Source organism: Centropristis striata, chromosome 21 (genome assembly GCF_030273125.1).
Source record: "Centropristis striata isolate RG_2023a ecotype Rhode Island chromosome 21, C.striata_1.0, whole genome shotgun sequence".
Classification (NCBI taxonomy): domain Eukaryota; kingdom Metazoa; phylum Chordata; class Actinopteri; order Perciformes; family Serranidae; genus Centropristis; species Centropristis striata.
The window spans coordinates 15,911,257-16,031,503 of record NC_081537.1 but is presented as its reverse complement, the minus strand read 5'-3'; the positions used below and the strand labels follow the sequence as shown (position 1 = coordinate 16,031,503).

General features: G+C 39.5%; 6 protein-coding genes across 10 annotated transcripts; 4 read left to right on the top strand and 2 right to left on the bottom strand.

The window, feature by feature from the left end:
- The first annotated feature begins 43,937 nt into the window (after positions 1–43,937).
- Positions 43,938–45,811, top strand: crygmxl2 (crystallin, gamma MX, like 2). The gene is given in 4 exon segments (XM_059325172.1): positions 43,938–43,966; positions 44,790–44,817; positions 44,819–45,061; positions 45,536–45,811. Coding segments are annotated over 4 exon segments (576 nt in total).
- Positions 45,812–47,154: 1,343 nt separating this feature from the next.
- On the top strand, positions 47,155–48,002 carry crygmx (crystallin, gamma MX). The gene is made up of 2 exons (XM_059324960.1): positions 47,155–47,418; positions 47,727–48,002. The coding sequence occupies exons 1-2, from the start codon at positions 47,155–47,157 to the stop codon at positions 48,000–48,002; spliced, it is 540 nt and encodes a 179-aa protein (XP_059180943.1).
- A 4,323-nt stretch (positions 48,003–52,325) lies between these two features.
- On the bottom strand, positions 52,326–70,861 carry aldh18a1 (aldehyde dehydrogenase 18 family, member A1). 5 transcript variants are annotated; one of them, XM_059324955.1, is made up of 19 exons: positions 70,456–70,861; positions 69,820–69,931; positions 66,748–66,899; positions 66,574–66,603; positions 65,836–65,985; positions 64,914–65,018; positions 64,275–64,433; positions 62,414–62,504; positions 61,986–62,110; positions 60,156–60,300; positions 58,984–59,057; positions 58,692–58,791; positions 57,186–57,406; positions 56,946–57,083; positions 56,601–56,796; positions 56,301–56,422; positions 54,998–55,184; positions 53,261–53,356; positions 52,326–53,063 (listed from the first exon to the last, which is right to left on the bottom strand). In XM_059324955.1, exons 2-19 carry the CDS (start codon positions 69,908–69,910, stop codon positions 52,867–52,869), a joined length of 2,379 nt encoding a protein of 792 aa, XP_059180938.1. In that variant the 5' UTR covers positions 69,911–69,931; positions 70,456–70,861; the 3' UTR covers positions 52,326–52,866. The 5 variants fall into 5 exon arrangements, with proteins under 5 accessions (XP_059180938.1, XP_059180939.1, XP_059180940.1 ...); XM_059324956.1 differs by having other exon boundaries at positions 64,281–64,433; XM_059324957.1 differs by lacking the exon at positions 66,574–66,603 and having other exon boundaries at positions 70,456–70,860.
- An 8,296-nt stretch (positions 70,862–79,157) lies between these two features.
- LOC131959992 (phenylethanolamine N-methyltransferase) lies at positions 79,158–81,309 on the top strand. The gene is made up of 3 exons (XM_059325202.1): positions 79,158–79,329; positions 79,964–80,174; positions 80,871–81,309. The coding sequence occupies exons 1-3, from the start codon at positions 79,158–79,160 to the stop codon at positions 81,307–81,309; spliced, it is 822 nt and encodes a 273-aa protein (XP_059181185.1).
- A 1,271-nt stretch (positions 81,310–82,580) lies between these two features.
- On the bottom strand, positions 82,581–101,537 carry LOC131958917 (protein phosphatase 1 regulatory subunit 1B-like). The gene is made up of 5 exons (XM_059323989.1): positions 101,264–101,537; positions 89,278–89,361; positions 86,949–87,024; positions 85,152–85,280; positions 82,581–85,043 (listed from the first exon to the last, which is right to left on the bottom strand). Exons 1-5 carry the CDS (start codon positions 101,390–101,392, stop codon positions 84,910–84,912), a joined length of 552 nt encoding a protein of 183 aa, XP_059179972.1. The 5' UTR covers positions 101,393–101,537; the 3' UTR covers positions 82,581–84,909.
- A 10,016-nt stretch (positions 101,538–111,553) lies between these two features.
- On the top strand, positions 111,554–114,746 carry LOC131959573 (neurogenic differentiation factor 2-like). Its single transcript, XM_059324778.1, has 2 exons — positions 111,554–111,663; positions 113,399–114,746. Exon 2 carries the CDS (start codon positions 113,411–113,413, stop codon positions 114,479–114,481), a length of 1,071 nt encoding a protein of 356 aa, XP_059180761.1. The 5' UTR covers positions 111,554–111,663; positions 113,399–113,410; the 3' UTR covers positions 114,482–114,746.
- The last annotated feature ends 5,501 nt before the right edge of the window (positions 114,747–120,247 follow it).

Sequence of the window (120,247 nt, the reverse complement as noted above, 5' to 3'; positions counted from 1 at the left end):
AAAGTGGCAACATTTTTCCTCTATTCAGTTGCCAACAAAGAACCTGAGTAGTCCTTTAAATAAAACCTCAAATCCTGCTCCAATTTTTCTACAAGGTGCAGAATATGAGCCCCGCAGAAGAGGCATTCATCAATTAGTATTCCTAAGCCCTTGCGAAATTCAACAGTCTCAATCACTTTGCCTGAGTATATGCTTAACAAGTTGGTTTCATCTTAAGCCTGACAATAGGAGCAGATTGTGTTTTTGTACTGCATATTGCTTCTTATTACCTCTTTTAGTGATGGGAGATTAGAAAGCACAAGACATACTGATGTGGCTGAGAATAGCAGGTAAAAACAATTCACAGATTTTCAACTCCTCAGTCAAGTGCAATGTATCGTAACTTCAGTGGCGCGCACTCACTGTATGAAACAAAAGTGGTGCAAAAGTGGGACGGCAAGTCTCATCGAGTAGACACAATTACAGTGTTGAGGATATGCTGTGAGCATCGGATGTAAGACAAGAGAGCCATTTTAAAGGAGATTAGTGCTGACACCTCCCTGTGTCTCAGCGTGCAGTGATCACACTGCGCCAGCTACTGTGTGTGGGAGGCCTTTTGTCACTTGTACCATTCAAAGTGGGAGAGGGAAAACAAGCGATGGGATGACACCCAGCCGCCTCCGACAGATCAAAACCAAACTAATAAGCCAGGATGCTCAAATTAACAATGAGGCCTCTTGTTTAACTCAGCTGCTTGACTTCCTCAGCTGAGGCACATCAACTACACAGGCACATTTAAATCCATATGAGGACGAGACTTTGGAAATAACGACTGCACTCAGTGTCGTCGGAAAAAGAATTTGGGTGGAAAGAAGATAACAAAAGCTATTTTCTGTCAACATACCTGCATGTTAAAATCTAAAGTGGATGTGCACGGCTCGCAGAAAACTGTGACAGACAACAGTTGTTAACAAAAACAGTAGTTCAGCTGAGGTGGAGGCATATTAAGAGGCCAGTCATCCACTAAGTGGACGTTGGAGTAAAGCACACAAGGCCCTCCCTTTGCAACAATAATCCATCTTCATTGTTCCCCTGAAGAGGCTTGTTGAAAATTAATTTGGGCTGGTCAACAGTCAATAACATGCTCCCCAGAGACGCAGTTTAACCCCCATACTGCTCAGCGTATTAGAGCACACACACTCAAATCCGCATTCCACTCAGTTTCCTCTCAATAGTGAGAGGAAAGCATTATTGACCAATTTCTGAGCTTAATGTACCTACATTTCACCCTCCAGGCAATCCACTCTCACCTCCTCCACCCGCTTTTATCATGTTGTCATGTTATCATGTTGTCTTTTATTCATGCTGCACTATTAGAAGAGAGCTTTTCAGTGACAGGAGACAGTGATGTGAGGGTTGTGCCGCGAAAGTCATCATAGGGAAAACCAACCTGAGGATTTTAAAACAAATTATTTCAACTCAAACTACATAAATACAGTTATTTTTCAAGCCTAGTAACACATTTGATTCAAGGCTCCGGTTTGTAAGAACATTTTCAGAAATATCCTCACTTTTATTTTCTCATTTAGTGTGCTTTACTGGTAAGACTTAGGTGGTATGATTAAAACCAATACTCTGATATTAATAAGAACATTTTTCCAATATTGATTTGACAAATATATGAAGAAATGACTCATACAATAATAATATTAATGCAGTGAATTATGTGCAAGACATTACATCAGGCAAATGTCAGTGGCAAACAAAACAGTTTTTTTTCCATTTGCAAAAATGTTAATTTGCAAGAACCTGAAGAATTATTATATTGAATTATTGCCCTGCTGACTAAAAGATAGATAAATTGGATATGAGCTGCTTATGCCTTTCTAGATGTATTTAAAGACATATATTTAATTTTTTTTTTTTTAAATACATTCACCACCTCACTTATGTGGCTGATTTCTTGTATTGGATATGAGCTGCTTATGCCTTTCTAAATGTATTTAAAGACATATATTTAAAAATAAAATAAAAAATACATTCACCAGCTCACTTATGTGGCTGATTTCTTGTAGTTTTATCGAGGACAAATAATCCTTACAGAAATACAAAAAAAGGCAGAGAAAAAACAGTGCACTGACCCGAGGCCCTTAAGACCACACGTTATACTGCTGTATATTCATTTTAGATCACACAACATACCTGAAAAAGCTGCTGTCAGCTTTGCGTTAGGCCATTCACACTGCAGACAGCATTTGACATTACAGAGTTTTTCACATCTTTTGCTGGAAAGTGCACCGAATATGTTTCAGAGTAGTCAGCTATTTTCAATGCTGAAGTTCAGTGTTTGCAGACACAGGCATGAGGCAATTCTGCAAAGGAAAAACATAATAGCTTACACTGTCCGGTGTGTATTTATTCCTCCATAAAGTAGACATTGTGATTCATCCCTAAGGGTCACCCTATAAAAGAGCATCTCTGTCTAGTGACAGACTGAGGCAACGGACGGCAAAAGTGTTGCAATTCTCTTGTACAAATTTGGGACACTTACATCAGGACATTTTCTTCAACTATTATCTCTACCAGGGCTGAAAATGTTCCCTGGTTACAAAACTCGTGACTGTCTTTTTAAATATAAGCACAGATTACAGTTAATTCATACGGATGATGACATAATTAGAGTAAGACTGGATGCTGATTAAGCTTTGGTGGAAAATGAGACGTAAAAAGACTATTTTGCTGTGAAGAAGCTTTGTGGATATCAAGACACGGCTGTAAAATTTCCATTACTTCTCATTTACTCACAGTTGGGCCCTGACATGCAGCGCTGTTAAGCTAGTAATAGAGGAAATCAAAAGAATGATTGACAGGGTACTTCTACACAATAATCCCTTCTTATCTTACCTTGTGGAGACAATTAAAACTGAACAGAAAAGACATTGGTAAATATCTTTTCAAAGTGTGAGCACTTGTTTTTCTCCTGAGCATCTCGACATTGAGGGAGAAAATAAAGGCTTTTCTCTAACTCACTTGGCGCCAGCTACTCATAACCAATCCAGCGCCCTGGATCTATTGATAACAAAACTGTGCTTCTCCAACTCTCACCTCCTCTGAGAGGAAAACTACAAGCCCCTGAACGTTTGGCGCTGCTGAGATGTGTATAGAGGAGCGCACATGAGCCATTTTGTCAGAGCAAGTGGTGAGGGTTTGGCGGTGAGTGAAGACACTAGAGGAGAATCGCCTGTATTAAAGTTGAGAAAGAGTGAGAGAGAAAAGAGAGAATGGGGCTCAACCCCCCCACATCAAAGCTTTTCCCTCCAGCAGTGTCTTGTGATATTTATTTATTGAGATGATTTTGCCAGAAACCCAGTGGCCTGGCTGTGCCCCCCCACTCTTTGATATGTTGCTTGGTTCTTAGCTGGCTGTCCTCAGAGAAAGAGGGGTCGGGGGGTCAGCCAAAGAGACCCCCAGAGGAAAAAAACATGGCTCACAGAGTACACCTAGAAACACCACACACCATACCATATACACGTACACACACAAACAGCACACCAGATGATGCACGGGGAAAGAAGGGGTGGTGGTGGGTGGGGGATCAGGCATTGATTATTATTAAAGGGCCAATGATTTGTTTCCTCCACCATTTGGAGGAACACGGCTCACATCTAAATGAATGTCAGATTAACACCTTGAAGTCATTACTGCGCACTCTTGATTGTCATGTTCAGTCCACAGTACACACAAAAAGCTGAAGTGTGATGAAGCTCAAGAGATTTTTTTTTTTCATGTGTTTGCTAGTGAACAAAGAAAACAGAAACAGCCTCGGGGTTCATTTCTCTCATTAAAATGTCCAAATAGGAAAAAAGGTTGACACCTTGTAATGAGATATCCACATGTGTGCGCGCATGCTTTGCACACACACCGCAGCAGTCAAAGATCACTTGATCACTTCAGTCACATTACAGCAGTCTAGCCAGGCCTCTTGTAACCAGATGAAGCTTTCTTTATGGTCAAAAAATGATCGCGTGCTGCTCTGAGAGCTAAGATTAGCTGCAGTGGAGAGCCAAGAAGGACGATCCCCAGTCCAGTAAACTCAGGTGAAAGCCATTTGTTAACACCATGTCGTTTGCAGTGTAAAATAGCCTGGGGATGGACCTGGGGTGGCATGTTTATAGGCCAAATAATTTCTATGGAACAGTAAACCACTGGATGGGAGGGAGCTGGGAACTCTTCAAAACATCAGCTGGAACTGAAATGCCACTGAGACGTCAGAGATTCTTCTTATATTTAGATTACACAACAGTTTTTCTGCTGTCAAATGGGCTTTAATTTGTAGCATCTCAGGGTGTATATTTCATTTTTTGCCTTTCAGCATCACATGCCTACAAGATACAAGATACTGTACACGTTTAAAACACACGTTTCAGAAAGAAAAGCAAGTTAAACCAATGAGAGGGAACTTTTTATTAGTAATTAAAAAACACTCGTTTCAATACTGATACAACTGATACTGATACAATTGTCATTGTAAAATATAATGTAATGTATATGTATAATAATACAACGAAATTCATGTGCACTCAAGGAAAAGGCTTAAATATAAAAATCAAATATCTTACTCTACATTCTACACATCAAAACATGTGCCAGCATTTATACCATACACTCATTAGTGCTCATTGGTATTATTGCACATAATAATAAATATTAGTTATTGCACATTTAAGTTGCGATGTATTTCGGGGGTTTGCTTTCAATTCAGAGTTCATTATTGTGATGGCTTTGGGATATAAAGTGTTCATAAATCTTGTGGTACGTGTGTTGATGGACCTGCAGCATTTTCTGGAGGGCAGCAGATAAAACAGGTGATGGGCTGGGTGGAGTGACCTTTTGGGATGTTGTGTGTCTTCTGCAGGCAACAGGAGGTGAAAATGTCATCCAGGGGAGGTAGCTGTTGGTTTATGATGTACTGTGAAGTCTTTATGATTAATATATATAAGTAAACAAGACCATCAGTGAGAAAATTGGCTATTTCTATAGTTATTCCTAATGCCAGTCACAGTGCAAACGTGTCAGATTTGAGGAGATCTGACAAAAACTTGCAGGTTGTCCAGAACTTTCGCTAAGACTCCAGTCAGTTATCGATGTTTTAGTTTCCACTCATTATATGCATAGTGGTTTTCTCAAAATAAATGCTCGTATTCAAAGGAAACGTACAGTTATGTGGCGTATCTATTTACAAAAGTTAATTTACTGGTGAACTTAAAATAACAATGGTGAGTTTTTGGTTTCACACTGGACACAAATACTTGTCCCATGGGTCAAAGTCCAGGGTTTGTTTGACCCAACGAACCCTCCCACCCACCCTAAACGGACTTTTGCACTCTTTACACTGCATTAGTTGCTTTAAACGTCTGCGTGTCTGACACTGAGGGTCATTGAACAAGCGTCAGTGTTTGAGGAGTTGGGAGTGAGAATGGGTGGTTATGGTCAACAATACGGTACAAATCTGATGACAGTGGAATCCATGCATACTGATGTTTTTTATTATTCATTGTGGCAGTCACTAAGTCTGAGTAAGTGAGGAGGGCCCCTGTCAATGGGCCCCCGTGTCAAAGCCGTCCACAGAGAATTCCCAAAGTGGGGCGGGGAGCCACTCCTCACTGCACAGCACGTTGAAATTTCAGTCACAGGGGAGGGCATGCTCATCTTTTTTGCGTGACAGATCTCCAACATAATGCATTGTCAAATAATTCTTAATATGCCGAGTGTGACACGATGGCCACATTCTCAATATTCAGATTTGCTCTGGCTCATAAACTCAGCCGCCACTGCGTGCCATTGGCCCATCAATCAAGACATCTGTACCCCTGCTCCCCCTCCTCCTCCTCCAACTCTTCTTCACCTGTCAGCCCATTTGAATATGAGGTGGCGCTTGGATGGCTTCCACAAAATAAGCCTCTGGGAGAACAAGGCCTGGCAAAGCTGTTTTACACGTGTAGGAATTTTGATTGAGGAATATGCAGAGCTCTCCTGTGCCAATGGATGTGACAACCCCACTCAGAGGTCTTCTCCAGATTTATTTACGCATTATAAGGTTTATCTCATCATCTTGTGGAAAAAGTCAAGGCTTTTAAATCAATTTGCCTCTAATGTTGACACTCATTGTTTGAACAGGTTTTTACAAAATTCCTTGGCAAACAAGGTGGCTAGAAATGAAAGGCTTGACAATGTTTGCTTTAGTTTGATGATGAGAACAAACACAGACAGAAAATATCAAGGACTGACAATCACTGCCCATCTTTCTTAGTCTCCCCTTCAATAAGTCTCCATTCAGACACCCCCTATAATTGAACTTGTGTAAACAATAATCCATCTAAAAGCAGAAGGGCCATTTAACACAGAGTGATTGTCTGTGTATGAGGGTAAACAAACAGAGTGCTACTGGATCTGTCATGGCTTGGACCCCTCTAGATAAAGATGGATGGGGGAGAGGATGGGAGGGAGGGGGCCGAGGGACTGGGACAGGCAGTAAAGAGCCGCGTCAACTGCTCTCCCTCCTCATGCATTAAATTCAAAGGAGGCTGGTGTACAAAACTCACGCTGATCAATTGTAAGCAAAAGGGAGTGGAGGGAGGGAGGGGGCAAGGCTCCGGTTTGGCATACGTGATCAGCACATTGGGCCAAATGATGTCATCCATCAGGATGGACACTGCAATTTGCCATCTATTTCCTCATCAATCAAACTTGAGCGTTCCTACAAGGGGGTGGGATGTGTGTTTATGTATGTGTGTGCGTGTTCACGTCTATGTGTGGCTCGGAGACAGACAGAGAGGCATCAGCAATCTGCAGACCTTACCTAAAGGGCATTAAGTGGCATTAAGAGTGCAGCAATCCGCTCCACTGCTCTTTTATCCATAAGTGAGATTTACAGTCTGTTTAATTCAAGTTAAATGATATGGATACAATGCTCAGTTACTTTTTTAGAGTTTTTGTTTGGCTAAAATTCACAAAAAAATCAATAATAATTCTCTCTGCAGTTATGATGTAGTTTAAACTTTGCTAGAGAAGACTTCTGAGTTATACAATTTTTTTTTTCTTCAAAACAGCCTATATGGTGCCTGCTCTCTCCTGCTGCCCTGCTATCAGTAACTTCAGAACATTCAGCTGTTGAGCTGTTTTGAACTCAATGCGCCTTTGGCTCTCGAATATACTGTATCTCATATAAGATCCTCTAACTGACCACAAGATGTTATCCCTGCTAAATTCACCAAAGAGCTCCTTAATACATTTAGTCCTAACTTCTTTTTTTAAATCTGTTATCAACAGCTACTTAGCCGTTGGCACATTTTCATACACTTTTAAACATAAAGTATTTTAACTACTTGGTAAAAAGCCTTCAGAATATTGTTAGTTTCGGTGACAACTGCATGCTTCCATCTTAAAATAGATACAATTTCACTGCAAAATGACTCTACATGTGTGTTAAAGTGACCACTTGCTTTCAAAACTAATGCAGACACTATCCAGATTAAGATCTTTTTGACACAAAGCGTGGTCCTCATGGAAAGACTACAGCTTTGTCCACAAGTGAAGAAAGATGCAACTCATTTTGTATACTATTTTTATCATTTGAATACAGCTGTTTGCAGGATAAGGTGCTGAGTATCAGCCATAACTCCAAAATGTTAACATCAAAAATAAAATTTTAAGACAAAAAAAATCATCCTGCTGCCTTTTAACTGGCTAAAAAAAACTATACACTGCCATACTTTGCCTGGTAAAATGCAAATATAGGCTCTTCCTGTCTGCATGCTAAATGTCTTTGTGGACCTGGGGACAGGCATGAAGAATAACTATATAATTATAGTGGTGTTTTAAGTTTTATACCAGAGGACCACAATGAAAATAAGCCTTTGAGCTTTATTGTGTTTTTCCCATGTATTTCTGTAAATGTATGTAATGATTGCAGTGCGTTTTTTTAATCAAATCTATCCAGTCTCATTGCTGATGGCCTTGTTTGCTTATGTATCTCGTATAGAGACATCAGTATTTAATTGAGACTGTTGCAGAACCAGTAAAAGACTCCTTGTGGCTGCACTTCACAAACTGTATTAACAGTGCTGTATGGCCTGCCATAAAACCAGATATTTACTTAAGAACTTACCTGTGTGAGTTTTTCCAGAATAAATATTTGATTTGAGACGAGCAGTGTGGCTTCTTCGGTGTGAAAAGGGCTTCAGTCTGAGACCCTTTCGGTCATCTTAAAATCTAGACAGAAGGTCAAGTGTGTTAAAAGTCTAAGGACCGTAAAGCTAAAGAACAATGTGCCTGAGGAGATCAGGGCCTGCGTTCCCAAAAGCAACTCAGCACTGGGGTCACCTTTGCCCACTGGCTTATAACTGAACACAGCTAATCGTGGCAGAAGGACACCTCTGGGAATCCCAGCAGACAACAGAAAGATCTCCAGCTAGAATTACATCATAGATGAGCAATCTTTAAAGACTTTATTTAACTATACATTTCTTTAAATATCTAAAGCATGCACAGTCACTATAACAGGAGTTTTGAAGATTTCCCATGTACCCCGTGCTTTTTCCTTTTGAACATTATTGGAATGACTTTTACTAATGGTGTTATTACCACCACTACCAATAACCCATTTATCTGCAATCTCACAACCATTAAATGACCCAGCAGTTCAGAAAAAAACACCACTCTCCCCCTCATCACTTTCCTCTCCTTACACTGGTGAGATAATGGCCTCCTCGCCTCTGGGACTGGAGAAGATCAAGTTCACCTCATTATTAACCTACACACCCCCTCTGACCTCTGCAGCACCCACCCACCAGGCAGCAACATGTGCATCTCATTGTGGGAGGAATCATTGGCCCCCTTTTTACCCCCGGCCTGCCTTGGCTGACTTGTGTGGAGAACCAGAGCTGATTTATGGGCCTAACGGATTGGTCCCAAGTGATTCGGATGCTTTGCAAAATGTGATGCATGACTAAGGGCTGGGACAAGTGCTGCTTGCTTGATTGCTGAACAGGATGAGTTATTTTAGCTGTATTTATTCAGGAAATCTTATTGCGATCAGAATCTTTTGCAAGAGAAACCTGAGGACAAATTACATATACAGAAGATCCCAAAAGAAAAAAATGCATCTACTCATAGCAAACATCAAACAGCCACACTTATTTAAACAATCAAAAATACTATTAGAAATATAAGTGGTACAGTAGAGTCTGAACTCAACTAAGGAGAAGAGCAATTATGCCATATGATGATATCCAGTCTAGTCTTGTAGTATAAAAAAGTGTAATTGTTTTTTTCTATAGCTGTGTATGTATATGTATTTTATTTTACTAGTAATGCTGAAGTCTTCTGATGTGTTTTTCTCTGTATTCGTGAGGATAACGGTGTCTGAGTTGCTGATGCAACCCAGTGTTGAATTGTATTGAAAATCCTTAAGAAAAAGAAGTTGTTTTAAATAAAACTGATAAGGAGTTGAGTAGATGTACTGTACAGTGAATCAGTCCCTGTTTCACATCACAGCACCTCCTTTACTTTTACTGTCACATCTAAATGAGTTATATTCAGTAATAGATATATCCTCATTAGGAACTTTGGCACTGAGCCAGGTCCTCTCTGTTCTAAGTCTAACTGGGAATGCTTACTGATTTTACTTGTAGAAAATATAAAGTGCATAAGCCCAAATATAATCACGCATGTTTCCAATTAAATGCATTTCCTCATTGATACATATATTCCTCATTAGGCTTTTATTGCATACTAATTGTGGTAAATGATGAGGCAGTTGGTGAGTCCCAGCACGGCCCAACGTGTGGCGCATTTGTGAGTTTGCATGATGGCATTGTTTTCAAATAGCGTTAATTATCTGGATGGATATCAGCGATTATAATGTGCGAGCTCATATGATGCTGATGCCTGTCATGGGATTGTTAACACAGAACACACTTAAAGTTAAAGTCTGTGTGTTTTAGGGATACAAACATTTATTGGCTGAAAATCGTCATCAGAGGATATTTTCCAAACAAGATGATATTTACAGATGGCAGCGACTTATAATTATTTCTTATGCATGTTGCAATGTTGTGTTGTTTTTCTCTGGTCAGACTTGGACAATAGTAGCTAGCATGCTTAGCTTAGCTGCTTATTCAGAGAATACGACTCTGGCATGACGTAGGAGGAAAAGGTGTGATTTGTATTTAAATAGTTTTCAGCTTTGCTTCTTGCATCTTGGGTGAGAATGGAAATTGACTGAGCTGCAAAAATATCTTGATTTTTGTAAGGAAAGTAGAGTTTGGTATCGTTTGGATTTCAGCGATTCTGATAATATGATACCGTTATTTAAAAATTTGCAAGAAGGTTTTATTAAAGGTTGTTTCATAAATTTGTATGATTGAATTGCTGCTCATTCAAAGATAGTGTGGCTTTAAAACAGTTCAGAAATTATTTTTTATAATGAAGATTTCTTTGTTTCCCGAGCACCAAAGGGGGAATAAATAACACCAAAAAACAACAAAAACCCATCTAAAAAAACACTGGTATTGGCAACTCCTCAAATTGTTATTTTAGACTTATCAGTATTGGCTCAGAATTTCACGGTGGTTGTATCTCTGGTGCTTGTGCTTTCTGAAATGAGTACACATGATGATCATGGCCTGTAAAAAAAAGTCAAAATCATCATGTAATGTGCTACATTTGGTCACAATGAGCCTCTGAGTTCACAGCTTTTACATTTACTTCTTTTTGAAAGTTGCATTTTTTAATTTTTTAAACAAATTGCAGAAAATACAGTGTTTTTATGTGGACTGCACTGGGTGGCGTTTCTCAAACTCAGACATGCTTAATGTTGGTGCACAACAGAGACACAAAACAGAAGGACAGAGGGCCGACAGTTTCATAAAAGAATAAATATGCAAAAAGAACAAAAAGTAGAGGCACTGTACAAAACACACACAGGCACACACAGGCACACACACACACACAACAGATCCTCTCTTTCTCTCTTACTCACTCTCTTTCTCGCTCTCTTTTTCACTCTCTTTGTCATCCAGTCTCAGTGCTAGCGAGAGTGCTGGCATCCACTAGAGCTGGGAGATGTTCTAAGACCTCTTCTTACTTTGTGCCAGCTCTGCTATACCCTAGTGGGTGTGCGTTTAAGTTTCCCCATCTGCTTCTGCTCACATTATCTAGCTCCAGGGCAGGCACCCTGTCTAAAATACACACATGCACACACATGCACTTGCGCGCAGGCACACACACACGCACACAAACTCAGAGTTTCATCTTTGTGCTGATGACGCAGTTTTACAGTTGTGTGAAGCCCACACACACAGCATAGCAGGAGTGTTTTTTTTATCTTTACCTTCCTTTTCTTTTTCGACAGAACAGGCGAAATCAAGAGGAAGTGCTGGCCTCTGGAGAGTGGAGGCCGCTAACTTCCTCTGAGCGTTGTGATCACTGGCTGCTCATCCCTGGAGGTTAAATCAGCGATGGAGCTCAGAGGACTTAGGGGAGCAAACATCACTCGCAGTGCTGCTGTGAACAAGGGGCCAAATTTGCATCAGAGTTCTCCTGGTTTTTAAATACCTCCTCAATCAAATCATATTATTCAGCACTGGGTTAGGACTTTCAAGGTATGGACTCGCAAAATAAAACCACAGAAGCTTTAGATTCCTTAATAACACTGATTACGATTTAGGAAAATAAAGGCGGTGAGTAATATATGAAAATGAAGGTGATTTGCCATGTCACGCTATTAAAGCAAAATCTAATATAGCAGCTATGAGACTGAGGAAAGGTTAAAGTGAGAAAAGAAACTCCAAAGAGGCTGCTATTGTATTTTTTTTCCCCGGGAGCGATGTGATGTGGCTATGCTCTCTCTTTCCTTGCTATGACTGGTGCCATAAAAAGCTGATTGAGCTGTCTGCTCAAGGGGTCGGAGGTCAACCTCATCCTGTCAGAAGCAGGCTGGTGGCGAGCCACAGGGAGGGGTTAGGGGGCCGCGACCTGTTGATTGTCCGAGGTATGATGGACTGAGAAGTGCGTAGAGGGGAGGCGGCGGTGTGTGGCTGCCCTGAACTCTGAAGAAAATCAGCGGTGACAAGAGGTGACTCGGGGTGGCTGGGCAATTCTGTCACCACCTGACTCTCTTTTCTAAAAACTGCAGAGGAAAAGAGAAGGTTGAAAAGGAGAAAGGGAGAGGAAAATATGTCCAGCAGGGGGCTGTTCTTCTAAGAATACTTTACTTCAAAGACTTAGTCAGACATCACTCAGAGTTATTTGAAAATGCATCAGTGGAAGTTAAAAATAAAAGCACCATGAGGTACTTGGCACAATCACATAGCGATTATGTAACAAACTAAAATTCATGAAATGCCTTGGACCATTTTGGGAAGCAGCATCGGAGGAAATTTATGCATGCAATCTATTTCTACCTCTGCGAACAAAACCTCAAGGGCAAGGTCCACCAGGCCTGTGAGCACAGCAGTGTCAATAATGACACCTCCTTTACTGTATATCTGTGTGAAAACCAAGAGTGCCTGACAGCCGTGCGGCACCATCAAACAAACGATTATTTCCCCATTTAAAAAGAAGTGCCTTCACATGCTTAGTTTTCATGTTTCTTTCAGTTCCTTGAAAAACCTTGCCTGGGCCTCCATGTTTCATGGCCAATGTTGTGTGTATGCCTGTGTGAATGTCTCCCCTCTCCCTTATTGCTTTATGTTTGCTTATCTGTTTGCCTTTACTTATTCATATCTGCGTTTTGGGCGCTGCTTTCTTGCCTCTTGATATTTGTCAATATGGGCTTGACCTCAACGAGCCAAGTCTCTCCTCTGAAGTGCTAGCTGGCGATAGCCTTGAAAACAGACCTTTAAATTAAACGAGGGAGAACACAGATTGTTGTATAATTCATCTGGACCCCCCGCCGAGGATCCTCTGTGCAGTCGTGTTACTGTCTAGATTAGAATTTCCTTTTGTTGCCGCCTGTTTGTGTAATACACAATGTGGATCCTGCCAGGGCCCAGTAAATTACCTCTTTAAACATTCATTTGCCTTAACCAAGAGAAAGGGGGAGAGGGAGCGGAGGGGAGAGAGGAAAAAACCTCTTGATTTCACATACAATGAATAAGTTAATAAAAAGATTTTTTCCCTCTCCTGTGCATGCATTTTTTTCCCCCCTCCACACTTGAAATCATCCTTACCAAATCAAAAAGTAAGAGAGAGAGGACGGGAGGTAGGAAGAAAGAAAGAGAGAGAACTAGAGTGAGACAGAAAATGTCTGTGTATGCAGAAGTACAACAACAACAAGAAAGAGGAGAGGAGTGAAGCCGATTGGAGAGGAGAGAGGAAGCAAGAGAGAGAGAGACAGAGAGAAAGAGCCCGATGAGCTCTTGGAATGATGTGCCTCATAGTCCCCGCTTGCGTATCCCAAAATACCTGGTGCTGGAAATGTGAAAGCCAGGCGCACGACGGACGCCATTCCCCAGAGAGGCTCCGCTGGTATCATTAGTGAGGGAAACGGCGGGCTCAAGTGGCGTACAAACTTCAGCAAAACGTCAAGCGAGAGAAATGTGCACGCATTGCGCCTCTTTTTTTCCTCCCCTCTTTCCCCCTTTTCTCACTCTCCCTCTCTCTTTTTTCTTTCTTTGTGTTGTGTTTCAGATGCGACACCACTCTTCTACCAAATTAATATTTCTCAAAATAAAAGCCAGGACAACTTTAAACTAGCGAGGGAAGAAAGGGGAGGGAAGAAAAGAGAGACGGGGTAGAGAGAGAGAGAGGGAGAGAGAGAATTTGGTTCAGTTTGCACGCTTTCCTGTGAAGTTGAGTCTCTGTCTTCCTGCTCACCTCATTTTGAGGTCTGTGGTTTTGTCTTGTCTCCGTCTTGGAGTCAGCTCCGTCGAACTGATGAGGTCGTCACAACTGCTTATGAATGCCAAATGAGGGAACACAGCGAGCATCCGTGCATGTAGAGGGACATTTACATACAGTTTGTATCATAAGCAAAAACCCTGCTCGACCTGGACAAAGTATTGTCACATCATCAGACTGTTCTGCCACTTTGAGAGCATATTTAAACGCAAAAACAGCATTATGTGCCAACCCAGCCTACAATCACACTTACTCCTGTTTGCTTAGTTATAGACCTTCACTTCCAGAGGCACAAACTTAGCAGATACCCACTTAATGGTGAGAAATAAAAGTGTTCTTCTGTCATGTGAAATGTTTACACATACCAACACATTCAGAACAGTTGAGTCACTTACAATTGCTTCTTAAATGAGATCCTGGTGGCTCATTTCTTGCAGAGCCATTGGGATGGCACGGCTACAGTGCACAACTGTAATCAAGAGGGACAGCGAGCGCCCTTTGACGATTGGCTGGTGAGTGGAGCCAAATATGTCTTTTCTACGTGGTGCAGTCTGTCGCAGACATAATTACAAGTTAGATCTAAATAAACAAACAGCTGCTGCCTGACCGCCCCTTCAGGAGCTGTTTGGTGGCTGCTGCTGGAGATGTCTGCCCGCTTTTGCTGCAGCGTTCAAGCACAATCACAGCAGAGTGCACACACAGACATGGTCTTTATAGAGTGCACTACACACACACACGCAGCACAACAGCTAACCCTGTTATCATGCAAGACCTCACATGCACTGCATACTTCCTAATGACAACTCTAGTAAGAGGATAAACATACATAACGCATACATTCAGACATGTAATTTTAGCCGTGACGGCCTATAGATGTGAAAAAGGATTTTTCTGTCTGATGAGAAAAAAGAAATTCTGAGAAATTGTTGAGCAAACTAACAATTAGCCATTTATTTTAATTGGAACATTTCAAAGTGAATCAGTGGGCCACTGAGGCTAACCAAAAGTACTGACTGGTGCTAAACTTGGGAGTGTGTAGGGCCGTTTTTCACCACTTCTATTTTAGAAAAGAGGGACAGAGAGAGAGAAGTCAGGAGAGGTGGGAAGATAACTGTACTCTATGATACATACAGAATCCTCCGGAGCACTCCTCTGCCACCTCAACAAAACATATCTGTGGTACGCCGCTACAAAACCAGACAAGATTCGAAACATCTGCCTCCCTCTGCGGAAAATTACAGGTGGTAGACAATTTAATCTGTGTGCTGCGTACTTCAATGCTTCTGTGGCCAGCAGATGACATGGGGTTATATGGTCATTAACAGCTGCCACTGTTTAAATTGGCTCAGTACATAAACAGCTGGATTCCAGGGTAATAAGTTAAGTCAACATGCTGCTGTATGTCATCTCCAAATTTAATCTGGCCTGAGATATCAGATGAAAAGAGCATTTTTCTGTAAAAATTATTCTGCAAAAAAGAGTCTTGTTTTTTGTGTGCAACATTACTAATAATTTGAGAGAAAACTAACAAGCTGCTCTGACTTTTTGTCTTTTGATGTTTTTGTGATGGAGGTTTTAATAAAAGTTTGGTCACTAAATATTGAAATAATATAATGTAGAATAATATAATCAAAATTATATGAAAATCACAGTATGAGCTACTGCAATTTTCAATTCACAGGAGGTGCAATATTTGTTAAAGGCTAAATATTTGCCAAAATAACATTAGAAATTAAATATCGATGTCCTGGCCACCACACCATGTTCTATATTTGGTATAGATCACTGAAAAAATCAATCCATGATCATTTTGATATGTTTTTCAATGAAAGTGAGACCAATAATATAAAGAAAAATATATTTTTCACCAATATCATGAATTATATTGCAATTGCAATATCAAAAATAATTTATATGTTCCCCAAATCATACAACTGTAAAATGAACCTTAGTACAATTAAGTAGCCTATAGATTTAGTGTGAGAACAGGATCTTAATTCACAAATCATTGCTCTATTATCAGTGTTTGAATGACATAAATACTTTCATTATAACCACATTTTTAAAGCAAAAATGCAGTACTTTGTAAGCAACTTCCTTGCATTCATAATGTAAATATATTTGACTGAGCAGTGCAAAATTAGCAGGAAGTAAATGAGGATTTCAACAACCAAACCCTGCTACCACAGATCATTTAACTAACCTCCAGTTAATCACACTAGGGATTCAGCTGTCTGCTGTGTCATGCTCACTCAATGCATTTCAAATCAAACAATTAAAGATATCTAATTCCTTGAAATCAGCAACTGTTGTAAAACCATGCAGCTGGCCTGACTGCAACTAGCAGGTAAGCTAACATGTAACCAATCACAGCTGTTGGAGGAGAGGAGACACAACTGGCCGCAGAGAAAGCTACTGCTGCTCAGTTAATCCAGATGCCTTCCGGTAGAAGTTTCTGGATACTGTCTTTAGGGAAATGCACACGCTGCAGATGTGAATTCTTGATGCTGCTGTTATCCAAAATGTGCTGTTTGTTGAGACATATTATCAGTGTTTGGATAATTGGCTAATAGGCAGGGATTGGCAAAGTGGCCAGTTGGTACGGTTATGTTAATAAAACAGGATCTGATTACAGTTTAACACCATTGAGGCTCTATAAGCATATTCTGTATCACTTCACTTCTACTGTATCTTTTTCAGCAGACTGACCAAATGGGTGAAAAACGTGTAAGATAAGTGTTATAAGGGCTGTCAAAGTAACGTGTTAACTTCAGCTTCATTACAGAAAGATAAATGCGTTAAATAATGAACACGGATTAATCACAGTATATGATGCATGTCTATGAACATACAACTGTCCAGACAAACGAGCTTGCCCAGTGAATGAAAAATGTCAAGGAAAAAAAACTTCCAGATGAACTGTTGATAGCAGCACTGTTGGAAGGAAATTTCATACCATTGGAAATTGGCACCAGCAACCATCCAAAAGCTGGTAAAATCTGCATGTGGCTGTAAGATTTGCTCTCCCACAAGTCAAATTCAACAGTCACCTTTTGGAGTTCACCAGCCACAGTGGCAGGTGGAAAAAAAAATTCAGACCTGAAATATAACGTCAATGCAAAACACTAAGCAGCGAGCTTGGAGGTCAGACCTATCGCAGTCTCTAAAGCTACCATGAGCGACCCGTCTCGTCACTTAGACAGCTGTTTAGTTGCAAACTGAGTTAAGTCTTGTGAGTTGTTATTAACTCAGTCACTAAATGGGTTGCAGTGGACTGCATCCAGATTTTTTGGTGGTAGACGAAGGGTGTTAACGGACGCGTTACAGATTTGATTATCTGACACAATTATATTCCTATTATGGCCATTATTGCATATGAACAGTGGGAAAAAAAGGTTCTGAATGTATGTGAAATAAAAGTCCAAATAAAAGTTCAAATCCATCTTAACATTTTTAAATTCATCACATGCATGCAATTAATTTGATTATTATATTTTTTAATAGTTTGACAACTCTAGTGTTTATGTGTCAAACTGCTGTTATAAGAGATCAATTTTCCCTTGACATTTTGCAATATTTGGCCTCTCAGGTCCAACTGCATTTAGTCATTTAGCCTGCCTCTAAATTCTTTGTGAAGACAACTAATAAATGATAGAGAAATGGCTTGTTGTAGGAGAACAACTAGACAGGAACACAAGCAATAAAAAGATTACTCTGAGTCAAACAAATTTCATTTAATAAGCAATAAGTTTTCGAGTGAATACTACGAAATGTTCTGTATTATTCTGAGTACCAATGAGTTGGACAAACAGCAAAGCAAATGGTGTGAGTCCAGCGAGTTCAAAGGTCGCTCCCCTTTTTCAAACTGTGTAACATTGTCCCCTGCAGAAAAATTAGCCATTGATAGTGGCTCTAGAGCAGCTAATGTGCTGATAACACATTACATTTGAAGGTTTCAGTGCTTTGAAACACCGGAGGGATGAGGTGTGGGAATCCAATCCATTAGATAAAGCCAACAGTAATAGGTATCCCATATCAAAGGGATATAGTTTAAACTGCAGGGGCTTTGGATGCGCTCATTGCTATTTATTGTTTTAAGTGGAGCTTTATGCACAGGAGGTGATATCAACACACTAACAAAACCCTTTCAACACCATTGGGCTTTGCATGACATCAAATGTGTCTATTAACCAACCTCTTGACAAGCCAAGGTGATTCATCTCAGCTGTGTGTGTCTGCTGTGTGTGTGTGTGTGTGTGTGTGTGTGTGTGTGCGTGTGTGTGTGGATGTTTTCATTCCAGATAGTGATTTGAATGTAGCCTAACAACAAACCAAACTGAACATTAACTATTTTAACTACTCCTCAGAAGTGATTTTCAAAGTGACTTTTTTCTTTCAAACTGTTCCCAAAATTCTACTTTTCTTCTCGAGCAGAGCCGGATAAAAACAATAACAAACAATGAAAAAAAATAAAATTTGAACACAAAATCCTAAAAGACAAAACCTAATTTCTTCTCTTCAGAAGGATGGACTTGGTATTGGCTTACTACAATAAACTGTTAAAGAGTGAATCTCTTTGTGTGTGGCTTTGAGCTCGCAAAAAAAAAAGAAAAGTTAACCGTCATGCGCTGACAGCTCACCAGATTCCTGAAGCCTGGCGGCTAAACCCAATGCCATTCTGAAAAACAACGAGAGGCCCCAGAATCAAAGTCCCCCTTCAGCTCAATCACTCTGGCTGCCTCTCCCAAACACTAATAATCACTTTCCTCCCTTCCTTTTTTCTCCCTTGTGTGAAACATCGCATTGCCTTTGATTGGGCTGTTTAAATTATTAGCACACCACCTCGGCAGAGACGGCTGGCAGTGGCGCCGGGGAGAAGGGGAGCGCGAGCCTCCTGCTGAGAGCGCCTAGATGCACGGTGTAGAGATGAGGCTCGGACCCCCTGTCACATCACAAGAAGATGGCGTCCAATAAACACTCACAATGGCCACATCTCTCCCGCACAGTTTGTCTCGCTTACCTACATGCTTTCACTTAGTATTTGTTCCCTAGAGGGTTGTTTTATGAAGGGGAGCTGGGGAGGGGAGGTTGTTCTGATTTGGAAGATGTCACCTAAATGCGGTTTAGTTATGTAGGGTGGCTACTGGTGTGATGCAAATCTGGGTGCAGGTGTGGTGTCACATCTCCAAGTGAAGAATAGCGGAAGATTTAATGTCTCTCCACAAAATAGATACTAAAAAAGAACTAATTTGCAGCTATTGCATTGTGTCCACCCTCTAACATAACATAAGGACATTTTTAAGGGGCTGCTTCTATCCAGAACCCTTGTGTCAAACACTTACTAACACTGTGACTGACAATGCCTTCATACAATAAGCCTCTGTAGCAAAAAAAACTGCAGCCTTGATAGTTGGCTACTTGAGAAAGGACGTCTCTAAGGGGTGAGCTGCGGTGACCGTTGGCATTCAGTGGCCTCGGTTCCTCCAGGCAGACCGGAAAAATACAACTGGGCAGACAATTGGAACAAACAAAATATGGAGCTAATGCCAAATCCAGATTTTTTCCCCCCCACTTTGAGGACACAACTTTGGTCTCGCTGCCCAGAGTCTTAAATGAATAGCATGGAGAGAGAGAGACTTTGATGTGACAATCATTCCCAAGTTAATTTGTCTTCAGTCACAAGTGCTCAGGGCATCTAGCGTGCAATCAGTAGAAAGACAAAGCAACACTACAGAAAAAAATGTTTTCTGAATAATGTTCTCCCTTTGATTCGTCGGTTGATCGGTGCCCACCTAAAGGCGAGACTGTAAGTAACAATCCATAACGACGACGCTTCAGTCAGAGGCTGTTATTATGAAATATCTGCACAATCAATTTTATTTTGCTCTTAGTCGTGGATACACACAGTCACACGCATGCAGACAAAATGTTGTTCAGATAAATGACTGCTGAAGTTACAACTACACTGGCTGAGAGGGAACACTACATTTTCTCGAGTATATGTTCCCAAAGAGAAAGCGATCTGACAGCCAAAATGTATATACATATGTGTATATTTTATTTTATTAGATATGTAAACTGCTTAAATTTTAAGTAAGTATGCAAATTATTTTAAATACAATAAAATATTTGAACAACTGAAGCTATGCACCTAAATAAATATCCTTTATACATGAAAAAATACATCATGTTTAAAATATTATTAATACACATTGAACTGCAGATTAACCTACGTAATGCCTCATGTTCAAAATATGAAACCAAATCAGCTGAGAGCTATGCATCCAAACAATTATCAAAATCAAAATATGAATACTACTACTTACAAGATTTCAAAGTGGAAAAAAACTTCTAAAAGCTATTTCATATGATTTGTATCAAGTTCATATATTCACACATTGACCCTTACCAACTCTTACAAAAGCATGTCTTTATGTTTCCCATATCAATGCATTGATCATATAGATATACAGTTTAATCTGTGTCTGTGATTGAATCTTATGAATGATTTTAATCATGATTTTCAGTATCTCAGTTGCAGTTTTTTAACAAGACTGTCTGCATTTTTGTTCATTATTGCACTCATTTCTCACAAAAAGGCCAATAAAGGACTTGCATCTTGCTGCTCTTGCATGTGTACAATTGCAGCCATGTGATAATGAAACATATCTGCATTCTTGTCTGTAAGTTTAACATTTGCAGGGCTGTTGGGGTAGTTGTTTTTTTTTGTCGTTGGTTTGAGCACAAGCAAAAAGCCTTCCCTTTGCCGTCTCCGGTGAGTGAAGCCCGAGCCGTTTAAAGGAGCGGCCTGTTCCTTGTGCTCTTCTGCCACCCGGTGGACGCTGGGGAGAACAGAGACACATCTCCAAAGAGGCTCTGCCTTGAGAGGTTGATCATCCTGCATCAAAATACCATGATTGCATCTTAGGAGATTCTTTGCCATCAGCCTGGAAGGCAAAAAATAAATCTCTCTCAACTCTCTCTTCCTCACATCCCTCTGCTTTCCCTTCTCTTTATGTCTTTGTCAGTGGCATGACAGCTGATACCTCTTTAATGACTAAGACAATTAACTTTCTTGTGGGTGCAAAATAAGAAATAAGGGGTTTGCAGGAGGGGGTGGGGTGGGACTTTTAAAGACAGAAAAGGAAGCTATGTCTGTTTACCCACGTCATCATTAAAGTGACGGCCAACACTAGCCCAACGGGCTCATCTGCATAATTGAATAGAGTTAAGAGTTGCACCAAAGCCCGTGCTTTCTGGCTGTGTGTGGACTCTGGAGACTCAGTTTCTTCCTCTTGGTACAAACGTCATCATTAGACCCCCTTAGCCCAGCGCATAACAAAGAGTTAGCTCATTACTGACAAAAATATCTTTGCTAATGTCCCCCTCGCTTTCCCCGATTCTCTTCTAATCTCTCTTGGCACAAATGACTTCAATTTCATGATGATAACATAGGGGGAGAAAAAAAAAGGAACGTGCACAGAGGAACTGGAAGAGAAAAGAAACAGCTTCGGTGACATGGCCACACTGTGTACAGAGATAGGCATGCCAAAATACAGAGAGAATAAAAAGAAATGAAAGAGCTTTCTTCCTGGCAATATTCCTGCCAACATCTGTCACAGGCAATGCTTGGTGTGTGAAGGTGTGTCTGCGTGCTATACAGTATGTGCCATCCGTGTGTATGGCTGTGTACTCACTTTTGAATGTTAAGGAATACATATTCATGTTGTGCGAGAGTGTACATCTGTGTACAAATCCAGAGAATGTGTGTGCTTATGCGATTCCATTTGAATGTCTGCGGGAGTATGCATTCACACACGAGTACTTACGTTTTTATATGTACATCTAAAGCCTCCTCTCCTCATTTCCTGCACATTTTTGTATGTGTGCACGCGTGAAAGCACGCAGTTTTTATGTGTCTGCGAGCGTGTGCGAGGCCTCACTTGCATACATCCGCATACATCCAAAGCTTCCTCATTTACCCCATATTTGTAGGTGTGTGTGTGTGTGTAGGGTTTGCGCATGCCATCGTGCATGTGTGTGTGCGCACTTCAGCATGCCATTAAGATGAGCAATGACAGCTGTAGCCTCTTCACCCTGCAGCCCTCCTTTCTGCCTCTAGAAATGTGCCTCCTGCTTGTCATAGAGGAGCTTGGCCTCTCACCACTATCATATATCAAACTGCTGAATAGAGGTGGAAGGAGTGCAGAAATATTTTACTCAAGTACAATCACTGCAACTTCAGTAAGTGCCCCTTTCTAACGGTGTCATAAAGCTGACTTCAGTGAGGGCTGAATGACATGATAGAAAAGTGCTTTTAAAATGAATCACAGAGAGGTAAAGGATCAGGAAAAAGGTTGTGTTACTCTCAAAATATCCTCTCAAGGCCAATAACAAGAGATGAAATAAGTAGTTAATTTATACCTCAGGCCTTGAGTGTATCTCATAGACATGGATAAGAGGGGAAGTGAGGTATGTTAGGCTGATGCTTCCTCTAAAGTATGTGCCCCAAAGGAAAGCTACTAGTGGATGAGGAGAGAGACTTTTTTGTGGCAAACATTAATGAAAAATTTGAGCAAATAGAAGGCCAAATCTTGTGAGGGAACATAAAAAAGATGCAAATGACACATAGAAAGAGATTAAATGTTATATATTACATTAAAATATTTCTTATTTTTCGGTTTAAATTGAAGTAAAAAATTTGTCCTGGCTGGGTAGTCTGGGTGGAAAGACAGAAACAGGCCTCGGTCAATTAATAGACATCAGGACATCCGCAAAAGCCATTGCTTTGGAAATAAAAAATAAAGTAGAAATTCCATCGAGCAGTAAGAAGTTGGAAAATGACGATTACAGCGAGGACGATTGGAATAACATCGTAAATTTGATGGCAGTAAATTTCAAGCCTCAAAAAAAGTGTGTTTTCCATATTCTATATTGAAAATACAAGCGCTACAAAGTCTGGCTTGAAAAGTATTATAACAGAAGTCTGCAGGAGTGATGATATACCGTAAGCTCTGGAGTGAAGCTGCTGAATTGATGTTATGACTGATCTCATCACAGTGCAGGTCACAGTTAGTTAGTTTTGGTGGCTGAAATGTTGATGGTCAAGGTTAAGATTTGCTTCCTGATAATTTAACATAAGTTTAATTGCATGGGAGCATTCCCCCCTATGCCACCAATGAGTTCTATTTAGATGTTAGAATCAATATTAATTCTTGCAGAGCTGCAATTATTATTGATCACACGGTCGATTTACAGAATTAGTCAATCAGCACAGCAGGTATTATAATGAAGACCATTTTGGGTCTAGCTCTGTAGCTGGAGATGCTTATGAGAACAGAAAACTGAATTCTTTCTGTGTAAAATCAACTTCTTTCAACCTGAACCTGACCCATACTTGCATCATCCAACCTAGAGCCCTGCAGCTCCACCCGAGACTCCTCTCTTCTCTCAGCCGTCTCTAGAAGACGGTTGAGATCCAGCTTCTCCACTAAAAGTCCATCTAAAAGGAGGAGCAGACCCGGTGATGCTCTGGTCTCCTCTCTCCATACATCTCCCCCGTTGGAGAAAGCCTCAGTGCTTCTGCCGGGCTGATTGGCCCGGCTCAGTGCAAGGACCAGATATGATCTTTCTATTTGCCCAGCGGCGGGGCTGCCTCTCTATCAGCGCTACCTCTGGAGGGGGTTTATCTGGCCTGCTGATAACAATGTTTTCCCCCTGTCTCCTTCCCCTCCCTGACGGTTTGTTACACTAGTAAATGGGAGTCAAGGCTGAGGCTGAGCAGCCGCTGCAGTCAGCTGGTCCTACGCTACTCCTCGTAAACAAGATTGGCTCCATTTGCTTTTATGACTCCTCAGTGGTGTGTGTGTGTGAGAGAGAGAGAGACAGAGAAAAAAATGGAAAAAGAGCACAAAATGAAGCCTTTTCACAAATAACACTTCTATTCTAACACCCGACAATTAATCAGGATAAAGAAGTCTAGGAACAGACTTGTAGTGCATTTAACATTATTTTTTTACACTCCTGTGCAGTATAGTCTGTTTTTACTGCACTGCTGCCAGTACATCTGTCGCTGGAGACTCGCCAGCCTGACAAATCTGTGCTGAAACAGTATGCACTCAGTCCATGGAAGCTGCACTAAATAGCGTCTGTGTCAGATGAAACCTTGGCCAATGCAGGAGGTAGTACTTAGCAAAGTGCACCCGAGTATAAGTTGTAGATCATTCTCCGAGCTTGGCTGGGGCAAAACCTTCAACATGCTTTTTCATTCATGCCGTGGTGGGAAAAGCCTTGCGTTCTCTGCATGGCTGAAACATCTGTAAGCTGTTGCAGAGACAGAACCCAGAGGAAAACATTTACCTAACAGAATACTAATTCTTTCAGGCCCTTGTGTCAGCACTTCGTAAATAAGCTTGCACATATGGTATTGTTTTCTTAAGGTGGGTCTGGGAGAACCATTCTGGATGTGGTAATCTGCCACATCCAGCCATGAGGTTTAGTTGAATGTCGTTTCCTGCTTTTCTCGCTTTCTTTTGCCGTTTCCACATCTACGTGTTCAGTACGCCTGTTCTCTTTGGATTTATCGTGTTGTTGACCTTTGATTTATAGCAAATACTAAAGCTGTAACAAAATGTTAAGAAACAAATTGAAGTGTCGCCCGTATGAACCGATTAAATTCTTCCATCCTGCTGCCCCGAAGTCTTTGCTGACACTCTGAATCTGCAAGTCCAGAATAAATATGTTTGGCTTTTTTTAGTAGAAAAACCGGTGCAAGATTTTTCAAACATGCGGGGTTCTGTAGACATCTTCACAGGCTATAACAATGCCATTCAACTAATGGTCTACCATCTCCATCGCCCTCGTAGCACAGTTAAAACTCTGCTTTTATGTCCCTGCAATGAGTATGTGCATTCCTCTTTGGGATGACTGTCCTAGATTTAAAAGCTTGTCAGACACCACTAGCCCTTTATTTTCCCATAAACTCGTGTTTTTTTTGTTTTTTTTTAATCTTTTGCATTTTTCACTGGGGAATTCCTGCAGCAGGAATGGTGTTACAATGGATTATACGAAAAATGTCCACAACTGGGAGTTGAAATGGAAGGCTCCTTCATCTTTGCCTTGCAGCATCTTTTGTTGTGATGCCTGTGTGTTGCAGCACTGGAGTGTATTAAAACACACAAGAATTATAGAATTGCAGGTTTAATTTCAGGTATTATAATGCGAGTAATCTCTTTAATAAAAGGCACAAGCATGAAGTTGATGGTATTTAACGACCTCTCTGTAAATGTCATTATAATTGGCATTAGTTGAACATCTGTAGGCATCTGCAGCTAATCAATGCTCCTTGGTAGCCAACAAGGTCATGGTTTGTCTGAGACAGGAAATGGAGATATTCAATGCTGACAAGTCGTTCTGTGATTGTGTCAGCCGCTAAGATACATAATTCAGTGCTTTTAAACTGGACCCGTCTGGTGAAGCGAGTGGCGCTTGTGTTGTTTCTTTAGTACATCTGTCTCCTCGTCACTCCTGGAGGCTGACATCTCTCTCAGCGTCGTGGCACGACGGAGGAAAGAGCACTTCCATGGTGCAGGTAAACCCGCCAAGAGATAGAAGGCCTCCTCATGAATAAATGATTGTGACACGCAGCAATAATTTGCATCCGTGTAAAAGTGACGCATCAGCGCTTTTGTCTGCCGAGGAAGTCTAGAGGTGTGTTTTTATTTTATTATTTAATGGAAAATGGCTTTCATTAACAGTGGCAAACCAAAAGGTGTTGACAGCGATGCACCGACTTGTCAAGCCGATCACAGCCTGTTTTTCAAGCCGATCACAGCCTCTGCCTTTTTTTCTCTAATTAGGCATATGCTGCGAGCATCATAACAAACGCTGAAACAGGTTTGTCCTTGCCTAATCCGGGGAACTAATTTTTAAGGTTATTATGCAAATCGATACTGTTTACAAACATGAAAGCTGGCGTCCTATTTTTGATCTGCCACATCGGTTTTCGATAGCTTAAAGCCCAGCTCGGCAGGTGTCATGTCAATAACAACCGGCAATCGATTGGTGCCAGTCTGAGGGGGATTGGGACTGCAGGGCCTTGCTGTGTAGAGGGGATTTTCATCAGGCTGAGGAACAGTCACAGCACAGCCTTAAATCTTTTGTGGATGGACACAGTCACTAATGTCATGCTAAAACTATAGAAATGCCTTTTTCTTCTCATCTCAAGTTGATGAATGAGATCCAAACAAATTATATACTGTACATTAAGACAATCTAGTTTTAAAGATTTAAAAACAATTTAAAATTGAAGTGTCTTTGCATGCAAAATAATAAAAAATATAAGGAAAAAATAAATACACTTGCTCATATGTTCACTATCTCAAACTGGAATAAATCACAGATTTATTTAAGGCAGAATTACTGACTTTTTTTGCTAATTCTGCAAAATGTCACAATATCCCTTTAAAATTTAATCCTACAGCCATGTAGAGGCAGCTACCTGTTCTATATGTGTACCGGTACATTGTTTTTAAGTTGCAAGGGAAAATGCTGTATTTTGACAAGCTACTGCTGCACATCGACTCATCTACAGTGGCGTTTGAGAAAAATACAGTACAAAGCCAGGATCAGGTCTCTCATGACTTCCTCTATTGTGGCATCCACCAAGATCAGCTAAGGTTTGCTTGCATTTTCTCTGCTTCTTTTAAATCGCCTAGTGAGCAAATGTGCTGAAATATTGAAAAAAAATGTCAGAAATAAAAAATAATGGTCTTATTTAGGCTTCCAAAATTGATCTCATAGTAGATATGACAGTTCATATGACAACCATTATTTGTGTTATTAAATTGTTAAAGCTAGATTTATTTTCCCTGATCTAAATTTACCAAAGATGAAGAGAGGAAGCAGATTTTCAGTTTTAGTCTGGACATCCCCGAACAAATAGAGAAACAAACATCTAAAGACTGACAGCTGTAAATGATGCAAAATAGAACACCGCACTTATAAAATTACTGTCCATATGGTAATTGTTGGACCAGCAGAGAGGACCTTGTTGCCCCTGGCAGTTCGCCACTTCGGTTTTGCTCCTTTCAAAAACATTCATCTTGGCCTACTCATGCATATTACACCAGCTATACACAGCACTTTAATAGGCTGAGCGGGAGATGGGGCTCGACTTGGCAGTACTCAATTTACACATAAATTTAGTGCAACTCATCTTTTATGGAGTCCATGTTTGACTTTGACTCATTGTCAGCCGATGTGAACAATAAGTATCTTTGACGATCGATGCTGCACAGTGAAAATTTTCACAGAAGCAAAGTTGTTTTTGATTTTTTTCTTTTTTTTCCCACATTGTGCACCTGCCAGTCACATGAATCAACAACATACATCCATGATCACTACACACACGGCAAGCTGTGTTGGCCGAGCCACTAAATCTGTATCATAGGTAGAAGCCTTTGGATTCAGGGACATCAAAGCCCTAAAGGTAGAAAGAAAACGGTGCTGGGTACACTACCTGGCTCTTTGCTGCCTTTAACCCTCCTGTTATGTTATGGGTTGAATTGCCTCATTTCAAAGTTCAAAAATCTAAAAAAAAAAATAGTTAAAAGTATTTTTTCATAAAAAGAAAAAATATTGAAATATTAAAAAAAAAATGTAATCAATGCCATGTAAAACTATTGTTTTTATATGTAGGTCTTTCTAATGAACATAAAAAAGCTTTAACATGCTTTTTAAAAAAATGAAAAATGAGTGAATTATACTCATTGAACCATGATCTAAATATTGATTGAAATGGTTAGTAATCGTTATTAATTAAATATAAACAATGTTTATTGGGATGTTTTAGTTTCTGACACTTTTGGATAATTAAACATGGCCCGGTTCAAACTGACCCACGAACATTATTGCTGTTCCTGAGAAACAAACATAACAGGAGGGTTAAGTTGGCCTCCAGATACTGAACATATTCTGTGACTGAAGCCTGATGAAGTCATCATTTTGTCTGCAGGTAAAAAAAAAAAAAAAAAAAAGTAACAACAGAGATGCCAAAGAATTAGTTATTGGTCTTGTCGTTAAAGATTTTGACTTTGTGTTGTATATATGTTGTGACTTCCATCCATTCCATCTGTTTTCTGTCACGGTGGCAGCAGGCTAAGCAAGGTAGTCCAGACGTTCCTGCTCCTCCTGGGGGATGCTGAGACGCCCCCCAATCATTTGAGATATAAAGTCTCTCCAGCAGAGTTGGACGTGCCAAGAGATCCTCCAAAGAAAGGCGTCTGGGAGGCGTCAGATGGCCGAACCACCTCAACTGCCTTCTTTTGATGACACTCCGAGCTCCCTCCAGATGTCTGAGCTCCTCACCCCGTCTCTAGGGCTGTGGTTACAAGTTGTTGTGACTTATGGGTCACAAACCTAAGCCCCGACTTTATTATCTGCTACAGTTTTGCTTCTCTACCAACGCCATTGATTTTCAGTTGATCAAACTCAAACTAGAGATCAATTCTGGACAACTTCACACTTGTGATTTCAGCTGAGCTTTTCATTAATCAATCAACTCTGTGCTTTTCTGCTAAGAAATTTAAATTGCGAGCTTCCAAAGTAAGAAAACAGCACTTTCAGATAGTTTTTTTCCTCCTCTTTTTCCTCTTCTACAACTACTCGCTAAAGTTCAAATCTTTGGTTTTCTCCAGTGATTTCAGTCCAGCCGTTCATTTATCGAGTAATTTATTCATACATTTATTTGAAGCATCGCTCAATAGCATCTGACCCCAGTGCCCCATCATCCGACTCTCCCTTCCGAGACAGAGCGCAAGCGGTCCCTCAAGAGTGAGGGAATGCAGGTCAGAGGCAGAGTTTACTTGGGGAGGGGGCGGGGGCAATTTTCACAACGCGATACTGTTAAGCGAGTAATCATAATGTGATAGTGCTCTAGCTGCTGGGGTCATGTATGCTCATGAATGTTAAGGAGGACCGTTTTTAAAGGCCTTCAAAATTACCCCTGATATCAAACACTGACCTTTTGCAGAAACTGCAACATGCTGTGACGATTAGAATTACAATGTGTGCAGGTTTTTGCCAAATTACACAACATGCTAACACCGTAAACGTCCTTTACACGTGCAGATAAAAGTATACAAAGTATAAAGTATATAAATTTAAATATATGCTATGTGGGATTTGAAACAAAATGTTCCAAATTAAATCCGCTACTTGTGGTAATAAAATATATGCCCTATAAAACACCATCAGACCCAGATATCACTGTCAACATGAGTGTTTACCAGAAATCACGAAATCATCCATCACTTGACATGGAGAATCAATACTGTAGTGAGGTTACCAATTAAGCTCCTCGTCTCTTTTAACCCTGCTCCACAGATCAAAACCTCATGCTCCTATGTTGCACTTTAAATTAAAATACAAAAAGCTTCACAGATCTATTTATAATGTTCAGCATCAGCTAGTTTTCTTTTTTCCTACACAATAACCCAACCTTCAAATGCTACGGAACTGGGGCTTTGGAAGTTAGAATACACAAGACTTTGTCACCAATGAAAACTTTCAGTTAACTCGACGAAGCACACATCCAAGGAGTTCAGCTCTTATCAGAGAGCAGGATAATTGTTGAAACAGGTGTAACTGTCGAAGTGTCAGCGTGCCTCTCTCTGTGTTCTGGTCCCCGAACCAACCTCCGCCTATGACTCCATCTCATAAGTCTTTCAGACAACCTTGGTGTGATTTCTTGACAAAAGCACACTCGCTCTCAAGGTGCACTCGAGCGCGATATAAAAAGGGACAAAGACAGAGCCTGAGAGAAGATAGGAGAAGAAATGGATTTCTTCTCTAATTATGCAAGTAAAAGAGACTTTGTGAAGATAAAGTTGGGTGACACAAGGGCATATTGAGGGACACATTCACTTTAGGAAGATTTTTCAAAGTGGGAGGCACAAATGGATGTTTGTGCTATGAGCTATGGCTGCTAATTGGTGCAAACTTAATGAATGCAGGGTGCTGTGTGGAGACAGATGCTTTGTGCAATGTGGCAGATTTCAGTGGCTGCGTGTCTCTCTCCATCGCTGGAACATCAAGAAGAGGAGAACATTTGGCAGGTCACAAAATTATGCGAGGAAAAGGGGAAGCCCAAGAAGAAAAAAAAATGTAAACAGTTGTTTGTTTATTTTTTCGTTAATTTATGGGTGACTGTGTGTATGTGTTTGCGCGTCTGTGTGTGTGTTGAGTGTGAGAGTTAGCAGTTCTCAAGCGCTTGTCTATTTGTTTGAGCCATCGCTTTTGTTTTGGCTTTCTTGCCTCGCCAGCTCTGTGGCTCTCAATTAGCGTGCAAGCCTCAGGGACCTAATTAACCAGTTCAATTAATAAATAATTTTCTTAAAAAATCCCATACAAGCCATTCTGACATTTGTCAGCCACTCAGGAGCTGTTGTGTTGTGTGTATGTGTGTGTCTGTGTGTGTGAGAAAAAGAGAGAGAGAGAAAAAGCGGCGAGAATGATTAGCTTGTTTGCAAGCTTTGCTTATCCCCCAGGTGGCTGATGCAGGGGACAGTGCTGTGTGTGTGTGTGTGTGTGTGTGTGTGTGTGTGTGGCTGGATGGAGGGGGGCTTACTTGCAGCGCGGGACCCCACAGCAGAGGAGGGCCCCCATGACCTTTTATCGAGTGTCCAATCAATAATGTGCGAGCGTCCATCTCTTTGAGTTGCAGCCCGAGCCAGGGCTTCTGAAGGCCTGTGGCCAGCAGCAAAGCTGGATGGGAACAGGCTACACAGTGGGGCAAAAGAGTCCTTGGGGGGCCAGGAGTGGAACAGAACCAACCGCCTCATGTCATTTACTCATAATGATGTCTTCCTTTAGTTGAAAAGGGAGGGGTGCAGGGGAGGCTGTGTGTCGCCCCCCCTTCCTCCTCCACTAGCCACCACAGATTCAGCCTCTCTGCCTTCCTTTGTCTGACGGTGAAAGCATCTTCTTTGGTCTGTCACCGGGCTCTGTGATTAAGGAGTAGAAACAGACCCTGGCTTTTTTCACATTAGAATCCCATTTAGTGTTTCTTATCATAGCTATCTATCCGGTCACATGTTGGGATGGAGTTGTATTTCATTGTTTCGTGAACTGTAACGTATATTCCCTTGTGGGCACAATGGGACAGATGTGCTTGTTTAATTTGTAGCATTATCTCCAAACATCGACATTACAGGATCTAGTTGTCACCGCCAAAGAGCCGGCGCTGATGGATCTGACTGTGTACCAGTGTTCATTAAACACACTCCAAACAGCCTTCAAACCGACTCTATTAGTGGCTGCCTCTAGAACAAGAGGCGCCTGAATGCAATTTTTGACCATGAAATGCTCTTTAAGGAGATGAACGGGACTTAAAAGATGAACGGGACTTGAAGTTTCCTTTTTTTCTTGAAAATGCCAGTGTGGAGTCAATCACTGGATATCAAAGCAGCAGGGACACACAAGAAAATCGAAGGATAATACACGGGCTGCCCACACTCGCTGAAGACTGTTAAGATGGCCATCTCGAGTATCAGTGCCGACACAAAGAGCACACACCGGCCTTTCAGCGAGCGGCTAGCTGTCGCTCTGTATTAGCTGCAGGCATCCGACGACACTTTGCATTGAATCGAGATCTTGTTTGCTGCATAGCTGTGCGGAGGGAGTCCAGAGACTTCTCCAAGACACTTGGCTGACCCGCGCTGCCTACAGCAGTCAACATATGGCTCCCTGGTCTGGCTTCATTGTATACGTACGCTGCGGTTTATTTCTACACTGTTCTATTGAGAATACCCACACAAAATGAAGCTGCTTGACTAAGGAAGAAATATATTCTGGCAGCCAGATGAGAAGAAAAGCGAGTTAAATATATCAGCAGACAAATAACTATTAAAGTCTGCATGTTCATATTAAGCATCATCTGCGGTAGTCATTCCTCATCACAACTGGGCTGGAGAGATTTCAGCGCATCGATCGCTAAAGTAAGTGTGTGAAAGAGAGTATGAGTCAAAAGGGGATCTGAAGGTGGGCTGACAGATGGAAGACACATGGAGGACCTAAAGATGGAGAGATCACTTTTGTTCCCTGTCAGGTTTGACCGAGGCCTTCTCTGCTCAGAGGTGACTGTTGCACTCTCTGGCGCCCTCTAACTCCCCCCTGAGATCACTCCACTCAACTCCACTGCCTCCGCTTTGATACAAAAGGGGGGTTATTGTGTAAATATTTTGCTTGAGCATTTGAGCATCTTAATCTTCCATAAGGTGATCTTTGGAGTGGAGCAACATGGGGTGCTGATGTTCAGAGGAGCTCCCAGTTGTAGAAAGACAGAGGGAGCGAAAGAGACAGAGGGAGGGAGGGAGAGGAAAAAGAAGAAGGTCTGTGTACTTGCTAGAGTGCTGGGAGCTAGAGTTCACTACGGGGGCGTAAGTGTGTCAAGAAGAGCGCTTTTCCCCCATCCGCAAGCCCCGGGCCCTCTCCACAACATTAAAAAGCATAAACAGTCAATACTGAATGTAACTCAGAGAAAGAGCAAGAGAGAGAGCGTGGAAAAAAAAAAGAAACAAGTACGAGAACGCAAGGGTTTTTCAAGCGTTACACAACATAGTGAGATCAGAGAAATGGAGGCTGGGCTGTAGTGTATAGTTGCAAAGCTTTCTGATGGAGGAAGGGAGCCTCTCCAAGTGAATCATTCATTGCGGGCGGCAGGGGTGTAAATATGAAGGGGAGGGTTGAAGGAGAGCGGGATCAAGGAAATGCACACCTGGTGCAAGACAGGGGTCAGATTGGCCCTGCACAAAAGGAAACGAAAGGGAAAAAGAGAATGAGTTGTTTGGCATACCTCCGTTTAGACAGCCGCAGCAGCGCTTCTATCAGTATGCTTGTGCAAAGCAGGACAGAATGGAGTAGGTAGAAGGTGCATATGGTGGTAGGCTGTCTGTGCCGATACACATGCTGAAAACACATGCTTTCCATGCCGATGAGAGGGAGGCTCGTCTTAGTTTTTTTTGTGTGTATAAAAAAAAAGGGTTTCAAACGTTCAACATTTTAGACTTCCAGTTTGAGATGTGAGGGCTTGTTTATCTGTGGCACATTGTTCTTGCTCATAATCGCTCAAGAGTCTCAATCAGTCACTCCCTCTCTCCGTCTCTTACAAGTTTTTCAAACGATATCTCCCAAACACTCGACACCTGGCTGGCTGACTTCAGAGCTGAAATCAGTGGAGAAGTCTGTGTGTCTCTCCGTCTTTTTTAATCATCCATTCAGTCACTTCTCACATGTTCAAGCCTATGCATTCAGGGAGATCTTCCTCTATAGACAGATCATAAAGACGCAAAGCTTACTTTGCTGGAGAGCAGGTGTGGGACGGCTGGTTGGTTCTGAGGACATGTGCGAGTCATTGTTAGTGTGTTCGTGATTAAATAAAATCACAATGTTGCTTTAATTTATGTGAACAAAAATTGAGAAGCATTTCATTATAATTTTAGAAATAAATTTGTACCACAGGCCTGCAGTGTAAGATTATTTGTTTAAAATATCTACAGTATCCTTGAAATGACAACAAAGAGAATTGTCCAGAAAAGATCATTGCAAAGAAAAAAATAAACAAGCATATGGCGCTTGCTTTATTTTCAAGGATCTTCAGTATAATCTAAGTCATGAACTAGTGTTTTCTTCAATAAACAATTCCGTCTTTAAACCAAGGGCATTCAGACCACATACTGTTTTTCTCCTTGGGAGAATGTTCTCCTGGTTTACGGCCAAACAAAAGTAACTTCGGTGCAAAGTGCTGTTTGAGCCACTTTCCTGCCAGAGCAAGACTCCATATTTTAAACATTTGGAGGAGGGAACAATATCTATGAAAAGTGTGAAATTTGATTTCTACCCCACGGAATAGGCCGTTTCCTTCTGTTGTCAAACAGAATGACTAAACATGCTCATTCACATGCTCCCATGGTAGGACGTTATTAATTTATCAGTTCAGAGTTATCAGTGCACACGCACACACACATACACACGTTTGCTTCCCGATGATTGACAATGTGATAAATTTTATTTGAATATGGCTGACATGAATTATGTAACCAGAGAGACTGGTGGCTTTGTTGCTTCCCTCTAGCTCTTCGCTTTTCCTCCAAGATAACATACAGTTGATAATTTACAGTAGAACACATTCTGAAACTATAAAGAAAGATATAGCGACAATGCCCCAAAGGGAAAAAACACAGTGCTTCAGTACAGCCAGCTGAGCTGATTCTGAGAAGTGCAGAGAAGTGGAGAGGAGAAGGTTCACGATGTGGCAACACTGCAATAAGGTTAGGTGGTTGACACTTTTGACACTGGAAAGTGATTTTTCTCGAGTTCAGCTCTGATGGTTGCGATGAGGTCTCAGCAGGCCAAAAAAAGAAAAAAATAAACACAAATGAAAGAGGAAAAAAAATGAGCACAACACTCGTGCTATCTGATGTTGATAGCTGTGGCGAAAGACTGCCTTTGAAAGGCTTGAGGAAAGTGACAATGCTGTATGTTTTCTCCTTGTTGCTGCACCTCCAGACGGCCAACATAAAAAATAAAAAAACCTGTCTGATTGGTCTGAAAAGACTGTCAAATGTCAAGCAGTTATCAAACAGCAGACATGTTTTCTTTTAAAAAGATACCGGCAGAAGGAAAAGCCTAACCTTTCGGTGAGTGAGTAGAAGTCACTCATCCCATCATGTGCGGCACTCCACAAACACACAGAAAAAAAGCCTTGCTCTTTACAAGGCTTACACTTTCCCTCTGATTCAAATCTATACTTGTTGACACGACTTGTCTACGGTTGAAATAGATGGATCTTTAAAAATACCTAATTCCAGGGAATTATTTACTTGGCGGAGCTGAGAGAACAAACTCCAAAACACTCACATATTACCTAAAAAAAGACTTTTCCTGTATATGTAAGGGAAGATGTGGGAACATAAAAATAAAGACATTGCATTGTAAGAAAGCCTCACGGAGCTCAGCATAAACAGGCCTTTCCTTCAATTCACGGCCACGTTTTCATCTAAAATTGCTTCAAGGTCTTTTTCCAGCAGCCCTCGCTCTTCTGCATCATGTTTATGTCTCAATGTGGCCTGCGCAGATCTCATGTCATAATCATGGGCCCGGACTGACTGACTGACAGGAACAACTTGCTCAACAACTGGGTGTACAGTTGTATTCTGCTGTTCCAGTTCCTGTGGCTGCTGTTGTTCAACTCCCTTCACACCGAGCGCTACTTGTACGAGAAGGGAAGATGGGACGACAATGTCCTTGATTTTCAAAGTGGTGAGACTTGTTAATGCCCTCGTTTTCATGTACGCCACTGAATCAATCATTACTGCTCTATTGCACCGTTCAAACAAACTTCTGCACAACTTTCACATGAACCTACATTTCTATTCTCATTATTTTTGATTTTATTCGGAGAATGTCTCTTTGTGCTTCGCGCTCGCTGCGCGGGGAGGTCAGAGATCAGGCTGGAGCTGGCAAGGATTCAGTGTCTTGCTCAAAGACACTTTAGCAGACTGGATGCTTGCTGCTGTGGGCCTCGAGCCCAGCTATACTGCCCTGCAACCCCAACGCTGACAGTTGATATGGATCTCAAAGACTCCGTGTTACACTGAATATTTTTATCCTGCACTTTTGTTCTTGGATTGTCTAAAGAGGCTGAGAGTAATCAATGACTTTTATCTCCAAAAAGGAAATTACAACATCTCTGGCAATGCTTAAGGTGACCTGTGACTGAGGGAGAATAGTCACATAAAGTATTCACCATAGAGGGAATAAGCTAATCACTAAATAGGTCTGATAGGAGTACATACATGTATCTCTATATCGAGGAAATATATCACAATAACATTACTGCTTTTCATTTTTTTTAAGCTTCAGAACAGAATGTGTGAAGGAGATAGGGGAGAGGTAGAGGATGGAGTTTTTTCTGTTGTCACATACTCCTCCATCTACGAGTGGTTGAATCACACCAGGGGGGCTGGAAACAGAGTTTTCACAGCCAGATATCTGAACCTGGCGTTGTCGAAGCTTCACTATTGATCAAAAAAAACACTATCCAATTTCACATATATACATTATTTTAATTTCCAGGCACAAAAAAATTCACCTTTTAATGCTGACAACTCGAGTCATCTTTTTGAGTTTGAGATATATATATATATAACAAAAAATATAACAATAACATATATATATATATATATATATATATATCGTGAAGCCAAGATTCAAAGTGGTCACCAGTTTTTTTTATTTAAAACACAGCAGCTGACAAGGCCACAGACATCACATCTCCGCTTTCAAACGAAGGTGAGGCCGGGACAAACTCTGTACTTTGGAATTTCTCTGCATTGAAGGGAGGTGATAATGAACATTAATATGTACAGCTGGCTCTTTATACAACTCTTGCTGTGCTGCCTTTGGTGTCCTGTTGAGAGGGTGTCTAAGCAGTGCACCATCAATGGCAGGGAACAAAGCCAGAAAAAATATCAAGTCTTTTTCCACAACTGCATGCCTGCCTTGCTCTGCCTTAAGATTAATCTAATTTGGTCTTTATTGAGAAATGGGTAAGAGCAGTTTTGTTTTATTTATGTATGTTTTTTCCTCCTCTGCTCCTTTCCTTTGTTGCTTCTCCTCGGCTGCCTCTGACAAAAGACAGCCAGCCTGCCAAGCCCGGTGTTGCTCTGGGACGGACCTGTCAATCACTCCTGACGGCACCCTGACAACATGTACGTTAAAATTTCAAACGGGACTCAAAGGCGGCGCGTGACAGCAGAGCCTTTGAAAGTGGCTGTAGCGCTCGGCGACAGCCAGAGGAGTACGGGTGGAAAACAAACTAGAAAACAACAGTGCGGAGGGAAAAGAGAGAGAGAGTTAGAGACAGAGAGCGAAAGAAAAAAAAACAAAAGTTAAAAGCAAAACAGTGAAGAATGTGGGTCTTGATGATGGGAATTGGCATTAGATTCTCCCTTGGTGTATCATTGTTTTTTAATTTGGTTGAAACTCCCTTGAGTGGAGCTTTCGGTCTTCCAGGGACTCAGCTGAGGGCCCGTTCTCGCAGCAGTCCAGGGACAGCGGCGCCTCTCTCCTGCTCCTCTGAGGCCTCACTCAGATCAAGTCAAGCCTCTTATGCACCTCGCTACACTATCCTTCGACACAAAACAACTGTGCACGAATGTTAATAACATTCTTGATTCCATCTTGCATACCTTCGCTTCATGGCTGTGCAATTAATTCCCAGTAGAAATGGAAACCAGCTCTTGCAAGCGAGATAAGCCTTTTTCTGTAGAATTCATAAATCTAAGATCTGTCGCTTCCAATACCAACAAGAATATGGATAACTCAATTTAGATTCTGCTGTCCTGAACGCGCCTGGATGAAATATTTTTTAAAAACAACCATGTATCAGTAAACCTTTGCCTGCAAGCGAACGAGTGGCATATGGCGCACAATGTGCACACACACAGGCTCGAGGATGTACTTTCAAATGATCACCCAGACACAGACCGCCACCACCTCTTCAACATGGCTAAATGAACAGTGTAAACGGGGTACAACAAAAAGGCCCGGGCTGTGCCAGACCCTATGGGAGAACTGCCATCTCTGCAGTCCTGCAGTGTGTGCACTGATCCTTCAGTCAGCATCCACATCTGCAGTTCAAAAACACACACTGGCTTGAAACTGCTACAAAGCTAACTGTTCATTGTCTGTCTGAGACTTTGTTTGACCATGCTGCGTGTGTGTGTGTGTGTGTGTGTGTGTTTGTGTGTGTGTGAGTGAGTGAATGTGTAGTCTAAGTTTGTTTGAAACTAGAATTCTAAAATCAACTCTTAGGCTATAGTGTGTGTGTGTGTGTGTGTGTGTGTGTGTGTGCGTGTGTGTGTGCGCGCGTGTGTGTGAATGTGTAGTCTAAGTTTGTTTGAAACTAGAATTCTAAAATCAACTCTTAGGCTGTAGTGTGTGTGTGTGTGTGCGTGTAGCGAACAACAGTGGACAAGCAGCATGTGTGCAGGGACACAGGTCATGCCAGCCTGTTAGTGATTTTTCTTTCTTTCTTTTTTTTTTTTTTTTTTACTTCTCCCTCGGTAAAACTATGTCTGAGCGCTGATAGGCTTCAGTACAGACAGGAGCCATGGCACCGACACACACACACAGAGACACACCGCGTGAATTTGTGCCATTGTTTAACTCATGTCCATATATGTGTGTGTCCAAGGTTACTTACAAATGTATACATGCAAGCGAACAAACACACATACAAGCTGCTCAGAGATATGGCTGTGGTATAAAGCACTTAAAACAGCCATCCTGCACACAGCCAATGCTTTGGCTTCTAGTGCCCTCTAGTGCTTGGAACTACCTGGCAAATCACTTCTGAAACTGTTTAACTGTGAGGACAAGCTGGGTGCGATTTAAATGTACTACAACTATTAAAAAAGAACATTATTTCTGACCAGTTTGTGTAAAAAAAAAAACCTGTATAGAAATAAGCTTTGTTTTAACATAAAGCTGGTTATTTTCTTAAAAACCTGAAGCATATCAGGATTTACTGAAGAGTAAAAAGTAAGGAATTTATTTCAGACCAATAAAAGAACAATAAATAAATCTCATAAAAGATTTGAGGCATTTCATACAATTAAAATCAATAAAAAGTAATATTTACTCTGTGGTTGCAATTCTGCTATGTATATTTCTGTAGTTCAAAAGAGACAAAAGTCTAATTCCACTGATCTTAACTTGAGTTTTTATGGCTTATGGCTTAAACTATACAAGTACTAAATATATTTAATGTAACATATTTTGGATTTTTATAGATATTAATATGTGTCCACATTAAGAATATTACTAAAACAATTATACCATGTAAAACTGTAAGGGTGAATTCATGTTTTGTTCTTAAAAACAAAAAAAAGTTACAATTTTAAACAAGATGCTCTTTAAAAAAGCTGGTTGTACATTGAAAATCATATTTCATACACTATTAAAAGCCTGTCTTATCTGTTGAATCCCATCTAATTGCTTTATAATAAGATCAATCAAATTAATTTACATAAATACAAAGCGTATATTTTATATTCAGCCCCCTCAGAAGGGGATACTAAGATCATTGTAATATTTTCTAAATTATTTTATTCTTGAAAAAAATTAACAGCTGCAACACAAAAAAACAATTAAAATATATCTTGACTCTTTTTTATTTAGTTTTTCCAGCTGAAAAAATATGTATTAATCTGATTAAACTGAATCTCTCACAGATTTAAATAATTCAAATGTTTCTGGTATCTAAGTTTAAAAAGGTGATATAAAAATAATTGGCTGAACTGGTTAAAATATGAAATAATGAGTTTTAACTGGCTCTTATGGGAAAGTGATCTTAGACTTATATTCTGTGTGTGTGCTCATAAGCAAATGAGTGCGTCTGGACAAAATAAAAGCATCCCGTTATTATGCTCTCACTTTTGTATTATTAATGCGGTGCAGAGGAAAGGCCTTTGAAAAACTGGAAATCCAAGTAACATTATTAAGGTGCCACGTACTACAAACAAAAGCTTTGGCATAAAATGTGACTTGTTCTGTCACGTAACTGGGTAACATCACACTTCCACAACGTGGTTTTCTCCTCAGATGATTAATTCCTTCAATCGATCATATTTATTGTACATAATTTTGTACGGAAAACATTTTCCCCTGTGAGCATATACAGTGAATTGTTAATAAAACAGTACTTTGTATTGTTAAAGTGCTTAAACTTTTTGTTTTATATCTGAAGATTATTATTATTATTTATTAAAGAAATATGTCATAAATACATAAAAATACATACATAAAAATATATAAAAATTGCAAAGTATTCGTCTTCACATATTTAGTCAATATAATATATATTTAGGGCCGCTAAGGTCGCTAGGTAAGATAGGACATTAATGTCTTATCTGCTACTTCATTTAATATAATAAGGAAGGCTTTTTGTAAATCATATGCGTGTATTTTTTTTGCTCATGCATGATAGAGCCAGCAGAGGTGGGATTTGAGAGGCACCTCAAAGCCATGATTATCCTGAGTGTCTCTGCCCAATAATGTTACCTGCTGGGACGGCAGCACTGCTCCTCTAAATAAATTGCAAGTGGCCTTGGGCAATAAGAGGAACCCTCCTTTGATCTGCCTGACTGCCAACGAGGAAAATGTGCAGGCAGTCAATCAAGCTCTTAAGGCTTTGCAACAATGGAGCCGACCCCGGTTTATTATTTATTTTTTAAATTGATGTATTTCATTATCACAAGGTGTCTACTTGCTGGGGTAGCGGGGACGTGGAGGAGGTGGGGGGGTGACAACATGATCAATAATTGATATGCGGTGTGAAAAAGCTGATTTGCTGCCTCTCCTCTGGTGCACTTGTCACTAGCTGTTGTCAGAACACATTTGCTTTGATGACAAATTTGAAGAAGTGAACAACAGCATCACATCTGATTACAATTTTAGCGAGTGGTGAAAGGCAGGGGCCCCTTCTCGCTGAGGCTCTGTTTGTTCAGGGCGCTCAGGAGGAATGACTACCAGGCTCTGAGGTGAGTTACAGTCTTGTAAGCAGAGAGATGAGAAGGGGTTGAACTTTTTTGTCATGTGTCAGTAAACAGCGTGACTTGTTTGAAAGGCACCTGGATTACAGGGTGAAAAGTTGCTCTTTAAACCTTTAAAGCTTTGGGGCATGGGAGACACGCCACGTCAAAACAGAGTGTGGAGATGAGGAGTGAGAGCAACTAAAAGCCATCACTCCCCCCGGTGTGTCTGCTGAGAGACGAAGGAGTTGTCCTGCTTTTTCACAGAGTTTGGGTCATGCTGTATGGTGGAGCATCTCAAATCGATTTAGTCAAATAAAGGAAGATGCTTGAGCGATTTCAACAGTCCTGCTCTCCTGAAAGACAGCTCGTACTGACGTGAAGAAAATCGCAAACGAGTACAACATTTTTCTTTAACCCTAAATGATCACCTGCGGGTCATCGGAATCAAACTGAGACTAAATCTTTCTGGTGATTTCATTGCTAAGAGTAGTTCTTAATTAGCCTAAATGTGTGTTTTTTTAATTGCATGTACGGAGTGGAGATTTACCACAAACTTTAAAACTAAATCCTGATGGGGAAACAGTTCGACACAAAATCTCAAAGAAGGAGAAACAAACAACATATCAACAACTCAACATAATTGACAGCTGCATCCATTTGCTCGGTCCAAGCCCCCTCCTCCTGCTTTTCCACTCTGTTCTTCCAACACCATTTCCTCTTTTAATTATCCCCCAGCAAAAAGATGGAGCACATCAGACGCATCGCGGTAAATCCTGGCCCTGGCACAGGCTCATAGTGGCTCCTGCGTCTGGCAATCCCGATAGAGCCTGTGCGCTGGCAGTGACAAGAGAGGGAGGATGCCTGGAGATTTTCTGACAGAAAGAATGGAGAGGATGATCTCTCAGCAAAAGAGAGGTCCTCATTCTACTCCCGGCGTGGGAGGCTTTTTGGCGAGCGCTTTCCGATCATACCACATTTTCAGCACCAGATTAGCCAGTTCTCAGGAGCAAAACTCACATAGACCCCTTGTTTACACCTCAGTACCACAGTGTTTTTGTAATGACTGTTCAGTAAAAGAGCACATTGGAGGCTCTGCAAGCACGGCTGCGCTCCTATCTCTGCCTACAACATTTTAGGGGTGAGACTTACTGTATATAGTGGGGTCAGAGAGACCATGGTTTGGATTAAGGGAATATGATTTGTTTTGGATTGAAAGAAGTCTCCTCTGACCTGAAATGTGTTTTACTGAGTGAATTGCGCATTCACATTCTAATTAGGTATCAGCTACACGAATGGCTTTTTCTTTTGGAAGCTGGATAGATGAAAAAGGTTGCAAGTTAACTAGTGCTGGGGCTGCTATCTGTCAAAGTTTCTCCCATCTCTGTGGGGTGCACATCAATCACAGAGGTCCCCAACTGACAGTCATTCTGCGGGCTAATAGTGTCGTCATCTCCCACGCGATTACACAGATTGTACAATGAGATCCTCGGACACAATGGAGCTGCAAATCTAGCCCCCCACTCTGTTCCCTGCTCCTTTCCTTTTCTTCCATCATTCTGAGATGAAGAGTGGAATGCTCCACAGCGGGTAGCTTTCTTCTCCTCCGGAGGGAACTGAGAAAGCAGGCAAGGGCCTCTGTGATGTTACTTTCCCTTCAGGGTGGGGAGGAGATGTCTTGTAGCACAGCTAAAGATGATCATTTGAGAGCCTGTGAAACAAGGTTCCCCTCTGGAAGCCACAGAAACGTGGAGAGAGCCAAGGTCCCAACTAATGAGTTAGGGTTAGCTGATGTTCCTCGGTGATGAAAACGAGAACAATGACAATGACGGCAGTGTTAGTTTTAAGACTTTTTATTGCACCTCTGTTACATACTCCTCTGTATACAAAGGTCAGAGGTCAGCAGCCTCGGAGGTGGCAGAGTCTCGCTCAAAGACCTCAGAAAAGTGAACGCTTGCTGCTGTATCAGAGCTTGAACATGTGCTATCCAGCCAGAGTCTGATTTCCCTGTCATTCTGCTGCCCTATGGCATCAAAACCGAGCACAAAGATTTAATAGGCACGATGAAAGAAATCATTAATCTATGAATGAACATATGAGGAAAAATCTAAACATTTGTTTCTTATATGTTCTGATAAAACCTCTCCTCCCGGAGTAAATATTTGCTCGAGAAACTAGACAAAACAAAACAACATCCCATCTGATAATCTGCCACAATTACGCTGCACACTGTGATGAAAGGATATCAATGATCTACTTATGTCATAGAAAAAGAGTGCAGCTTCAAACATGAAAGCTATTGAAGCCTATGAGAGTTTCAAGTCAATGAATGATCAAAGGAGCAAAAGCTTATCAACGCTGTTCCTTAACACTGAAACAGTGTCATATGGCTCCGGATATGCTACCACAGTAGCAGTGTTTTTGCCCAGGAACATAATGGCTATTGTGCTTTCTAAAACCATTTGCCTTTTTTTGCACAGTTGAAGTTGCAAAAAGCACACAAAGTGGAGAGGGGGCACGAGCCCTTTATCCCGATGAAAGGCTAAAGGATGAGACTGACCTTTCTGGCATCAGCTGGGCTTTGGGAACACAATACATGGCGGCAACTCTTTCTGGCCTTTTCCCCTTCAGCTCTGGGCTATGCTTACAAGCCAAAGACTCAAGTCCAAACATCTATCATTTTATACAAAGACTCAGATGCCCCGAACCCCTCCTTTTATATCACACACGCACACACACACCGAGCACTTCTGTCTGTACATCTGCAAACAGACCAGTCTCGTCTGGCATCACAGTACAACTGCAGGCTATGGAAGCAAAAAGAGACAACATATCACTGTAGATTACATCAACACAAAAGCTTGACTCAGTCCACAGTATCAACACCACTTTCCTTTAACAGGAATTGAATAACAATTACATTGTGACCCGTACTCACTTAGGGAACGCACCAATCCAAACTCACTTACGCTGAATGAAAAGTAACCATGTGACATTTTTTGCACGCAAGCAAGACAAGAAACGAAAATCCTGACATGGTTAAGTACTAGTTTAGAGAGTGCCCCCCCAAAAAATGACCTAACCCACTGTACACTTTAAAGCTTTGTTGTTGGGGGGCCACATACCTAAAGCTTTTGTGTGATATTTCAAAAGGCTGCATCACAAGGTCATGGCAGAACAAGGGTCATACAAACACAGAATAGCACTTGCGTGGTGTTCGTTGTTTTTTTGGGGGGGTAGGGGGTTGACAATTCTATAGGTAAACTCTAGCAGACAGGAGATAAGGTACCCGTGGGCTGGCAGACAAAGGGAACAGCATTTGGCATCTGAAAAGGTAAAGAGTAGTAGTCCCTGACGTGTCAGAGGCCTCATCGTCAGTGGGAGAGTATAAAAAGACCTGTAAGTTTGACTATGATGCGCTAAACATCCACAGCCTCAACCATGGGAAAGGTATGAGCTCACATGCAATATGGCAACAGCTTTGACGAGGGGTGAAGGAGGAAAATGGCAGGATTTGGGATTTTTTTTGTCAAAAATTGTTACAAGAGATGCAACAATTAGGCAATTGATTTCTTAGTGGAGCGTCAGAAAAACGGCCGGCATCTCTAACATCATTTTTCATGCAGTAATGGTGGAAAAAGTGCTTTTTCAGCCTCTCGAATATGGAGATTTCTATCATATTAAATTGAAAATTTCTTTTTTTTGACTGGAAAAACAAGGCATTTAAAGTAATGAATTTGTGAAACTGGGATGGAAATTTTTCACCATTCTCTGACATTTTATAGACCAAGCGATTAGAAAATAATCAGCAATCATTAAAATAATCATTAGTTGCAGCACTAATTGTTACAGGGAGAGAAAATGCCTCAGAGGGTGACAAGAGAGGTGCTCCAAAAGTACTTATTCAAGTCAAAATATAAGGTATAAAAAAATATAATGGACTGCTAACTCTTATTCTTGAGGGGAAAACACACTTCTAGGTGTTTAAAAGGGAAGCGCCTGTGAAGATCAACCAATTTATGGCATCCAAATATGACAGATTCATTGTAACTGCATGACAACAAAGTTGACAGTTCAGATTGGACAAACCTACAATGAGTTCTTTAAATAAAAGTCAGCTGAAACAAACGCTTCAAATGCGTTGATTTTCACCTGTCAAGCTCTGAAAATAATATACAAGTGTACAGGAGACAGTAGAGGCTCGAAGGACTCATGAAAAAGTAATTGAGTTTGTTCAAGGGAGAGCAGTGTCCCCTACAGCCCGTCTGTGAGAATTACACCTGGTGCATTTATATGCCTTAACATTTACTTGAGTGATATATGTTTCTGTCTCCTTTTCCAAGATCGTTTTCTACGAAGGCCGCAACTTCCAGGGCCGCCACTGGGAGTGCAGCAGTGACTGCATGGACACCTTCAGGCACTTCAACTGCTGCAACTCCATCCGTGTGAGCGGCGGTCACTGGGTGGCCTATGAGAAGCCCCACTACATGGGATACCAGTACATCATGAGCCCCGGCGAGTACCCTGACTACCACTCCTGGATGGGCTTCAACAACTGTGTCCGCTCCTGCCAGATGTACCCCCCTGTAAGTCAATCAAACAGACAGATAGGATTGGTAGTCGCCCCCACCCCCCACCACTCACCTTGTACATCAAATGCCGCTTTTGAAATGGATGTCAATCACTGGCCTTTTGATGTCATTAACAGATACTCAGGCAGGTCATAGCATAAAAGTCTCTGTTGCAAAGCCCACAAGGAGACCCAGTCAGTCTTTAAAAGGAATATGATACACCCCCCATAAGACTCGGTGCCTTCATTCTAATTCTGTTAGTCACATTGAGTGTTTCTGGCAGTTTAGGGAGGGGAGGGGGGAAATTCTGTCATGCTCCAAAAGAGTTGTTGCTCATTCTCGTCTGTTACTTATAGAAGTAGTACAAGTACTCGCTTGAATTCAAAGTTAAAGATATCAGCTCAGGGCTGAAACGATACCAAGTGCTCTCTAGGGTTCACGCCTACCAAAATAGCATAATAATCTTGTTCCGGTTTCTTTCACGTACAGTATAGAGGATCCTACAGGATGAGGATCTACAACAGGCCCGACATGATGGGACACACAATGGAGTTCATGGACGACTGCCCCAACCTGTATGATCGCTTCCGCTACCGTGACATTTATTCCTGCAACATCATGGAGGGCTTCTGGATCTTCTATGAGCACCCTAACTACAGGGGACGCCAGTATTTCCTGCGCCCTGGAGAGTACAGGGCCTGTGGCGACTGGGGCTGCCACAACCCCATGGTTGGCTCCTTCAGGAGGATGAGGACTGTCATGTAAACTTTACCCATGCGCAGCTTGAATTAAAGTTGATTTTGACATAAATGTGTGCTTTGTGAGTTTATTTATATCCATGCAACATGCACAGGCAACATTTGACCGTTTGCTTCCTGCCTTCTGCTACTTAATGATCTACTCACTGTCCTATAATACCTATTCAAACACACCAGACCTTTTCTTTTCTGCTGCCCTGCCTATCTACACAGTCTGCATGTAGGTTTCTGGCATTCATGCCAATAAAGGCAGATGTTGCAACTCTTATTGTAGCCCGTTGAGAAAGTGCAGTTGTACAGTATTTTCCATAGACAGACAGAGCTTTGATAGAGACAAAGCGGCTGCTGCAGCTCACCGGTGCTACACTGTTCGGCAGTCTATACAGCCCGTTGTGCTGACACGGCAAAGCTTTGTTTCAGGTTTGCAAAGCCCTGATCCCAGCGGGGTCTATAAAGAGGTCTGGTACTGCTGGACATCTGGTCTGGACTGAACTAGACACAGTTACAATGGGCAAGGTAAGCATGCAATTTCAAATCTATATAGTAAAAGCAACTAAACGTTTTTTATGTGTAGTGTAGTGATTATTTGCATCTAAGGGGTTAAAAAATGCTGTAAAGACACATATAAACTTTGTGTTTGTCACATATGAGGGGTAACAAAACTTTTTGTAGGTAGAAGTGTGATGGTCAGCAATTAGGAGTTATTTACTGTAATTGTATATTATATGCGGTGATGTAGTACTAGAAATTGTAATCGTAGTAAAAAACTAACAAAAAGTAAGCAAAAAGAAGCAGGGCACACAGCTGCAAATATTGAATATTGTATCAGGTGGCCTCCAGTTGAAACATGTTTGATTTTCCTCACAATAAATAAGAAGATAGAATATTTAATTGTGAGTGCCTGTGTTTTGTGAATAGAATTGAACATGCAAAGTAAGATTTTACACAAAGAGGTTTGTTATACTTAGTTAAATTGTTTGTTTGTCCTCTGTTGAGGATTGTAAAACATTGCAATTGTTCAACTGAGCTTGGAGTCTTAATTCATGTAAAAATAGGCCAATACTTTTTTTCTCTTAAAAAAATATACCACATGCTATTCTGTATTTTATTAAACTTTGCTTCTGGTATATTATTCGGGACATTTGTTCATAGTGCCTTAAGCTTTTTTATTCTAAATTTCTTCACTTACAAGTACTCAAAAGTACAAAAACTTTGTTGGAAGAAGCTAACTTGCAGAATGAACCTGGCTCAGAATACCAAATGATGTGCTTATAAAACTAAAAAGTAGAAGTAATTGTTGTTTAAGAGTCTGAAGAGCTGGAGGACAGATATAACTCCTCTGTGGTGATAATGTCCATCCATCACTTGCAGGTTATCTTTTACGAAGACAGGAACTTCCAGGGCCGTCACTATGAGTGCAATAGTGACTGTCCAGAGATGCAAAACCACTTCAGCCGCTGCAACTCAATAAGAGTGGACGGTGGTTGTTGGGTGGCCTACGAGAAGCCCAACTACGGCGGCTACCAGTACATGCTGCACAAGGGCGAGTACCCCGACTACCAACGCTGGGCGGGCTTCAATGACTGCATCCGCTCCTGCCGTATGGTGCCACCTGTGAGTTTTAACTGATGCCCTACTCCGTTTGCAGCAATGTTCTCACGAAAGCTTTCCTGTACAAGTGCCAGCTCAGGATCATTTAGTTCTCCCGCCTAGTCCTGCTGTTTTCCCCACTCTGTGCCAGTACCTGTGGCTATTTTAAAGAGTCTCTTTTTAGCTTGAGAAATAATAAAGACTGGGTCATTGGATCACGCCAAGTTTAGCACAGGAAAAAAGTTATCCAACAAGTGCCAAGTCATTCTACTAAAGTTGAACAAATGTTTAAATGACAGTATCATCTTAGCCTCTCACCATTTCTTTTCTAGTACAACGGGAACTACAGGATGAAGATCTTTGAGAGGTCTGACTTCGGGGGTCAGAATCACGAGCTAAGTGACGACTGCCCAGATCTAAATGAGCGTTTCCACACCCGTGACATCTCCTCTGCCAACGTCATGGAGGGCTACTGGATGCTGCACGAACACCCCAACTACAGGGGACGCCAGTACTTCCTGCGTCCTGGAGAGTACAGGAGGCACAGCGAGTGGGGAAGCAACAGCCCCACCATCGGCTCTCTGAAACGTGTCACTGAGCTCAACTGATTTTCCAGCTTTTTTACCCTTATTGAGCACCACTGTTAAAGATCCCAACCCTCCTGTCCCCCTAATGCCAGTACTGTTTCAGTGTGGTCTCAACAGTGTGGTGTCCAAGCCTGAAATCATGCATTTTAACAATGACGGAGGGTTTTGGTGCGTCCGATGTTGGGTTCTGGATTTGTTGGGTTGCTTTCGCATTGTTGGGTAAAGTTCCTCTCCAACTCAGTGCTCAAGCAAAGCTCAATAAATAGTGATGATCTTTTTGCTTTGGTCGTCCCAGAGCAAAATGGTTTGCCTTGCCAGTCCCCAACCTCTTGTCCTACTGGAATCACAATAAAAGAAAACTTGATGAAAGTCAACTAAAGGGAGCCTTTGTTAATTTTCTATTGACTACTACAGCTGTCACTATGAAAAAAGATCAGGGGGATATGGCTTTTCATAAATCTGAGGAATATTTTTCCATTGAACTTTCATCAGGCCACAGAGTTAGATAGAAGTGTAACCACCGAGGTCCTAGACCAAGACCGAGAGTTTCTACAGTTTGCCGTGATATCGTCATTCCACATACACAAAGAGAAATTATCAAGGAAACAGAAGCTTATTCTTTGAAGTTCGATATTAAAGACCAAAAAAAGGGTATCTGAGGATGAGCATGTAGGAGTCTTTATGAGATCACATGGTACAGAGTAAGCGCATTGGGTCCATGAAAGATGCCCATATTAGATCCACATCACAGGGCCAGCGCCAACTCAAAGAGTTGGAGTCAAAGTGGCCTGGTATTAGCCCCAAGCATCAAGCTCTCTCAGAACAAAAAACAAAACCCAGTCCACATCCCTGCTCATGCATTTTTCATCAGCCCAAGATACTGAACCCTTTCAGAAATAAATATCAATTATTGAAATTGTTAATTAGACGCTGCGTAATTGGCAAAGATACACATGAATAAATAACTTTGACCATTAATTATTGATCCAAAAAAATTTGAAGCCCAGTGGGGAGTGCGTTTGAGAGTCTCTTAAGATCAAGCACAACAAGAAATATGAGTTTTGGCCTTGAGTAATGTCCAATTAAAAGATTGTCGGCTTTGCTGTACAAGTCCAGTGATTTGCCCTCAACATCCTTTTTATATCTGTGGACAACAATACCCAGCAGACAACATAACATCAACAGGGTGCAGCCTGGGATCTGATCAGCTGGGGTCTGGGGGCAATGCCAGATAAGAGATGAGAGGAAATTTACAGGCTGCCAGGGCCTCAACCATAAATGGAAGTTAATCTCAGGTCAAAAAGGGGCAGTGTGTTCAAATATTAACTACAAGTGTGTTCAAATATTAACTACAATTCAAGACGTAAGCACTCAAACTGTACGTAGAACTGCAGAAAACAAGTCTATGGGCATTTGTGTAAAGGTAATGGCTGTAACCCTGCAGACTTTACATAAAAAAGAACAGTAAAGGCAAATAACCTTAAAACTGAGCTGCTTAAATATTTAGTACTGTCATGTTGCATATATAAGTTCTATACTGCAATTTCTACTTATAAAATAATTTAAATCTGATTTAAAGTTCACCTAGGAGTCATGAAGTTCAGAAGAAGACAGAAGTGAGGTGATTCAAAACAGTAAAGCAATACAAGATAAGCTGTTGACTTGGAATCAAACATTAAGTATGAGACACTTTGGGAATTATTTCACCGGCAATTTTGAGAATATGATGTACAGGGTTCATAGCTTATAGCCAGTGTAATGCAAAATCAACTATTTGACTTAAAACGGAGGAATTTCAGGCAATAACCTGACAATAGAAGCCTTCAATATTACAACAAAACACGCCTTAAGTCCTGATATTAAGTACTAATAATAAATGGTACTAATACAGCAACTGGGTATAAACACTTGTACCTGAATAGCTACTGTTACTGTAGCAAACAACTTTGATGCACGTGATATTGTAAAATAACACACCATGCATCAAACAGGCAATACTCAATGTCCCTGGATTGTTCCTTCTCTACCTCAAGTCATTTAGATGATATTTTCAATCGCTTCACACATAAAAAGGACAAAAGAGTGAGATCCGAGTTTTGTCTCCCTCTTCATCTCTGAACCCTTTGGACTTGGTGATGGGAAGCTGATTGAAGGGTAAGTAGTGCGTTTTACAGAATGAATTCTTTAGATGCTGGAAAAGAGAAAGAAAACGAAAGAAACAGAGAAACCCAGAACAGAAGCCTGTGATTCCATTATTAGTCTCAGTTCTCCTTCTCCCTCTTTTCATTTCTGATGGCTGGATAATTAAACCTCTATAGTATTGTCTTCCATCTTCCTTGCCCCACTTCCAGCAATGCGAATTCCCCTATGGGCAACTTTAAAAAGGCCCTTTTTAGACATCTGTTTTTCAGATCAGCACGACTCCCCCCCCCCCCCTCCATTAATTTGTGTTCTTTGTGAAAGTAGAAAGACTAGTGCCAGGACAGAGATGAACATACGTGTAAAAAATCCTCAATATTTCAACAACAAAAAAATCAAAGAAAGTAAGAAAAATATCCAAACATTCTTTTTCAACATTTCTTTTTTTTATTTTTATTCAACTGTTCTGCTATTATACAACCCAAACCAATCCTTAAGTGTGCGTTGCAAGACATCAGATAGGAGCTCAGAGGCTGGAATGTTACAGAGCTTAATTTAAAAGCAGTCGCGCTCTCCCCTCCAGCTTGAAGGAGGCAGCTTGTCAATTACTGTTCGTGCTCTGACAGAGGCTTTGGGCATCACAATGAACAAGCAGCAAAGCAGCAAAGCGTGAAGAAATGAGCACAACTTGTAACAATGATCAAATAAATAAAAAACAGCAAATAAAATGGATTCTAACTTGCACTACTATAAAAAAACCTGGTAGATTTCTGATACTTACATAAATTCTTATGTGATTAAGTTTTAAAACATCTTAAATCTGTAGAATTTCGTTAAACTGAGAGAACATTTTCTACTATTAAATTCCAGCTTGGAAGGTTCTAATTCAACGTCTAAAGTTACCTAGAAGCAAATTACCTGCACTTTCAGACACGTATAGAACATTTTGGGAAACACAGCAAGAAAAACAGATGATAAATGAGTAAAGAAAGCACTTACAGTACAATCGGTATGAACCTTGTGGGCAATAAACCTGCAATCAATTAGAAAATGGGCCTCACAGTTATAACATATGAACAATTAGAGCAGAAATTGTGACTTTCTTTGTGAGAATAGATCATGATAAACAATATCATATACCTAACATATATGCCCATCATCATAACACTGTGTTTTTATTGGCTAGAGAGAATTATTAACTGTTCTGACCCTTGACCACAGATACATAAATGTTTGGGAGGTTTAACAAAGTGAAATTAGCAAAGTAAGTACATGATTTTATGTCTTAAGATTCACATTTTTACTTGCATATTTTTTTCTTCTTATATATATTTTATTGAGCATAGTCTTTGTGAGATTTTTATTGCCAACGACCACTTATCTGCAATTAATGTGCATATGACAGTTAAGATACTTTATTAATACTTGTTTTGACATTCTTCTTTCTCATGCACATTTTATGACGAAATAAAATAATGTTTTTGTGAATTAGTGTTAAAATCATGTCCTGAGACTGGCTCTTTAAAAAAAGATAAGATATTCAACTACTTCAGTTTCTTTGGATACATGTATAATAAATACTGTGTATCTCCTTTGTCTTAAAGAAAGTAATATAAGTAATGCCTCACTTCCACTGCATCGCTTGCCTCTACTTAACTCACTTGTGGTACCAAGTGCTTCTCCTCTGTTTTGTTTTGTTTTCCATTGCAGACAGTTTCCACCCAGTGTAGGCAGGATTCTCAGCAAATCATTTTGCAACCTACATTCAGTTAAATACAGCACAAAGACAAGACTTATACTGCTTAAAATGTAATGAGAATATATACACTCATTCTGAATGAAGCACTTTGTTTTAAACACAACTTTTGCTGATGGAAAACCAAGAAAACAGTGAGTTGAGTTGAGTCTACGTGCCGTACTATGCAGTGGAAATACAGCATTAGTTAACTCTCTTCTATACTCATAGTTTGTCCAATGAATCAATGTGGAGGTATTGTGTTGTGGTTGTCATATAAAACCTCATCCATACTCATATAAAAGAATAAGCTGAGGTAGCATTTAAAATGTTGTAAACTCTTGTTAAAAAACTTAAGATTGTGCTGATAAAACAGACCATTGGTGTGTTAGCTTCTCTCTCCATTAGGGCTGGGCGATATATCGATATAAAAGATGTATCGATATATTTTTAAATATATGGAATTAGACCATATCGCATATATCGATATAGTTCTATTTTTTTTTCTTTCTTTATATATAAATGCTGCCCTTACTAGGGTTTGTCATATTTAATTCTTTTGTAATGTTCATTATTCTTTACTCATATAAATATATTTAAGAAAAAGATTGGCCTATTTTATTACATAGGCTATTTTTATTTTATTTAAATGTTCACTTTATGGAGCTTTGATTTGAAAAAAAGGTACTCCTGTTGTTATACAGTATTTATGTTCACTTAAATAAAAAGTTTCAATAAAACTACTTGTGACATGTCATATTTGGCTTAGACTGAACATTTGCTCTCACTTTGCGATAAAAATATCGGGATATGTATTGTACATCGATATTCAGCCTGAATATATCGGGATATGACTTTTGGTCCATATCGCCCAGCCCTACTCTCTATGCTGTTTAAAACACTGATATCAGTCACCATCTGCAACATGCCCCCCGGGGGGAGCTGCCAGCTGCCAATGCAAACCATTTTGACCAAAGTTAGGCCCGGGTGATTGTTGTAAAAGCCTCTGGTCTAGTTGGTGTCCCTCTGCCCAGCGAGAGGCTGCCCGACAGGCAGGCTTTCATGCAGGTACTTCATGGTGCCCTGCTCAGAGAAGTCGGCCGCCGTGTGCCCGTCGCCTCTCAGGACCCACTTGGTGGTGAGCAGCCCCTCCAGGCCGACGGGGCCCCGGGCGTGGATACGAGCCGTGCTGATGCCGACTTCTGCTCCTGGAGACGAGGACAAAGGAAGAAAGACGGCACACTTCACACTTGTGTCTATCTTGCATCTCCAGCTGATCACTTTAGTTTTTATTACTGCCTGCATCACTTTTGTTACAAGGTCAGAGGACCCCGTGCACAATTACTTTCACAGTAAATGAGGCCACAAAAAAGAGAGATAATACAGTGAACAGACCACCACATACCCAGTCCAAAGCGGTAGCCATCAGCGAAACGTGAGCTTGCGTTCAGGAAAACACAGGCACTGTCCAGCTGCTGCAGGAACTCCTCGGCTGTCTCCTCTGTAAGAGACAGGCAGCTTATTGGTGCCACTAGTTTACAGCCTTGCATCTTCAAACACTTTCAGGCATTCACACAATGTATGTGACTACAGCTTTCTATTTATCTTAATGACGCCATAGATTGACTTAAATAAGAGCAAAAGCTTTAAAACAGAGTTCACACCCAGTGCTGTAAACTGTAAATTGTGAATTCACCCCCAAAAACACAAGCTACATAACATGTCTATCATCAAGTCTATGGGTCCAAATGTCATCAGGAGAAATCCTTGAGTTGCTTTATTGATTTAAAAAAAGAAAAGATAATATGTATTAGTGAAACAAATCAGGTTAGACATTTTGCACAAGGAGCCAAGGGAGGATTTTCTCTTGATGACTTCACACATAACCTACAGATCCCACAATGTGTCAGTGAATTTAAATATCAATCCATATATAAAACCTAGCTATCTATCTATTCTAATCTCTCTTATCCACCGTGTCTCTATTACCTACCTATCTATCTATGTTCATATTCTGTCCAGTGTTTCTATCATTTGTTTACGATTGAGTACATTTTATTTCACTGAGGTACCTTCTGTGGTCACCAGATGGCAGCAGCACCTCCTTCACTGCAGCTGAGAATAATCCTCAATGTAGAAATGTTGTCAAATGTTGCTGACTTTTGTTCTGATCACCTAAAACAGAGATTCTGTCTTTTTAAAGCCAAGGGTCCCTTAAGATAAAGAATATTGCGGGGATCCCCTCATGTTTATCCCTTGGGAGAATTGGCCTATTATTTTACACTTAAATCGTCACAAGAAAATTGTACTAGAAAGATATTAGACATGTTTTTAAAATAAAATACCTTTCACAGACCCCCAGAGTGTAACTGATGTGTGACAATTTCAATTTCAACAGTTTTTTTTATCAAGATCTCCAAAATTATTGTTGAAAAAGTTGATAAATGTGCATTTTTCTTATAAATAAATATATTTTTTCACTATGCACAATATTTCTTACAAAAGTTCTTTTTGTAGCAAATGCTGCTCTTTATGTGGCACTTTTTGTTCCCATCAAGATTCCACAGTATTTAGAAAAATTGCCCAACAAATGAGCGCATCATTGCAATATGTTAGTCTTCAACACTGTCTGCAAGCAATATGTCCGCAGCCTTTAAAGATCAGGAAATACTCTGGACACTGCACAGAATGCTTCCGATCAGCATGAGTTAGAGAGATGTGATGTGATGGCTCACTTGAAAGACAAAATGTGTTTAAACATGACCCAAAGTTATGACAGGGATGACTCTTTTAAAGTGCGTTTCAGCACCTGCTCTACATTTTAAATGGGCTCTGTCCCCTACACTGGAGTCACACAGGGAGGCTGTGCACTCATCCTGACAACAAAGTGTCACTGCTCATTAGTCACAGTGGCACAAAGTGAGATGAAAAGGGAAGGTGAATCAAGGGAGTGAGAAGGAGACCTTGATGAATATGAGACACCTTCATGAAGAGGCATGATTGACCAAGACCGACGGTGTTGTTTGGACCATGTTGAGGTAAGATATGACCAAAATGTCTGCATTTCTGTCATTTTTAAAATGAAAAATTGATAGTGAGAGACAACAAGATAACACAAACACGAACACATGGAGCCACCTACCATTTTCTGTGATGATAACGTCTGTGTGGGAGCTGCCGTACTTGTGAATATGGTCCACAGCGTCCTGCATGCTGTCCACCACCTCCATGCAGCACTCCAGGTCCCCGTACTCTGTCCGCAGGGACTTGGCCTCCGACGGGCTGAATGTCAGGTAGGAGGCGAACCGGGGGCCTGCGTGAATCTTCACCTAGTGACACCACACAAACAAAAGATCAATACAAGGTTTCTACAGGTTTTCAACAATACAGGGTGTCCATAAAGTCTCTTTACAATAAATAAAAAAAATTACAAAGCCAATCGATGAGATATCTTAATCAGATTTGTTTTATGTACTCAGTGCTTATCAAAGTTTTTAAATCACATTGCATTTGTGTATTTTAGGTAAAATGAACCACTTAAAAATGAACCACTTAAAAATGGCCACTCCTCAAGAGAAGGCACAATGTGCATCATGTTTTTTTGAAACAAAATCACGGGGGACAGTTTCTCTCCATCTCTGTGCCTCAGTTTGACTCACAGGGAGCCGAGAGACGGTGTTTGGAGTTGACGGTAGAAAGCGAGGAGGAGGATAGAAGACTGACACCCTACAGCGAACATGGCAAGAAATCGAGTACTGTCTTGATGTGCTTTGTACCACTAATGGTGCCCATGTATAGGTGTATTAAATGAGGCAGAAAACTACAATATCTACTCCCCATTTTGTAATAATTTCCACATATTTGTTTTTAAGTTGTAAAGAGACTTTATGGACACTCTTTATATATTTATCATAGTTATATTTAAGACTTTTTAAGACCATGATGAATGCAATTTAAGAACTGTTTCAAGTCCCAACTGGCAAAAACTACTTGCAAAGTAAAATTAACCTAGCTATTTTTTTGATGAGGTGACACCAGATTGTGACACAACCTTTGTGTGTTTTGATGAATTCTGAATAGGCTGCACAGTTTGCATTAGTGGTTATGGGTCCCATGTTAGTTTTATTCAGTGACCAGAACACATTTTTCCCCATAAACACATTCAAAAGCGAGAATAAACTTAAAGCAACTTTATAAAAGTAACATTCATATCACAATCCAATCAATTTTTAAGACCGATCAAAATCACATTTAAGACATGTTAAGCCAAAACATTCAGATAATTGGATTTTAGACTTTTTAAGATTTTTTTAAGGACCCATAGAAACCCTGTAAACAAGTCCACATGTCCTCCCGGGGAAAAAAACACTGAAATCTATAAAAAAACAACTTTGTTCCTCATTCATCTTATGTTGTATGACTAATAAAGCTAAAATAAAGTTTACCCGCTCGGTGCGCAACATGTCGATGATCTGGTCAAACAGCGGGGTCCTGAGGATGTCCCTGTGGATCAGCAGACTCTCCATGGCATTACATGCAGCTGGGTAGTCACACTTGGAGTCTCTGACTGGAACAAGAAGAGATCCCTCAATTACTCCCGTAGTAGGAGTCATAGCTGGTTAAAATAAGTACAAGCTTACACGACAAGACAGAAAGAATTTACTGACATTTAGTAAATTTGTGTTAAATTACTCATACAGTCACCTCTACAGGTCAAGTCAGCAGGGAGAATTCAATTTACTGACCGATTTTGATGACTTTGTCAACGCTGGCTTCTGCGTCAACGTAGACGTGGCAGATTCCTTCGCTGTGACCCAGCACCGGGATGCCCTTGGCCGCTCGCTGAATGTTCCTCACCAGTTGGGATGAACCTCGGGGGATAATCAAGTCGATCATCTTGTCCAGTCGGCACAGATCCTCCACCTCCTCACGAGTGCTCACCTTGTAACGAATACAGATCTGTCAACTTTGCTGCTGTACAGGCTTGCTTTGGATGATTTCAACCAGACTTCAGAGTTCTCCCAGTTTATGAAATATGCTATATAAGGTTTGCATCACCTTACAATAAATGTATAAGAGATATATTTTACCAGCTGCACTGCCTCTGTGACTCCGTGCATGGACAGGGCTTCCTGGGTGAGCTGGTGGAGGACCCGGTTGGTGTTGGCTGCCTCCTTGCCTCCCTTCAGCAGGAGGGCGTTGCCACTGGCGATTGCCAATGCTGACACCTGGGGAAAAACATCCTAGTCATTTATTTATGTTTTCAGTATTTGCCAGAACAAAACCAAACTGCCAGATCTGTTTGTGTTACGGCAGCTCTGCCAGGGTACCTGTGGCAGGCAGTCGGGTCGGGCCTCAAAGATGACCAGAAGCACTCCGATGGGCACAGTGATCTGCTCCAGCTCCAGGTTGTGAGCCACCCTGGTCCTGCGCAGCACGCGGCCCACGCTGTCCTGGGCGGCCACAGCGATCTGACGCAGACCGATGGCCAAGCTGTTAAGTTTGGCAGGTGTCAAGCTCAGACGATTTAGCATGGCTGCTGGCAAATGGCCTGCAGGAAGGATGGAGAGGAAGATTATGCTTTGCTATCAGGGGAGAGAGGATAAAGCTCTTTTTAAAAAAAAAGAAATATATTTATTGATTTTCAAGAGACAAAACAAAACAAAAAAAGAACACTTAACAAAGATCACATAACATACAGAACACAGCACATCTTGGATTACAACAATATTCCATGGTCATAGTTAAGATGGATACTATAAACAAAAACCTCTAAAGTAGCCAAAAAATAATAATAATTTGACATATACAAAATCACATACTCATTTGCACTGTGAGGTTTTATATAATAGCCAGTCTATAAGATCACATTTTTAAGATAATTCAATACTGGGTCCCATGTTTAAAATTAATTCTGAAACGGACAGGAAGCCAGTGCAGAGAGGCCAGAACTGTGGATATGTGTTCCTGTTTCTTTGTGCCTGTTAAAAGGCTCGCTGCAGCATTTTGTACAAGTTGTAGGCGTCGCAATGAGCGCTGGTCTAAACCTACGTACAACCAGTTGCAAAAATCCAGTTTTGTGGAAATGAGAACATGTATAACCTTCTCCAGGTCACTAGGAGAGAGGTACGGTTTTACTCTGGCCAGAAGTCGCAGCTGGAAAAAGGCGCTTTTGACCACATAGCCAATTCGCCTGTCAAATTTGAACTCACTGTCGAAAGTAACACCAAGGCTCTTAATGACAGCAGTTTTTTTTAACCTAGTGAGGGGGGCAGAGCATCAGCACAGTCGCTGTAATGTTTATGACGCCCAAGCACAATGACTTCTGTCTTGCTGTCATTCAGATTTAGGAAGCTGAGGCTTAAAATTGTGATATTTCATCAAAATAACTTTATTCTAAATGTCTCAATTACAATTTGGCAGAAAAAACTGTTTGCACAAACAGATCCTGTAAAAAAAAACATAACCATTTTGCCATCCTCAACTGAACCGAACTGAAACTGCTTGGAGTTCAGAGAGTGAATTGAGGCAAACTGTGGAGAGGGAAAACGAGTCGCCCTCTGGTGGATAAATATGAATACAACTGCACATTTGGAAAAATTTACAATAGTATCTCTTAGGTAAGCTTATATTGCAATATAATGGTTATAATTAGATTATTTCCTGCCAGGGAAGAAACTGTTGATAAAAAATCTGTTTATGGATACATGACTTTAAATGACTATGAAGAAAATAAAAAAAGAGGGTGCATTTCCACACTTTTCTCTGCAAAGGCATTATAAACTCAATGCATTAAAAAAATATACAAGGTAAAATATCATGAACTCTTCTGTTACCTGCGTTTACAGCCAGGTCTATGTCCATCTTGTTGGCTTCCAGAATCTCTTCCTTTCTTTCAGTCAGCAGCTCTGCTAGATGGCAGATAATCTCACTCCTCTGACAACACAATCAACAAAACACAGGCAGGATGTGCATGAAGCATGTGTGTCCACAAGAGGTCAGTGTTTCTCTGCATCTGATAACTTTTAAAAAATGTAACTTATGTTAACATATCCTTAAAACACAACTAATGGTGTTAACTAGACACAAGAAAATACATTTTTGTTTTCATTTAAAACAAAGTGGCACCTGGTCTGGGTGCAGAGATGCCAGCGTTCTTCCAGAGTTGCGTGCCATTTCTGTCTGATGCTCCACAGTTGGGCCTGTTGAAGGGTCAGAGACCAGACAGACATCACTCGAAATACAATACAGTTGCCATTTTATTAGGTAGACCCAAATCATACCTTTATCAAAGTTTAGTCTGTTGAAATGGATTTAGAGGTTGTTTAGCATTATGATCTTTAGAATTTAGATTTTGTAATTTGTGGTGCTGTTGAACTGTACTGAGTTATAATGAGATGTTTTAATACTTTCTCAACCATCAGTGGCATAAACACAGTGGACAAAATATTAAACTTCTCAGCAAGGTTATAATAGTTTGGGATTTTTCCTAAGTTTTAGTTTTAATTTTGTTGTGAAATTTTGTTTCCAAAATAAGTTAGTTTTAATTAGTAATTAGAGTGAGTTTGCTAGTTTTATTTTAGTTTTTGAAAATTCTTAGTTTTGGTTTAGTTTTTATTATTTTTAGTGTTAGTTTTTTTTGTAATGGGGTCACAATAAATTATTTCCTTTGCCTTATCCGACTTAGCCCCAATAAGGTGATTAACTCTTGCAGCTTTGGGTGAATTTTGGTTCAAGTAAAGTGATGGACTTTTTGAGACATTCCAGTCTCAATAAACATATTAACAATATATTCCTACATGTTCACTAATCAGCAGCTGTTTGGTCGGAGCTACATAAATAGATTTCATATCAACCAAAGGGGTTTATGTATGAAAAAGTTGAAAAGACGAAAACAAATGACATTTTAACTATAATTTTAATTTTAGTAGTTCTGTAACCCCACAATACAGTTGCATTTAGTTTTTTTTTTAAACTCATTTTTATTTCAGTGAACAAAAATGTTTTTTCAAAGCTAGTTTTCGTTCTTTCATTAGTTGTCTTTAACTATAATAACCTTGCTTCTCAGTATAATGCAACACAAATCAGCAGCACCACAAACTAGCATCCTAAAACTGAATCAAAACCTCTTTTAAACTAAACAATCAACACCAAAAAATCCTTAAGATGTGATTCATAGAAGGACTGTTGTTTTAGAAAGGGTTCATTTTAGCTAGGCATATCAAATAATAAAAAAAATAGAATAGCTGCAATAATACTAATGTGAGAAGGCTGAGAGAGAGCAGCCCAGGTGAACTCACCTGCAGGTTTGATCTCAGAGAAGAAGGTTCCCACCTTCTTGCCCTCCACAATATCAGTGATGACGTGACCGGTTACTTTAGGGTGGGTGCCATTTGCAATGACCACTGAGGTGCCACCCTGCAGGGCCCACAGCGCAGCCTTTACCTGCAGAAATACAAAGACACAAACACAATTTTAAAAAAGGCTCTGAAGTCTCCAGTTGAAGTCTTTACTTTTTAAAAGGATGAGTTACAATCTCAACATTAATGTCTAAACCATGTGTTACCTTAGACATATATTACAGAAGTTACAGTCATTACAGAAGCAGGACAATATTTTACATTTTTTGTTGTTGCATTAAACTGTCAAAAATGGCTACATGAACACTTGGCTACAGTATAGTTGACTTCAAATGGTTAAGCAGGATAACAATGGCTATCAGAGGTCCTGTACTGTTCTGTCGACTTAGGAACTGTAAGCAATGATGTATTCAGACCCTTTCCTTATGTGAGAGTGCCTGTGCAACAGTGCAAAAATACTACATCACAAGTAATAGTCCTGCATGTGTTTGCATAAAAATGTACTTAAAGTATGAAAAGTAAAAGTATCAATTCTGCAGAAAAATAGCCCCTGTAACTGATATTATTAAATACTTGGGCTAGATTTATCTACTTAAAACACAGTTGGTGGTGTTGTCCTGTGGTTCCCAAACTTGGGGTTGGGCCCCTCTTAAGGCCCACAAGATGAATCTGAGGGGGCGTGAGATGGGAGAGACAAAGTTCTTTGGCTGAACTGCTTGTAGCAACTAACCCTAACCCAAGTATACATAGTTTTTTTTTTATAAAGATCCCAAGTCATAAAAGCTAAGTAACCACTGATTTAATCTTTAACAATGTTCTGAAGATGATCATATATTTTATATATGAAACCTGAATCAGAATACTAACTAGTGAATACACCTGTCAGCAACTGGTAGTGAAGTAAAAGGTACTGATGTCATTGTATAAATAACCCTTGCTCTCCCATTATATTTTCAAAACTAAATCTAGAATGCAATGTTATGAGTAGAAAATGGAAGTAGAATAAAAATCCATATCGCAAGAATTTTTGCACTTTGCTGATCTGATGAATGTCTACTATTATTGGGCTACAAAGCACTGAATAAGGGCTGAAATACATTTCTGATCTTCTGCTTAGCTACGAACCATCCAGAACTCTCAGATCATCAGGGACAGGTCTGCTCTGTGTTCCCAGAGTCAGAACTAAACATCAAATCAAAATCAAATCAAAATTACTTTATTTATCCCCGAGGGGAAATTCAGTTAGTCTGGTAGAATCTCTTGAAGAATGAGACAGCCTGAAGACTGTAGGAGCGAAGATCTTTTCTATCTCCCGTCCTGCAACGGAGAGAGAGGAGCTGTCCACTGGTGTTTTTTTGGTCCATAAAGGTTTTGTGTAACGGATGATCTGGGTATTTCAAGATGGCCAAACATGAAGAGGCAGCATTCAGTTTTTATGCACCACATATCTGGAACAAACTCCCAGAAAACTGCAGGTCTGCTGCAACTCTCAACTATTTTAAATCAACACTGAAGACTTTTCTGTTTGCCACTGCCTTTCAGTAAACAATAATTGCTACATTTTCAGCTTGTTTTCAATTTTAAAATGTTATATCTGAATGTAATTTTATGTCTCTTTCCAATGCTTTTAGTGTTTTATGTAAATCTCTTTGAATTACCTTGTTGTTGAAAGGTGCTTTACAAATAAACTTGCCTTGCCTTACTAAGATAAGGCTTTTACCTTTATGTAAATATGTTTTTTAACACAGTTGTTAAGGACGTTCATCATACCTTGGCCTCCATGCCTCCCAGCCCGACTCTGGACTTAGTGCCATAGGTGATGGACTGCTGGTCTCCAGGGTAGAAGATGTCAATGAGCTTTGCGTCATCAGTTCCAGGGGGGCTGTTGTAAAGTCCTAAGAAATCAACAACTCTTACACAACTTATTCGCTCAGGCTCATAAGTGACAAACAAACCTAAAACTTATGAAACATGTCTTGTTCTCAATCAACCTTCTTAACACTCAGACACTCAGACACTCAGACACGCCCCATCAGCATCAATTTCAAACAAGAAGGCAGAAGGTCTGTGTTTGTCTCCCTCATATGACACTCAGTTGCCCCTGAGGAGGGTGTTTTCTTTCCCCCCGGTGAAGACCGAGACAGATGGTGTTGTTACCCAACAGCTGACCCAGACTGTTGTTGTGGTAACGCACATACCTTCCACGTCAGACAGCGCGATGAGGAGGTCAGCCTTCATCTCCACGGCTAGCCGCGCAGCCAGACTGTCGTTGTCCTTAATGCTGATCACCTACAGAAGCAGAAAAGTGCTGATGTAAGCTCCTGAAGACAGAAAGTCAGCCATCTGCCTTTTAAGGGCCAGAGGCAAGCTGATTCAATAGAAACAAATCTAAATACATGGGTGCTTAACAACTGTGCAAAATATTACCGAACTGTCACTCACTTGTTGCTCCTGAATTTTTAGTCCGCTTTTCTTTTTTTGTCTGACACCCTCAGTCAGTAGACTTACCCGGACTCTGATAACTGTATATACGTATATATTATATTGTGTGTGTATATTGTATATCTAGTGAATACAATTTGTATATTTGTTTAAGTAATTTATTCTTATTTTATCTTATTTTATTTATTGTATTTCATAATTCTTAATATTTTTGCACTGGAGTCTCTGTAACAAGAGCAATTTCTCCCTGGGGATTATTAAAGTAATTCTGAATCTGATTCTGATTCTTCGCTGGACCCATCGCGGCAAGTTTTCAGAACAATGACAGTGAAAAAAGTGAAATTATGAGCAACCCTGTGGTCCATCTTTTCCTGGATGATTTACTTAATACCTCAGACAAACAGCCACAAAAAGCCTTTATAAGTTTTCAAAATTCTAGGCACATATGGTGAGGTCCAAAATTATGTTCAAACTCAATTTAGATTTTAATAATATTGTTGTTTTTCTGGCAATAGAATCAATGAAATGTTTGTTTGCAAGAACTTCTGGGTAGAAAATTCCTGTCACTCACATGTAACTTAACTCCACTAAAAAAAAACTAGAATTACGTATCATTATATAGAGTCATGGAAAAAAATTATGAGACCACCATGTTTTCTTCAATTTATTGTTACATGTTTTCTTGATATTGATTTTGGTTATTAACAAGAAAACCATGGAAAATGGCTAAATATCAGCTCTTAAATTAAACTCTTATGAGCCATTTTTGTTGCTATCATTATATTTGTCCAAACAAATGTACCTTTAGTTGTACCAGGCATCAAAATGAACAAGAAAATGAAGAAAAAGGGTGGTCTAATAATATTTTCCATGGCTGTAGTCTATACATCACATTCATCTGAAATGCATGCTTGATGCTTCTATACGTCATTGCATTTTCCCTTACGTTAGGGTGGAGACCTAATTAATTAATATGTATTTTTTTGTCTGTAATTTATATTCACACCATTTGCTTGTGTTTTTGCTGCTGTGATGAGTGAATTTCCCCATTGTGGGATCAATAAAGTCTAATCTAATCTATAAGCACTGCAGAAGTGTCAGACTGGCCAGGCTTATGGTTTAATTTAACATATGTCGACAAATCGAATCAATCGGTGGTTGTCTACCAAGAGATGAATGTTGTTGTTAGTGCAGCATCACAATGATTCTGTCTAATGGCGTCTATTTAAGTTGTGCAATGAAAAAGACAGAAAGAGAGAGAGAGACGTGGAATCATCTCCAAGAGAAAGATGTGTTAGTTATTTCTGCAGGAGAAAAGGTAAAGGAGGCGTCTACCTACAGAAGTTAGTCCTGGCCCCTTCTGACATCACCTTCAGCATGCACTCCCCTCCCTGTATGCATGTGTCTTAATGGTTTAGGGCAGAGCTGATGAGGTGAGGCAGGGTGGCAGAGGTGTTTCATCATGTGTGTGTGTGTGTGTGTGTGTGTGTGTGGATGAAAGAAAGTACTGCAGATAATTAATCGTAACTGTGTACGCTATAAGATCGCTGTCTCTACCCCCGCTGCCACCGCCACCATCACCTCTACGAGCGTCGCCCCCATGCTGTCTGTACCCACATTTACCCCCTGCAGGTCGCTGTTGGGCTCCGGCGGGGGCACCACGGCGTCATTGGTGTTGATGATGGGCACGATGTTCATCCGCAGCAGCTCCTGCAGGGTGCTGTTCAGATTCTGCCTCTTTTGGTCATCGTGGAAATCAAGATTTGTCACCAGGACCTGACAGCAGAATTAACAGAGAGCAGTGGGTGTGAGAGACAGATTTAACCCTTAATAGGGCACTCATTGAAATACTTGCAAATTCCAAATTTCAACCCAAGAGAATATTGGAGGATATTACATACTGCCAGAATGTGTAAAAAAACATACAGTCCCGGTGGAGGGGGGTAATATTTTGAGAAAAAAATTTACGAGTTTAAAGTGGGAAATCTAGGAGAAAAAAAATGTGCAGATTTATGAGATTTAAAGTGGTGAATCTGGGTTATCGTTATTCTGCGACTTTTTTCGCGCAGATTTGCCACTTTAAATCTCTTAAATATGCAACTTTTTTTCTTGTAGATTTGACACTTTAATCTAGTAAATTTGCAACTTTTTTCTCGAAATATTACCTGAAGTTACCAAATATAGTTCTTCGCCCGATAAAGGGTTAAATGTGTCATTATACATGCACTTCTCAAGCTTTCCAATGGACATAAGTACCTGGGCAGTGCAAGTGCTGTACTGGGTGAACATGGCCTCGTAAAGGGCCATCAGGCCGCTCTGTCCAGCTGCAGCACAGGCCCGGGCCTCCAGCACCGGCAGAGACTGCAACACAAATGCAGTAAATGTCTGGTTACGTTTATGCACATAACCCGACTGTATATAACAGAGTGAAAAGCCAATCTAGTATGATGGAGAAATCAATTGTTCTATTCTATAAACTGTCTTAGCTGATGATAGGATTAAAAGGGATACTACTGTTTTTTTTTAGATAGATGTAATTTATTGAACTAGGAAATAACTTAATTAGGATTATTAAGTGCTTGTTAATTACTGTTAATTAACATTTTAATAACTGCTAAGTAGGGTTAGCTATATCAACACCAATGTGTCACATTTTTAGGAGAAGCTGAACATTAAGCTTCACAGGTAATAATAAAAAAGTGTTTTTTGTACTGTATTGTATTTCATTTGACAGGTGTCATTAGAAATGTGTCCATTCAATGTATTTTAAAGGAAGAAAAAACCCTGTGGTGTTGTTTTTAACACAGTTTTAGTGCTGTGTGATACCATTCATACAAATATAAATATTGACAAGGCTGTCTTTTTCTGTCCTTTATTGATGTTTTGTCTTATATTTCAAAATAAAACGCTTGTTGTTGTTTTTTTATTAATTCCACACATAACACATTACATTATTTATTGTAATTTGATGTTGTACAAGAAAAAAGGTGGCGAGATTTATGATATGATTTATATGATTTTACATTTTACTTTTTATCTATTTGTGTACAGTGGTGGAATGTCACCTTTATTTACTTGTCTGAGAGTTTCAACTGTATCTTTTTCTTATTTGCTTCATCGTTGATTTACACCTGAACATTACCTTTAGCCTCAACACATTCCTGTACATTTTCCTCACCATGTCTTTGAGCTGGTTCTGTCCTGAGTGCAGCGCCTGACGGACACTCTGGGACAGCAGGATCTCATGTCTTAATCTTTGCTTGCCAAAGGCCACTGCTCCACTGGTGACAATCATCATCTCTCTGCCCTGGTTCTGCAGCATGGCCACCTGGAGAACAATACACCAATTAAGAGTCACACAACACAGCTGAGGCCACAGCGCAGAGTCACTAAGGGTTCAGCTTTAAAAAGGTGGACTCACCTCAATAACAGAAAAACATATTTTCTGCCTTGCCCTTCAGGGTAGCTACCCATGACATTATTCTGTGTTTTAACTGTCAGTGTTTTCAGGTATCTGTCCCTGAGATGTCTGCCTCTACATGGATGTGATGGGGTTAATATAAATATGCTTTTAGTGTTCAAAATGTGTCTTTTCACAAACACTACTTATACCAGAAAAATAATTATTTTGAAAACTGTTCACAGAATGTTTGGTGGCTTAAGGACATTTTTTTATTTAATGAATACTAAATCTTTCAAGTTTCAAGTTTCCTATGAGCAAGCGAAAAAAATATTGCAACTTGAGTGAACCCTCCTGAATTTTCCTTAAATATAGAATAGATGTAATCAGATTCTTGTTGAGGTTTTTTGCTAATTTGTATTTGTACTATTTTTATGTGCAGTAAAAAAGAAGAAAGCTAAATATGTAACAACAACAAAAATAAATAAATAAAATCAGAGAAAGATGTATATTTACGTTGGTAAATATGCAGGTTTGTGAGATGACCTATGGATGGAAAAATCATGAACACTAACTGATGGTTTAAATATCAAAGAACTTGAAACAGATGGTGCCCAAACAAGACTTTTCCACACTGAGAATTTATATTTTGTTGGTGTACAGTTTTTAAAAAAATATTTGGCCTCTTACCTGCTCCACTATGGAGGCCAGCCTCCCCAGTGCCAGGCCACATTCATCCCCCCGGGTGACCACTGCACTACCAAGCTTGACTACAATCCTTTTGGCCTGTCGCAGTTCACCGCGGTGAGAAAAGGAGCTGCCATGGGCTCTCCCCTGAGGAGCTGCAACGAGGGAGAAGTTGTTATTTTGACATTACTGGTGAAAATTGAGTTACTCGTTGGACAACACAAGAAGTAACATTGAGCAACAACGGAATTATGAATACATAGAAAACTTAAAGAACAGTTATTTAGGAGAATTGAAAAGCACTAACTATTTTGTTGTGATTAATTGAGCAAAAAGTCTTGAAAGGCAGAGCTGCTAAAAGTTCTTTAAAATGGCTCAAAATTCATCTTAGCTTTTGTTCATCAATTTGTTTTATATCCAGGGCGGAACTTTGGTCTCTCCCCTTTGGCACTCAATCACACAAACACTGGAGATGTCATGCTCACTTTCAGTACGGAAAATATTTAGAGTAAGATTCTGTTACCACAAGAAGATACATTTTGTATGGATGTTTCTTTTGCAAAATTTGTGTCTCCAGTTATCTTCTCTAAATGTGATTTATCTCAAGGCAGAAGTTAGTGATTTGAAAGTTTGCTGCAAGCCAAGGTCGCGGGACATGTCTGCTGACCAGAGGGATACAAGACAGCTCTGCCCAGCGATATGACTTGCGTACACATATTGAATAAACTGACAAATCAGCGGATCTAAAGGAGGCAACGTCTGCATAAAGATCAACCTACATTCTTAGTAAACTTTTGTTAGGCTATAAAACTGGGTTTACTGACCAGCCTATGTGTTGTCAGGGAAACAGAGACTCTGTAACTTCCTCCCCCATCAAACGATCGGCGCGGAGAAATAGGTGAGAGGTTATTGTGTTGGAGTCAGATAAATACATTTTAAAGGTTTCCACAGCCCTATTTCCCAACACATAGTATCACAATATTTCACGTGGCAGTATTCTATCAATTCTTGGCTTTTTTTGTTTTGGCTGTAGCCGGCTCAGTTTTATGAAAATACTGGAGATACTGGCATCATATGAAACTACAAGATCAAAGAGCAAATAAAAAGACTGAAGTGAGATGAATAGACTGAGAATTTTCTCTTATTTGACAAAACAATTCTTGATGAAATTTAATTTTGTGGACAAAAACTGCAGTTAAACAGTTAAATCCCAGTATTTTGAATCTCAACGCTCACCATATTGCAAAATGCTTACAAATCGCAATGATAACGTATCGTGACTCAAATAACGGGATAAAATCGTATCGTGGGGCCTCTGCTGATTCCCACCTCTAGCTTGTAAGCTTTCACAAAACATGCAGAAATAATGCTGAAATGAATGCAGAGTATAGACAGAAGGCTCTATCAGTATCCATATTGAACACTGTCCTTGCTGTCAATTTTCTTTTTTTTATGACTTTAACTCTTACTGAATGCTGATTTTCTTTCTTTTCATTATATGCAGAGAGCTTTCCCTGCAGGAAAAAACCTTAATCAGCATAGAGTGTTTCGCAAGGGCTTGAATGTAACAGACGTCCAGTTATATGTAGAAGTTGTGCACTCCAGCTTTAATTAAAATGTAGTGAAAAAAATGAAAAATAAATATGAAGCTAGTTGTGTAGGCGGCACCTTCAACTGTTTTAAAACTTTTTTTGTAAAGGAAAACATCTGTTTCAATACATTGGTAGAAAACTTTCCACACCAACACTGCAAACATTACATGAACGTGCAAATAACCATGCTTTGCTGGTTTTCATTGATTTACATGACAGGGACAAAAAGAGTGCAGCTCCCTCTCTACATGCATCTGTAACCGGGGAAACACATAATCACGGCCTTCAAACTGCCACATCAGCAGGGCGAGCAGAAAAGCCTGTGCTGACATTACACATCTCTCTGGAGCAATGAAGCGCATGACAGAGACAGAAAGACGGAAAGAGAGAGAGAGAGAGAGAGAGAGAGAGAGAGAGAGAGAGAGAGAGAGAGAGAGAGAGAGAGAGAGAGAGAGAGAGAGAGAGAGAGAGAGAGAGAGAGAGAGAGAGAGAGAGAGAGAGAGAGAGAGAGAGAGAGAGAGAGAGAGAGAGAGAGAGAGAGGCCCGTGATATCAAGTTCAGACTAGAGTAGGTCAGAAAACTCCCTGCAGGCACAACAAAGTTTGCACATTTTATCAGGTGCATTTCTAAAATTCACCACATCTGTCTGCAGATACTGTGTTGACTGTGTTGATATGGAGACAACCATTGTAGCTGAGATGCTCTTGAACTTAAGTCTGAAACTAATTATTTGATTGTTATTATTATTGATTGTTATTTTTATAATAATTCAGGCTGTATTATGTCAGAAAAGAATACAAAAAATGTGAACAGAAATTTCTCCAAGTATGAAGAAATCTCTTCACATTGCTTGTTTTGTCAGCAAAGCAAAAGCAACACAATTAAGAGTGATATAAAACAGAGGAAAAAAATGTTTGGAATATCTGCTTGATAAATGACCATAAAAAATCATCATTTTTTTAAATTTTGGGCTGCAACCAACAGCTATTTTAGTATTGATTAATCTGTTTTTTTGTTGTTGTTTTTTTTACATGATGTATATTATTTGTCAGAAAATAGTGAAAAAAATATCATAGGTCACTATATCCAAAGGTGATTTATTAAAATATCTTGTTTTTGTCAGTGAAATATCTTTACATGGGTCTATAATATTTATTAGAAAATAGTGAAAAAATATCCCGAAGGCCAAGTAGATTTCTTGAGAGATCTTTCCAAAAACTAAAATTGACAAATACATACAAGCAGAAAATATTCAAACCTTAAAAGCCAGACCTAAATATTTTTTGGCATTTTAGCTTGAAAATTACTTAAATTATTAATTCTATATCAGGAAACTTTAATATTCTGGCAATTGACTAATAAAGAAACCAATTTAGTAACAGGGTCATCATTTTTGCAACAAAATCCTTTTGTTTCTGTGATCCACACTGCTGGCTGCATAATCTACACAGTGTTTACATGGGATAAATTGCAGCATGCTTGCCTTGTGTCAGTGGTCTGGTGAGCAGCCGGCATACGTGTCTCTGGTGATTCAGTGGGATCCTTGAACACAGGGTGAGCCTTTGCAGCAGCATGGTCAATTTAAAGCTTTTTTACTGTTACAGAGACATACAGAGAGTGAGACATGCACAACACATCAGCAACAAAGACATCCAACTGTGGTATTTAGGGTGAAAACAGAGGTAATGTTGCATTTAACCCATAACAACCCATGGTGACTCGCGTGTACAAACACAAACACTTTAAATCGTCTAGAATCTCCCATATTCAGCTTTATGCTTCACCTTAACTCATTAAATCCCTTAGCAAGACTGTGTGACTGTGACAAGAAGTGACCTTTCCAAAATATGTGTGACTGGAAACAGAAATGTGAAAAAGTAGCTAATTTCAAAAAGCTTATTTTTTGTTACTAGGCTAAGTTCAAAGCCATTTAACAATTCTAATTCTGATAATTTGACCAAATATACACAAAAAATAATCATATCCTATCCTGCCACAATTTTTATATATGTTGTGGAGATGCAAAGAAAAAGGCAAATTTGTGTTTCTGTATGTACAGTGAAAATAAATGTCCCCTGCTGGTTTCCAAAATAGTAAAATTATAAGAGTTTGTGCTTACTTGCCCCTCCTGAAGTCCCAGTTTGTCTTGTCCTTTGTGCAGTAAATAGATGGCGGCTTGTGTAAAGTCTCCTATTGATTCATCTTCTTTAACCACGTTAATTCTTAATTTCTCACACAGATACTTAAAAAGAGGAGGACTCTGCATGTGCCCGGCTCCTCCCCTGACTGATGAAACTGTGACGGCGCTTTGCAACAAGTGTAAACGGGACGTGTCGCTAATGTTGCCACGACCAGTGTAAATTAATTACCGATGCAGCTACAAGACTATAGATTAATTTATCACGTTTCGTCGCGTTGACATTAAAATAAAATGCTGGTTTTCAGCAGAGAGAGGGCGTCGTAAATTGGCGGTGAAGTGGCAGGAAGTGGCGTCAGGCCGGCCGGCGAAATGAGGAAGACGAACGGAAATGATACTTGGTTTCGAATGTCAAAATAAAGCTTTTTATTTTTTTATTTTTTTTATTTCCGCAAATAATACCATTTTTTATTTGTAATTTGATGTTATACGAGAAGAGAAAAGGTAGCACGATTTATGATATGATATGATTTTACATTTTACTATTTATTGAACAGTGGTAGAATGTAACTAAGTACATTTACTCAATACTGTACTTTAGTACAATTTTAAGGTATAAGATAAGATAAGATAAGATAAGATATGACTTTATTCATCCCGCAGTGCGGAAATTTAGTTGTCACAGCATCTCAAGATACAGACACATAGATATAGAAGACAGAATAAGAGTATTAAAAATAAGACATATACATACATTCTATACACATTCTATACATTTCTGCTATTTGGCATTTATTATTAATATATATGTTTTGTGTTTGTTTGTTTTCCTGAAAGTACTTTGCATTTTACAGATATTGTGCGTAGATATTGTATGTGTACTTTACTTGAGTATTTCCCATTATGTAGGCCTAACTTTATACCTCTATTTCGCTACATTTTAGAGGCAAATATTGTACATTTTCTTCACTGCATTTAGTTGACAGTTTTAGTTACTTTCCAGATGAAGATTTAACATAAAAATGCAATCAATTTAAAATGATTATGCATATTTATAAATTAAACCACATAAAAGTATATTAAGTAGTTAAAATTAGCCCTACCTGGACAACAGTAAAACGCTGCTTACTTATGCTGTAAATGTATCAAAAATAATAATGTAATACAATATTTGGATTAGATAAAACCATCTGAGTGGGTCCATTCTGCATAACTAGAACTTTTACTTTTGAAACTTAAAGAAAATTTTGATACTGATACTTTTGTACTTTTACTTCAGTAAGTTTTGAATTCAGGACTTTTACTTGTAGTGGAGTAATTCCACAGTGTGGTGTTGGTATTAATTAATTAAGTAAGATCTGAATACTTCTTCCACCACTGCTTATAAAAATATCTTCTATATAGTTTCTATATTATATATCAATTTGCATATTATTATTTGCATATACGTATACAAACATATTCACTGTATGAATATACACAATTTCAGCCTGACATATTTGGTAAAATTCCATTATGTGTGATAATGATCTGAGGGCTTGAACAGTGTTTTGCAAAACAACACGATTTTGTAACAGTGAGGCCACAGGAGGATGAAAAGATCATATAAAACATTTTCTGTATCATAAATCATGCTATGATTATCCTTCTTGCATTATTTAATAATAGCCTTGAAGTTGAAGTGAATTTAGTTTGTGTCGTTGATGCTGAATTTAAAAACTCAATGCTTGCAGCATGCAAAAAGTAATGTTGACAAGAATAATAAACAACATAATAGATCAATAAACAATCTAATCAGTGCATAAAAAGCTTGACTTAGTTACTTAGTACTGATAACAGTGACAAATTCTACATTGCTTTTCTCATTAACAACTTCATGTTTTACAGTAAAATTCTGTGATAAATCAAACATTTTTCACCCTTCATTTCTTATTATTTCCAGTTTATTAATCTGGAACTAATAGGAATACGAGGGTGGTCAAACAAAAGCTGCTCTAATTAGTTCTTTCATTAACGTGTGCACATTTTCATTTGCACCATGTGGTGAAGAAATCACAGGACCGCAGTAGAGATGAAAGTTTCCTGTACCTGCACTGTCCTGCTGTGACAAAATAAAAAGTAACCCAGAGCAGAGTTGACTGACACTGTCGGACTCCCACTGCCCCTAGGACCATAGATAACTAAATTGGCTCCTGTAGCTCTGGCTAAATGTGTATTATTCCATTATATCTGTCCTGTTCTTTTCTCTGTTGTCCACTCCTGCCCTTTATCTGTTCTTTTTGTGTTCCTCCTCCTCCTCTCCGCTCTTTTATCTGTCCATCTAACTCAGGGGAAGGAACTGACCCTTACCTTACTCCTGGCTCCACTAATCCACTAACTATGTGTTTGTGTGTGCCGTGTGTGTGCGTGTTTATCTGCACAACCTTTTAACTCATTGCAGGTCTGTTCATTTTGATCCCTTTGAACTGGTGGAAGTATATTTTTGTACTGAAACAAAAACTATTTTTGTACTGAAACAAAAATGTTGTTGCTGTTAAACCTGAATCCTATATGGATTTTGTAACAGAAAAAAATTACCTAACTTCTGATCTGAAACTGAAAAAAAATGAGAAGACAGTTAGACAGCAAAAGGTTTTGATTGTTATTTTTTGAAGAAATAATTCATCATGTCAACCGTTATCCAGGAGATGTGTTCATGTCCTTCCCCGAACCTTAACCAAGTCGTTTTTGTGCCTAAACCTAACCAAGTTATTCTGTTTCCAACATGGTCTCACAGAAATCCGTGAAATAGCAACGGATTTCGCTTAACTCAAAATCCGTGTCAGTTTCACGGAAATTTGAGCGATTCCGTGGCTATTCCACGGATTTTGAGTTAAGCAAAATCCATGGCTATTTCACGGATTTCTGTGAGACCAGGTTCTCTGTTTCACAACATTAACAACGTTTTTAAAAACAGCCAGCATCACATGTTTAAAAAGGTGACTGGCCACATTTCTGTTTCTTAGGAAATCATACAAACGGTTCATGAGAAATTGTGGTGAAAGTAATACTTCTGTTTTGGATGGATTGCCATAAAATTGAATAGTGATCTTTTTTCCAAGGTACTTATTTATGAATTTATTTAATCTGTGAAACAGGTGGGAGGAAAGCGCTGGTAGCACCCTTTTCTTTCTTTTTTTTTTTTTTATTATCTTTGTTCAATTTTTGTATATAACAGGATACACAAAAAACAAGAAACAAAGAGCAAGACAAACAAACAAGCAAAAAACAAAAACACAGGGCATATTTAAAAAGAATAATTAAGTACACTGCTGCCTCATTAACATCTAAGGACAAATTATAAACAATGAGAGGTGGATGGCACTCTATGAACTTCCTTGATGGTCAGGGTCAGTGTAATATTTAACAAGGTGAGCCATAAATGGCTGTCATATCACAGAGAATTTACTAAGATTGTCCTTCATGTGGATCAAACTTTCTCCATACGTAAAACACCAGTCAGCTCTTTCAACCAAGTCTTAAACTGAGGCACAGAATCTGACTTCCAGAATCTTAAAATCACTTTCGTTGCAATTACCATTCCATACATAATTGTGCTCTGTATTGTGTTTAAGTAGCAAAGGAGAAATCCCAAATAATGCAATCTCCAGGACAGGACACCAGGAATTATACAGTTTCAGATATATCCAAAAAAGGGGGTCAGAGAGCCCTCTGCAGATTTACATCGGTCACATAGAGAGGAAATGGTAGGAAAGATTCTTTTACAATTTGGTTTAAAGAGCTGCTAGCACCCTTGTCTTTCTATTAGTCCCAGATTAATAAACTGTAAATAATTAGAAAAGAAGAGTGGCAAATGTTTGGGTTTTAACTGTTGTATCCCTTTATATTGCTGTAAATAATGGATAAAAACAAAACAAAACTCGGATTATTATACACTTTTTTTCACTTGACATGGAAAAAGAAGGTTTTGGTGAGTTATTTTTTTTTTGTTGACAGGATTATTTTCCATTCTCAGATAGTTTGCTTATGACTGTGGCTCGTTGGCCTGAGCCAGCAAGTGTGAATGTAACAACCACTCGCAGTGGGACACTTCAATCATGTGTTGCTTTAGATAAAATTGGCGAGCAGAGGTTGAGGGTTCTTTGGAGGATATACAGTAATACAGTAATTGGGTTGTATTGTGTTGGAGTATGTGCGCTTCATTCATTGTGCCTCAACTCATTATCCCCATGGTCAAAGTGGCAGCATGTGGATTGTTTCTAATATCAGCATGTCTCAGTGGTGTCTAAAATAGCCGCAGACACATAGCTATATAACCCCCCTAATACTCAGCCCACATAGTCAACCTGACCAGTTATCAACTGAAGAAAAGCAGATCAGAGGAGGTGTGCTGTTTCCATTGAAGATCAAAAGTTATCTGTGGAAAGGTTCTGACAAAGACAAACTTCAAGGGGAAAGATTGCCAGAAGTAAACACAAAAGTGTGACTGAAAAGAAAGGACCAGAGGGAAAAGTAAGTTAAATTGCTGTTGTACCATCCAAATGGTTTGATAACTTAATTTTTTCAAAAGAATGCAGCCTTTTTTAATTTTTTTATATTTTATGATATGAAATGCCACATATTGTGCTTGCTAACTGATTTTAAAACATTATAATATTACAATAAATCATGAGATTGTCAGCAATATAATTTGTTTCCTACAGACTACATTTCTGGAGTTTCTTTGAGCAAATTTTACAGAAAATCTGTTGGATTCTTTTAAGGTGGAAATGGAGATTTTCTCACAACAAAAAAACACAAGAACACTGTAGGAAAACTGTCAAAATGGGTACGATTATGGCAAATTGGCAATGGACTCCTTCACTCATGCAGTATTTTAAATGTGTTCATCTGCTGCTGCTGCCCATGTCCTGCCCTGCACAATTTTTTGTTGCTGTATGTTTTTATTGGTGTATCGTGTATTTAAGTATACTCATAGATTGTATGTTTTTATGTTTGTTATGTCTGTATCTTAAATACTGGAGAAGCCAAAGACAAAATTCCACCATGGTGGACAATAAAGTCTAATCTATCTATCTTTGCAACATTTCACGAATATTAACAGGCTAAATCGTGCAAATGTGAATACACATTGTGTGAGTTCCTCTTAATCGGAGACTTTTCTGACCACTCTTCTCTAGGTTGATCTAGCAGACCCCAGAGGAGGCAGCAGCAGGGATGTGCAGTGCGGGCGGTGCAGGTAGAGCTGAGCTGGAGTGCAGCGTCCTGGAGGAGGACTGGCAGACCGGACAGAGCTACACGGCTCACTGGCACAGCCTCACCGTCGCCGTGCCACAGGATCACCACGGGTTAGTGACAATCTCCTCCACATCAACACGTTCACTCGTTCATTCAAGGGTGTTTATATGTTGTTGTAGGTGCGAGCATGTTTATGACAAGGCCTCTGACCGTCTCACAGGTCGACAGTGGCGGAGGCAGAGCGCTCAGGGAAACACTGGGAGGCCAGGAGGCTCCTGCAGCGATTCCTCTCGGGGGCCATCAGCAGGAATAACCCACATACTAAAACACACCCGAGCAGACGACCCCACCAGGCAGCGTCGGACCCCTCTGCCGTGGGGCCGAGGGTGCAACCAGGCCCGGCTCATATCCAGAAGGAAGCATGCTGTGCGGCCGTGAGACCAAATTGTGTTGTGGTGAAGATGACAAAGTTACCAAGGTTCCTGGGCTGAAACATAGTCAATATTTCAACAAATGCAAAATATTATATTACACAACTGTATTTTGTTTCAAGCTTAATTCATTACAATAGTTCATGTTGTGTTTTTGTCACTAAAAGTATGTAAACTAGATAAAAAATGATCAATACGCTTGATTTCTCTTTTTAAAGTTTTGACTGTCACAGAGAATGAACTGCATTAGCATGAAAATATTTTATATCTATACAAACAATTCAAGGAAATAGTTGTTGTTGTTGTTGTTTTTAGCACAGATGTATTTTTATTATATTTGTGTTGATTTTTTTATAGAAATTTGGACACTTAGAGTAGAAAAGATTGAGATTCAAATTAAACTTCCATGTATTTTATCTCCTAATTCATTACTTTTCTGTTAATATAAGAAAAATAAATTTTGCAACAGCCAATTATGGGACTATGCTTATATTATATAGTTATATTTTTAAATGTAGGCTCTTTTATTTCTTTCTGGAGTTGAACTTGCAAAAGGGAAAATTTATCAGCTTTTACAAATCACACTTCTGTCCAAAAACGATAAACACAGACTGTTTACAGACTCTGAAGTAATGCCAAGGGGAAGTTAGTGTGCTTTGAATTCACATTCGCCTGGAAAAGTAAACTCTCGACCCCTTTTACCCAGTCTGAATCTAATTGTAATCTCCAAATATCCTCATTTTAACCTGATCCGCTGGCAGAATACCACCTCCAGAATACCTTGTCTCACTTGGACACTGTAATATTTTGGATGTCTAAAGAGGGTCAGGGTGTGTGCAGGAATGTGTGTGTGTGTGTGTGTGTGTGTGTGTGTGTGTGTGTGTGTGTGTGCGTGTGTGTGTTCGGGATTCTGGTTCAGCTGCCAGGGATGAGCGAGGTGTTAAGAGACTCCTGGGGAGAATACGTTTGATTACTACATGGCGAGGTTCCACATTGGTTCAGCTGCTGCTTTAGGATGTGCTGGGAATAGACAGAAAAATTAATTCAATCAGGGGATGAAGCTCGCTGTTTAGTCAGCTGGCTGCTGCGGCTAGTGGTTTAAAAATTTACTGAGCTATTTTAATGGAGCAATAAATAAGATTTGTCTCAGTCCCTGGCACAAAATAACCATAATACTAAACATCTGCTGTGAAGTGAGAGGAGTTTGTTTGTTGACATTCTTAATTTGCTCAAACTGAAAAGACATGTCATTGAGGCACTAAATTGATTTAGTACAGCACATAAAACATCGCCAAGTCTGACTTGCATCTTAAATGTTAACCACCAGTGTACAAACAGCAAACGTCTTTATTAGTTTCACAAAGTTCTGTGATTGAAGTGAACAATAAGCCATTTCAAAAAAAGATCACAAAAAAAGATATTTGTGAGATTGAAAAACTGACCACATTGGATTTAAGCCCTTCTTTATTCTTGGGTTATAAGTGTTGTAACTGTGATTGGTCAATCAAGCCCATATAATATCAGTGTCAGTTAATGTGTACTGTGGTAACCCTCCATCTTTATCTTCTTTGCAGGTGAATGGCTATTCAGATTCTTACATTTTCTTATAGATGAGGATGTAAATATTCTGTAAACTTGAACTTTAATTTGTCTCCAAAATGCATATATGCTGCTACACAAAGAAATAATTACAGACCAATGGCCGCTCTAAAGGTGGGCAAGGGGGGCCAGTGCCCCTGTAGGCTGCTATAGAGAACACATTGGTATCACATCCATTGATACCAATCAATTTTGGTGAGGGAAAAACTGGCTTGGCCATTTTTAAAAGGTTTCTGTTGACCTCTGACCTCAAGATATCTTAATGAAAATGGGTTGTATTTTTATCAATGAGTCTCCCCTTTAGAGATCTACTCACTTCATGCTAAATCATCCATAGTTTGGGACAAAAACATGCAGTTCTTTGCAGTATAAATTTGTTATTTTGCACATATTCTAAGAAGGTCAGTTTGTCTGACCCTTTAAATCAATAAATTGTGGTCTGCTATGGTGTGAATTGGTCTACAGCCACCACTCATACAGACAATTAAAACACAAGGAAAAAATCCAAAGAGTGGTTTAGTGGTTAACATTTTCACCTCACAACAAGAGGGTCACATGTTCGTTTCCGGTATGGAGTCTGCATGTTCTCCCTGTGTCAGCGTTCTCTTCAACTCTGGGTGGAAGTCACTAATTGGTGACTCTAAATTGCCTGTGAGAGCGTGATTGGTTGCCTCTCGCCCAGTGTCAGCTGTGATTGGCTCTGGCCCCCCACGACCTAAGTTTGGATGAGAGGTTAAGGATAATGAATGAATGAAATCCATGAAAACTCTTTGTTTTTACTTGAAAGCTGTTTTTAGGTTTTAAATGAGTTTCTTATAAAATTATCTTTGGAAACCATTTTTATTTTGAAATGTTGGTACTCCCAAAATAACAGCTTCTCTCTGCGCCCTTTGTAATCATCAACTACCGCCTGTCAACATAACGAGACTTTTTCTTTCCCTTGCTACTACACCGTTCCCCATCTCTCTGCCACTCTATACAAACATCATCAAAGTAATATTGGGTCGGAGACAAACCTGTTTGTGTCTTTCAAACAGGGTTGCCTTGGACAAAACTGGTCCATCATTTGAGTGTAAAAGGCCCTTTAGAAAGATTGTGGAGATATGACGGGCCTCTGAGACCTGAAAGCCATGTGAGGAGTCCATTAGTAGGTCTAGTGTTGGAGGAAGCCCCCCTGATCTGATGGTATCAGCGCCTCAGGGCAGAGAAAGTGAACAGAACAAATGCTATCAGGCTGCAAGCTGCTCCAAAAACAGGATTAATATCTCTGAACATGAAGCTTAGAGTAGCCCAAAGCGCACACACACACAGAAAATAACACAGACACACCGACACAAACAGGTATATAAGGCTGCTGACGGGACAGGGGTGCACCTGAAAGCTGACCACTAAAAAGAGGTGACTCAGATTACAAGGATGGAAGAAAAGGGAAGCCAGAATGGAGTGGCGGCCATGGCAGCCTGCTACCAGGGATTTGATCCTGCAGCGTATCTGCAGTATAACTACACGCCTCCACGGGCGGATTTTGAAAGAAAGGACAGCATTGTGCCGTGGAAACTGGCATGCCTGCATAGAGCTTTCACTGAAGGTAAGGAGACGGGATGATGGGTCACATAAAAAACAATCCATGCTCAATAAAAAGCTCTTAAAATTCAGTTAAACATATTGCCTGATTTAGACCTATAAATCTTTTGATACAAGACTATTTTGAAATAGGTGTATGAATAAATAAATATCATTTTTGGAGACAGTTTGAAGACAACACTTTCAATTAATTAAACTTTATTTATTACAAACTCCTTCATTCCCACTGCCATAAGCATCTTAAATAAACGGTGATGATCCACACACACACGTACACGTACACATATGGTATATTGCAATTTTATCCTGCATAAATTGACTTCATTAGGTATTTTATTCTGGTTTTTAGGAAAACATGTATGTCTATTGTCCACTGCACTGTATGTTTTCTGTCATGACAGACAATAAAGTTTTCTGATAGTGATCCTGATTCTATATAGCACCTTTTCGAACAAATTAAATGTGCCTCAAAGTGCTTAACAAGTGAATTAATTATCCATAAAATAGAATAGAATATGTTCATTGCACTTATTTATGATTTTTTTCAGGTATCAGAAGAAGAGCTGCCCTACATTTTTAGTAAAGAACTCTCGATTGGCTCTTTCTCAGAGTCTTCTTTCTCTCTCTTTCCTTTCCAGGTGATGTGAGCGGTGAGCTGCTGGTGGACATAGGTTCTGGTCCCACCCTGTACCAGGTGCTGAGTGGCTGTGAGGTCTTCAACAAGGTGCTCCTCACAGATTTCCTGGAGGTGAACAGGCAGGAGCTGAGAGGCTGGCTGCGGGGCGGGGGAAGCAGCAGTCTGGACTGGACGCCGTACCTGCAGCACGTCTGCAAGCTGGAGGGACGGCGGTAGGACTAGATCTCTGTTTGAAGACTTAAAAATGTTAACAGAGGGACGGGGAGTCATGAATTTGTATGCCAGTAACTCCCAAGTCTTTACAGTCAAGCCCCATTTCAAGACCAACTAGACCCAAGTAAAGCCCCAAGAGCTAAACTTTGAGTTTGATTCTTAAATAAAGTCATTAGGGTCTTTTCACAAAATGTAATGCCATTTTAGTATGACTAATAATACTGATAATATATTAAATTACTAAAAAATCAAGAATGCTCTCTCCTGAAACTTCATTGGATGCCGTTGGTGGATTCAAACAAAGTGGATAAATATTGTTAATCATCGTTAATAATTAACAATTTTTGGCACTTTTTAAATAACATAGGAATTTTCATATTTGGGCTTGTTGGAAGGTATCAAGTATTTTCAAGTCAAGAGGCTCAAGTCTAAGTAAAGTTGCAAGTCTTTTCTGATTTTTTAAAGTCTAAAGTCAGTCCAAAATCTCTGCAAGTCATATATGAATGTTTAATGGAATATTATGATTGTTTGTTTGGTATTAGGTTAAGCATATTGTGTTTGTGTACACTTGGGACTTAGATGCAGATCAGATCACATTTTATGACAAATGAATGCAGAAAACTTGGTAATTTCAAAGGCTTCACATACTTTTTCTTGCAACTGTAGCCGTTGTGGTCTAACCTTGTCTCCACCAGGCCCTCAGCATGGGCAGAGAAAGCTGCCAAGCTACGTCAGGTCATCACGGACATCATCCCTGTTGACGTGCACCGCCCTCACCCTCTGGCTGTCGACGCCCTTCCTTCAGAGGGGGCCGACTGTCTCGTGTCCTGCTTCTGTCTGGAGAGCGTCAGTCCTGACCTGGCAGCCTTCACCAGGGCCCTGGGCCACATCGGGAGGCTCCTGCGGCCTGGTGGCCACCTCCTGCTCATCGGAGCCCTGGGAGAGAGTTATTATTTCGGGGGCCCTGGCGTAAAGATCCCTGTGGTGCCACTGAATGAAGCCCAGGTCTGTGCTAGTCTGAAGGAGAGCGGCTACACCCTGATCAGGCTGGAGGTTTACACGCTGCCTCAGGACATGAGGGTGGGGGTCGATGACGTGACCGGGGTGTTTTTTGCAAAAGCAAAAAAGGAGTAGATGTTATTGTAGAGAAAACAGGATAAATAAAGGGAATACTAACTGAGAGAAAATAAGTATCCAGATGAAAATACTATAGGTTTAGCCGAGGTAAATGCATGGCTTAGCACAGTAGATAATGACAATAAAAATGGGGTTATTGATGATGCTAGTATTACACTTTTGTTTTGTTTTTTAGGGATGAGAAGTTGCTTTAATTGTGATCCTTAGTCATCCATCATTTTAACATTTATTCTCTCAAGGTAAATAAAAAAAATACAAAAAACCAACATATGAGTGACAGATTTCACTTCATTAAAATTTTTTTTCTTGGTCCAGTAAATGTCTCATGTGAGGGTGAATAAAAAGGAGACGTTCCCTTTTGCTGCTCTTAGTGTCACAAATGTAATTACACATTGCCTCCTGCAGTTTAAACACAGCAACTACAGCATCAAGAATGTAACGCTTTCATTTCTGTTTTAAGCATTTCACTGAATGTAATATAACATAGCATTTTTCAAGCTGTTTATAAACAGTATATTTTGATATAATTGTTATTTAGTTGAGAGGTTGATGAGCTGCCTGTTGTGTTTTGTAATTTGTGATATAATGTGAATAAAGATGCTAAAACAAATCTAATTTCTAATTATTTTCTTCCTTTTTTCCTATTAGCCTATACAGCAATAACCCAAGGAATTTTTAATGACCTAAAGGACCAGAAACTAAAAAAATTCAATAGACATTGTTTATATTTCATTAATAACTATCATTATCCATTTCAATCAATATTTAGTGCAATGGTGTTCTTTACCTCTCACAGATCATGGTTCAATGAGGATAATTCACTCTTTTTTTCATTAAAAAAATGCATGTTACAACCTTTATGTACATTGGAAAGATCTACATATAAAATACAATGGTTTTACATTACATTGATTTTTTTATTTAAAATTTAAAATTTTATTTTTATTTCTTTTAATGAAAAAATACTTTTAACTATTTTTAGATTTTTAAACTTTGAAATGTGAAAAAAAATCAATCTGACCCGCAACATAAGAGGAGGGTTAAATTATGTTATTTTAAATTATGGAATTTAGAAATACAACTCTACTCAAATATCAGCCATGGACCAAAAAATATATATATATTTTATGATTTGGCTAATCTTAGAGGATATGATGTGTTTCATTAAGCTTATTTGGGAATACTTTAACCATAAAAAACCCTCATAGACTTGTATACATCCAACTATGTTCACAAATGGTAAAGAAAAAAGGTCATAACAGTAGAAAAACTTTTTCATATTCTTCATTTAATAAAACTCATAAAACTAATTTGCTGTATTCAAACACTTACACTTTGTCACATGTCTGGATTTCATGTGATAACTGAGATACCACATAAAGCCTTTTGTCTTTCTTTTCTTAGAAAAGAAATATGCCGCATTGTACATTCCTACAGATTAATTTTACAGAAATACAATCACACAAACACCAACAGCCCGTTATAATTGTTTGATTAGCAACCAACACAAAACATCACTTATTTACAAGGTCAAAAAACAAACCTTCACCCATCATCATATATACATTGTTTTTGAAAAAATAGGTATTCTTTCACTTCGCACCAATCACCTCTGCCATCTCAAACAGATCATGCTTGTTAGTTGACGTGTTACAAAAAGCCTGTTTGTAATATAAAACCAGAAACGGCTGCATTATCGTGATTAGTTGGATTAGTCTGATATGATTTAATCTGGTCTGCTGTGGCTGTGACTGCGCACAAATCGTCTGTAATCCAACCTCTGATTTTCTTGACCTTGCACGCAAACGTCTACAAGGGTGAGGAAAGCAAACTGAAAGACTTTGGAAGCAGCATGACAGTCCTGGGCAGAGGAGACAACGGGCCCCTGGGCACAGAACTACTGAGGCCCCGCCACCTCTCATACATAAGACACACAGACTTTATAGTTCATAAGCTTTGTTTAGTTGTTGTTTTCCCTCTTTGACGTCACCATGCATCTCTTTGTGGTTGTTCTGCTCTATTTAGTCCATTTGGACCTTTGTAGTTGTTTTGTGTCACTTTATTGTCATATTGTGTGTCCTTTTGCATCCATTTCTACTCATTGTGTCTCTTTGTGGTTGTTTTGCCTCTTTTAATAGTCTTGAGTCTCTTTGCAGCTGTTTTGCATCTCCTTGTAGTTGTTTTGGTCTTTTTAACATCTTTTTAAGTCTCTTTGTAGTCATGTTGTGTCCCTTTGTTATTGTTTTGTCACCTTTTAGTCAATTTGTGTCTCCTTGTAGTCATTTTGGATCTCTTTCTAGTCATTTTGTGTATCTTTGTGCTGTTTTGCCCTATTTAATAGCTGTCATGAGTCGCTTTGCAGCTGTTTTGCATCTCCTTGTAGTTGTTTTGGTCTCTTTAACGTCTTTTTAAGTCTCTTTATAATCACCCTGTGTCTTTTTGTGTTTGTTTTGCCCCATTTAATAGTTGTTGTGAGTTTCTGTGTCGCTTTGCAGCTGTTTTGCATCTCCTTGTAGATGTGGGCTCTTTAATGTCTTTCTAAATCTCTTTGTACTCATTTTGTGTATCATTTTTGTCATTTTGTAGATATTTTGTGTCTATGTTGTGCTCAATTTAATGGTTGTTGTGAGTCTCTTTGCAGCTGTTGCATCTCCTTGTAGTTGTTTTTTGAGGCTTTTTGAGGTCTTTTTGTAGCCATTTGTGTCCCTTTGTTAGGGTTTTGCTTCTCATTATGGACATTTGGTGTCTCTTTTTTTAGCCATTTTGTCTCTTTGCAGCTGTTTATCGTCTTTTTAAGTATTTTTGTAATCCTTGTGCATCTCTTTGAAGTATTTTTGTCTCCCTCTGCAGCTGTTTTGCATCATGCCATGGAACTTCCAAAAGGGACTGGCTCTGCAATATTACTGTATATCACACTGTAAATATAATGTGATATTGTGCTTTCAGGAGCTCATTCATAATCTCTTGATGAACTGTGTGAGACATACTATAAAATAACAACCTCATCAGGGCCCACAAACATTTCAGACTACAGATAAAGTATAATCTTACATGTTCGAAAAATATGCATAAGATGGTATATATGTTTCGTATCTTATGTCAAGCTGTGTTTATTAGCCGCTCTTACTAATTGTTCTCGACGTGGCTGTTTTAGCACCAGTATCACTACATGAGCTGCACATTATGTGAATAAAGGTGATTCAAAATCTGATTCTTCACACATGGATATTTTCTGTTAAAACTACCCTAAATCTCAGACTTCTGTTGAATCCTGTTAAACCTCCATTTGTTTGAGAAAATGCCACAGTTCTCTGCAGCTCTCATATTTCTTGTGCAGTGTCCTTGGCTGATAGGAATTTAGCCCTGGCTTCCTCGGCTGACGGACACATGAGTCTCAGGTTAAACTTTTCCTTGTACCTGCTCATTAATATTCTGACCTTCCTCAAAGTCTCCCAAATTCATCTCTTTTGTCACATGCATGCAAACAGTCACAGAACCAAATAACACACATCCATGCATGCACACACATGGCCCATATGTGTGCTATGCAAGTCTTTTCCACACTAACACTCTGCCGCCATCGGAGCCCTGTTTTTGTCATTCTCCTTTTCCTTTCTCTCTTACTTTGGACTCCTCTTCATCTCTGCGGTGACAGCTGAGATCAGCACTTCCTGCCAAACTGTCCGGCGCAGCACACTGTTCCCTGAGAGGTTTGCTTTCTTCCCTTACATCTGACAAGAAAGGGATTTCAAGAGTGTAACCAACATCTATGTGTGGCACAAATACCAGTATAAGATATAAAAATGGCACAGTGTGAAAGACCGAAATGTCCGACCCACCTGTAGTTGAAGCTCTCTGTTGGCTGTCCTTCTCATGCTCCTCCTCTTCCTCCCCAGAAGAGGGGTCCTCTTTGTCCTTTAAAGACATGTCTAGGGAGGCCAGGTGGGCCTGAGCCATCCTCTGGACAGCTGAAAATACAAATCTGGATATAGAATAAAGGAGCACTGGAGAATAAATGAGCAGGGTTAAGGGCATGGCTACCCCACTTCATGAAAGCTACTGTATTATTTTGTTCACCTAAAATGTCTTGTTCAGTATTTGGTTGTACTAAAAGATATTTAAAGGACAATGAAGCTTCGTGAAGCATTTGCTTTGTTTTTTTAGCCTGCTAGATGGTTGTCTTGGCTTAAAAAAAGGCTTCAGCAATGGAAATTGCTGTTTTGGAAAATTGGAAGTGTTTTTAGCCTTTTGTCGAGCAAAGAGCACCATCTAGTGGGCTCCGTTAATTGCAAACAAATGGTTCACGAAGCTTCGTTCTCCCTTCACTTCAAAAAGACATTTCATTATTGCACATGCTAACCACCCCCTCGTCCAAATATCTTCTCTTCTGGCTCCACAAAACCAAGCTGATCCCAGCAGACATTCGGTCAGAGGCGGGGTACACCCTGGACAGAGCGCCAGACTATCACAGGGCCAACACATAGAGACAGACAATCATTCATGTTCTCATTCACACCTACGGGGTATTTTAGAGTCTTAATTAAACCTAAGCTGCATGTCTTGGGACTGTGGGAGGAAGCCGGAGGATCTGGAGAGAGCCCATGCTAACAGAGCATGATATAAAATATTTCCTATGTCTCCTTACAGAAGAGCTGCGAGCCTCTTCCTGTGAGGCAACATAGTAAATAAATATAATCTCCTAATTTCCTAATTGTAGAAAAGGACACTGATGCACAAAAAAATAGAACAATGTCATCTACATATATACTGATGCTCAAAGGTATCACTGGCATACATAGAATTAAAGGACGAGCTCTAATAGATAGAGCCAGTGGTTTAATGAAGAATAATAAAAACCTAGTAATGATAATGTTCTGATACTAGATTATTAGCTGTTACCTCTGCCACTTGCTTCCCTTATTGGCATTTTACCCTTATAATAATATTTCCTCCCAAAACAAATCTCAGTAGAACAAACACCCAACAGTGATGTAATGGGGTTGTGAAGTGCACTTTTACATCACTGCTACAGGGGAGTAATAAAAGTTGATAAAATGTGGGTGATAATATCTCATATTCTCATTCATTGGGTTTATGTGCAAATGTATATATAATGTATAATATAATATAGGCATGTTTGTTTAAATGCATTTTACAAAGACATTTCAGACAGCAACAGTAATAAAATGTAAAAGGTGTAAGGGTCAAATGTACAAAAGGAGAAGAGAAATCATAATATATTATACACATATTCATATCAGATAGTCATGTTTTTGTGTGTGTTTTTATGTGTGTGACTCTGGTTGTACCCGTGTATGTGTGTATGTGCAATGACCATGTTGCAGCTGTGTGCCCATCCTATAATCCAGGATGATCCCGAACACACTCACAGCTGTCTCTGCTCCTAATCTCACATAACACACACATCCACACACATACACACAGATGGACACACAGAGACACACACACCTCTCACTGTGGTTTTTGGAGAGGAACGTATTCCAAACAGATATAGACCACATGGTAGCTGCCACGGCAGGATTGGGTCTCCCAGATTCTTTCATTTTGTGTCATTTGTTACGTAAATTGAAACATATTTGAAATACATGCAGATATTTTCACAACGGCGCATTTACCTTTAAGTGAGGGCGGCTGGTAGGCTGCCGTGTGAACCAGTTTGGCTTTCAAGGCTCCATTTTCACCCAGAACCCACTGCAGAAACAAAGCATCCAAATCATGGATTAACAGACATGAACACACGTTTTAGCCGTGTTGTAGTCTCGGGTATATCACGAACTACAGTCAACTTCTATTATTATTATTATTTTTTTTTAATTGTTACAATACAAAATAAATTTAGCTAAATAAGACATTCATTCAAGATTATGAAAAGTTTAATAAAAGAGATACAACAGTAACAAAGCACTTGAATTTAACCGTCAGTCATTCAGAGAAAAAAAGGAATATTTCAAGGCAGAAGTAAAGGATCCAAATCAAGGATTAACATACATGAACAGTATATCTTTTAGCCATACAATACCCTACACAACATTACGCTATAGTTTTGTGGCCTTGAATAAGTCACAAAATACAGTAAGCTGCTTTTTTTTGTTATTTTTTAAATTGGCCACATATAATAGAAATGCAGCTAGGACGAGATATTGCTTTAAGATGACAAAAAGTCTAATAAAGGAGATAAAACAAATGCTAAAACACTTGCATTTAATTGCCAGTCGTATTCAGAGAAAAAATAATACACCACCAGATATTCAGCGATTTAAACGATCAAAATATTGCCAATAATGCAGCCTTTTTGCTGTTTCTGTCTCCAGCTACCACTCACTTTCTCCATGCATAGGCGTTGACTACAGCAGACATTTTGACTTGTCCCAGTAGAAAACTAATAACACTAACAATGGCTCTCTTGTTTTTAAGTGTTAAAAGTGACAGCAACAGCGAGGGAGCAAGCATGCATGATGAGCAGCTAAATGGAAATCTGCCATCATTAGTTTCATTATTTGCACCTGTACGTCTCCTGTGGTTGCAAGTCAAAATGTTTTCTAATGACAAAGGCCGCAGGTTGCAGTCAAAAAGTCTCTTTTTGTGTCAGACTGTTCCTGCCCTTCTTCCCACTGTCCACCAGATGCCCTCGGATTTTCCCACCAATCCTGGTCCCGACCAAGCGGCAACCTCGGGTCAGAGCAGTGAGGCAAACCAGGAAGTGCCTTAAGCTGCATTCTACTGAAAAATTCCAACAGGGGCAGCTGACGGTGGCTGCAGAAGCATTTTGGTCCATTCATTTCAATACAAAATGGGAGAACTGCTCACTTGATTTATTACCGCAGATTTTTTTTTTTTTTGACAACACTATGGTCTCAATCCCTAGTAAAAAATCTTCTTCAAGACAATTTTATGTTAATAGTGTAAATAATGGCCCCATTTAGAAGAAAATAGAATATAAAAGAATTGTATGATTTGGGGCGTGGCTACCTTTGATTGACAGGTCACTAACAAGGCGAGCTGAGAGAAGAAAAGCAATGCATATCCAGCATAGAAATAATAAAGATTATTATATCTATTCTATCTATGGTATCCAGCCGTGAACTTGTTTGTCGTTGTCCTGTTTTCGTCCGGGTTCGTCTCATAGCTTTGACCCTTTCCCACTTTATTTTCATTTAATGAAAGTTTATTGGAACATTATGCTCATTGTCTTGTTCAGTGTGTGGTTGTACTAATAGAAACTCCAAGGAGTTGCTGTTCATTTTACTTAGTGAAGTAACGTAAAGTTTTTTTTTTGTTGCTAGCCAAAATTAACATCCCAGTTAATGCTAACATGAATTAGTAGCGACTTCGCTCAGTCAGTTTGCCGGTATAGAGAGGCCTCAAACAGGCATTCCACAAACTTCAATATGTCCATTATTTATATGGTCTATGGTCCCGACTCCCACATCCACCTGTTCTGTCATTTCAGAACCTATTTTTGCTTCCTCATTACTTGTTCCGGTTTTTAACATGTTAACCTGCTCACCAGTCATGCCAACTTGAATTTCTTTGACTGCCATCCAATTTATAAGCCTGTTCCTGGCAATTGTCTTTAATACTTGCATGTGTGTTTGTCTGCATTTGGCCCCCTATTTCTATTGCCTTGTACACACACGATAGAGATACAGAATTGGCTCGGAGGTGAATTTCTTTTGGTGTGCACCCACTCTTGCTCATCCCACCTAATGCTCTCCTGCCTCCAATGCAAATATCCCTGTCCAAAAATGCCTTTTATAACACCCACAGAACAAAAGTGGTGCATTTGCTTTATAGACAAGGCTTGATAACAAAAACAAGGTTTAACAATCAAGCAGAAACTCAATACTGCATTGTGTTCTACTGCACTGCAACAACTCATGTTGAACAAATCGATAAATTCATTGTATTTGATTTGAAATAAGTAGTACATGACATCTGATCTACCTGGTGAGGACCAATGTCTTCCTCAGGTGATGGCGGGTCTGTCAATCTGAAGAGTGTGGCTGGTGTCGGCCTCCTGCGTCGAATCTTAGCAAAAACAGAGAGATAATTGATCAAACTGTGATCTGTTTGAATGTGCCCCTATCAGACAGCCCCATTCATAGGGACAAGGTGAAACTCTTTTATTGTTCAGCCCTGATGTTCTTGAAGTTATGTCTGCAGAGGATTTTTTAAAAATGCATATCGTTTCGTAACAACATAGAAAAGATTGTGGTCCAGACTGTTCCTGAATGAGGATTGCATCTTGTCATAGATGGCAGCTGCCTGGACTGCATGTTCCCATCACTTGTTAGTAATAATTCAGTTTTTCAATTCTTCTGTCCAACATGTTATTTTACCACCAGATGCATGTCCTAAACCATCTTGAACAATCTTGTGTCTTGCTGCCAAATAATGGCCCTCTTGCCTTCACTGATTGGTGCTGAGTGGTTCACAGTTTAAATGCCATTGTTCTGTTTCCAACATTACTTCATGGTTGAGAATTTTATCTGTCCAACTAATTACTTTGCATTTTTTCTGATACTAAATGAACATAAAGCAGGAATCACATTCATTTATCTCCAGCTGGTATTGTAGCTTTTGTTACAGTTCCGGGCTAAAAAAAAAAAAAAAAAGATTTTCTACATTATTCGACTGGATTCCTCATTTTTATGCATTGAATTTGTGAAGCACAGGGAGCCATAGAAACCAACATTTATGCACTTGAATGACCTGCAACTTTAAAATCTGAACAATTTCAGTATGATATGAGAAGACTGCTGCACAACACAACTTAAAAATATAAATGTAATGATTAAAATATATTCAATCTGAATGATTTTTTTTAAATTGCACCTTAGTACTTCACTCCATTTCAGAGGCAAATATTGTACTTTTTTCCACTATATTTTACAGATTGAGATTTTGAATACAAAACATGCAATATAATCCCTAGCTACTGTCTAAAATATACAAATTACTTAAAATTAGCTCCACTTTTCCATTATCATCATCAAAGTGCTGCTCATATGTTAATACATCAATATTATAATACCACCGGAGACATTCTGCATGCTACATACTTTTGCTTTTAACACTTTAAGTACATTTTGTTGCCAATAAATATGTTATTTTCACCTATTTTTTAAGCCAAAGCTGTGCCAGCATTGTTTATTGATAGTAAAACGATAATGAAACACCTCTTCCTGGCTAACAATAACTAAGTGTTATGAAATATACAATATATTCATCACTTTCTCTGTTTTGTAATGTGTTATGGTAATAAGATTGTTGTGAGATACAAGTGGCTGCCAAGCCAATCACGGCTGAGCGTGTAGGCATGTGTGGGCAGCCTTCACTCTGGAGTAACTTACTTCCTGCCGCTGCTTCACCCTGCGTGCTGCTGGATTCATACATATTCATCACTCAGACACTAGAATTAAACATGCTTCCCATTGTGGGGGGAACACATTTAAATATGAACTACAAGGCATCCAATTAGAGGTTTAAAATGTGTCAACATTAACATTTCAATGCAGTACTCTAACAAACATTAGAAGTTGGACACAGATAAACACACACAGGCAGAAAAAACATGTGCAGTCAAAGGACTAATCTGCAGCTTCGGCACCTGTGTGAGAGCCTTTTCAGACACTGTGACCTTTTCTGAGTGTTTTGTTAACACGGTTGCCAGAAGGTCAAGCACCAACGGGGATCATAGTATTTTCATCCGGTTGTTGTTGTGCATGTGTGAAATGCCTGTTGATACCTGTAGTGGCTCTGAAAAGCTGCACTGCAAGGCTGATTTGATTTGTAACATTTGTTGTGATTAGTTTAACATTTCTCATCACATGCAGCTAGCTGGTAATAAATTAAATTCCCTGGATTTGTGAGTCATTTTGGCTATTTTTGTCTTCTGCTTGAATGGGATAAATGATAACACTGTATCACAAAGCTAAGTGCATCTGAGTGGAATAACCTATTGAATTGTAAAAAAAATTGACACTACTGGGGATTTGCTTTGGGTTTTTTTTTACATTTATTGAACCAAGCCATGTTCCATAAAATGACTTCACCAAATAAGCCAATTTTATTTTGGTTTGTCTGACTCATTTTCTGCTGATTTGGGTCCACGAGGCTAATTTAACACAGTTAGCAAACTTTGCCATAATAACTGAGCTGGAACTATATGTTGACTTTGCTTTATGGACCAAATTCAACAGAAAATGAGTCATACTAACAGAAATAAACCTGACTAATTAGTGCTTAATGGAAAAGTATCATCCTGATTTGTTACACAAATACTTTTACTGAGCCAATAATGTATCAGTCATTCAGTTTTGTTTGGAACAACAAGTCTTCCAACCGATATGACTATATTGTTAGTTTCAGCCTTCTGTACAGTAGAGTTTCTTGTAAGCGCCCCCTACTGGTGGCAAGAGATCAACACGTCCTCATACCTAAGGTAACACTTGCAGTTTTGATCACATGATTAACATTGTGAAATGGTTCGCAGTTTGGTTAAGTTTAGGTAATTAATCGACTTGGTTAGGTTTAGGGAAAGATCATAGTTTCAGTTAAAGTGAGGACAGTTTCGTTTAGGATGGAGATGAGCCAATCTTTTGTGTGAAACAAATTCGGGAATAATAATGTGATTGAGGCTGCTTAACAAAAAAACAAAGTAGTTTGGGCTATTTTTTGAGTTAAGGGATCACGGAAAGTTTTGTGAGTTTATCAATGACAATTGGCCTCTGGTCAAATAGCTAACTTACAAACATGTATGTCTTTTTCAATGGTATTTCACCACGCAAATGGCAGTGTGGTGTGTCTGAAAACCATATTGATCACAAATGAAACCCATTTAAATGATTTTCAGCTTTTTATACATATTAAAAACACTGAACATTAAAAAAAACAAGCCTTTGTATTGTTGAGTGCATAAAGAGTATCTGCACATTCACTGAAATATTGCTCAAGGTTTTACCCACCTTCACTGTGTTGCTACAGGCTGCATGACAAAAAATATCTGGTGAATAAAACTTTGATGTGAAGTTTGGCATATTAAAAAACAACAACACACAACACCATGCCGGGGCCAGTGAGAGTGAGGACAGCTGGACCGAACACTACGCCAACTTTGCACGTCTGATGTGTTTCTCAAATTTTCTACTCTAATTTTCTGCAGTTAATGAGAACCATCCTGCAAAAAAAATGAGAAATGTGGCAACTGCAACCTCTCTGCCACAGAAACTGCTAGAAAGATGAATTTAAGCAGCACAGGACTTCAGTACAGTGCTCACATTGTCAATCATTAATCCCCCACCTCATTTTTGGTAGGTAGGATGACCTTCGTGGTTACCTAACATTCATTGCATTAATCTGGATGTTTATAATGCACCATGGCAGCATTGGGTTACACTGTCCTAAAGAGCCCTTTACAGAGAAATAACCTATCCACTTAACAATTAAGACCATGCAGGGAGACCATAAATCCCTCGCTATGTTCGTACAATGCTTTCAATTTAGTCTGTGAATAATCCGGTGTAGAGATTGATTTGATGTTCAAGAAAAGATAAATGAAGCCCACCACTGCCATTTGACCTTTTGTTTTCCAGTGAGGAGTTTCTAAAAATAGATTAGAGTTGATTAAAGAACACCACATCGGAATTTCGAACCCTTATCAACCAGGCGGCATGACTGGTTATTGTGTCTTCCTAAATGGCATGTGAATATACAGTCGTGGAAAAATATTATTAGACCTCACTTTTTCTTCAATTTATTGTTGATTTTAATGCCTGGTTCAACTAAAGGTAGATTTGTTTGGACAAATATAATGATAACAAAAATAGCTCATAAGAGTTTAATTTAAGAGCTGATATCTAGCCATTTCCCATGGTTTTCTTGATAATAAATCAAAAATCAGCTCTTAAATTAAACTATTATGAGCTATTTCTTGTTTTTTATCATTATATTTATCAAAACAAATGTACCTTTACAAATTAACAATAAATTGAGGAAAACAAGGGTGGTCTAATATTTTTTTTCCATGACTGTATATTTTCCATGCCATTGAAACATTCTAAGCTGTATCCTGTGCCAAAAACTGACAATTTAATCAATATTCTGCCACTCTGTATATAGGAATAATGTATGAGCAGTAGCAGAAGTGTGCATGGTGGTTTATTGTATAAGACCCTACTGGATTTTTTAGAGCTCTTGGCTGTGCTGCAGTGAAAATGTGTTCTTGGCATCAGCTGTCCTTGCCCTTGATTCAGGCCTCCACAGCTAATCTCTTTGGTTTTAATCAGTCATCTCCTTGGCTGATGGTTTTTCTCTTTCCCCCTTTCTTCCATGCCTTCTGTCAGTTATCTTTTACTTTTTCCACTCCCTTTTGTCCCTCTCATCAACACTTTGCTTTATTCATACCTTCTCACTCTTTCTACTTATCTCTGTACCTGCCAGTGTTCCCATGCCGCTGCTTGCCATTTCAATGTTAATTTTATGGCTGGAAAAGTTGCACACAAGAACTTGGTTGGCCCTCACATATTCCCCTATATACAGCCTTGTGTTGGTGGGTCTCATTGAAACTCACACAGGTTTCAGTCTGTGGGAATGTGCAGCCTTTCACAAGGGCAACAAAAGCATGCAATACCATCAACCAAACCTCACAGGGCTGCATGGGAAGGCTATTGGTCTGACAATGACCGCCTTGGCACCTAAAGCGGCCTTGGAGCACAGCAACTTTACAGACTCTTTAGCAGCAAAGTTCAGTAAATACTTCATGATTCAAATCTTCAGCATCAAAGCAGGCTGGAGGTAAGTTTTCTGCAAGTTCAGTTCACAAAGATTAAAAAAACTAGTTTACATTCATACTGCACAATTTTGAACTTAGAAAAATGTCCCAAAAAATGAACTAGTTTACATTCATTTCTTCTGTTTGGCTGACATTCTGACTTGTGTTTCAGTCCCAGCGAGCAAAATTTGCATAAAAATATGAGATGTTTTTCTGTTGGAATCCGTACAGTTATGATTTGTTCATAAAACTCCTTCAAATATTCATATCAGCTGGCTTTGGCAATGCGCCCGATATTGCTCACAATAAATTATGTAAATGGTTTGCATAGATAATAAACACAAATAAGTATGTATTTAAATCTAACCAGCAGTTGTCTGAACTGCCAGAGCCCCAAGCCATGCCGGAAACCTTATGTGAATGAGGGTCATTAACTGTTGCAAGAGTTAACAACACCTAGGGTTGCAAAATTTCTGGAATTCTCAAAGTTGGAAACTTTCCATGGGAATTAACATGAATTTATGGGAATTAACATGAATCTATGGGAATAAACATGAATAAACCAGGAATTTACAAAATCCCTTAACAGGGAATTTAAATATAGTTGGAGATTATAGATAGATTATGATATTTTAGCATCATCTTGACTAAAACAACCAGATTCCACACAAGTACACTTGAATATCTCATATTCCTCAATCACATGTACATAGCACAGTGCTTCCTGCAGGGCTAATGAGGCCACGCCCCTATTGATGCCACGCCCCCTACATGCACTGTGCATTCTTCCATCACATGTTCAATAAAACATTTCTCATTTTAAATGGGACTTTTGGGTGTGTTTTTTGGAGGGTCATTTTACTTCATTTTTGAATGGGTGATTAAACTCAACATTCATGTGTTTGTTGTTCAATGAAAGAATTGGTTGTTCAATAAAATAATTAAAACTTGATAAAATTCTACCGACAAATAAATCTGTTGAAATTTCACATTTTTTAATTGTATTATTTTACATGGATGTCTGTTTATGATAAAACAAAATTATTATATTTATGCTTGGATATGATACCGTTCGTTTAAATTATCCCCAATTTCCCAGTTAATTCCCATAAATTCCCATTTATTCCCCCAAATGTCAATAATTCCCATGCAAGGTTTCCGATTTAAAATATCTCCAAAATTCCCCAGCCTAACTTCCCATGAAAATTTTCAGCCCCTTTGCAACCCTACCAAAACCCACGTTCGAGTTCACTGTGAGTGCAAAAGTGATCTGTTTCATTCTGAAGACTCAGCTTTTTCAAAACCAACATGGCTCAGTTCAAAATTTTGTTTCAAAACAAAACTTCTCATCTCTTCTCTGAAATGATTTTGACATCAGATGATTTGCTAGTTCAGTTCAACATTCAACCAAAACGTTTGCACATTTAATGAAAAAGCTCTTTTTAGCAGGCTAATGAACAACCCTTGTGTTGGTAGATTTGAGTACAGGTGAAATAAAGTGAACAAGAAATGCTCCTGATCAACTGTAAATGAGAATATTTTTCTAGGAGCAACTGCAGCATGTCAGGGTCAATTACCAAGGAGAAAAGTGGTTTGCAGCATCCATACAAGTACAGTTGAGTCTCATCCCACATGACATGACCATTGGGTGTTTTTTCTAATCACCAGAGTGGCAGCCTGCACTGCAATGGCGAAATGGGAAACAAGGAAAAGAAACAATAAAGGGAGGATTAGCTGCCTAAATGATGCATTATAAAACGTATGTTGCAGCTGAACGATTGTTCATCTCCTCAGCTGGATTGCTGGTTTCTTAAGCAATAATGAAATCCAAAGCGGATTTTGCTCCAATATCAGCAACAGGTGATCCCATAAGGATCCTACCTCTCATATGTCACGACACCAGGGTCACTTCGGTGGCTATAAGAAGACGTTTCCTAAGACGTATTATGATGTAAGAACTGTTTGCGTGCTTTAAATGCTGCTGCTTTTATTCCCATTAGATCCATGAAGATTTGCAATAATCTTACTAGAGTCGGAAAATTGCCAGAGTGTCTTATAGGGAGAACTGACTCAGCTCACACAATCCTGTCACAGACTATGTGTTATGTATAGGGATGGGTACCGTTCACATTTGAACCGATACGGTACCGATACCCGGTACCTGGGAATCGGTATCGGTACTCAACGGTACCAATTTTCGGTACTTTTGCGTTTGAAAATATAAACTTTAAAAAATATATCAAAACAATATAAAATCCAGGATGAGCAGTGCTTTATTGTTGAGTGAACGTGCATTTTGTAACATGAAGGTTGGAGTGTTATCAAAGAATGCAGAGGAGCGCTCTCAGGTGGCAAGTGCACGGAGAAAAAAAAAAAAAAAAAAAAGGTTGCAAGTGCACGTGTGATTTGTTGTGATGACGTCGTAGCTGTGCGGCGCAGCACCGGTCAGACAGTATTGTGGGCATAGCATGGTTGGAATAAACAAAGTTGAGTCGGGCTGCTCTGTGAACATATCGAGAATGACGCAGGAGTCTGAGGGATTTAATTTCAGCGAGGCAGTTTGGAATAAAGTGGCAGGTAATATTCTTGAGTTGAAGATCGGAGTTTTAGCGGAGGACCAGAGATGCAGCAGCTAGCTGCTAGCTGCTAATGACTGGTCTACAGAAGAATGGAGAGAGCAAACGGAGTAAGGAAGGTCCAATCTGGAGGCAGACTAAGGCCAAACCCGGGTAGAGACATTGGAGAGATAGCAGGTGGCGGCGAGCAGGCCTAGAACCGGGCTGTTCGTCTCTGCGCCGGGTTGGAAGAGGGCAGCAGCTAGTGGCTAGTGGCCGGGGTGAGCAGACAGGACCAGACGAGGAGGTAAATAAAAAAATAGTGCGACCGTCAGCACGCTTGTTAATCAAGACGTCAAATGAAAACAGGTTGAAATCAATGATCAGTTTAAAGGTAACGCCGTTTAGGTACCGAAACATGGTACCGTTTGATTTTACTTGAATCGGTACTCGGTAGTACCGACGGAATTCGGTCGGTACCTATAAAAGTACCGAATTTGGTACCCATCCCTAGTTATGTATAGCCTATATTTGGCCTTCTGTATTTTTTTCTATATATGCCAAATACCACTTATATATTTAAATATATTTATTACTTGATGTTCATACTACTACATGCAACAACTTATTTAATCTATTTAACATACTACTTATTTAACTAAAACATATTTTCTCCAATGTGCAATATCTGTAAAAATGCAGAGTACTTTCAGGAAACAAACACAAAACATATACAGTAGTGTTCAATATGATAGCAGTCCAATGTGACTAACCAGATTAATCCAGGTTTTTAGTATATTTTTATTGCTGCATGGCAAACAAGGTACCAGTAGGTGCAGTAGATTCTCAGAAAACCAACAAGACCCAGCATTCATGATATGCACGCTCTTACTTTCAGACTTTGAAAGCCTGAGGAAAATGGGTCTTTCAAGACATTGTTCAGAAGAACAGCGTACTTTGATTAAAAAGTTGATTGGAGAGGGGAAAACTTATAAAGAGGTGCAAACAATTATAGGCTGTTCAGCTAAAATGATCTCCAATGCTTTAAAATGGAGAGCAAAACCAGAGACACGTGGCATAAAACATAAGACAACCATCAAAATGGATGGAAGAATAAGCAGGATGGCAAAGGCTCAGCCAATGATCAGCTCCAGGATGATCAAAGGCAGTCTGGGAGTTACCTGTAAGTGCTGTGACAGTTAGAAGACGTCTGTGTGAAGCTAATCTATTTACAAGAATCCCCCGCAAAGTCCCTCTGTTTAAAAAAAGGCATGTGCAGAAGAGGTTACAATTTGCCAAAGAACACATCAACTGGCCTAAAGAGAAATGGAGGAACATTTTGTGGACTGATGAGAGTAAAATTGTTCTTTTTGGGTCCAAGGGCCACAGACAGTTTGTGAGACGAGCCCCAAACTCTGAATTCAAGCCACAGTACACAGTGAGGACAGTGAAGCATGGTGATGCAAGCATCATGATATGGGCATGTTTCTCCTACTTTGGTGTTGGGCCTATTTATCACATACCAGGGATCATGGATCAGTTTGCATATGTCAAAATACTTGAAGAGGTCATGTTGCCTTATGCTGAAGAGGACATGCCCTTGAAATGGATGTTTCAACAAGACAATGACCCCAAACACACTAGTAAACCAGCAAAATCTTGGTTCCAAACCAACAACATTGATGTTATGAAGTGGCCAGCTCAATCCCCGGACCTTAATCCAATTGAGAACTTGTGGGGTGACATCAAAAATGCTGTTTCTGATGCAAAACCAAGAAATGTAAATGAATTGTGGAATGTTGTTAGAGAATCTTGGAGTGGAATAACAGCTGAAAGGTGCCACAAGTTGGTTGACTCCATGCCACACAGATGTGAAGCAGTTAGAAAAAACTGTGGTCATACAACTAAATATTAGTTTAGTGATTCACAGGACTGCTGAATCCTAGAAACAAAAAAGTTTGTACAAAATAGTTTTGTGTTTTTAAAGTCAACAGCAGACACTGCTATTTTTTTAACACCCCCCTTTCAACTAATTGCCCAATTGCACAGCCTTAAGAGTGTGCATATCACGAATGCTGGGTCTTTTTGGTTTTCTGAGAATCTACTGCACCTACTGGTACCTTGTTTGCCTTGTAGCAATAAAAAAATATACTAAAAACCTGGATTAATCTGGTTAGTCACATTGGACTGCTATTATTTTGAACACTATGCCAAATAGCAGAAATGTATGTATATGATGTGATGTGTATTGAATGTATGTATACGTCTTGTTTTTTAAATTCTTATTCTGTCTTCTATATCTATGTGTATCTTGAGCTGCTGTGACAACTAAATTTCCCCACTGTGGGATAAATAAAGTCATATCTTATCTTATGTGTAGAAAGGGTCTTAATAATTGAACAAATAAGCAACACTAGTCTTGTGAAACTTCCTCAGATACTAAAAGTATTGTAACTAATTACCATAATACAATTATTAAATTAACATTTCAGTAAGAGTTGATTTAACCCAAATAATGTTCAGACGTTACACATGGGGCTGCTTAAAAAAGCAAATGAAGAAATGAAGGGGTAAAGAAAGTAGTCCAAAGCCCAAGAGAGTGCCAGTTTGGCTGTAAACAACAGATGTGTGAGAAATATTTGAGTGCTTGTAGCTATCATTGATTTATTAGTTTATTTTTGCATTCCTGCCTGACACCAACTCTCCAAGCAGATGCTCCATGAAATCACACAATCTTGGGAGGAAATGAGGATATTGCAACTGGTCACCAATGATATTTCCCTCTAAAGGGCAGTCGGTCATTAAAGGTATATGTAACTTGTTTAGCACTAAAATCTCTATAAATTACAAGGCCTACGTTAAAAATTTTGTTAAATGTTTTTGTACAAAACAGAAGACGGATCCATAATTTTAATCAAGCAATGGTTTGCTACATTAGGATGCCCATCAATGGTGTCATATCCTCTTTGCTTATGCGTCACCACTGTGATTGTCTGCCAGAAGCTGTTAAAAATAGACTTTTAATCCAGTTTTAAGCCACTTTGATAGGATACACTTTTTTTCCCGATCTTAGTTGTTTTTAACAATGTTTTTTAAGCAGACAAAGGATTTTAGTCTCTGAATCAGAAAAATAAACTGAGCACGCATAAGCAGGAGCTTGGCTTGCCTTGGCCTCTCTGGGACATCCTTTGTCCACCATACAGTGTCAGAAAAACACATATTTTTATTGTGAAACTCTTTAAACTATTAAAAAATCTCCCATTTCCCCATGCAACTTCGTGGAATCACCAAACCATCTTTTGGTATTGAGAGACACCTAACAGCAGAAAATGACTGTTTTTGACTGTTTCTTATTGTCTCAAAAGAAGTGGATTAAACCTACAACATCATTTAGCTGACATTTGCTGGGGGAAGTGCATCCAAACATTATCTCAGTGTTACCTTGATGACCTTTACTGTGTGTCATCGCCGGAATTACTGCATCCATACTGCACAGGCCGACATTATTCCTGTTCACACTGCACTATTTCACCAACATAGATTCTGTCTGATCACGTCAGCATGTTTTACCTGCATTTTCTTTTCAATGGTTCAGCAAGCAACAGTTAATTTCAGGTTTATTTATTTTACATAATGCACTCAGCACCTCCTTGCAACATATGACTAACAATGTGACCTTCTACATTTTGTTTCACAGATGAGGCATTACTCAGGCGCATAATCTCATTTTTAATATTACTAACGGTGCTTTATCCCTCACTTCCTCCTCCTCTTCCTCCTCCTCCACTCCTTTTGAAGGGCAGAGATGCCTCATCACTTTTAAGGGCTCTGAAAACTGAGGCTGCACAGCTCAGCTTAATCCCAGTGCTGCCCCATACCCCTGCTGCCCACAGAGTAATACCCAACATCAAAATACAGAGTTCTGCAAAGTCGTGCTAGACTGGTTATGTAACCGTCTGTCAGCTGCAAGGCCTGCAGATGCTAGAGGGCGACACTTTTGTTTACTTAGAAGTCAGGGTGAAAGTTAGAAGGAAGCACATTGGAGATTTTTAGCACTACTTTTACCAATTTTGCCAGGTCACTCGAACCTCACAGTCAAAAGGCAGTGTTTAGACTAAGAAATTCTTAGTCGAATAACAGTCATACAATCATATAGACTACTTTTTCCACAAAAAACTCATGCACAAGCACCACTTTAAATATTGTGTTTACCAGAGAGGTACTCTGTGCAGTGTGCTATTTTGGAGAAAGATTTAATTTTTCGAGTCAAATATTGATGCTTTGGGTTGTGTCCCAACCACCAACCCAAAGAATCAGCACTTGATGGCATCTTTCACAAGAATTGCATACTGCGCCTTTAAGTTTCTTATAAATGACTAATTATGCATGGGGGGGGGGGTTATAGGCTGAAGAAATCGACAAATTAGTCAACTAATCGACTAAAAGGTGGGGACTAGGTGTTTTAGGCTGCATAAAAATGAGAAAAAGCGCTGATATTAGAACAGGATTTGGTTGATGACCCAAGTTTGACCTCATTCTTCCACGCACACATCATCATCATCATCATCACCCATGTAGGCACATGTAGGTCCCTCGCTCTCACCATCTCCACCTGTCGCGGGTCCAGCTGGGTGGGCACGGCGGAAGGCACGGAGAACTGGATCTTCCTCCTCGCGTCCTTATCTGCCTCTCGCTCCATCAGCTCTGTGTCTGCGGGCAGCAGCGGGTCCATGGCATCCAGCCTGTCACCTCCACAGCCGAGCGTCAAACACACAAAAAGTCCGATTGAACTGCCTATGTGAGGTGGAAGACTCCCCAAAATTACAAAAAAAAGTCCCAGCAGTCCTCTGGAGTTGCGTTTGACAGCGTCGCGCCTGTCTGTCTCTCTCCCTCCCTCTGTCTGTCTCAGTCACTGTCCGTTTCTGTCTCTCGTCTCCACTGTGTCTGCACGGTCCTGTGTTGTTGTGTGACGAAGAGAAGAGGAGAGGAGTGCGTGCAGCAGAGCGTGCTGAAGCTTTGTGCTGCCTTCAGTTGCCGTCGGAAAAACAATCATAAGTGGCCCAGAAATAATTTTTTCCCCTGAGATGGGCCGAAAATAAGACGTTTCCAAAAACTGTGGTGATGCCTTCAGTGTGACAAGTTCAAAACCCTCTTCTCTGAAGCATGATATTAATAATGACAATTTATTGTAAGGTGAATGTATTTTTAAAAAGGTCTGCCATGTTTAATAAAAAGATTAAATGATACTTAAAATAAGTGTGACCAGGTATTGTACTCACAAAAACACCTATTTCATAAAGTTATAAAAGGGTAAGGCTTCAGCCAATGGTACTCTTTACACCATAAACACCATTTCCAGCAGTGTTCTCAGCAGTGGTGGATGAAGTATTCAGAGCTTTCAGTAAAAGTACTAATACGACACTGTGAAAATATCTTACTACAACACCAGCATTCAAAATCAATGTTTTCCTATTATATTTGATGTGTATGTTGCATCTTACTGCTGCAGATGTTTAAACTTCTGCTTATTTGAACTCCTTTATATACTGTTGGGTGGTTTATTTTACAGCAATTCATGATATTCTATAAGATCATCATATGTTTGTATCGTGTCTGTTCTGTGAGAACCACGAACCAAGTTCAAGTACTTTATTGTCATTATAGGCCACTATTATACTAAAGCAGCACAATACAACGAAATTATGATGGCACTCCCTAAATTAAAAAGAACAAAACAATAAGCACCAAAAACAATATTTAAAAAAAAATAGCAGCAGCAATGAATCTTAAAAAAGTAAACATTTCAAATACATAAGGGAACACCTCATCCTTCAGTATATCAGAAAACTTAAAAACCAGTTGGGCTGTCTATTAATTAAAAAAAAAAAGACTAAATAATGGCACACTTTGCTGTGATTATTCGCAATCAATCGCTCTCTTTTTTCATCTTAAGACTGTAGGCTGGAATAATGGATATTTGTCTGTAAAGGGGAGACTTATGGGTACCCACAGAACAATAGAACCCATTTTTATTCAGAAAATGTAACCATTAGTAGCATTAGTAGCATTATTTTGCTACTTACCGACAGGATGACATGATATACCAAGGGATTCATCTGCTCTTAGTCACATATGATACCAGTATCTTCACTGTATATTTAAAACTCAGCCAGCTACGGTCAAACTATAAACATTTCAAATAAATCACAACAATTAACACGTTCATTTTGACAGAATTCAAATCAACACATCTGAAGATACGTGGTTTTAGCTGGACAGGCAGGGGATCAAAAAACTGTAATCTGAACAGTAACTAAAGAGTGAAAAGTGCAAAAGTTACCAACGTAGTTAGTGGAATTATACAGTTGCATAAAATGAAAATACTCAACTAAAGCACAAATACTTAAGTACAGGACTGAAGTAAATGCAGCCTACTTAGTGGTTATAATTGCTCGTTCTCTAACACAATATCATATGTACTGTAAATAAATAAAGGGTATTCAGTTGGGAAATTCATTGCCATGGCAACAGGTTCTGTTCACAGCGTTGGCACTCAGTAAGTGTTGTGTCAGAATGCGTGTGTGTGTGCTGAAGAGTTTGAGGAGAGACTGTTGAGGAAAGAGTACATATTCATATGCTAATGTACAGACAGGGGCTAACAAACTAAAAGTAAAAATAACCTGAAAAAAAGAGTGGAGAAACGTAACAAATTCAGATGGTCCTGTAAAATGATGTAGTTTTATTGTCAGATCTCAACCTGGTTGAACACCTGTGGAAGATTTTGGACTGCGATGTAAGGCGATGTTCTCAATCCCTATCTACATGACACCAAAATTATATAGGCTACTATAAACTTTCATCTTCAAATGATGTCTGGTGCCTTATGTCCTTTAATGTCTGGTTGTGTTTGTTTTTTCAGGGCCGAGATGATTAAATAAAGGTTCTATGTGTAAATAAGGGAATATTTTGTGGAGGAATGGTGTTCATCCCCTTAACCCTCTGAACCCCGAGCCATTTCTGGCCTTGTATGTCAGTGTAACATTTAAGTATTACACCTTTATGGAATGAGCACAATCTTGGCTATAAATGTGAATAATCAAAAAATGTCTTTTGTTCAGTATACCACAGTGGTAACACTATCTATGAAGACTATATCTATAGTGCATTATGAGCGCATTCATAGTGAATTATAATGCTCATTATAATCAATCATAATGCATTATGACTGCATTATGGTCACTCATAAACACATATAAAGCTTCATGATGCACTATATCAACAGTTATAAATATCGCTTATAATTACTTATAAATCCAAGTGTCTTATGAGTGCTCTTGACTGGTTGTAAACTACAGGCTGACTGATGAGGCTTATAATACATTACAACTACTCATACCCCTCTATACACACACCTCAACAATCAATTGTTATAAGGACTCATAGGATGCCATAAGTATAAATAAATGATCAATGTATGCTTTAAGTAAAGTGAGGTTTATATAGACGCATCTATAATGCAGTATAGCTAATCATGATGTGTCATTGTTGGCGTTAAGTAAAGTGTAACACATTTTCATGCATTTAAAAGAAGCTATGCTGCATCATAAGTCATTTTGTCAGATACCAAATATAGAGAATTACACTAAGATTAGGAATGTAACGGTAAAGCTCAGTTTCAACCTGTAGGGGGCAATCCACGTGCATATTTTGTCCACAAAATGTATATTTTTAAGATTCACAGATTTGGAGCTCAATCAATCACAAACACTACTTAATACGTAGATATAAGGGTTTACATATGAAAACTTTGGTTTTGGGATTTAATTACAGTTTAAGGAATAAAACTAAAAAAAGAGAGAGAAAAAGACAGTACATTTTTCAAGCTTTATTTCAATAGTCAATCAATTAAAACAGTCTTAATCAACCATCTGGTGGTGAGGAAATATTTGAAGTTTGAATTTCTTTCTCATCTTATTCTTATTCATTTCTTTCTTAATTAACTACTGTAGCAAACATAGGCAACGGGCATGGAAAGCCACCACTGCTACAAATATAAAAACAAATTCTACAAATATATGAATATATGAATCTTAAAAATATACATTTTGTGGACAAAATATGCACGTGGATTGCCCCCTACAGGTTGAAACTGAGCTTTACCGTTACATTCCTAATCTTAGTGTAATTCTCTATATTTGGTATCTGACGAAATGACTTATGATGCAGCATAGCTTCTTTTAAATGCATGAAAATGTGTTACACTTTACTTAACGCCAACAATGAAACATCATGATTAGCTATACTGCATAAAGCATACATTGATCATTTATTTATACTTATGGCATCCTATGAGTCCTTATAACAATTGATTGTTGAGGTGTGTGTATAGAGGGGTATGAGTAGTTGTAATGCATTATAAGCCTCATCAGTCAGCCTGTAGTTTATAACCAGTCAAGAGCACTCATAAGACACTTGGATTTATAAGTCATTATAAGCTATATTTATAACTGTTGATATAGTGCATCATGAAGCTTTATATGTGTTTATGAATGCAGTCATAATGCATTATGATTGATTATAATGAGCATTATAATTCACTATGAATGCGCTCATAATGCACTATAGATGTAGTCTTCATAGAAAGTGTTACCAACACGGTTATATTGTCATACATCCAAAGAAAACCGTGCAGAAAACGCAAGTTGAATTTCTCTGATTATTAAAAAAAAAAAAAAAAAAAAAATTGGAGTGAAATTGAATTTTCCCCAAGTGTGCCCAAAGGTGTCATGACTTTTGGAAAAATTCGGTCACCACATCCTATACATATTGAACTATTTGCATTTTTACAATCTTGAAATGCAACCTCTCCTGTCCTCTCCTCTCTGCTCTGTGTAAACAGCCTGCAGCTCTGCCTGATTTTCAATGAATATTTGTCACGTGACCGTTCGTCTCAGCAGAATCAATAAATGGCTTCACAGTGTCTCTGAGGAAAGCAGGATTTAATGTTTTATTAGTATCAGTATCTAGTTATTCCAAACAATTTATTTTTAGTGATGTAGAATTAAGTGATTTTGACAGAAATAACATAATTTTAGGATTTGTTTTGGTTACTTTTTCTAACAGGAACTTCTGTAACCCATGATCCATTCAATGGCTGTCGGAAAGTTCACATTCTGACAATAATGCCTGTTTTAACAGTTTCTTTCTACAATAAACTGTGTATTTTTGGTGATCCTTTAAAGAAAACATTTGTTTCGCTGGCTGGATGGAGGGGTTAAGAGTATTAATAAAGGTTCACAAAATTTGCAAAGAGCACTGAAGCTGCTCTGAAGGCTCATGATGGCCTGACTCACACTTCATGTCGTTTTTTTCTTTAACTTGTCACCTAGAGAGAAAGGGAATGGTTGTGTTTGCTGTATGTAGAGAGGTAAACAGTGTGCTTTGAACAATGTATTGTGCATTTGAAGATGAGAGAGAAGAGGAAGAGAAGATGTGGCACAAGGATGAAGAGAAGAAAGCAAGAGAAGCAGAATAACAGGCAGACAGAGACTGATTGTTCGGTGTCCTCGTGCCTTATTTAGATAGATTGATAGATTGAAAAGGCAGCCCACCCTCCTGTAACCAGTGGGTCTAGAGCTGCCCACAGGTTCACCCTGTACTGAAGTGAACTTGAGAAAGGCTCTGGCTCTCTGCCAGCTCCAGGGAGAGTTGCTGCTGACAGCAAACTCAGACCTGCTGTGGGAGGTCTAAACATGAAAAGTACAACTTCCACCTTGGAAATGCAAAAAAACTGGCCATCTGTGGTTCAATTCACTTCCAGTTCAACTGCTGTCCTTGAAAACAATGAACATATGGACTGTTTATGAGCACTGCAACACTATGTGTCTCACCTGAAACAATCGGTGCGATATAAACAGTGACCAGGAGAAAAGGTTTGCATTTATTTAAAAACAGAACATCCAATACTCCAATCACTCACCTAGCTTTATTAATGTCAGATCTGATGAGAAATAATCTATAGGATTATAGTATTATGACCATAAAAGATAACTGAAAAGTGTAATCCATCACCATCAGTAATGTGCATTGCTGTCTGTCATTGTCTCTTCTCTTATTCCGCCACCAGGAGGCGCCAAACTACCCACAACAGACCCCTGCTGTATTAAACAGACTTGGAAGAAATATTCAGATTTTTTTACTCAAGTAATTTTTAAATACTTTTTTTTTTGGTTTGTTTTACTGTTTGCCCATTGGTGATTTATGTTGTGTTTTGTTTAAATTAATAAAAGAAAAAAAAGTAGTAAAATATATTATATTTGGATTATAATTATGAATGAATGCTAATTAATATAATTAATGTTGCAGCAGGTGATGTGGCACTGATCTTTACTTCTATATTGCTGGGTATACCCATACATTAAAATAAATATATAATGTATTTTTATGGACAAACTATAGCCTAGCTTCATCCGTATCCATCCATACAATTACATTATAATGTATTTATGTAATAATAAAATCCACAAAGTAATTAAAGTTATGAAATAAAAGTGTAAAAAGTACATTTTTACCTCTTAAATGTAAGAGGAGTATAAAGTTGCAGAAAATGGAAACTCAAATTAAGTACACACAAGACTCCTTGTGGTGCTTGTTAGTGTTTATAATTATTACTATAAAAACTTTTCTTTATTTCCACTCCAAACCAGCACATCCTGACAGCTGCTGTGACCTCTTGTGGACTAAAATATGCAGCACACCAAATACATACAGAGACAACAGGAAACTGTACCTCTCTGTACTACACTGATAGACTCCAAACTCAGTAAAAGAGGCACAAGTAAAAAGTGATGAATTCAAATACGGACTTAAATGATATTCCAAACTTAAAACCTGATCTCAGATTCAGTAAACTGCATTCTCTTTGGTCAAACATATTTAAAACAAATGACATATGGAAATAAAGTTTGACAACAGTGTGGATAACACCAAAACACATCGATTAGAAAAGATTAAGATGGTGCATCATATGATAAACATATGATAGACACATGATGTACTTTGTGGCAAAATATATACAGTACTACAAAGCTAAGAGGTACAGATCAGAACTGAATACTAAAAAGATTAAAGACAAAAAGCATTATGCAGACTTAAAAGTGGATCCATATCAAGAAGAATCAATGCACGTATCAAACACATGGTCTTATTACAGCTGATGACTCATCATACGACTTCACTTAAAGCTTAAAGCTAGGGTGGTCCGTAGCGTAGTGGTTTACACAGGCTTTACCCTTTACACTTTACCGCATGTCCTCCCCTCTGTCACCCCCTTTCTATCTGTCTCTCACTTTCAATAAAGCATCTAAAAATGCCAAAAAAATAATCTAAAAAAAAAAAAAAAAAAAAAAAAAGCTTAAAGCTAGCAGACCTGCACAGACTCATTCAAATCACATAAATCAGCAGGTGACTGAACAACCATGAGATCTGTAGACTCTGTCCCCGCTCACTGTAACATCAACAACAACACAGCAGCTTTATGTACAGGTAACAACTACAGCACATAATAGCATCATCTTCTGCACAGCAATGAAGCAACTAAAGGTTTTAAAATCTCAAGTCTCCAAACTACCTGCAGCATCTCCCTGTCACTCCTGAGTTGGCCACTCCCTCAAAATGATATAGGTCAGCCCTTCAGACCTCTGTTTTGCCTCCAAAACACCAGCAAGAGCAAAGAGACTATGGATGTGAGTTATTCTGTACAGTTTTTACCTTAATAATTCATTTGGTTGATTGATATTGCATATAATTATTGTTTGAAGTTTTTGTTTGATTAAAACAGATTAGCGAGTTTATTTCAATGTGGTCTGAGTAAATGAAAACCCACATTAAAGATCCATGAATGAGGTAAGTTGAAAGAGTAACCTAATTTATTATTATCATTTGTTTGAGATTATTAAGATCAGTAATGCTTTTTTTCATATTTCTTTGTATAGAAAAAAATCACCCACCAATCATCCACTCAACTGTTGACCATTAAACTGCATTTGTCTTCAATAGAGACAGTGGGCCAACGGCAAAACAAACATTGCAGTTTCTTTAACAGGTGAGCGTCACAACAACCAGCAGGACAGATATTATGTTGTGTAATGCGCGATTTGATGGTGAAGCTGCGTAACGATAAGACAGAAATAAAACGTGATATTTAGTCACACCAAACTCACCATCTAAAAACGTTCCCGCTCTGCGTCTGCAGCATCCTGCGTCACAGCTGCACGTGAGCAAAACGGAGGTCCCGTCACATGATGACCTTTCACCTGCCGCGGGTGGTCATGTGACGTACACTAAGCCAATTTTTTGTAGCTAAATTACTAATAACCGTAAATGTTCTTTTTAATAAGGGCCACTGGCAGGCCTTCACAAAAATTAGAATTAAATAAAAATAAACTTGATAAAAGGGCACACACACACACACACACACACACACACACACACACACACACATATATATATATGTGTGTGTGTGTGTGTGTGTGTGTGTGTGTGCCCCCTTTTATCAAGTATATATATATATATATATATATATATATATATATATATATATATATATATATATATATATATATATATATATATTAGTAGGGACACTGTAGGGACATTTCAAGAGTTACAGCATCAAAGTTGATAGCAAAAAATAGTAAACAGCAGTATAAACTTGAAATTTAAGAGAGATATTAGCAAATAAACAAGTAAAAATCTAATAAAGTATTAACAATTTACAATATTAACAAGTAGAAATATAAAAAAAAAAGTATTAACAATTAAAAAAGAAGTTACTAGAAGTTATAATTTATCATAGGCAGGACAATATCTGTGTCACATTACTATACGATAAATGCCTCACCTCATATACTGTTTAGTATTCAGCAAACAGAATGATGTCATTTTCAGTTAGTTAGATTTATTCCCATACATGCACTAACCTTTTATCACCAGTAGGTGTCAGCCACACGTAGCTTCAGAAAGCACACACGCTGAGCTCCTGTTTGAGCTCAACACACAATTGACTGATAATGTATGGAGCACATTATTATTTCAAGGTTACTTATTAAACACAAGACCAAGCACTTTTGATTTTAACCTTAAAAACTCTTCTTGACCCCAAATGTTCTCTTTAACTTAAAGCTAATCTGAGTAAAAGAATACAAGACCCATCTAGGTTTTAATTATTACAAACACAGATTTTGTTATTTTTGATTTCCAAAAAATAACAGAATTAATTGTATCACTGTACGATTAGATTCACACTGAGCTGTGGAGGAGAATACAATATGTTTTAAAACATACAACATGATGAAACCTCAACATCATATGTTGAGGTTTCAAAACAAAACAAAACACGACAAAATCATCGTTATCAAATCATTATTTTATTGGTAAACAGATATGCATCTTCAGCTCAGTTAGTCAATTTAAGATATAATTATCTAATATATGATTGTTAACTTTTTGTTAATATTGTCTTAAGAATATAGATAATATATAGATACCATTTTGATTTCTCTCCATTCTCATTTTCTCTTTCATTTATTTGGCATTAATTTGCCAAAAAAGTATGAATTTTATAATGATTTTTTCTCAAGATTTTTAGATTTCATGATAATATGGTTATTGTGAATTCTTTTGTCCATGATGTGAAAATGTGATACTGTGACAGCCTAAATTATCTTTATATTGTTACTTAGAAAATAACACATGCCTCTCTGGAAATAAATGTCATTCCAATGTTGAAAAAGAACCTTTTAGCTGGAATTTATATAATTTGCTTTTTTTTTTTTTTTTTTTTTTTACTTATAAAGTGAAGTATACATGTAAGGAGCATTCTTTACATGTGTGTAACACAGGGGCACCATGTTGGGGTGTGACCCTGACTATAGTCTTCATCTGGACCACCATGAGCAGAAATACAGATCTAATCATTCAGACATTTTGCTGAAAAGCTAACAAACTGTATCCTCCACCAACACCATGATCCTTTCTAATGCTTTTTTGCCCTCATTCTTATTTTCTCCCTCCCTCTCTCTCTTGTCCAGCCCCATCTTCTGGCCCCTCTGCGCAATCTGTGCCTCTGCCACCTTTGGCACCAGCCCGCCCACCGGCACCTGTGCCAAGCCTGGCAACCCAAACCAAGACGCTCTGCTTTGGCTCAGTTCAATTGACTCGTTTAGGCAATTGCACCCTAACTCTGATCTTTATGGCGGGTCCCTTATTTATCCCAGGCCTTTGTGTGAAGGCAGCTCCTTATCTTATGCTGCCCTGTAACATTTCTATAGGGATCACAGTGTTCATATTGGCCCAATTCTTCTAACTGTATCAGTAAAAGATTCAATAATTGTGGATTATGTGTAGGCTTTCCAAACAAATCATGAAGTAATCCTATATTATTTGAATGATATCACTCTAAAATTGTCAATAATAGGATTGCTATAATTATTTCCTCTAAGGGGATTGTTTTCCTAAACCTTCAATATGAGATTAACCCCGTTTTTCCCAAAGATAGAGGCTAACAGAAGCGGTTTGAATCCAGTGCGGTTTTTTGCGCCATTCACTCCTTATTCCATTTTCTCTTTCAGCTCAGTGACAGATGGCGAGTCCCTCTCCCCCAGGGGAAGCCAGTCTCTGTGAATGCGGCCGCATGTCAATCACCGGCTCTCATGTGATGGCTCTTGCCAATGACGTGCCAGCCATATGGGCCTGGCATCAGAGCTGGTATGTAACCCACCCAGTCCTGCCTCTGAGGTGCCACACGGATCCCTCCACGCGTTTGGGCTGGGGATAGCAGCAGCATCAGCAGCAGCGAGCAGACAGACAGAGTGGAAGAGGAGAGAGAGGTGTGAGAGCAGAACACAAGCATCCGTGCAGGGCGTGTGGATGTGATGCCCACCCGGAGAGAGATGGTGTAAACAAACCCGCTTTGCCCCGTCACTGAGCTCCACCACCACGGAGGTAGGTTCCACATATATGGATTTGTTTTGTCTTTGTGCGTTCATGCCTGTTGTATTCCGAGGCAGAAAGAGTGATAAGAGACTATTTTCTCAAATCCTTCGCATCTTTTTCTTGCTTGCAACGCGATCAGATAGGTTTGAATCTCTTCTTCAGTGCAGAAATTGATCTAAAAACGTTGAATTTGATTGATTTTTTCCCACATGAATCTACAGATTCTCAAGGCATAGGCTCTTTTTGGCACTTTTGCATGATCATTTTAAACGTATTACGTTAGAAATTGTCTATTTTATTGTATTTCATTATAAAATCGCGGACTAGAAAACGTAAAGGTGTGTGTTATTGTGTGTGTGTGTGTGTGTGTGTGTGTGTGTGTGTGTGTGTCCCTGCACGACGCGCGTCACGGCACTGTGTGGGGGTTGAAGAATTCTCCATAGAGATACGCAGGCTAATTGACAAGGTATTGGTTTGCATTAATTACATTTTGCTTACAAGATTAGAAAAAAAATATGGTCTCCTCATGCACAGCTGAGCTCGCAGTGCTGGGGACAGAATTCAAAAAGCAACATTTTTTGGTGGGGATGTTGCAGCTTCTTTTATAAAATGTTGCTTCACTAAATAACTTGTCTGTTTTGAGTGAATTTTACTCAGTGTGTCACCAGAATCCAGAGGGGGGGATGCATCTATTAAGTAAGCTTTTAAACGAATTATGGGGATGAGATATCACAATAAAATCTCGCCTTGTGACCCTTTTAATGCAGATTTGATTAACATAAAAACATGCATTGATAATTAGGGGGGGAAATGAGATTCCAGGTCGATATCTAAAGCACACTCCATCGCTTTCTGTCAGACGTGTAAAGAGTCAAGAACGACTAAAGTTCAGCAAAGGAAAAAAAATGTCAGTGTGTGTGTGGCCTGCTGGTGTCCGAAATGGGCTTCAAAACCCTGCAAAGACTCTGGTCCGAAATGCATTTTTCAGCATCGGTATTATGATTATTCTTAAAACATTTTGTGAAATATCTGCAATGATTCGTACAGAATTATGTGCATTTTTTGATCACAGAAACCATCTCAAAGGCGTATTTTAATAACTAATTTTAAAGTGGATTGTATAAAAAAACCTGTTTATTCAGAGATATAATGAACATATTTAGGACTTTGTGGTCCAGTTTGGCCTGGCTGTGCTGGAATTCCTCCAGGTTGGTAATTTATAGGGTGGAGGAGGGACCGGCACCCTTTAATGCGTCCCTGGGGGACCTTCTGGAGCAGGCCAGCACCGCTCCCTGTGCCGGACTGCTGCGGGGCACAGACCGAGGTACACATGCTGTGGCCCAGACTGTTGCTTTGTGCCATTAAAATAATCATATTTCATTTATAAAATAAGATAAAGAATATCAGGTCTTTCTGAAATATTTGCTAAAGAAAAATAAAGGTGGGGAAAAAAGATCTACATTATACAAAAACTTCTGTGTTTTAAGGCCTAATTTCTCCAGGTCAATGTTATATTAATTCACTGGATTTATGTCAGAGAAAATAATACGAAAACTGGTAAATACCACAGACAGTTTAATTTGTGTGTGAAACATTTACGGAATAGTAATTAGTTTGTTTGGCCTGAGGGAAGGGACACACACAGCCTACGGCCTTGTGGGAGCTCACTGATTGTTAACAGCGCACCTACGGGTGCAGCAGGGTGCAGGCAGTCCAGATTAAGTGTCCACTGTGTCTCCTGCAGGTTGCTGCCACGATGTTGAGCCGTCTGTTCAGCGAGGTCTTGCCGGACGTCCAGAGGCTCGCGGCTGACTGGGTGGAGGACAATGAGAATGACGACAAGGACAAGGACGAGCACGAGCACAATTCCCATGACCTCGAGGACGACGACCTGGACGAGCCGCTGGAAGGCAGCAGCCGGGCCGAGTCCGAGATGGCCGGCGACGACGATGAGGACGATGAGGCCGAGGAAGAGGAGGGCGACGACGAGAACAGCGGAGACAAACCCAAGAAGCGCGGCCCAAAGAAGCGCAAGATGACGGCGGCGCGCGTGGAGCGCTCCAAGGTGCGTCGGATGAAGGCGAACGCGCGGGAACGCACGCGCATGCACGACTTAAATTCCGCGCTGGACAATCTGCGCAAAGTGGTGCCGTGCTACTCCAAAACCCAAAAACTCTCCAAGATAGAGACTCTGAGGCTGGCCAAGAATTATATTCTAGCCCTTGGGGAGATTTTACGCAACGGGAAGCGGCCAGATGTGGTGGCCTACGTGCAGATGTTGTGCAAAGGTCTGTCCCAGCCCACGACCAACCTGGTGGCTGGCTGTCTGCAGCTCAACACCAGGAACTTCCTGACTGAGCCGTGCGCAGATGGAGCCCGCTTCCACATGCCCAGCTCCCCGTTCTCCGTGCACCCCTACTCCTACCGGTGCTCCCGCATCTCCAGTCCGCACTACCAACCCGGCAGCGGTGCGCTTAACGTGCGGGGCCATTCCTACGGTCCCGGGTACGAGGCCGTGTATCCGCCAGGTGGGACGTCCCCTGACTATAACAGCCCGGACTACGAGGCCCCGCACAGCCCGCCCGTGTGCCTGAACGGCGGGCTGTCCGGGAGACAGCAGGAGCCCTCTGAGACAGACAGGAACTATCATTACTCTATGCATTACGGACTGACCACGTCCCGGAGCGGCCACAGCATACCCTTTGGGCCCTCTGGAGCGCGCAGTGGCGGTGCGCACTCGGAAAACATTCCACCTTTCCACGACGTGCACTTGCACCACGACAGGGCGCCGCCGTACGAGGATCTCAATGCTTTTTTCCACAACTGAGCTCACAATCAGACCCTATAATGACAATCCTATCATGTGTAATATTGTTTGGGAAACAAGAGAAGCTTCGGAAAGGATAAAAGATGGAAGTCCTCCGATTACCTTCTGTATTCTACTGATGTCATCCCTATACTGTTGTACATCCTATCAAAGTGTGTCCAGTAATCTCCTGTATGCAGAATGAGTGCAACTGACATAAAAAGATGTATAGGCCTAAACATGTTATGACACAAACAACAGAAATAAAAAATGTTTTATAACTGTCTGGTATGATCCAACAACTCTTCTTCCAAACATCAGGGGGGCGGAACATTCTGTAGGCCTAAGACACTTTCATGAAATTATTTTAGTTTACAGGTATAAAACTTGGTTTTAAAAAAAGACTTCCACACACACAAAATCTCGTCTGAAATAAAAGCATTGATAATCTTTGGCTCTAAGTATGTTAAGATATTTAGTTTAAAAAAATCTTAATTGAAAGTAAATAATTAAAGGAGGCACATCAAAAATATTTAGATGTACTTATCTTTTATTGAAAACAAACATTAAAATCGCTTGATGAAAGGTTTAGCTGCCGTTTTAATGCAGTCTATATCACAAATACAATAACCAATCTTGCTTATATTGGATTCTGATATATAATTTAATTTAATCTAAATCTACTGTCTATTGTGCATAAACGTAAACGAAATTACGAGTTATGTCTTAATTTTAGCTTTCATTAAGAATTTATAAGCTTAATTAAAAATAAAATATTATCATTTATGATAGGAGGCACATTGGACTCAATATTATATTTTTTAAATAATTAATTTGGGTATAATTAAGTGTCTAAAAAACAGGGGAATAAAAACAACCAAAATCTGAAGTAATCCATCAGATAATTAGATTAAAAATAACTTATAATTGAAGTAACATTTCACATAATGCCTGTACTCAGATAATACACGTAATGACTTAAAATTTGGGCAGCAAAGACATTTTTTAAATAAATGGACAGAATTAGCAGAATGCACATTAATTTGGTTCTAACTTTGAAAAGCCTGTGACAATAAAAAAATCATTTTAGAGCAGTTTTTGTTTGATTCTCACACTCCAGCTTGGACTGCAGCTTTGAACTCTAAAGTGGCTTTAATTAGACATACCATTCATTAATGATTTCATCCTGATAAATGTGCAAAAAGGTGTGTTTCCTTAGAGATCACCTCCGGGTGAAAGGGTTGAATTAGTGAGACTGAGATGCATATTATTCAGCTCAGATGATATGTAAGCATTGCAACAACCTACAAACTATTTAAAATATTTTTAAATACCACACCCAATTAACCAAAGAGCTGCCACAAACAAAATTAGTTGGTCATTTTTATATTTAACTCTCTAATTTTAATAGAAACATTTATAGAACTGATGTTATTTACCTGCAGAAGACCAGCACACCAGTGAGCTCTTTGAATCCACGTTACATTAAATTAGACATTTTTTAAAACCATTTTTCCTGTGTGTTCTTTGACTGTAAGCCTTCAGTACATTCAGCCGTGTAATAAGTGAGTGAGTGTGTGAGCTAAAGGCCTCAGCTACACTGGACACACTGCACACTAATGCTGTATATTTAGATGGAAGTGAATGCAGGCCTGGTCACATCAGAAGGGTCTGATTCAAACCAAGCAGCTGTCACACTTCCCAGGTGAATAGAAATAATAGAATTAAATTGGTAACAAGTCACATAATTCCACAGTAATTCATTAAAATATCAGCATTAACCAAAAAATGAATAAAAATGTTTTTACTGTGAAAAAAAAAGCATGTTAGTAAAAGCTCATATTTTCACTGCCAGTTGTAAAAATATAAAATACAGGCTCATTGAATTTCCAAAGCTGCACATTCCATGCTATTATAATAGATATTTAAATGGAATATTTGACACTTGGAGTTTTTGTAGGCGAGGTCACATCACTGGTGATTTCTCAAATCAATAGTGGGAACAGACTCCATCCTTGGACTGCTGCCCTGGGTCCCATATGTTGTAGCGGACGTCCAGGGGAAATCAGCACCGGGCACCGCAGGGTGGAAACTGTCCCATCCAGCTTACACTGACCGGGCAGGAAAGGAAAAACAGAAAAGATGGAAGCACATTCTACATGGAAAGGAGGTACATTACAAAAACACCCATTTACTACATTCATAATATATATTTCTTATATTCTTAAATCTGATTGCAGTGTTGCCGTAAAGGCCATCTGACTCACCACATCAATGAAAGAGCTGCAGGTGCAAAATCAGGTGAATCAATGGCCCGGAGAAGCCCAGGGATGGCACACACACACACACACACACACACACACACACAGATTATAGACACAGTCCAAATGATTACCACCAACAATAATAAATAAACAGACAAATAAACAAATCTCAAAGCCTGGTGTAATAATCAGAAAGGTTCAACAAGGGCACACAAGCAAAATTATGATTTTTAAACATTTTTTTAAAGAGATTGCACATTATATCATGCTATTTTTTCTGTTCTCAAATACAACAGGTTAGTTTTCTCTAACGTTAATACAATAATTCAACAGTTTGATTTTTAAAAATTAAAATGAGTTAGCGGAGTTTATAGGCTGGTTAATAATAATTATAAAACATTTAAATAAAGGGATTTCCTCTTCAAAAATTAGTATCTTGAATATACTGCTGTCTAATTAAATTGACAGTAATAATTCAGTGACAATAGTGAATTTATTTATATTATATACAACTAGGTCTTACTATTTTAATGTTTTTGATAACTGGTTTTAGACACTTTGGTTTGGTCACTTTTAGGTCTTTAGGATTAACTTAATATTTTTTCTCAGTTGGACATGCTTTTACTTTTTCTTTAAAAATGACATCATCCATCAACTGAAAGCAGTTGGATTTAATAAATGCAAACGAAAAAAAAATCCTCAGACACTTGTATGAGTGCAGCCTTTTGAATATTTAAACATTTTGGTGTTTTGTATTGGATAGAATTAGGTCATAATATGATCTTTCAATAGGAAACATCTTCCCAGCATGCATCTATTTGAAGATGAGTCCACTTTTGAGTCCCTGTGAGCAGGCCAGGCCTCGGAGGACCAGGTGAGACACCTTTCTGCTTCTACTTTGTGCTCTCACCTCTCTGTTAGTGTTTCAGTGCGGAGGGGCGGCGGCTGGCACGGGGTCTGATGGCGGGAGCGCGGTGCCAAGTCGCTAAATGTCTGAGCACCAGTAAAGCCAGAGACCAGTAAAGCCCACCATCACCAGCCCCGGTGCCAGCTGCGCCACGTGGCAGCCAGGCGGCCCCTGCCAAAGTGGCCCTTGTGGGAGGGACCCAGTATTTCTTTCCTAATTCACTCAGCATCTGTTCATTATTCTCCGCCGTTAAAAGGAGGCTGAGTGTCCACGCGCCGGCCCCAGACAAAAAGAGACCTTATTTCCCGGTCACGCACTTTTGCACGAGACTGCAGGAGCATGAAAGTAATCGGATATTTCTGCTGTTAAAGAGGCGCTTTTAAATGCTGCAGGTCGCTTCTGCAGCACAGTTTAAAACTGACTTTCAGCCACAAAAACTCACCTGTAGAAAACCCAATTTTACCCCAAAATCTACAAGAGGGGTAATAAAAAAAATGCATGTTGGTAATATTATTTTCACTATTGTTAATATTGTCATTAGCCTATTATTACAAGAACACGACTTTAAATTGAAGTTGGGTTAACGTCGTTAACCCGTGCAGACCTGTATGCATCTCGGGTTAAACGAAATATTTTACAATTATTATAATGCATCATATTTTGAACATATTTTTATATTTTTATAATGCATATTCTCAGCAAAGTAGATTCAGATATCTTCCTAACGTAATGTTTTTTTAAATGGGCTATCTATGACAAATTGGGCTTAACTGACGTAACTAAAGTCCATAAAATCAATTAATTGGGATCCTATTCAAGCGTAATTGTTCCGAATGAATGTTTATAAAATACCATGCAATTACTGTAATTAAATAATCCCGCACAGAGCTGCATTTAACTGCTGTGGAAATTATCAACTGATCCGCTAAAATCACAGCACAAAGTAGGCCCAGGCCCTACTGCACATAAATCTCCATCTGGAGAGTTTTTACTCCAATTTATCAGATTAGGTTAACATTTATCTGATTAATTATTTGGGGATTAAATAATTTGAAATAAATAAATAATCAGAATATTAATCATAATGATAGCATAGAGAGTTCTGTTATGCAGGAGAGGAAAGTGGCAGAGATGGGAACCAGAAAAACAAGCAATATTTTGTGTGGAGTGTGTGTGTGTGTGTGTGTGTGACAGGACAAAGCTCTATGATGTATATGCAACATGTTTTGTGTCACACACACCAGTTGAAGGGAGGGTGCACAGAAACAAAAAACACCACTTAGACGAGCATGTCTGGGTCCACATGGGGGCTAAATTTGGGACTCACCTCCACCGCAATGGGCACCGGGTGCCACTGCATCATGCTCACCCACCCTGCACCCTCCTCACCATCACCACCACCACTAGCCTGCCAGCCTGAGCGCCACGCCCCAACTCTGTGAGGAGACATGAAGCTGAATTCCACTGCATCTGTGGAACAATGTCGTGTGTGATTATATACTCCCTGAATGCCCATCCCTGTGTTTGTGGCTAACCGTCTTAACAAAAAAAACATGCAAAAGGTGTGAAAGTATCAGACCTCACTAGTAGTTTTTTTGGACACACACTTAAACCGTTCACAGACTTGCTGTCGAGTATAAAAGCACCAAAGCAGAGCCCATGAGTGAGGATTTGTCATGTTTGATGTGTGTGTTTGCCCCGAGTGTGTGTGTGCAGTGTACAGTCTGTGTTGTGCATGGTAGGGTATAGAGGTTGTTGTCACTCTGCACAGATGGTGGGAGTGTTTTTTTATTTATTTATTTATTTATTTTTTTTGGGGGGGAGAGACTGTGAGGAAATGAGGGGGGGGGGGCAGAGGAAAAGGGAAAGGAGAGGCGAGGCGAGGAGGAGGGTTGCGTCTCTGATGCTGCCATGCCACGGTCACGCGGGCAGCAGTAATTGGCCTCCATATTGAGGGGTTTTGCGGTGCTGCGGGGTGGGCAAACTCCCAGCTGGACCTGTCAGATGGTATTCAATCCAGCTCATTGCCCTCGCTCCTCTGCTCCTTTCTCCTCTCGTTCCCTCTGTCTCCTCTCCTTCTCTGGCATGTTTGCTTCTTTTTGTTCCCCCTCCCGTTTCCCCCCAATCTTCTCTGCTTCATCCCACACAAAAACTTACATTAACTCCCTCTTTTCTTTCATCACTTCTCTCTCTTTTCTCACACAGCACTTTTACAATCCCAGCATATCACTTTCTTTTTTTTCCTCACCTTATTTCTCTTCGCTTTACTTTCTTCTCTCCAGTTTTTCTCACTCATGGCACATGGTCACTTCTATCTAACACATTCAACTTCTTAAAGTACATCACACCCTCGCCTGGCTCCTCCATCGCTGGTCACCCACATGCACGCACGCACGCACACACACACACACACACACACACACACACACACACACACACACACACACACACACACACAGACACACACTTTTTCTTCACATTAACACACCCCATGCAATTTGGTTCTCCCGAGACAGTTCCCACCCCTGCAATTGTGTCTTCCTCTGTGTTTGCCATCTTACAGAGTAACTTCTGACTGAAGACACTGCGGTCCAAAGATGTAGTCTTTTTTGTTAT

Bases quoted from the DNA above. Each gene is read 5' to 3' on its own strand.
- LOC131958917 (XM_059323989.1), bottom strand. From the start codon at position 101,392: ATGGACCCGCTGCTGCCCGCAGACACAGAGCTGATGGAGCGAGAGGCA. The intron at 89,362-101,263 runs GTGAGAGCGAGG...GTTTTTGCTAAG, and splicing joins ACCCGCGACAGGTGGAGATG to ATTCGACGCAGGAGGCCGAC. The intron at 85,044-85,151 runs GTGGGTCGGACA...CTTTCTTGTCAG, and splicing joins ACAGAGAGCTTCAACTACAG to ATGTAAGGGAAGAAAGCAAA.
- aldh18a1 (XM_059324955.1), bottom strand. From the start codon at position 69,910: ATGCTGCTGCAAAGGCTCACCCTGTGTTCAAGGATCCCACTGAATCAC. The intron at 59,058-60,155 runs GTGAGTTCACCT...ACCCTTCAACAG, and splicing joins CTCTGAGATCAAACCTGCAG to GCCCAACTGTGGAGCATCAG. The intron at 53,357-54,997 runs GTAGGTGGCTCC...TGTCTCTTACAG, and splicing joins CGTTATCATCACAGAAAATG to AGGAGACAGCCGAGGAGTTC.
- LOC131959573 (XM_059324778.1), top strand. From the start codon at position 113,411: ATGTTGAGCCGTCTGTTCAGCGAGGTCTTGCCGGACGTCCAGAGGCTC.
- LOC131959992 (XM_059325202.1), top strand. From the start codon at position 79,158: ATGGAAGAAAAGGGAAGCCAGAATGGAGTGGCGGCCATGGCAGCCTGC. The intron at 79,330-79,963 runs GTAAGGAGACGG...TTTCCTTTCCAG, and splicing joins GCATAGAGCTTTCACTGAAG to GTGATGTGAGCGGTGAGCTG. The intron at 80,175-80,870 runs GTAGGACTAGAT...TGTCTCCACCAG, and splicing joins TGCAAGCTGGAGGGACGGCG to GCCCTCAGCATGGGCAGAGA.
- crygmx (XM_059324960.1), top strand. From the start codon at position 47,155: ATGTCCATCCATCACTTGCAGGTTATCTTTTACGAAGACAGGAACTTC. The intron at 47,419-47,726 runs GTGAGTTTTAAC...TTTCTTTTCTAG, and splicing joins CCTGCCGTATGGTGCCACCT to TACAACGGGAACTACAGGAT.